Source organism: Peromyscus eremicus, chromosome 8a (assembly GCF_949786415.1).
Source record: "Peromyscus eremicus chromosome 8a, PerEre_H2_v1, whole genome shotgun sequence".
Classification (NCBI taxonomy): Eukaryota; Metazoa; Chordata; class Mammalia; order Rodentia; family Cricetidae; genus Peromyscus; species Peromyscus eremicus.
In genome coordinates, this window is record NC_081423.1 from 101,239,150 (window position 1) to 101,361,045 (window position 121,896).

Consider the following 121,896-nt stretch of genomic DNA (forward strand, 5'->3'; position numbering starts at 1 on the left):
TTTTGAGCCCTGTCCCAGAGCCTCCTCAGGAGGTGGCTCTCCAGCCCCAGCCCCAGCCTGTGACCCTCAGCAAGCAGGCGTCTGTCAAGTCTTTCATGTACTCCCCAAAGTCACAAAACACAACTAACACATTGCACAAACAGTTCAGCCCTGTGAGTCACACCCATGTGGATGGCCAGGCTCCTGGGCTCTAGCCACACGTATAGCTGATCTGGCCCCACTGAAAATATTCTCTGCCTGTTCTAGAGAGCTGTGAGTCAGGGCCTAACCCCAGGGATTGTTCTTTGGGGTCATGTCTCCAAGGGGCATGGCAGCAGGAAGCTACAGATGTTATCAGGTCGTTAGGTCACATAAAAGGGTGGATGAAAGTCTCTCTCTCTCTCTCTCTCTCTCTCTCTCTCTCTCTCTCTCTCTCTCTCCCTCTCTCTCTCTCTCTCTGAAACAGTGTGTGGGTGCACACATGTGTATGTGAAACACAGGGAGAGCCCACTCCCTCAAGATCCAACACCTTCAGCCTGTGGCCAAGGAGAAACCATTAAACCAACAGAAGAGAAAAGAGTTTGGGTGACCAGGCGAACTCCACGAAGGCCCCAGCACCTTTCACTCCAGAGATCCCAGGATTACTCAACACCTGGAGTCAAGTGGGACCCAAGGTGCTGCCTGATAGATGACAGCCTCACCACAGCCCACTCCAGTCACTCAGGGAGCTGGGCGGGGCTTCAGAGTCAGCCTGTTCGGCCATCACCATCAAGAAAATAAGCAATAAGCTCCAAGTGAACACCACACTGGGCTCCGACGTTCTGTTCTGACCTGCTGCAGGGGAAACGTAGTCTTTCCCTCTTCCCAACGCTCCAAGTGGCCCAGAGCCCCTTCGCCTTTAACCGTTGTGACCTGTGCTGCTAAGAACCCGGGCTCTACAAACAGTCACTCCTCTGTGTCTGTGGGTATTGGTTCCACGACCCCCCATGGATCCCAAATTCCCAGATGCTCAAGTCTCTCAAACAAAATGTCACAATGATGCATAGAATGCACAACACCCTCCTGTGTGCTTTAAGTCACCCATAGATTACCAATACCACCCCATGCAATGTAAATGCTATGTAAACAGTCATCACACTTAGGCGTTAGTGACAAGAAAAATGTCCACATGTGTTCAGTACGGGCACATTCTTCTTCCCCTGGGTATTTTTGATCTGTGGTTGGTTGTATCGGAGGACACAGAGTCTACGAGGACACAGAGGGCCGACTGTGCTTACCCTGTGGGTGGGCCGCTTCCGTCATTTGCCGACCTGCAGGTCTCTTTGAGCACCATCTACAGGACGGCCCTTGTCACAGCTGTGACAACATGCTGAGCCAGCCAAGGTCTAAGGCTCCCAGGAATAATGACCCTGAGGACCCAACTGGACTGATGGAGACTGTGAGCTGTCCCAGCAGCCTGAAGGGCCTTACAGGGAGGTGTGGAGTGATCTGGGGCCTGTGCCCACCAAATGCAAGGATCACAGTACAGATAAACTGTCACTCGGGCTTTGGACACACAGGTCAAATGTGTCTGGGTCGCTTTGAGAAGGTGGAGACACCAGCCCAGGACTGTGGCTTCAGTCACTGCCTCAAACCTTGCTGGTTACCACCACAGACTTGCAGACTCATCTGGGGGCTTCTCGGGCAGCCCTGGCTCACATGCCCACAGAGCCTGCTGCCATGGCTGCTGACTCAGGAACCAAGACACAGGAGCTTTCATTTCAACACATAAATGAACCCTGGAGCTTTCAAGGGGCTGAGATCTACCCTCCCTAGCCTCATCAGAGAGTACGGAAAAAGATTACAAAGGGTGGAGAGGGGAACTCATGTGGTCTCAAAATCACGCGCCTACACAGGCCCCCCCCATCATTCCACTCAGGACCCCCAAAGCAATAGCTTAGGGATCCAGCTCTGTGGGGTGCCCGAGGCCCAGAAGTCAGGCTTTGCAGAACTGGGGCCTCAGGCCCATGAGCTGTCTCCCCCAGTGCAGGCCTTCTGCCCAGCATCCACACCCAGAAACCTGTATCCTGTTTCCAAGTTCTCAGAAGGTGATGGGAGAGTCTATTTTTCTAAGTTCACAAAAGCAGAGAAAGCATCATCCCTAAGCTCTCAGGTTCTGAAAGCTTCTCAGCGGGGCCCCGGGAAGGACCAGACCCAGAGGGAACACGTTACACGCGTGTCTCACGCCCCCTTCAGGTGTGCACAGCGGGGTAGTGATGGGTCAAGCTGGATGCCCACCCTATCAGCTTTTCCCTCTGAGGATATTGCCAAGTACTAGCTAGATCTGCCCTTGGCTGGAGGCCAGGGGCCTTCAGTGTGATTTCCCAATGCCTAAAGTTCAAGAGCAATTGTTGGTCCAGAACGACCTTGGTGGGCTTAAGGGGCAAGGCAGTTCTGGGGGACTGGGGGAAGGTATGGGACGGATGTGGGGCTATTACACCTATTACCCAGTGAGCTTGACTTCGCCCTCCTGCTGTGACACAAATTCACACCCACACTGCTGTTCAACTGCCACCACCACCTTCTCAACCCCCACCGCACCCTGGCTAAACAATTCCCTGCTCTCGGTACCACGCCACCAATATTATGTCTGCCCTGACTCTGATGGGATCTCGCAGGAGAGAGATGACTGGTACCGCACAGCATCCTCAAGGTGACGTCAGAATCTTCTTCTAGAAGGCTGGATAATGAGTGTGTGTGTGTGTGTGTGTGTGTGTGTGTGTGTGTGTGTGTACGTACACATGTGTGTGCACGTGTGCATGCGAGTGCATGTGTACATGGAACCCAGAGCCTTGTCAGGCATGTCAAACAAGCTCTACCACTGAGCCCCACCCCCAGCACTAATATTCCAGGTCATGAATCCACCTACTCCTCTGTGTGGTCACATGATCTCCTTCCAACCTCTGCCTCTTGTGACTCACGCTGCTGTGAACATGGATGTCCAAGGCCAGTTGAGCCACGGCTCTTGGTCCTTTTAAATATCACTTTTCTTCACCTCCTTTATTCTTTCCCTCCCTCCTTCCCCTCCCTCTTTCCTTATTTTCTTTTTTATTTGTTTGAAATAGGGGCCTGGAAGTCATTATGAACCGAGGCTGGCCGTTAACTAGTGATCCCCCTCACCCCGAGGCCGCCTCCTGCGTGCTGGGATTACAGGCGTGGACCTCCACACTGGCTCGTGTCTTTTTTTCAGTGTTGTTTTGGGTTTTCTTGGGTTATTGTTGCTGTTTTGTGGTGTTGGGGATTGAATCCATGCTAGGACATGCTAGCACATGCTAGCACTTTTTACTTTTTAAAGATAAACCTATTTTATTTTCATGTGTTTCGGCTGCATGGATGTGTGTGCACCAAGTGTGTCCTGGCACCCACAGAGGTCAGAAGGAGGCACCAAGTCACCTCGTGGGTCCTGGGAACCGAACCCAGGTCTTCTGCAGAGCAACAAGTGCTGGTAACTGCTGGGCCACCTCTGCAGCCCTCCCCTGTTTCTAACACACTCTATGGACCAGGAATCATCCGCATGATAACAACAGTAAAAGGCTATCTGGAGGCTGAGGAGATGGCTTGGCAGGTAACAAGGGCTGCTACGCTGCCGTGAGGACCAGAGTACAAATCCTTAGACCCTACACGAACGCCCGCTCTAACGCCAGCTTACAGCGGGGAGGACAGGATCCCTGGAGCAAGCTGGCTAGCTTAGGCTGGCTCTGGGTTCAATCGAGAAAACTGTCTCAGTATAAGAGGCAGACACCCAGGGTCAACTTCGGGCCCATAAACACATGCACATACACACAAAGCCAGGCACAATGACACATACCTGAAATCTCAGCATTTAGAATGCAGGAGGACCAAGAGTTCAAAGTCAACCTCAGCTACAAATCACATCTGAGGTCAACCTGGGACATGAGACCCTATCATCACAAAAAAACAGGGGGGCGGAAAGCAGAAGGCTACAGAGTCAGCTCCAGACAAGGCACCCTTAAGTCCAGTGGGCCTGTCCTCCGGGTCACGTGTCCACAGAAGGTAAGCAGACAGGATAGGAAGCGGGCTGTATCTAGCTGGCCACCCATCCCAGGTGAGACATCAGCCACTTGCCTTTGCTTTGGGGCCAGTGGCCAAGCCAGTTTGGGACCTGTCTGGTCTCTAAAGGGGCTGTGGCTGGCTCCAAGTGGGGGTCGCTGGGACCATTTGCCACCACCCAAAGAGGAGGCGGAAGTGATAGGGAAGGTGAGGCAGGCTGTGGTCTCAGGCAGGCCACAGCAAGGGGGCTGGCCTGGATCTGAGTGGGTCCCCACTGACCAAAACTAAGCCAGTTGCCCTGGCAACTGCTTCCAACAGGATCTCATTTGCTGCCTGCGTCATTTAGGATTCCTTAAAACCAACTACAAGAAGGAAGACACAGGAGGAAAAGGAGTGGGTGGAAGTGTCGTCAGGTGGCTGGCCCCTGCTGATCTGGGAGAAGCCTGCCATCTGCTGGGCACCCAGAGATCCCTCCAGCCGGACCTGCCAACTCCACACAATAGAATTTCTGGGGACAGTGGCTGCTGCGGCAAAGGGAGAAGGCTGAGCCTGTAGTATTCAAACCCACTGTGTGCTAAGAGATGGCCACCACTCTGAAAGGTGCTGGGGCCCATGTGGCCCTTTGTGGGTCGCCATGCCCACCCTCAGCCATGGCCACGGCCCAGCTGCTTCTCTCAGCTCCTCCTGCTTCATTTCACCCCAGGTGGGCCTGGTGGAGGCTGTGACCTCCCCTGGTGTCGCCGAGCACCACTGCTGCTCTTGGCCACCATCAGGGAGACTAATGGATGGGGATCCATGCTGGTCACAGAGCCTCACCTGCAAGGGATGCTGAGGTCCATCTTTTCCCCATCTCCCAAGAGAGAAGTCTGTGACCCAAATAAAGTAGTGGCCTTTGGACCTGCAAGCCCCTGAAGCCCCTTGGGAAGGGGACTGTCTCCTGACACCTGCCTCAGCATGGTTGCTAGGCTCAGAGGGAGACTGAGCTACCAAAAACAATCCTTGCTTTATTTTTTTAAAGAAGGCAGATCCTGATGCCTTCACCATCTCCCCGTGATGCCCACTTCAGAGTCGTACTTCTGTACGTCCCAGCCTCACTCCACCCTGGATTCACACGGCTGCTTCCTCCGGTGATTGACAGCACTCAGCCTCACTCTTCTCACAGCGTTCCCCGTCTGCTGTTCCACACCCCGGCCCTCCCTCAGCAGGGGTTTCTGGCTTGAGAGCTGCGCAGGAGAAACCAGCTTTCTTAAGGGTTGGAAATCCATGTCTAAAAACCACTGAAGAAGATACAACAGAGGCGAGGTGTTTAGCTCCTGAGGAGAGCCCCAATTTCCCTTCTCCTAGGACTCAAGGGTGGGGAAGGTGCTAGAACAGACACAAGCCCATGGGGCTCCATCAAGGACTGCACGCTCATCTCAGGCCCTAGTCCAAAGCCTCTCCCAAGGGCTGTCTTGTGGGAGGGTTTGGTGCTAGCCCCATTGCGCAATGGACAGGCAGAGCTGAGACACAGCCCAAGGTTCAGCTCTAGGGCCCACCATTAGGGGCCATCTGTTTTACCCTGGGCAGCTAAGGAAGATCAAAGCCTGAAGAACACTGTGTTCAAAGAGTGAGGTATGGCTGAGTGTGGCTGGGTGACTACCTACATGGTCCCTGAAACAAGTGGGCACACTCTAGGGAAAGTGAGTGGTCAGCAGGAGTCCCGTGTCCTGTGTGCCTATGACACAGGTGCCTGGGGGACAGGAGCTGGGTCAAACAGAAGGCCCATGGGAAGGTGCCGTTAGCTGAGCTGGAAAGTGAAGGCACACAGAGCCGGGGGTGGATAAGGATACCTGCACCTCAAGACAAAAGCCCCCAGATTTCTGAGGGTTTCATCATCCATGGGTTACATTACGACAGCCAGGCTGGGTCTCTGGAGGCATGGTGTGAACTCCCTGATGCCCAATGAGGTGGCACGTCATCGCCTAAGGGTGCCTGTGACCTCGGGCTGGCCTTGATGATCAGAGCTGCTGATGCAAGAGACGGACCAACAGCTGCTGACTCCCAGGGGCAGCTCCTGCATGCAAAGCAGCAGGCCCCAGAGGGCAGTAGGAGCCTGTGCAACCAGTCAGCTAGGTTACATCAGGAACCCCAGGAGACTGTCGTGGTTGGCGAGAAGGTGCCTGGGGGCAGGGGGAGGGCACCCATCTCTTGGGACACCACCTCTTCAGCTCAGTCGTTCAGGACAGTCGTTTACTTCCTCCCTCCATGACCTGGAAGTTGTAATTGAAAAAGTTCAGCTGTTTGAGACCTATCATCCTTGCTGACAACAGCCTGAGTTCAGGACAAAGCTACCCACCCAATGAGTCCACCCCACACCTCTGGAACCTAGTCCCTTGGGTAACACATTTGTAGGCGGCTTCTGGAATCTCAGCTCAGAGCTGGGAGGGATCGGGGCTGAAGAATTTCCTAGCGGGGGCAATACAGCTAGGACAGCCCTCTTCCTAGGAGCCATATGGCTACTAAGGACAAAGGAAGAAAAGTCTGGCAGAGGACAGGTAGGGGGGGGGGTGAGGCAGGACCTCACCAGTACAGATCCAGACTGAACCAGAGGGCCCAAAGCCATTGGTAACGCAGGGCCCCTAGCCCCAGGCGAAGCTGGTCCCCTGAGCAGAGACACGGGTGATTCAGGGCCCTGAGCCACAGATGGCCAAGGGCCCTAGCCATAGACAAAGCAGGCCCCTAAGCCACGGATCACAAGGAGCCCCAAGCTGAGCCACGGACATTCCAGGGTCATGAGCCACCCTGATACCAGGAGTACAGCAAGCCTACAGTGAACTGTATTCTGAGTTCATAGGACCCACCGGACACTATGAATCTTCTTTGGGTGATCTGTATTGACCCCATACTGAACTAATACTAATCTGAATACCTGGGTAGTTTCAAAGATTCATTTTACCTGCTTCTTTTGGCGTTTAACAACATAGCAATGTGCTGTGAGATTGTGTCTCTTAGAAACGTCAAAAGCTACACCCATAAAGTCTCACCAACACGGCTATCTAAATATGACCTGAACACCAAGAGACAGGCTAATGTGGAAGGGGAAAGCCCGTGAAGCTCCAACCCCACACAAAGAACTTACAGGTAACTAAGGAACGCTGAGAGCGGGAGAAACAGTCTTCTCCAGGGAAGAGCACACCAGCTGGTTATCCATAGCAAATGGTCAGCCCTGAAAACGTACATACAAGTAACACTATACAGACTTAGCCGGTTGTATTTATATATTCAGGAACACACACACACACACACACACACACACACACACACACAATTAAAGAAAAAAAGGTTATGAATTTGAATGGGGGGTAACATGGGAAGTTTTGGAGGGGGAAAGAGAAGAGAGAAATGATGTAATTATGATCTTAAATAAAAAAGCAATGACCAACACAAGCATTCCCCACTGACGTTAGAAAAAGGTGCTAAGGGACTCTGTGGGCAAAGGAATCTTTCCAACACTTGGCTCTGGGGCCACTGCCCAGCCTGAACACAAACCTTACACCTTACACCCAAGTTAACTCACATGGGCCACAGACACAAAACTGCAAAGCAGGGAAACATCCGAATGGTCTCCAGTCCCCTGCCAGACCAGGGGTTCTAGACCAGGGGTTCTAGACTCGGCATCAACAGTGTGAGCCACAAAAGGAAACACTGATAATAATAATATAATAATATGATAATAATAATAATAAGCCTAGTCTCTAAAATAAGCTTTAAAATGACTGAAATTCAACAGAGAATAAAACAAATGTCAATAGAACATAAGCACCTTGGTACAGATGGACGTTTTGACAAAGAGAATATACAGACGGCAAATGAACTTATGCAAAGATGGACGTGCCCAGTCATCCGTGAGAGGAGACTGCAGGCATCCTAGGGCGCCGCCACACCGGTCCAGAGGGTTTCAATAAGCCTGCAAAGCCAGGGGTCCTAGTCTGTGCCCATAGTCCCAATGGCTACTCAAGAGGCCGAAGTAGGATTACTCGAGTCCAGAAGTTCAAGACCAGCCTGGGCAACACAAAGAGATGGTGGGGATTCAGAAAACTGCATCTTGCGTGTTCTGCCCTAACCAGGACACCTGCATCACCTCCCCCAAGCCTCAGGGAACATCACAGAAGAGGGGTCAGAAGGGTGTAAGAGCCAGAGGGTGGGGAGGAGTGTGGTGAAATGCTGTCTCTGGAAATGACAGAAGTGGTGCTTCCCTGCACGAGACCTGCACAAGATGGGGCCTGTCAGCATTTCATCATGAACAGAGGAAGGCCTCATGAGGACCACCTCATGGGTAGTAAATGGTTGCTGGGGATGGATGGGGAGAGATTTTCTTTAGTGATGTAGCCACTGAGGGAGCCCATGCTCCGGTAAATAACCTCCCACCCATCACAGGATTTACTCACACAAGCAGCTCTAATTAAACTCAGTGGGTCACAAAAGCCATTTGGGTAGGATGGGACTAGTTGAGAGGAAAAGGGGAGTCAGAGGGAAGAGGATGAGAGAAGATAATGGGTAAATATGATCATCACGTAAGAGCTGGAGACACGCTTGACAGTTAGGAATGCGTGCTGCTCTTCCAAAGGACCTAGGTTCTGTTCCCTGTACGCCTGGCAGGCAGCTCACAGCCGTCTGTAACTCCAGCTCTAGGGCATCTGAAGCCTCTGGCCTTCACAAGCATTGCACTCACAAGGACATGAGTGCGCACACACACACACGCACACACACACATGCACACACACACATGCACACACACACACGCACACACACACACGCACACACACACACATGCACACACACACACACACACTCTGGCCTCCACAAGCATTGCACTCACAAGGACATGAGTGCGCACACACACATGCACACACACACATGCACACACACACATGCACACACACACACACTCTGGCCTCCACAAGCATTGCACTCACAAGGACATGAGTGCGCACACACACACATGCACACACACACACACACACTCTGGCCTCCACAAGCATTGCACTCACAAGGACATGAGTGCGCACACACACACACACACACTCTGGCCTCCACAAGCATTGCACTCACAAGGACATGAGTGCGCACACACACATGCACACACACACACACACACTCTGGCCTCCACAAGCATTGCACTCACAAGGACATGAGTGCGCACACACACGCACACACACACACACACACACTCTGGCCTCCACAAGCATTGCACTCACAAGGACATGAGTGTGCACACACACACATGCACACACACACACACACACTCTGGCCTCCACAAGCATTGCACTCACAAGGACATGAGTGTGCACACACACACATGCACACACACACACACACACACACAGAATTTTAAAATTAAAATAATAATACATCTTTTGAAAAAGAAAAATTAAAAATATACCCTATTCATGTACAAAATTGTCAAAAATAACAAATAATAAAACTGGCTCATTCATGGATTGTTGGAGGAAATATAAATAACACAGTCATGCTGGAAAACAGTTTGGCAATTTCTTATAAAACTGAAATAGATTCAACCACCTTGCTGCCCAACAGACCCACTCCCGGGAATTTATGGAGAATGAAAACCTTCAGACAAAACCTGTATATGAACATTCATAAAGGTTTTGTTTGTACCAGCCCCAAGCTGGAAGCAGTCCACCAATGTCCTGCAGTGGGTGTGGTCACACAATGGCTGTCACACCCATACCGTGAGACATACTGGCAACAAAACGGGATGTCTTACACACATCTCAACTCGGGGGTGCTTAGATGGGAAAGGGAGTGGATTCAAGGACAGAGACAAGGAGCTGGGGAAATTCCACAGAGATGTCCTCACAGTGCCCTGTGCTCTGCATCTTGACCTGGTGAGGACATGATACACTCACAGTCATACACACACTCTTTCTCACACACACCCACACACATACATACACAGTCACACATACTGTCACACAGTCACACTCTCTTTCTCACACTCAGTCGCACACAAACATACAGTCACACGGTCTCACACATACACAGTCTCTCACAGACACACACACACACACACACACACACAGTCACACGGTCTCACACATACACAGTCACACACACACACACACACACACACACACACACACACAGGATTTACAGATTTACAGAGACTGTGCCTATAGCCATGGGACACCCACAGACCAGCCTGATCTCCTGTCCTGAACGGAGCCCGTGTAAGGGTATACGCAGAACGCCACTGTCTGGGATGGGACAAAGGGCACCCGTTACGTTTCTGCTTGGCGGTGCCTGGTCTAGACCAGGGATCAGCAAACTCCGCCTGGGCCAAGGCTGCTGCCTGTCTGTGCAGCCCAGGGGCCAGGCGGTCATTCTCTCCCTCCCTTCCGTGTGTTGTGTGTGTGCATACTCGGTGGGCAGAGGACAACTTGCCAGAGTCAGCCCTTCACCATGCAGGTCCTGGGATCAAACGGGGGTCACCAGTTTGGGTGGCAGGAGTCTGTCTCACTGCTTCTGACTTTTCTTTTGTTTGGGACAGGACTCACCATGTGGCCTGTCCGGCCCCCACTTCAACACCTTCTTCCTTTAGCCTCTTGAGTGTGGGACTACAGGTGTGCCACCAGGCCTGATTCTAGAGCACAATATTTTAAATTAACGGACTTCTTCCCCCGCTCCTATACACACTTCCTACTTGCTTGCTTGTTTGTGACAAGGTCTCACGTAGCCCAGGCTGGCCTCTAACTTGCTATGTAGCCAAGAATGACCTTGAACTTCCGATCCTCCGGTTCTGAATGCTGGAATTTGTAGGCATGTCTCGCTACATCCAGTTTATAAAGTGCTGGGAATTAAACCCTGGGGTTTCATGAATATATCTCCAATCTAAATATTTTTAGATTTTGTTTTGTTTGTTTGCTTTGAGACAGGAGCTCACTACTGCTCTGGCTGTCCTGGAATTGGCTATGTAGACCAGGCTAGCCTTGAACTCACAGAGAGCCACCTGCTTCTGCCTTTTGAGTACTGGGATTAGAGTCATGCACCACAGCCCGCTTAAGTCCAAATATTTTAAATGTTGAAAAAAACTGAAAAGAATATTTCATGACTTACAAAAATCATACAAAACTCACACCTTCGTGTCTGTGGTGACGCTCACAGAGGGCACATTTGCATATTTTGGGTGGAAGCTTTTACCACACAAAGTGGCATTCGGAAATGGCAGCAGCGCCCATCTGGCACACAACGTACGAAATGCCAGCTTTCCGGCCCAACCTCCAGCCCCTGGGACAGGACGTGCTACTTCCAGTCAGTTCCCACTGTGAGAGGCTGGGAGGACAAGAAGCCCACGCGGCAACAGAGAGCCCCCTCCCCAACATCAAAGATTCCCCCAAACTTCCGAAACAGGCACGCGTCCTTTTATCTTTTCCTCCGAAACAAGGTTCCTCTGTGCAGCCAGGCTGGCCTCCAACTCACAGCAGTCTCTGGCCTCTGTCTCCCCGGCGCTAGGATTACAGGTGTGAGCCACTATGCCAGGCACTTTATCATTTTAAAAAATTTTCTTTTTCTTCTATGTTTATGGGTTTTATTTTGACTGCATGTTTGCCTGGGCACCGCTTAAGTGTGCCTGGTGCCCATGGAGGCCAGAAGAGGACACTGGATCCCCTGGAACTGGAGTTTCAGATGGCTGTGAATCCAAATGTGGGTGCTGGGATTAACCACTAATTAATAAGTCTTTTCTCAGGCCCCAGTCACCTCTGGGAACTCAGAACAAGGTCCACTTGGCTGGCCTTAGAGGCCAGCTGGGGCTGAAGTGCAAAAGACAGGTGAACAAGGGGCTCCATGAGGGGCTGGCACACACACACACACACACACACACACACACACACACACACACAAACTGCGCCCATGAATAAACACCATGGCACGCATTATGGAGGTCAGAGATCAACTGTCAGGAGTCAGTTCTCAACTCGGAAGGTTCAGTCAGGATCTCCTTTTGCCCTGCCCCCTGTAATCCAGGCTGGCTGGCCTATGAGTTTCCAGGGAGACCTTCCTGCCTCTGCCTTCCACACACTGAGGGAACGCTGGGACTACAGATGTGCACCACTACATCTGGCTCTTCATGTGGCTTCCAAGATGGACGCTGGGTTGTCAGGGTTGCCCGGCTAACACCTTTACCTGCCGAGCCACCTCCTCAGCGCCTTTTAATTTCTAAGTTCAGAGTTAGTGTCAGGCCAGTAACTCAAGCCAGTGACCTTTTTGAGTGACCTTCTCCAAAACTGGACAAGAACAGGATCTCCAGTTTTGTCCTAGCCATTCACACTGCTGCCCACGGAGCATGGGGAAGGTTGAACGGTATTCAAATCCCTGTCCACCCGAAACCTCCCTGGTAGCCTTACGAGACGGCGGTGTCCAGCAGGTGCAATCAGGTTCAGCTCAGGGTGTGCTGACTGGGGAGGCTCTGATCTAACGCCTTTATCAGAAGAGGATGCACACAGTCAGGGCAGGGTCACGTGGAGACAAAGGCTGAAGCTGGAGCCCCAGGAACTAGACAGACGGACTCCACCCTTGCAGTCACTTTGACCTTGGAGCTCTGTCCATCAGACTGTGAAAGGATTGTCTTTCTCTTGTCTTAAAGTGGCTGGTGCACGGTTCTGTCATGATGGCCCTGGGACACCAAACTCTTGAGCAGATGACTGCAGGCTGTTGGGCATATTAAAGGTGCTACCTGTAAGCCTGGTCACCATGGCAACAGTGAGTACCTGCCCACTGTGCTGGGCCTCACTGCCCAGCGCTCTGCATGTACCACACACCCTCACCAAGGCTCCAGTTCACAGGGGGAGACTGAGGCTAGGTGAGAACCTTGCTGAAGTCACACTGGGTATTGTGGATGAAGTGTAGTTCACACCTGGGTATCTGGCTACATAATGTACCCGGCTGCAGCTCTGCTGGGTCCCTGGCCCCAGTCCACGGCTCCTCCCATTGTCATGTGTAAGCCAAACACATGTGCACAGTGGCACATGGAAGGGCTGGGCACTGTTGAGACCCAATCCAGATTCCTTGGCAATGCCTCCAAGTTCCTGGAGTGGGTGGCAGCCAAAGCCTGCTAATGAGCAGGAAGTTGAGGGGCAGCCAGCTACGGAGGGCCCGGCTTGCTGCCTGGGCATCCTCTGCTTCCTGGCCCAGCAGTGGGACCTCCCTTGGCTGTTTCTAAATATCCCCAGGGGTCTCCCGGCCAGTCCATGGCACTCGGAACTGCTGCTCTCCTCCCTGCAGCTCCTGGGGGACCCCTGAATGGCTACCTTCCAAGCAGGAGGTGCAGGTGGGGACAGCCATCTCGACTGGAGGCGGGTTGGGGAGGGATAGCCTCTGCAAGATGCCTGCCAAGTGCTACAGAAACATACGGCGAGATGAGTCTTACGGCAGCACAGAACAGATTGCGGAGTGTCGAGCGAGGGGATGTTTTAAAGAAATAAATCTCAGCTCCGGGCTGCAGAAGCGCAAACAAGCCCAAACAACAGCTCCCAGAAGCAGCAGCCTCCTGCGCCAGGCTGCTGAAGGGGTGTGTGGGTCTTCCCAGGGTTTTCCGAAAGGTGGGGTGGCAGGCACCTCAAACACCTGGAATGGCCCACAGCAGGGCTCAGAAAGATCCATCCTTTCCAGGTGCCTCTGTAGGATTCTGCCTCCCTGACACCAGCAGGGGGCAGCACCCACGGACCGGTCTCCAGCACCTGACCCCAACCCATTCCTCCCTGGTCTTCACTGTGACTGAATGACCTCCTAGACACCCTCATGCCACCAGGCCCCACCCCCCCACCCTGACATCTCACTTCTCGCCAGTCCTCTCCTGCCACTGAACCTCTCTACTTGCCCTTTATTCCCTGGCTGACCCTCTGTTCCCCTCTCGGTCTTCTCAGAACACTGTGACGGGCTGGGCAGCTTCTGAGGGGGAACCGAGGGGCAGGGAGGGGCGGGGCAGGGAGGGGCGGGGCGGGGGCTGGGCAGGGAGGGGCGGGGCGGGGGCTGGGCAGGGAGGGGCGGGGCGGGGGCTGGGCAGGGAGGGGCGGGGCGGGGGCTGGGCAGGGAGGGGCGGGGCGGGGGCTGGCCAAGGCCGCTCCTGTCGTGTCCCTCCTCCCTTGCTCACCTCGGGAAGATGCCCACTTGTCCTTGGGCAAGCAACCGGGGGCATGTCACACCCTGCCACCTGGAGCAGGGCTGGAGAGGCGGGTGGGAACCAGGAACCTTTGTGGCAGCACCCAGGCACCCACTTTGTCAATTCTAGAACCTTCTTGGATACTTGGATCTCTCTCAGGGCTCTTCACTTCTGTATTCTACACGTGGGAGAAGCAGAGGCCATCGTGTGCCAACCATGCGCGGTAATGTCATTAATAATTCAGCCTCTGAGCTGATCCCTTGTCACAGAGACCCATTTCCTCCCAGAGGCAAAAGCACTTACTTACACCATTTATTCCACCCTGTTTGCCCTTCAAGGTGGGCTGAGCCCTCTGAGCGTGACACCTGCGCCGACGTCCACTGCAACAGCTACTCCAAGCTCCGCACACGGTTTCCTGGAAACCTGTCTCTCCAGGAAAGCAGCCATTTCATGGAGGAGGCCCCTTATTGCTTGTTCATGATGCTGCTATCCTTTTCCCTTTTTTTCCAACAGAGAGTCTTGTGGGCCTGTTCTGTGATGGGAGGGTAAGTCCAACTCCAGGGCCTACTCTTGTCCCCAGAGGACTGTCTAGACCTGTGTCTAGTCACACATGTGGCCATTAGAATTTAAACCTGATAAACATTAAAAAGACGAAAAGTTCCAGTTGAAGACCACTGGGTTGCATGATGTTAGGGCAGGCACCCTGCAGACCAGTCCTCATCCTTATCCCTGAAGCTACAAGGAGATTCACAGGGTTTTCAAGACCCTATGGACAGGAACCAGAGAGGCTCAGCAGTGACAAGCACTTACTGCTCTTCCAAAGGACCCGAGTTTGGTCCAGCACCTACATCAGGCGGTTCATAACCATCTGTAACTCTCATGCCCTCTTCTGGTCTCGAAGGGCACCTACACGCCCACAGCAAACACACACACACAGTCTAAATTAAGATCCTACAGACAAGCCAAGTGTGATGATGAACCCCTACAATCCCAGTACAGGAGATGAAGAGACAGGAGGGTCAGAAGTTCAAGGCCAGACAAATGAGACTCAGAAAAAAACAAAGCAAAAAGAAATGATGGGACAAGGACCAGAGTTTGATGCCCAGCACCCATTTAAAAAGTTGGGAACCTTAATCTCAGCTCCGACAAGACCAGGGCAGGAGGACCCTGGGGCTTGCAGGATAGCCTGTCTGGCTGAATGAGATAGTTCCCAGTTCAGTGAGAAACGCTGTCTCAAATAACTGAGGTAGCCTCCACACGCATGCATGTGTACCCCACACAGGTACACCCATACACAACTATCTTACCAATGAATCACCTACGCAGGAAACCATTTCTGAAGTCTCCTGAAAAAAACAAATAAAACCCCTCCTACATGCCCCCTCCAGGGGCAAAGTGCCTTCCACCTGTGGGTGGCTGAGGCTTCAGCAGGAGAGAGAGTGTGTCCCAGCTGGAAGAAATGAAATCGGAACACGGGGAGGCTGCTTGGCATGGAAATGCCCAGAAACATTAGAGAAGGGGGAGGTGGCAGGTGGACCTTCCACAGCACCCCTGCGCAAGCTCTCGCCCACCTGAGGCTGAGCCAGGCTCGCCTGGGCCTCGGGTAAGCCAGAAGGGACACAGAGCCACAGGAAGAGGCTGCCATCCTGCAGGGGACTCAAGGACTGAGGTCACCACATCTGCCTCTCACCTAAACATCAATCCTTCCCTGGGGCCCGCACCCTGGGAATATGTACCAAGAATAACAGAAGGACCTGTTGAGAGAGAACGTGGCTGTCATTGTCCCTAGAGAGAAGACTCAGATATGATCCTGGGAACTAAAAGTGGCAGGCCATGAGCATCTGGCGACACTGTCAGAAGGCTGGGCTGGTTTTTATACTAAAAAAAATTTTTTTAGATTTTATTTTTATATGTATGTCTTGTCTGTATGTATGTATGTGCACCAAACACGTTTGGAGCTCTTGGAGGTCAGAAGATCGCGTTAGACGCCCTGGAACTGGAGTTAGATGATTGTGAACCACCATGTGGGTAGTGAAAACTGAATTCTGTTCCTCTGAGAGTGCTCCTAACTGCTGAGCCATCTCCAGCCTCTAGGTTATCTGTTCGCTTTGAAACAAGATCTCACATGTATCTCTGGTTTTCCTGGAACCCTATGTAGGTCAGGCTGGCCTCTGAACTCACAGAGATCTACCTACTGCTGTCTCCAAGTGCTGTGTGTGTGCGCCATCACACTTGGCTTAGGGCTACCTATTTTTTAAAAATTGGTTTTCTTTCTAAGATTAATATAATCACAAAATAAGGTGTGTACAAATAAAAACTGCCTCAGAACCGCCCTGCACTTACACAATGGCCTACTCTGTCCTGACTGGCTGTCCACCACGGTGGCCGCTAACCACAGGTGCCATTTAAATCAATACTACTCAATACATATAACTAAATGCTCAGCTGGTAGAATGCTTGTCTCATTTGCAGGAAGCCCTGGGTTCCATCCCCAACACCCAATACATAGGTAGAGTAGAAACGACGCTGCTGTAACCCCAGGAGGCTGAAGCAGGTTTGGGACTCCAAGGTCATCCTTGACTAGTGAGTTCACTGGATCCCCTGAAAGTGAGGTACAGAGGGTTGTGAACCACCATGTGGATGGTGAGACTTGAACCCCAGACCTCCGAAAAAGCGACCAACTGGTGCTCTTAACCACGGAGTCTTTGCTCCAGAACCACCCTGCTTTTGTTGTTGTTTGGTTGTTTAGTTTTGATTTGGTTTTAGACAGGGTCTCTGGCTGGCCAGTGAGCCAGGAATCCTCCCAACTCTGCCTTGTGAGTGCTGGGGTCACAGGCACATGCCCTCACATGGCTCTGTACATGGTGCTGGGGCTGAACTCGGGTCTCCATGCTTGTGACTGATCGGTCCATCACCTCCATCCCACCGTTTCTGAGTTGCTGGGAATCTCCATGCAGCATCACAGGCCACCCCAATGTGGTTGATTATGGTGATATATTGTGCACCCTAATAAACTTGTCTGAGGATCAGAGAACAGAGCCAGCCACTAGATTAGACATAGAGTCCAGACAGTGGTGGCACACACCCTTAATCCTATCACTTGGAAAGCAGAGATCTGTCTGGATCTCTGTGAGTTCAAAGCCACACTGGAAACAGCCAGGCAGTGGTGGCACACATCTTTAATCCCAGTACTGGAAAGCACACACACCTTTAATCCCAGGAAATGGTGTCTGGGCAGAGAAAGGTATATAAGGTGTGAGGAAACAGGAACTCACTCTCTTTAGGCTGAGGATTTTGTAGAGGTAAGAACTAGTGGCTGGCTGTTCTGCTTCTCCGATCTTTCAGCTTTCACCCTGATATCTGGCTCTGGGTTTTTTATTAAAAGACCATCTAAGATTCGAATAACAGTTGATTCTTTTGCTTCATGCTGCAGGGCTGGGAGAAGCAGGGAGGGTGTCACAGACCCTGTGGGAAGGCAGACGACAGTTAGGAGCACTCACTAGTGGGGTCAACCAATAGTCCTACTCCAGAGCTAAGGCCCGGGTATTTGCTCCTTCTCTCCAGCAGGTATGTGGGCCCCTTCCTTGTTTCCTTAGACATCTATGTGTACTTTCCTCTTTATCAAACTTGGGTTGTTTCTTAGGACACTTTCCATACAGGGCATTTGGACCCGGACAGAACAAGCTGAGTGTCTGTGGTTACTCTCCATTCCCAGTGCAAGGCCAGCTCACACGAGCTAGCCACACGCTCACACAAGCTGGCTCTGCAGACTGGACCCATTCCTCTAGGCAGTGTAAGAGGGGGCACAATGTCCACTGACTGCAGGTCATCTTCCACACCATCAGGGCTGAGGCTGTGTTTCTTGACACCTTGGAAGGGACAGAAGGTTAGGGGGAGACTAAGGCCACCCGAACCCAAGCCCTGTGAGCCAAGTCCCACGCATCCACTCTCAAGAAGGCCTTGAATCAACAGGTTATGGGTTCCAGGCTATCACTGTGACATGGGAGGAGAATCAAGAGGGAGACCTCAGGGCTTGGTACATGGCTGGGCTTTCTGAGAAACGGGCCCTACCTGGCTATATGCCAGAGGCAGAAGATAAATGTAGACAGCCCAAGGGATCCTGACATGCTTTTAACCACTTGGGCTTTCTGCCAACTTCCCACCAAGTAATGAAATAGAGAGGGACATGACTGCCATGTCAGTCTGTCTTCCTCCTGGTCCACCCCATGCCGGCTACTCTGTCTGCACAGGTTATTCTTCAGTTCTGCCACCAGAGGGAACCCGTGAGCCAGATTACCTGCCCTGCCCTGGCCTGGCCTCCCAGGGACTCAATTCCCTTGATTTCAGGAGAACAAGAGGGTGCACTCAGGTCCTAGGAGCTGAGTCCCTGCCCGGTACCCAGGGCTCTGGATCTCATCCCCGACACTCTCTCTGCCCAGTACACAGGACCCGCTCTCCCACTGGGCCCCTCCACAGCTAAGGTTCTCAAGGCTGCTGCAAATACAAACTCCTTGGGGAGTTCAAAATATAACGATGAACTGGACCTGGAGGCCCAGGCCTGTCATCCCAGCTACTCGGGAGCTGAGGCACGAGGATAACAAGTTCAAGGCTTGCCTGAACCACAGTGTGAGTTCAAAGTCAGGCTGGACCACTTAGCAAGAATTTATCTGAAAAAGGAAAAAAGAGTCTGAGGGCATATCTCAGTGGTGAGATGGCCCTGAGTTCAATCCTCTGTGCTGCAAAAATGGGCCAGGGGCTGGGGATGTAACTCAGATGATAGAGTGCCTGCCTAGCATGCACGAGGCCCTGGATTGGATCCCTAGCACAGAATAAACCCGGCATGGTCAGCACACAGTCATAATGCCAGCATTTGGAATGCAAGAGGATCAGAAGTCAAGGTTATCCTTAGCTACGTTCAAGGCCAGCCTGGGCTACATGAGACTCTGTCTCAGTAAACAAAACATCATGTTCAGAGACCTCCCCGTAGAACCAAGGATTAAATAGTCTGGGTGAGGCTAGAGCATCAGGGGACTCCCAGGCTGGGCATGCTGGTCCTCAGAGTTCATAGAACCAATCAGAGGAACCAACATGGCACTGGACACAGGAATAAAACAAACTGTGCTGGGAAACACAGATCCTAGGGCCCAACCACTTCCAGAACCTTCTGCTCAAACAAAAGCTCCCATCATGCTCAGCAGCGGCTCACAGGTTGGGGTTTGGAAGCCACACCCTCAGCTGTGCTGTGCTGTAGCGAAATCTTTAAAAGGTAGGGCCTAGCACACGGGGGCGTGGCCTGAGAAAGAACTACCATAGTTCTCTCCCGACCTCTGGAGGGTTTGTTATGAAAAAGCTAGCCAGCCCCTCTCTGTGAGCTGGCCTCCTATGTTTAAGGACAACTTTAGTATCACATGACTGAACCAGCAGGGTCTCACTAGAGACCAGAGATGGACCTGCAGCTCCTCCACCAGGCTTGGGCTTTCAACCTCTAAAACGGTGACTTACATCCGCCTTTTATTTGTATTTATTATTTTATGAATGCTTTGCCTGCATGTATATATGTGTACCATGTCTGTGCCTGGCACTCACAGAGGTTTAAAAAGGTCACCGGATTGCCTACAACTGGAGTTGTGGATGGTTAGCCACCGTAACAAGCACCCTTAACCGCTGAGCCACCTCTCCAGCCCATTTTTACATGTGTGTATTTATTTACATTTAAAATAAATGAGAGAGGGAGAAAGTGTGCACGCCGGAGGTCAGAGGACAACTTTGGAGAGTTCTCTCCTTTCACCATGTAGGTTCTGGAGACTGAACTCAGGTCACCAAGCTTGGCAGTAAGAGCCTTCACCCGCTACGTCATCCCAAAGGCCCCGTCTTCCTTTCTTTATGAGTATTCAGCCCAGGTATTTTGTTACAGCAACAGAAAATGGACTAACAATGAACAACAGCCAAAATACATGACACAGCACAAAGGCCGGGTGTTGCGAACCTACCGGCGCCACGGCAGACACCAGGGACAGGCAGCGCTAAGGCAGCAGCCACACTGCTAAGGCGTGGTGTGCATCATGAGGAGGGCAGGGGAGAAGTGAGCACTCCCAGAACCAGCCTCTGTAGGAGGACAGCACCCAGCCTTGACCTCACACCTACCAGTCCTGAGGAGGGGCTCTGAGCTACATCTCACCCCTGTGAGGCAGCTACTCTTCAGATGCCCGAGACCCCACAGCCAGGAGTAAAGCCAGGGTCTGACACTGACTTGTGGGCTGCTCACTGCCAGCCAAAGACCGGGCATGTAGCCTGAGGGTGAGATCCAGGCTCCAGGGAGAGGGCACAGAAGATGAAGGTGAGGGGTGCCCCTTCTGCCTGTGGGGAATAGAGGTGGCCCCTCAAAAGCCAGACACAAGAGCACCCTGGAGCTGAGGCTCACAGTGGTCAGGAGTAGGGAAGGCTTGGGGACACAAGAACCCAGAATTCTGAGAGCCACTGCACTTGAGGGCTCCAGTGAAGACATGAAGTGCATATTATGGTCTGTACCTTATAATGGGGAGGCAGGGGCCCCTGGAAGATAAGCTTGCCCCAGGTCCACGCCAAGCAGGGAGCCACAGCTCAGTGGCAGACTGTGCCCTGATTCCTGGATCCCAGTTCCTCCCAGGATAGGACAGCTGGACAGAGAGCAAGCTCGGCTCTGTCCGTCCTCAGCCACGGACTGTAGGCTACGGATAAGGCAAGGCAAGGCCATTGCTATCTCAGCTTGGCACTGGGTGTAGCAACCCTGGAAAGCAACACTGCATTGCTGCTGTGGCACCACCAGGGGGAGCTCCCAAGTCTGCCCAGTGCAGGGATTCTGAAGGTTTCTCAGTCAGATCCTGGCTCAGTGAACCTCAGCAGGTCTGGAATGCCCATTAAGGCTGACTGTTTCCTTCTATCTGAATTCTCAAATACCAAGATAAATGTTATCCATCCCTCTTAGGCGTTAGTGGACCGTGTCTTATCCAAGAGGTAAAATCAGAGTAGAATCCATCTGGAATTCCTAACCGCTGGAGCCAGCAAGGCACTGTGTCCTCTGCTCTGCCATCTGCTGACTGGTGCATCACAGCATCTGTCATGATGGTGCTCCAGCCCTGGTGCCGTCTCCATTAGGTTCCAGTCTGGCTGGTTGGTGACCTCCAGCAAGCCACTGACCTGTGAGCCTCCCTCCCTTCCCCAAATACAGGGGGCAGCAGCAGGACCTATCTCACAGCGTAGGCATGCATACTCCAGAGCCAACTGACCCTAATGCCCCCATCACTACAGCACTAATGTCCACCACAATCCCTGCTCACTCATGAGCTCAATCATTAATAACTACTCTTTGGCTAGCCCAGGCCCTCACCACTATCATTTATTATCAGCATTTTATCTAAATCTAATGAGATGCAGGCCTTGTCTGGGATACAGGAGACGCTGGAGTCAGATGTGTTCACCCTTGGGTGTCCTGGGTTTGTGCAGTTACAAGATGCAAGCACCTAGCTCTGAGGACCTGTAACAGTTTCCTCTGAGACTGAAACATTCCAAGCTCCTTAAGCATTCCAAGGTAAACAATTCAAAATAGCTTCAGGAAGTCCCTGAAACTGACCAGATTCACTAGGCCCCTCCCTGCCAAGTAAACAGCAAAAGCTGAGAATCCCTCTGAGACTGACTGAGCAAGCAAAGCTGCAAAGAAGACTCAGAGGCCAGACCTGGCAGAAGCGGAAACCAGCCGAGCTGCCTGGAAGAGGTTTAGACCAACTGAGGCACCTGGATAGAACACTCTCCAACCTCTTGAGCTGCCTGCAGGCTGTGCAGCGCTCCAGGTTCCCATCTTTGTGAGCTGTCACCCATGCTGGGGTGGGCTTTGGTGATGCAACTGTCTTTGATCATTTCTGCTCCTGTAAGTAACCCCTCACCCACATTCCTGTAAGTAGCCCCAATAAAACTCAGTGGTTCACCAACATGGAGTCTGGTGATATCGGTACTTTGGTCTGTTGTGGGATACCTATCTGGGGTGAGTAGACATGTGTGTTGTGCCTCCCCAGGAAAAGTTTTATCGAGCAACAGGACTCCAGAACCCTGAAGACAAGCCGGGCAGTGGTGGCGCACACCTTTAATCCCAGTACTCAGGAGGCAGAGGCAAGCGAATCTTTGTGAGTTTGAGGCCAGCCTGGTCTACAGAGCAAGATCCAGGACAGGCACCAAAACTACACAGAGAAACCCTGTCTCAAAAACAAAAACAAACAAAAAAGAACCCTGAAGGCACTGGGTGACATGGTGACAGCCCTACTTGGTCAGGAATATTACCGTGGGCTGCAAGGTAAGCCAGTCCTGCCTCCTGACTTCTGAAAGTATAGCATATGTCATTCAGTCCACCATCAGCCAATTAGTCCAGGCACCCCAGCTCCCCATGTTGGGGGGGGGGGTGAGTGAATGCCACAAACGCTCTTTTGTCAAACACCCAGGACTGTTTCTACCTCTGCAGCTGGCAATAGGGAGGAACCTCAGCGGGCCAGGCCATGTGTCAGCCGGGCACAGGACACAGTGTGACAAAAGGGACCAGGCAACAGCGCATGAACTCACGCACAGCACCACCCAGGCTCACCAGCATGAGTGTGCCTGGGGGCTGAGACACACCTAACACACTCCTGGCATGAGAATAGAAAAGTCCAAAGATCCTGGGAGTGGGACCTTGGTCAGAGGCCATCATAACCAGGCAGTAGTTCTGGGCAAGTGAGATCATGGAAGAGGAAGGGGTCAGGAGGATAGGGACTGGGTAAGATGAACACAGACACACTGTGTATCTTTCTCAGTCACCATGTGGTGGTCCTAAGCCTGAGCCTGGACCTTGTGGGCTGGGCAGGAGGGGTGATAAAGCCAGCACTTCCTGCAACCCAGGTCAGATCTCGGCCTCTGAATCAGGAACTCACCTGCCCTCGCTCTCTAGGAATGCAGAGCTGTTCCCCTCCGCAAGGGCCGCACTGATGGGCGAGAGGCAGAATGGTGAAGAGAAGGCGTCAGAGTCAGAGTCGAAGGAGCTATCCCTGCTCACACCATCAGCCGACAACTCCAAGGAGCCCTCTTCCTCCACGGCCTCAGGCCGTGGCTCCCGGCCATCCTCTGTCCCATCCTGTGAGCTGACTGTAGACAGGATCCCAGAGTCACTGTGGACAGGTTGTGAAGTGGGCAGGGGCCCATCCACCTCTGGGCCCTGGGCCAGTTTTTCCCCATCTTCAGATGTAGGGCTGATGTGCACAGTATCCTGGGTGTTCTGGACCACTACCAGGATGTCCTCGTCTTTGGGAATCAGGGGAGGCCTTGGCTCTGTGGGAGAGGGTTGGTAGGGGGCTCCCAGACTCGTGGTGCGCCGCCGCCGAGGGCGGGGTGCCTTGCGCACAGGGGAGCTCTCGGGGGTGATGTAGCGTAGGGCCTCCTCGTCCTGCCTCTGGATGCGAGAGTTGGGGACCCACGCCAGGATGAGGGTCGCCCCCAGCAGCTCATCTTTCTCCATGTACAGGCACAGGTACCCTGTGGGGAGTTGCAGGGCAGGCAGTCAGGGGGCTGGGCAGGTGGTATCCTAGCTACATGATCAGCTCTAAGAGAAGAGAGACAGATGGGCAACCCAATCTTACATCAGATCCAAGATGGGCATGTGGGTAGCCCCTGGGCCTCCTTAGCCATGGCATTCCTGGTTTGTCTTTTTAAATGCAGTTTTTGAGGAAGAGATCACTTTTAAGGTTGTTTGTTCATCCATACCCAGCTCCTTGGGGGGGGGGGGTGGCATCTCCCAACACCACCCCGGCTGTTCAGAGCTATCCCAATTCGTGGGCTACGACACATCATCCCCAGCTTCCCTGATTCTGTGATTCAAAGCCCTTTATACAACAGCCAACAACATCAACCACATACATCCCTGGGGACTCGAACTCCAGCCAAATCTCCTTGGCACACTTCTGTGTTTGGCAGAGGTTGGGAAAATCAGCTAGCTGTTCATAACAGTTGCATGAGGAGGCTGTTCCCACACCCTTGTCACAAGCCTTTGGGATAAAGATGAGACCCTAAGACATCCTTGATCTTCTGTCACAACACCACAAATCATGCACAGGACTCCCCACGGTAGCTGTTGTTTCAGACTCATGAGTGAGTGAACCCTGCAACTCCTGAACTCAGCCTGGAACTCCACCATGTCCCCAGCCTGCTGGGATGGGGTCTAGTCCCTCTGGGCCAGCTGGGACCTCATCAGAGAGGAGCCCACTCCCAGGAATGCCTCGACCACTGAGTAGAGCTCATTCTCCTCAAGTCCATTTAAAATGTCTTTACTGAACCTCAGCTCTGCTTCACAAACGAGTTCTGAAGTTGCTTTCTCTACCAAAGCAAAGATCCCATATTGTCCTAAGATAAGGCCCCTTAGAGTCCAAGGGAGCTCCTAGGATGGTGGAAGGCCACAGTGGGGAGCTGTATCTCCCAGAACACTGACCAAAGGAAGGCTCCATTCCTAGAGACCACAAGTGTCCCAAGAATGGCCACAGGTGACACAAAGGTCCAACAGAGTCTAGAAAGTTTCCAGAGTGTTGGTCCTTGATTCCTCAAATTGCGGAGCCCAGGGGAGGGCAAACAAAAAATGCGAATCCTTGGGAAGCTTTACCTGGTCCCTCAGGCCTTGGGCCTCCCCTCCCTGCCTTGGGGTACCTGACCCCCATCTCACCTGGGTGGTGCTCCCCAGGGCCCTGCAGCCCCTCAGGTGCATGCACACAGACATTGTTCTTGGAGTAGATGATCTCTCCATCCAGGATGGAGGGGGACCCAACGCTGCCCCCCGTGGTGAGGGTCAGGAGGTCCGAGGCCTTGGAGGAAGCCCGGCGAAGGAGGCGGCCCAGAGACATGGCTGAGTGCACATTTCCATTCTCCGCGCGCTTCGGCCCAGACAGGGCTCGTCAAGACCTGCAGGGGAGAGGAGAGGAGAGGTACCGGAGGTCAAGGTCAGGGACATGTGCTGGATATCAAGCTGCATGCTGCCCAGTACCCTCAGAATTCCAGTGGCCTCTGGATCGCGCTGGCACAGGTTCTCATGCAGAGCATGTGGGGCCATGCTGTGCAGCATCCCTGAGCTCAGCCTACCACAGGCCACTGCCATCTCTCCAGTTTTAAGCCTTACAACTCCACATTACTTAGGGAGCTATATCAGCACCAATGGTTTGTGAAAACCAAAGAGGCATGGAAGAGGAGGAGGAGAAGGAGGAGGAGGAGAAGGAGGAGGAGGAGAAGGAAGAGAAAGGAAAATGAAGGAAGAGGAGTTAAAGAAGGAAGAGGAGGAAAGTAAAGGAAAAAGAGGAAGAAGGCAAGAAAGGTGCCATTTCTCTGGCCCAGAAACTGCACAAGCCACATAAACAATGTAATACTTTGTAGCTGCCATGTTTGAAAAGAGGAAAAGAAACTATTGAAATTAATATTAATAAACCACTAAATCTCAAATATTTTTAATGTATCATTAAAATGAAAAAAAAACGGTAATGAGACATTTTACATTCTTCAGATTTTGAGTCTGGTGTGTTGCTGCAGCTGTCCCTGCCTGCCACCTGGGGTGCCCAGAGCTACCGTGGCTGTGGCTGTGGCCGTGGCCTCCACAGTGGCTGCAGAGGCATGCACAGATTCCTTCTGTGCCTTTCATCTCCATATTGCTTAGGGAGCTGCATCAGCACCAGACTTGGCTGCCAACAACCCTCAGCTGCTTCCGAAAACCAAAAACATCCTCACGTGACACTGTTTAGCCACATTGAGGATAATCAAAAGAATGTGCCGGAAGCTTGGAAGGAGATTCCAAAAGCCAGGCTGTGGCTGTGCAATACATCCCACTGCTGTTCGCCAAACAAGAACACAGGTTCCCAGCAACCAGAGCAATATGGGAGGAGAAAACACAGACCACAGGGAGGCCTTCCTTCTCCTGTGTGGACTCCTGCTGCTCCTTGCCAGGATGGCTGGGCGGGCCGGCAACCTCCCTCCTGGAATGTTCTGAGAGGCCTGGCTGCTTCTGGACAAGCCAGGGCAAATCTGCTCCACATTAGCCAGGGCCATTTACTCTGGTAAGACAATTCTTATTTTCAAAATGTGTTTGCTTTTTGCCTCTTTCATCTAAATTAAACCTGCTGCCTGGTGTCTGTTTTCCATCACACTGGACGGAGGGACCCTCAGTCTGTTTCCAACTATAAAACTGTTCACACTGGGCGAGGTAACATCTGCCTGTAGTTTTTGAATCTGGAAGGCCAAGGTAGGAAGATTGTGAGTTCGAGGACAGCCTGGGGCTATATACCACCACCTTGTCAGTGTGGTGGTGGACAACTCCAAGGCTCAGCACGTAAAGGCACTTGCTGCCAAGCCTGATGACCTAAGTTTGATCCTTGGGACCCACATGGTAGAGAGGATTGACTCCCAAAAGTTGTCCTCTGACCTCCACTCACCCACCATTGTGTATGCACATGCACATACATAAATGTAATTAACTTTCTATAAAATGTCTGGGCTAGCCGGACGGTGGTGGTGCACACCTTTAATCCCAGCACTCGGGAGGCAGAGTCAGGCAGATCTCTGAGTTCAAGGCCAGCCTGGTCTACAGAGCAAGTTGCAGGACAGGCACCAAAACTACACAGAGAAACCCTGTCTTGAACATCAAAAAAAAAAAAAAAAAAAAACCTAGAAGGGCTGGAGAGATGGCTCAGAGATTAAGAGCACCGACTGCTCTTCCAGAGGTCCTGAGTTCAATTCCCAGCACCCACATGGTGGCTCACAACCCTCTGTAATGAGATCTGGCACCCTCTTCTGTGTACATAATAAATAAATAAATCTTTTTAAAAAATGTCTGGGCCAGGATGTCTGAGTGGTAGAACACTTGCCTAGCAAGTACAAATTGTAGTTTGATCTCCAGCACTGGGGAAGAAAAAGTCTAAGGAAGTTATGATGGGCTGGGGGTGTGGCTCAGTTGGTAGATGGGGGTGTGGCTCAGTGGGTAGATGGGGGTGTGGCTCAGTGGGTAGAGTGCCTACCTAATGTGCACAAAGCCCCGGGCTCCATCCCCAGTGTTGCATAAACCCTTGTGTGGTATAGTGCAAGCCTGAAATCCCAGCAATCACTTGGGAGGTGGAGGCAGAAAGATCTGAAGTTCAAGACCAGAGTTTAAGGCTAACCTGGGATATGCGAGACCATGTCTCCAAAGAAGGAAAAGAGGAAGAGGAGGAGCAAGAGAGGGAGGGAGGAAGGAAGTTATGGAAGATATATGAAGAATACATTCCCTTAAATAACATGATCCAAACATAGTTTGGATCTTCTATGTCCACTCTAAAAATACAGAAATTTAAAAATGTAAAAACCCACCCATCGGAACATTATCTTTCTTTTGGTTACATTACAAGCACACTTCCCTGGTGTTGTGGATTGAACACATGCTTGAGTTTCATGTGTTACGGTCCTAACCCCCGTCTCGGCGTTCAATGTTATCTGAACAGGAAATCAAGCTATCGGGATCACTGGTGTTCAATCCAGGATGTGTAAAGCTCTCATAAAAAGAAAGAATATGGAGGCAGACCTACCTTCATAGCCATATGGCTTGGAAGACAGCCACCTACAGGCCTGGAAGATGGGTCAAGGGGTCATTTCCCTCATGGCCTCAGAAGGAATGAACTGGCCAGCACCTTGGCCTTGTGCTTCTGGCTTCTAAAGCTATGAAGGAATAAATACTTACTGTTCAGGGGCTGTGGTAGTTTGAATGTATTTGGTCCCCGCAAGCCGATGGGGAGTGGCACTATTAGGAGGTGTAGCTTTGTTGGAGTAGATGTGGACTTGTTGGAGGAAGTGTGTCACTGTGGGGGTGGGCTCTGAGGTCTCCTTTGCTCAAGCTTCACTTAGTGTGACACTCCGTTTACTTCCTGTTGCCACTGATCAAGATGTAGAACTCTAGCTCCTTCTCCAGCATCATGTCTGCCTGCACACTGTGTGGCACCATGATGATAAAGGACTGAACCTCTGAACTGTAAGCCACCCCATCAAATGTCTCCCTTTATAAGAGTTGCCGTGGTCATGTTGTCTCTTTGCAGCAATAGGAACCCAAACTAAGACATGCTCATTCTGAGTTAATGCCTTACGGAAGCCTGGGACTGTTAACACAGTTAGAAACTGGAAATGCCAGACTCTGCCTCATGTGTACAGCTGGGGATCACACCCAGGGCCTTGTGTGTGCTGATGGGGATCACACCTCATGTGTGCTGTCAGGGATCACACCAGGGCCTCATGCACACAGGGCACTACTCTGCCACTTAGCTGTTATCTCCAGCCCTTGTGTCCAGGCCAGGCTGGCACTGAACTCAGGTTCCTCCTGCCTCAGTGTCCTGGCTAGTTTTTGTTACTGTGACACAACCTAGAAACAGCTGGGAAGAAAGACCCTCAGTTGAGAAAATGCCTCCATCAGATTGGCCTGGAGGCAAGTCTGTGGGAGCACGTTCTTAATTAATGATTGATGTGCGAGGGGCCCAGCCCACGGTGGGCGGTGCCATCCCTGGCAGGTGGTCCTGGGTTGTGTAAGAAAGCAGACTGAGCAAGTCATGAGGAGCAAGTCAGTAGCAGCAAGGCTCCATGGCTTCCAGGTTCCTGTTTGAGTTGCTGTCCTGACTTTAGCAGGGATGTGGAAGTGTTGCTTTTGATCACGCTCTTTGTCACAGCCATAGAAAGCTAACTAGGACACTCAGTGCAGGGACTGCAGGCATGTGCCACCACACCAGCAATTACATTAACTACTTTGAAGAACCTCAGTCTCAACATTTCCTGTGATTCCTCTGACTTCTTTTCTCATTCCCAGAATTCTTCCTCAGCCACAAATCCACCACACGGTTCATCTTTTATCTTGCTTTTCTTACGGGTTTAATTTTCAAGAAACCACCATTGGTCTTTCAGAAAGCCTGCCGCGCGCGGCGTGGGCGTCTACCTGGGAAGGCCTGGAAGTTGACTGTCAGCCGGTCCAGAGTGAGCACTCATAGTGGAATTATTACTGTCAACGTTTTAACCAGTAAATGATAAAAACAGGAAAACCAACGATAACTTCATAGTGCTGGGATTTTGGGGGCCCTTAGCTGTGGTCTGGAGACCTACATGTTCACGGTTCTCTTTGGCACCCTTCAGACATGTCTATGCTGCACACCTGAGGAACGTGTGTGTGTGTGTGTGTGTGTGTGTGTGTGTGTGTGTGTGTGTGTGCATTCACACAGAGGATCCATGCATCTCACTACCAACATGTTCCACTGGTGCAGGTCACCACAGGCACAGTTCAGTGAGAAGCAGGTGGCAGGGTCCACTAACCTCTCCATGCTGTCACTGTCACGCTGTGGACAGCACCATGAATGAAGAGCATGACAACACACAGCCCCACCCCCAATGAGAAACAACAGGACTCTCTGTGGGGACTGATACCCGGACTCCAGATTTTCTCCCCAGGCACTGGCTGGCATGGCATCTGGGCCTTCACCTTCTGGTGCCTAGCAGTTCTGGGCCCACAAAACCACAGCTTGTTTCTGAGGCCTTAAGAGTAAACCTCCAGTGAGCAACCTCCCACAGGCGCAGTCCCTATGACTTCGCCAGGGAATCTCAGGCACGCCCTGCTTTTGCTGCTGTGAGAGGTGACAGATGCTGTCTTGAACCTGAGCTCCATCCCAGGGCTCTTCCCTGTCCAGTCAGGGCCAGAGCTGCCAGCAGGCCCACGGAAGGAGTGGGCCGAGGCGGGGCTTGCTCCCTTGCTCTCATGGGAGTCCCTCCCCAACTCCCAGCTCACACCACAGCTTCCTGCTCTGTGGTGGCTGCTCCACCCGCCACCTTGTGGTGAGGAGAGCTAGTGGGATGCACACCAGCCAGCAGAGCCCCGGGTCCTGATTTGGGTGCTCGCTCTAGGGACAGTGACTTCCTGCTCAGGGCCCATAAGCCATCCTGAGCCCCAGCTGGGGAAAAATGATGGCAGGAAGGGCAGAGAATCCCAGGGCACCCCCAGGGAAATGAGGGCTGAGCAGGGAGAGGCAAAACTCAGCAACCTGGGTGGCCAGCACCACCCAGGGGCCAGGCTAGAAAGGAGAATAGCAGTCACAATCAAGGCTGTGGGCGGGGCTCTCCAACCTCTAGCTACCTGCAGGGAGCTTCAAGACATAGATGTGAGGTACACAGGCCACATATACCAGAGGCACACGTGTGCTGCCTGCCACATACACCACGCCCTCAAGGGCTGTTACCAGCTCTGCTCCGTTCTCCAGCTGCACAAATAATGACACATCAGCCGCTCAGGTTTCCAGCTCCATCTCAGAATGCTTGCTGACATTATCAGCTTGAAGAGTGGGGCTGGGTGGCTCCAGGCTGCAGAAGCCTCCCCTACCCGGCAGCCCAGTGCTCATCTGTGCCCAGACAGCATTGGGTTTTCAGAGCGCGCATTCCTGGGTCGTTCCCTGGCACACTGTGGGCTCTGTAGGGTGCTGGGGCAGCTAGACAGCCACATCCCACAGCGCAACTCTCCCTGCCCAGCTCTGGCTCTGGCCACAGTCCCTACTGCCCTGATCATGGCAAACCCTGCCTGTCCCCTAACCAGGACTTAGCTGAGTAGCTATCCTCTATTGTTCCTTGGTGTGTGTCGTACCCACCCCTCCAAGCCAAGGACCAGACAGAGGCTAGTCTGTATGTGACAGGCTCCTCTATGAAACCAAAGAAGCAGGTGCAGAGAACAGCCTCAGGTCTCTTGAGGACCGGAGGCACCTGTGATCTGGAGGCCCTCTTTGAAAGCCTGGACCCCGTCAGTAACTGAATCGTCCCCTTGAAGGCCAAGGTCAAGTCACCCTGGATCCCTACCAAGTCCTTCTTCAGGATGTGGCTGCTCCCTGCTGAAGGGCACTCACAGGTCTGCGCTTCCCACTGAGCAGCAGCTGCTCTGGGGGACATCCAGAGTCAAGGGGGGAGTCAAGTGTCCTGCCCACTTGCCTTTACCATCATTGTAGAGAGGACCACTCCAGCCTACGGGCAACGGGTTCTGCTTTGATACAGCCCCGTCCCTCCTCATCCAAGTCCACCAGCCTGAATTAGCCAGCCTACAGGCTCCACCAGCATCCTGTGCGCTGGCCTCTTATTCCATTTGTCATGGGGAAGCCTGCCAGACGGCAGCAAGGCAAGGGCATGGCAGCAGACCAGCAGCGGGAGTCAGGGCGGGCTGCCATACAGCCTCTCCTCACTTCCACTGGGCTCCTTCACATATGGTGTGTCCCCACTTCACGTGCACAGGGGTGCTGGAAGATTCCACAGGGAGTCCCCCAGGGAGATGTGAAGTTAGGGGTGAGGTCTGACGTCATCGCAAGAGGGCAATGCTGGGTCTCCACGCAGGCCAAATGGCCCAGGAGAAAGGAAAACAGAGAGGAGCATGGGAAGGGAGAGAGAGACCCATTAGGGGCCTGGCACCTGTGCCGAGCCTACAGGAGGGACCTGCAAGTCAGAGAGCTGGCTGGAAGGGATCCCAGCAAGGAACAGGTGCAAGGAGGGAGGAGCGGTGGGGGAGCAGGTAGAACTCGGGCCTCAGCACGGACCAATGCTGTAGTGACCTCTCAACACTGAGAACGTGCTTAACCCCAGAGACTTAAGCTTAGAAATGGTTAAGGAGGTATATTCTGTTAGCTAATCTGCTATTACAAAAAAAAAAAAAAAAAAAAAAAAAAAAAAACTTGCAAGCATGGTTGGGGGGTTTTATACAAGTACAAACAGTTCTTTCTGGATGTCCTGACTTTTCTATAAACCTAAAATTGTTTTACACACACACACACACACACACACACACACACGTATATATAGTTTAGGTCTGGGAGATGGCTCAGTGGGTAAAGGTGTTTGTTGCCCAATCTCGACACCCTATGTTCAGATCCTGAAACTCATTTAAGAGGAAGAGAAAAGAATCTCCCAGAAAAGCAACAAACACAGGAGCTGGCCTGCCTCGGGAGGTGAAGGTGAGACCGACACTGGAGAGTGTCCTCTGACGGCTGCACTCGTGCACAGCACATGTGCCCTCACACGTGAGCACACATACATTGTGCACACACGTACAAAAATCATTTTTGTGCCACACCAGAAGCCTGAACGTGGATGCCCACAGTAGCTCTGTTCATCCAGAACTACGAAGAGCCGGGTGGACAAACTCAGATCCCTCCAAGCGAGTGTCGCGCAGCAGAGGAACGGAGGATGCAGGAAGGAGCGGTCGGGCTCGATCCTGGTGCAGGAAGCCAGTCCAAAGAGACTACTCAGTTCCAGCACCAGGCTCAGTACCCCTAATCCAAAACTCTAAGATCCAAATCCTCTACATACCCATGTGACAAGTAGAAATTCCCACAGCTAACCATGAGTGGCAAGCAAAAGACAGGTGTGCCAAGACACTAGAAACCCATCTCGTGTGCATAAGGTGTGCATAGGAAATGTCACACACACCATACATAATTTTTAAGTACAATAGAAGAAGACACCCAACACTGATTTCTCCAAATGCACATGCATAGGCGAACATACCTGAATACAGAATAATACAGGCGCACGCGCGCGCGCACACACACACACACACACACACACACACATACACACAGGCAAAAACAAACGGCTATGCTCTGTGTTTGTTTGTTTGGTTTGTTTGTTTTTTTTTGTTTTTTTTTTTTTTTGTTTTTTTTGTCAACTTGACACAAGCTAGACTTATCTGGGAAGAGGAGTGCTAACTCATCGACTGACCGGCAGGTAGGTGAGTCTGTGGGGCATTTTCTTGATTGCTAAATGTGTGTGAGAGACTTCACACACACCCATGTGTGCATGCATGTATGGCTGTGGGTGGGTGGGTGGGCACACGCCCCTGTCCAAGTGTGGAGCTCAGAGGACAACCTCAGGTATAGGTCTCCACCTTCTCCCTTGTTTGAGGTCTCTTGTTCACTGCTGCGTACTCCAGGCTGGGCAGCCTGAGCTTCGGGGGATTCCCGTCTCTGAGAGGATTACAGAGGATGGCTACCACACTCAGCTTTCATGTGGATTCTGGAATCCAAACGCTTGCATAGCAAGCACCTTACCCTTGAGCTACCTCCCCAGCCCCCAACATTGATTGATTCGTCGGCTGCTTGGTTGATTGACATAGGGTTGTATTATGCAAGCCCTAGGTAGCCTGGAACTTGTTATATAGACCAGGTTGGCCTCAAACTCACAGAGATTCAAGGCAGATCCTTGACAACAATGAGCACCTTACTTCCTGAATATGTCCCTGTGATACCTATTCTTTAAAATGCTTATACCCGCCAGGCGGTGGTGACACACACCTTTAATCCCAGCACTTGGGAGGCAGAGGCAGGTGGAGCTCTGTGAGTTCAAGGCCAGCCTGGTATACAGAGTGAGTTCCAGGACAGCCAGAGCTACACAGATAGAGACAAAAAAAAAAAAAAAAAAAAAAAAAAAAGCTTATACCATGTCGGTACCGATGATTTTGGAGCACATGCTCCCATGTGCCAGACATCTCCAAATTCCCTCTGAGCTGCACCTACCACCCCCATCAGTGTCCTGACACCTCGCTTCTATTGATGAAGGGGCCATCAACGCCAGCCTGACAGCTGACACAAAGAGATGGAGAGAAGCCAGGTCCAGACTCCAGCCAGCTCGGGCTTCCGGGCAAACAGCCACGCTGACAGCTTTAAAGGGCGCGGTAGGAACACACAAGGCTGTCTTCCACTTGTGACTGAGTAAGCCCCAGCCACACCTGTGCTGTTCTGGGTCACCAGTGCCAGCGAGGCAGAGCCCTTTGCAAATGGAACAGCTGTGCAATTGGGAAGAAAAGAACAGCATGACCTCCCTGCCTCAGAGACAGAGACACCAGAGTCCCTCCTCCCTAAGAACCCCACAGAGAAACATGGGCTCCCTGCTGTGACAGCGGGGGGGGGGGGGAGTCTGTAGGGATAAAGACAGCTGAAGTTAGCTTCAGAGTCCGTTAAAAGGTGGTTGGAGTGGGGGTGGGGGCGCCTGCTAAGGAAAGAGCAAACTGTAGGGGCATGGAAGATGGCTTGGAAGGTAAAGAGCCTGCTGACAAGTGTCAAGACTCATGTGAAGGCAGGCGGACATGGTGGTCTGCCTGCCATCACACTGGAGGCTGAGATCCCAATCCCACAGCAGGCTGGCTGGCTGGACTAGCGGAATCTCTGAGCTCTGGATTCAAATGAGAGACCTTCACTCAATGTATAAGGTGGAGAGCTGGAAAGTGATCAAGGAAGAGACCCCATGTCGATCTCTGGTCTCAACATGCCATATGCCAGTGCGAGCATGCACACACAGACACACACACACACACACACACACACACACACACACACTATTTGGCATGCAACATTAATCCTCCTGGAAATGACTTGACATCACATGGGCCCCAAGTCAGGATGGGATACATTTGGAGTCCATTCATCCACCAGCCTCACGGGGGCAGAAGTCCATGCAAGGCTGACAGGCGGCTCAGGGAGGTGGGGTCTTCAACACTCACTAGCTCCCAGGCATCCGCACTGAGCAACTGCCCTGGACACAGCACAAAGGACTGAAGCCTAGAACCCAGACCGGATGTCCCCGAAGAGCAATGAGGACCCACACACACACCATGAGCTACATGTCCACGTGCCAGGGGACTGACTGAGGAGGACGACCACAGCTTCCCACCCTGGCTTCCACCAGTCAGCACCACAGACCCAGACAGGCATTGCACAACTGCCCATGTGTGATCTCTGCCCACTGCCTTGAGGAGGGACAGTTAAGGGGCTACAGGATGCTTAGGGCACTGTGTCAATGGATGTAGCCCAGAGCTGGACACTCCCAGACTGCTCAGGGGCAGAAAGTCTTGGACTCAGGTCACCTGCCAAGTAGCTGACAGAAACCGGTTCATCTGCTTTTCCCTCCAGGCCCCGACAATAAAGACTGGGATGAATGATGCCTTATTAAACACAAGCCAGACACACGCAAACAGGGATCATTTCCTCCCTGGGCCTCTGCCACAGTCACCTGAGCAGAGACATCAGCTCCCCTTACCTTCCTGTTGGCTTTCCCAAGTCTGGTATATCCTCACCATCTCTGGGATAGCGGGATAGTCAGCTTCGCAGATCAGAGAATGAGACCACCTTGGGTCCTTCTGGGGTTGCCTTTGATCTCATCACTCAAGTGAGCCCCCGGGGGACTGGCATGATTTGTCCTCTAGGCTACATTTAATTCTGGGTATGTCATCAACGCAGAAGAGAATATACTTGCAGCCCAGAGATCCCCTGCAGGATCCCACAGGATTCCCTGTGAGAACAAGATGGCTGACTTGTGTCCCAATGGAAGAGCTGAGGTTTAGGGGTTAATCTTACTGCTGGAGCCCAGACCATTTGCAAGAGGAAAAGGTCCTTTGACACTGGTGTGCCAGTCAGCAAATCAGGACTGGAGGGACACAGGGGCCCTGGCGCTGCCACCTTCCTCTTCCAACTGTCCAGCTGTCACTCTGACACAGCCTCTCCCCGGAAAACTCCGAAGCCTGGGCCTCCGTAGAGAAGACATCTGCTTTCATGTCCCTGGACCACAAATGTAAACATCTCATTTCTCCCACAGAACAAGGGAAATCGGGCCAGGAAGAGAAAGAAAACTTGGTGATGTGCCAAGCTCTAAGACAGAGGAGGACCAAGCCCAAGGTGGCAAGATGCCAAGTGAGCCACAGAGTCCAGGAGCAGCACAGACCAGGCTAGCCAGGGAGTCCAGGAGCAGCACAGACCAGGCTAGCCCTGTCTGACTGCTGATTCGTACCTGTAAATGGTGCTCTCACTGTCTGTGCTAAGGAACCACAAAACAAGATTCAAATCAGGGAGAAAACCATATTGATGACACCCCAAAAAGTAACCCCATTGATCCAGCTTAGAGAAAGTTACTTAATTACAGAAAGTGAGTTTGTGAGGGGTTGGAAAGACGGCTCAGTCAGTAAAGTGTCTGCCCCATGAGCCTCAGGACCTGAGTTCGAGTCCCAGCAGCCATGTAAAAGTTGAGACACACTTGTAATCCCAGTGCTAGGGAGGTGGAGACAGGAAAACCCTCAGAGCTTCTGAAAAACACATGGTGGATGGCTTCTGAGGCTGGCCTCTGGCCCCCACATACATGCATACACACGTAAACACATACCTACACACACACCTGCACACACATAAACATATACCTACACACACATACACACATACACTCCATACACATATCCATACACACACATACACACAATACCCCCACACAAATACCTCTCCCCCCACATACCTCACATACATTCTCTCTCTCTCTCTCTCTCTCTCTCTCTCTCTCTCACACACACACACACACACACACACACACACACACATATGCGAGTGCACACCACATACACTCCATACACACACAGAGTAAATACATGTAGGCTAAGAAAGAAAATGTTTTAGGTGTAGTAGCTTGTGGGCTACAGCCGCATGTCATTAATCTGCCCATTTTCTGGATTATCGGGAAAGCTTAGCTTTCTGCTTCTTTCTCATCTCCTCTAAGTGTGCTTTCCTTAGCACTTTGGGCACATCTCTCAACATTTGGGCTTCCTTATTTTCTCCTCCCCAGCATGCAGCTTGTCAGCCATGTGCCTCGCTGCCGTGTGGTCTTAAACGGTGTGGCCTTCTCCTTTCTCTCCCTCATTCTCTCCTGGGCAGCAGCTCACCTGCCCTAGGGTTTATCTCTAAAACTCTGATAAAATTGTTCTTATGTATCCAAATTATAATTTAAAAATATTAACCATAAGGTCAATGGGTGGTGGTCTGAAGGTACCATCAGCATCCTCTGACGAATGTTGGGTGTGTCTGCTAAGGTGTTCTCTGCAGCCTCAGGCTTCTTCCCTCTGCATGACTTCAACCTCCTACAACTGCAATCAAATGATGTAGACAATGACAGACATCAATAACATCAGCTGTTCCTGCCACGAGCCCCTGGGATTCAACAGTGCTCCTCCCCTGTACCTTAAGCTTGTTACAAGAGCAGAATCCAGCCTGTGAGAGTCACGGGGAGGGTTAAGCTAGAATCTTAGAGGGGATTTGTGTTGCCAGGTAACCTGTCGAACCCTGCTCCCCAGAACAGACTGAGGGAACCCAGTCCCCACCAAGTTACGCAGACTGGAGGGTAGCTGAGCCCCATGGTACTTTTTTGGCCTGTAATCTTAGCTACCTGAAGGACTGAGGCAGGAGGGTTGCAAGTGTAAGGCCTGCCATGACTATACAGTGAGTGCAAGGGTAGCCCTCACAAATCAAAAGGGCTCAGGGGCAGAGCATTTGCCTGGCAAGTGTGAAGCCCTCAGTTCAATCCCGAGTACCACAAAGGGAAAAGAGTAAATAGGTCCAAATGCTGATTCGGATCAATTTTTCCACCCAATAAACCATCCACACAAGGAATCAAAACAGAAAACAGGTGTAGCAGGTGTGTGGGTGCGTGTGTGCATGCATATGTGTATGCCCTCTTGAGCGCAATCTGACCCAGGACCTGGGCTGCTCTCAGCCTTGGTCACAGAAGCTCCAGTGGGCAGCAGCCAGTGCAGTCTCCTAAGGAAAGCACTGTGAGGAGGAGACCCCGTGCTCAGCTCTAAACGGGACCACCCCGCACTCTGCACCGAGGCTCAGGGAAAACTGCAGAAGAGGAAGCAAGAAGAGTGTCAGAGCCAGAGGGTGGAGGGCACACTGTGAAATAATGACTTTGGACACGGCACAGCCTGTGCACTCAGGAACTCACAGCAGCTGTGGTTACCTGCCTAAGACCCGCACAGGGTGGGTGATGGAGCGCTCCAAACCCCACCCCTCACTGAGGAACTGTTGGCAGCTGCTGAAGGAGAACTCCTGCAGTGTGTGGGCACTGGTAGGTTTCCCATGCTGCACTGGGTGGTCCCACACTCATGCACACGTGGGCAGCACTAATTAGATTCAGTGGATTATCAAAAGAAAAATTGGAAGGGGAGGTGTTGGATAGAAGGATAAAAGGTAAGTCAGAAGAGGGAAATGAGGAATACGTGTGTATGGAATTCTCAAATAATAAAAACATTGAAAAAAGAAAAGCCATGTTTTTAACTCATGTTGTTAAATGTGAAAAATCGAAATGACAGATGTCATAATGATAAGGACGGTCATTTAAAATGTCAACAAACAAGGGTGGTAGCATACATCTGTAACCCCAGCACTTAGGATGCAGAAGCATGAGGATTACCATGAGTTCCAGACCAGCCTAAGCTGCAGAAAGAGACCCCGTCTCAACAAAAACTTACATACCATATGCCAGGCACATGGGACATTGAGGTTTTGGAGAGGAACTGTGGACAAGGGACTCAAACAAGGACCAGAAACTGGTGTATATTTGAACCCAAGTCTATTTTTGGAGGCCATGTGAGTTTTTTTGTTATTTTTGTTTTTGTTTTGGCTTGGTTTGATTGATACTACGTAGCCCAAGATGGCCTGGAACTCACTATATAGTCCAGACTGGACTTAAAACTCACAGAAATCCTCCTGCTTCACCTTCTCAAGCACTAGAATTGCAGTCCTGAGCCACTGTGCGCAGAGTAGAGACCATGATTTTATCACGGCACCTTGACACTCAAAATTGGAGGACAGAGAGCCAGGGCAGTATCAGAGAAGTTCTGTCAACCCAAAGGCCATCCTCTCAAGACTGAATTCACCAAAGCCAAGAGTGCTCTTCACAGACCACAGTGAACCGATCCTAGCCATAGAGGCTGACACCCCGTCTCCTCCCATTAAAGAATCCCTGGCAGAGCATGTCCCTGTGAAGAGCAGGGCCAGCCACTACAGGGAGAGGCACAGGGTGTTTTGGAGGTGGGATATCCTGCACGCTGGTCTGTGCAGGCTCACCCCTAGCTGACTTCATGTCTCAGTGGGATGGGTACAAATGTCATGAGATCATTCTGTGGATACAGGTCGTTGCCACAACACCTGACAACCTGAGTTTGATTCCCCTCGAAACTCACATGGTGGAAGGACAGAACTGACTTCCACAAGTTGTCCTCTGAGCTCCACATAGGCACCACCGAGGCACACATGTACATTCACACAATAAATATTTATAATAAAAATGTGTTTTAAGCCGGGTGGTGGTGCACGCCTTTAATCCCAGCACTCGGGAGACAGAGCCAGGTGGATCACTGTGAGTTCGAGGCCAGCCTGGTCCAGGACAGGCACCAAAACTACAAAGAGAAACCCTGTCTTGGAATATATATATATATCACTGCCCTTTCACAAGCCTGTTCTGTGCACTATGAAAACCCACATGTTAGATAACCAGGCGTTGCTATCAGGCACCATAACTGCCACAAGAGTAACAATTCCCAGGAAAGAACTTCACAGCCACACTCTGAGACTCTACTTACCAGTAAAGCCGCAGAAACTATAAAACAGCAAGTACTTTCAGCCCAAGAGAGCCAACCCCGACAGCCAGCTGGGAACCAACTCAGGCCAGTTCTGAATGGCTGCATCTCAGCGGCCCTTGTCTGCAAAGTTCTCTCTCCATTCAGTTCAATATTTGCTATCAGCGTTAACGTCAACCTTTCCAACGAGGGCTAAGACTGGCATACAGTTTCTTTTAAATTCTTTAATCCATTATGAGATTGAGAATGGATTCCCTAGGCCCCCGTCTTTGCACCCACGCTCTCGTCAATATGCTTGGCGACCAGGACATTTCCCCTCTTTCCTGATAAAGGAACTTGACAGAGGCCATGAAACAAACTTTAACGGAAGAAAGAGATGCTTTCCCATTCTTCTATTTCTGAACGGAATCTGGACTAGATTGTGGCCAACATACGACACCGACTTCCGAGGAACAAGCTTTTACTTCTCACCGCTCATTCGTTCTGGCAGGGTTCCGTGGGTTATTTTTAGCAATTTTAAATTGCCCTTTTTCTTTTTCTACTATCCCATTTTTTTTTCTTTCTTTTGAAGGAAAGAACAGAGAGGGAGGGAGAGAGAGGGGGAGGGGGATAGAGAGAGAGAGAGAGAGAGAGAGAGAGAGAGAGAGAGAGAGACTAAGCTAAAAAGAAGTGAGGACTCTTGACTTGAGGCTCTGAAATAGCCTAGACCATTGCCTCTACTGCCCCGAACGCTAAGAGCGCGCACGCCCCAGGAGGACATGGACACTTTGGGGGCTCCGTCAGCCAGTGCCGGAACCCCACAAGTTCTTCGCATGCTCAGACCAGCCAGCCAGACAAAGACCGCAAGTGCCCCGGCCGACGGCTCCAGACAGGCGAGGACCGAGTCTCCTCCAACTGGGCCCACTCCCAGAACACGGAGTCTCAAACGCCGAGGATGGAGTCCCCAGGACGTCCCTGGTGAGATCCGGGTTCCTTCGCATCGCCCCCGCCCTGCTCCCAGCGCTGATCGCGCCCCCCCTCAGCCCCTCCCGGGCCCCCGCGCTGCAGGCCCGCGTCCCGCGCGTCCAGATTCCAGCGCACCCAGGGACCGCCACGCCGTTCCAAGTGGACCCCGAAACCCCCGGCCCGCGATCCCAAACGAACCCTGATACCCACCCGGGTCCCGCCGCGAGGGCTGGACTCGCGCCGGCTCCACGAGCCGCCGCCACCACAGCCGCCACTGCCACCGCCGCCGCTAGCCAGGCGCGGCGGGGAGGGGATGTGGAGAGGCCCGGCCCTCGCTCCGCCCCGGCTCCGCCTCAGGACCCGCCCAGGCCCGCGCAGCCAGGAACGCTGCGCCCTGTCTCCAACCCCCGGGCGCCCCCGCGCACCGGACGGCCCCTGCTCGGGGTTCCCTGCTGGCTGCATCTGCAGGTCATGCCGCGCGCCTGGTACCCGTAACGCTGCCCTAGATGGGAGCCCTGCGCCCTTGGTCCGGGAGGCAGAGCCTTCCAGTGCCCACGTGTGCGCTCACCCCCTGCATTCCTATTTCTCAATTTTGGGGGTAAGAAGGAACGATGCCCACTAAAAGGGCACTGAGCCTCCCTCTCTGCCAACGACCCCTCGAAAGGACCCCGTGGTCAGGGTTCCTGAGTACCCCAAGGCTGGAGATGGAAGAGCCAGAGCCAAGCGAGTTTCCCGGATCGGGCGACCCCACCCAGCCCGCCACCCTCGGAGCCCCTGACCCTCATCAGGTTCGAAGGTACTCAGTTGGATATATTTTAGCACTATCGTCACTCTAAAGGAACTAAGTCCTGGCAGGAAAGGCTCGGACACATGGCGATGGACAAAACACACATTTGTGCTTTACTGCTTTTGCGTGGTGTTTCTATAAGAACTGCAGGACGCAGCCAGGCCCCGCCTCCTGCGGTCTTGGAGCTCGTGGTCCGGACTTCACCGGATGTTTGATGGCGTCGCCTAGCAACGAGAGATGGCGGAGCCGGAGGACCAAGCTAACGGGTAAACCCAGCCAGAGGAATAATGGACCCACCAGACGTTTTCCCTGGCTTTCTGCACGCAGATGCCCCCACCCCACGCGCCTTCCCCCTTCACTTCTGTACCCCTTCCCATTCTCCTCCACATTTTCTGGACCTTTCCGACCCTCTCCGCCCCCCACCCCCCGTGTCCCTTCTCTCTTTCACCCCCTGCCCTTTGTCTTTTCCTAGCCCCCACCCCACCCCCGCCCATTCCCTACTCCTAGCCTCTGCTTCTCCTAGACTATAGATTTGCACACACTGCGGTAACCATGGCAACCACCGTGCTTGATAAGCCAGGCTACAAAGCGGGGCATGGATAAGATGCTGTCCAGTATTGCTGGAGTTGGGAGGAGAGGGGAGGAGCAGTGGCTCGGATGGGGATTGGACCAGGCTCATGCCTCCCTCCTGTAAGAATGGATCCGTCCGTCGTGGACTTGAGGGATAAGCAGATCGCCAGCACTGAGTGCACCCAAAAAAATGCTGCTGCCAGCTCTCCTTTAGGTTTTGTGTAAAACAGAAGGGAGTTTAAATAATTATATTTGCTTAGACACTTCTGGGTTTTTCATATTTCTAAAGGTTAAGTCTCTGTGTACTCCCATGGAAACACATCCAGATTATATCACAGGATAAAGCTAGACATGAAACAGTAGGTATAGAATGAGCCCCAATTTGGGGAAGAATTTAAATGCAAAGATTCTGAACAAAGGCAGATGCACCACAGATGCCTGTTACAGTGACTGCCTTGGGCAGCAGAGGGGGAAATACCAGGCGTTTTCATGTCTGTGAAGCATATATCTATATTACTTTGATTTTTAAAAAGTTAGCTTAGTTTGTATCTTAAACATTGCACTGGCATATTTGCAGAAGTGTGTGTGTGTGTGTGTGTGTGTGTGTGTGTGTGTGTCTGTGTCTGTGTGTGCAGAAGCCGGAGGAGGATGTTGGGTGTCACCCTCTATTGCTTTCTACCTTATCCCCTTGAAGCAGGGTCTTTTGCTGAACCTGGAGCTAGCCTGGTGGCCAGCAAACCTCAGTGATCCTCCTGTCTCAAACCCTCATAGCTCTGGAGTTACAGGCACAAGCAACTGTGCCTGGCTTTTGTGTGAGCACTGGGGGTCCAGACTCCAGTCTCTAATCAAATTTTTAAGAAACACCAAACTATTTTGCATGCAAACCATGGCGATGTTGAGAAGCTGAGGCAGAGTCCGGCATGTTACCCAGTCTCCTGAGACTTTCTCTGCCTTGCCCCAGAAACAGAATAGCTCTGGTGACCTTTCTGGGGTGCCCTCACATGCTTTCTCTTTAATGTTATGATAACGGTGTTTTACATTCATTCTCATACCAAACTGTGGCCCCCTGACAAGCATGGCCTAGTGATGGGAGAGTTTTGGCTGGCAGCAGGGTGGAGGAGAAGTGGAGTTCATACCAGTGAGCAGCAGGCATGCAGCTTTCGTGATAGGCTGTGAGCTAGCATTTCCTGTCTCTAAAAGCAGGTCACACCTGGAAGAGAAGCAAGCTTCTGTAGAAGAGGAGAAGGAACAGGAGCCCACTGAAGGCCATGAGGTAACTTCCACCTGGAGACTTAATCTGGGCTCCTGTTTACTAGGAGACAAATAGATAGGATTCCCAGGGTCTGTGGTGTCACGATCGTTCATTCTGACAAACTCCGTTCATGCACAGAGAAACTTACACCCTGTCCTAGTTGTATTGATAAAGCACTCTGACCAAAAGCAACTCAGAGAAGGAAAGGATTTATTTGGCTCACACTTCCAGGTCAGGGCTCATGACTGAGAGAAGTTAGGCCGGCCTGCCTGTTCTTCCACAGAGTGTCCCCTCTAACCAGAGAACTCAGTCACAGCCAGGAAGTATAGCAAGAACATGGAGGAACACTGCTTATTGGCTCATTCATGGGTTTATGCTCAGGTAGCTTTCTTACACAACCCAGGACCACTTAGCTTGGGGATGGTGCTGTCTGCAGTGTGCTGGGCCCTTCCACATCAATTGATAATCAAGACAATCTCCCAGACAGGCCAGTCTGATATGGTCAATCCCTTAGTTGAGACTCCCTTCTCAGATGACTCCAGGCTGTGTCAGGTTGGCAAAGATAACTAGGACACACCTCATTCCAGAGTGTTAGCTATCAGTAATGACATAGCCAACCTTTAGACTTCCCTGCATTTTCTAGAGTTTGTGCTGGTAACGCAGGACTGTAGAAACTAGAGTGGTTACCTTGAAGTGCAAAACATCATTGCTTGGGCATGGGGAGTGGGGGCAATGCATGTAGATGTGTCCTTCCTGTCACCCTAACATCTGCCCCTCCTGTCACCCTCACATCTCTCACTGTTATACTTTCTTCCCTGGGATTTCTTGCCACCCTGGAACAGGTGTCACCACCAGTGGAAAACAATGGCCAAGAAATTGATGAGGGTGGAGATGCCACCAAGGGTCCTCAAGAGGGCATTGGGACAGAAGATGAAGGCAGATTTGAAGGAGAAATGGCAGATGATGAGACAGTCAAGACTGAAGGAGAAGCCATCCATGAAGGGGAAATGGAATCCATTGGAGAGGCTCCTCAAGAAACAGAAGTAGAATTCATTGGAGAGTCTGCTTCAGAAACGGAAGACAAATCCATTGGAGAGGCTGCTCCAGAAACGGAGGTCGAATCCGTTGGAGAGGCTGCTCCAGAAACGGAAGTCGAATCCGTTGGAGAGGCTGCTCCAGAAACGGAAGTCGAATCCGTTGGAGAGGCTGCTCCAGAAATGGAAGTCGAATCCGTTGGAGAGGCCCCACCAGAAATAGACATAGAATCCACTCGAAAGACCATAGCAGAAATGGACTTGGACTCCATTGGAGAGGCCATACCAGAAAGAAAAGTCGAATTCACTGGAGAGGCCATTCCTCAAGGGGATGTGGAATCGACTGGATACACCATCCCAGAAGGGGACCTGGAAGTTTCTGGGAGAGAAGGATTGGAAGAGTATACGTTCTCTGAGACAGACGAGTTCTCTGAAAGGATCGGCACTCCTGAATTCACCTACTCAGACATCAGTCCCTGGGAAATGACTGAAGAGGAAGCAAATGCTGCCTATCTGTATGAAAGACCCCGATCTACTGAGGCATCCCAGCGAGCCTTTGGCACGTATGAGACCGTAGAACCCAGAAGGGAAAGCAGGGTAAGTGCCACTCAGTTGTTTGCACAAGCCCCTCACTGCTCATGGGGCTCATCACCCTGTGAGAAGAGCTTAAAGGCACATTATCACCACATCTTAGGGTTTCTATTGCTGTGACAAACACCACGATTGGAGAGGAAAGGGTTTACTTGGCTTACACATCCCAATCGTAGTCTGTCCTGAAGGGAAGTCAGGGCAGGAACTAAAGCCGAGGCCAAGATGGAACCCTGTTTCTAGCTTGCTCCTCTTGGCTGGCTCATGTTGCTTTCTTATAAAATCTAGGACCACCTGCCTAGAGGTACTACGGTTCTCTGAGCCCTCCCACATCAATCATGAATTAAGAAAATGTCCCATAAACTTGGCTATAGGCCAGCCTGATGGAAACATTTTCTCCAGTGGACAGAAAACCTTCGCACATACCCTGTTAGGAATTTCTTAGCAAATGTAGGTCAATGCTGAGAAGGCCTAAACCTCACATCCAAGTTGCCAGATGCAAGGCTGGGGACATCCTGTAGCCACCATCCATGCACGTGAGTGCATCCAGGTCTCTGGTCTTCCAAAGCAGTGTGGCCGAAATAAGGTGGCCACACATCATGGTGGCCACCAGCTCATTTTATGAACACTAGAAATATTAGTAACGAAGGGGGAGGAATTAAATGTCTTAATTATCAAAATTCAAATTAGTTGGACATGATAGCACTCAGTCATCCCAGCATCCAGAGGGAATGCTGAGACAGGAGGATCTTGAATTCCAAGCCAGCATGGGCTTCTTAAAGAGACCTCATCTCAATCAAACTGATTTACATTTAAATAGTCATCTGTTGCTGGCGGCTAACATATTGAGATGTTTGTTTGTTTGGGGGACTAAATCTAGGACCCTGAACCTGCCTCACCAGTGCCAAAATTTAAAGCAGTTACAAATTTACAGAGGGGAAAAAAGGAAGGACAATAAAAACATATTTTATTTTCTTAGGTGCCAGAGGTAAGTTTCAAATCTGATTTGTCACCTCCAAATGCCTTTCCGTGTGTTTCTCACAAGGCATCATGCAACCTTTTCCTGGGGAGACGTCGACAAATGTCTCCTGGCCCCAGACAGTGAACCAGAACAGGCTGAAGTAATGATTCCACCAAAGTCCAATTTGGAGAACCCAGGAGTTTGCTGGGGTCACTTACCGGAGCCTGGATGACTCAAAAGCAGCTACATCCCCAGAAGCCCAGTTCAGCATCCCTGCAGGGCTTGTAGGCAGGTCACCCTTCCCAGAGTCTCCTCTCTGCAGCTATTGCTAGTATTATTACTACCGTTATTATTACTATTACTCTCATCATCATCATCCTGCTTACACAATCTTTGGGGCAGGACGCTTTCCTAAACTGCTAAGTTTTATTTACTTAGTGAGTCTCAGAGAGCCTGCCCACAGGAGGGAATGTTTCAGTTCTGAGGAAGTCAGTCAACAGCAGAGAGCTACTGGATGGCTGAGACCTTAAAGCCTGAACTGGGGCTGGGATGTTCAGGGCTCCTTTAGTGGGCTGGAAGACCTGGGTCGGGTCCCCAGCACCACAGTGGGAAAATCTGGCAGTTCTACCTCCATCTCCCTCCATCATTTCCTGGAAGTTCTCAGGTCTCATTTTGCAACTTACCAAATGTCTAACGGTGACTCTTGTTATCCTTGACTGTCATGGCTTCTCTTTAGTCTCTCCCTGACCTTGAGAAGACCACAGGTCACTTGCAGAGTGGCCCTCTGTGTGGGCTTCTCAGTACTCCCTCCAAGGCCACTTGAGTTTGAGTCCCTGGGCAGAGCCACCCAGGTGATGCTGCGTGTCCCCTGCCCCTGCCTGGTGATGAGGGATGAGAGCGGCCTGGTTGGAATTGCTGAGAGAGGGGCAGGCCTCCCTCACAGCAAAGCCACTATTGACCCTTTTGCGTTTAATAGCATTTCATGGGAAGATATTTCCATTGTTCAGAATAGAAAAGTGACTATTTGGAATGAAGGAAAAATCCTAGCATGGTTATTATCGTTTATCTACAATGTCTCATTTTCTGCCCAGCAATGTGCACCGCCAATGTGACTTATCCCTGAGTAATTTCTCAGTTTTGTTTTTCTGAGATAGGGTCTCTCTATGTTGCCCTGACTGTCCTGGAACTCAGCAGGCTGGTGATTTTTGTTTTTGGAAAAGTTTCTATTTTACGTGTGTGTGTGTGTGTGTGTGTGTGTGTGTGTGTGTGTGTGTGTGTTGACTTTTAAATATCTCGCCCTAGATACTAAATGTTGTTAAGCTCTCCCTTATTCTTTAGTGTGGCTGTGAGGAGAATCCAGTTTTTTTTTTGGTTTTTTTGTTTTGTTTTTGTTTTGTTTTGTTTTGTTTTCAGGAAGATGGTTTATGCCCTGAGAACAAGAGTGGTTAGCTTCTCCTCTCCTGTGCAGTCCACTCTCATTCTCTTCCTCGCTGATCGTGTTGGCCAGCCCTCCAGCATGAGGCTGCCCAAGCTGAGAGCTGTATCCGCTGCTTTCTCTGCCACTCACTCCGGAGGGTGTTCCCCTGGGGTCTTGCCAGATCCTTTTTATCAGCGTGAGGAGGCTCTTTCCATCCTAGCTTGTTAGATGCCATGGCTTTTTGTTTTATTTATCACTTTGAATTTTCTCATTTTTCTTCTGTGTCTACTGAGATGATTATATGGGATTTGTTTGTTTGTTTGTTTGTTTTCTAGTTTGTGGATTTGGTAGATAATACTGATAGGGATGTGTGTGTGTGTGTGTGTGTGTGTGTGTGTGTGTGTGTGTGTGCAGGCCCATGGCAGCCAAAAGCTGATGTCAATCAAGTGTCTTCCCATCCATTTACTTATTTATTCATTGAGACGTGTATGGGGTCTCACTGTGTAGTCCTGGCTGGCCTCAAACTCATCCACCTTATTTTTTTTTTCAATTTCTATTTTTTAAATTTTTATTTTAAAATTTAAAAAATTTAAATTAAAATTTATAGATTAAGTAAAAAACTTAAAATCTATAAAAATTCTATTTTAAAATTCCATTTATTCATTTTTATGTGTATGGGTGTTTGGCCTGTATGTATGTCTGTGTCCCACATGCATGCCTGCTTCCTGTGAAGGCCAGAAGAGGGTGTCTGATTCCCCTGGGACTGGCCATAGACAGTTGTGAGCTGCTGGGAATCGAACCTGGGGTTGTCCGAAAGAGCAGCCAGTGCTCTAACCCCTGAGTCATCTCTCCTTAGTTTCTGAGACAGTCTCTCACTGGACCTGGAACTGGCCAGCAAGCTCTTTCTTCCTGTTTCTGCTCCAGCCAGAGCTGGAATTAAAAGTGTGCTCTAGCACACCTGCTCTTACTTGGATGCTGGGGACTGAACTCGGGTCCTCATGCTGGCAGCGGGCCCTTTGCTAACTGGCTGCCTCCTGGTTTGTACATGTGAAAGCGACTCTGTGATGTGAGACATAGTGGGACCTCAGACGCGTCCACTGCTGACTCAGTTCCGCCCGCGCAGACTACGGCTCCCACTTTGTTCACTGGGTTATACTCCATTAACGTTATTCATGTTTTTATGCTCCAGTGGTCCTCACCTGGCCGATGGGAGCACATTTACTTGGCTTTCATGGCCCTTGGACACCCACCCCACCCACCACACCTCATGCCCTGCACTGTTCTTCTGCGGAAGGTTTCCAGACCTAGAATCGGACACTTCTGCCTGAGCACCATGTTTATTAAAAGAAAATCAGTTCAGAGATGAAGATCAGTGTACAGAAGTGATAGCGGCTCCTGGGGTATCACTGGCCCCTCAACACCCTGGACACAGACACGTGTGGAGATGTACAGTTATGGCTGTGTTTACAGGAGCACACACATATATACAGGTGTAATCAGTGTCAACACTTATGGGGACTTCCCCTGACCGCAATGCTGAGAGGCCTGGCCCCTTCCTCTGACTGTAGTGTGACCAACGTCCCACAGACTCCAGCCTTCTGAACTCTACCATCCCTACCGCAGCCTCTCTCCTGGCCCAGTCCCACCGGGGCTTTGAGTGTGAATTGCTCTGGAAGCAGAGAGGGTGGGGAAGAGGATGGGACACTTTCTATGCATGAGCCCAGGCTGCGCACAGTGCCATCCCCTGATGCTGTGTCTGTGCCATCTGATCCAGACAACAGTCTTATGGGGTGGGAGCCCTTGTTGTCTTCACTGGAAGGTGGGGTGGAGAGATTGCTCAGTGGTTAGAGCAGTGGCTGCTCTCACAGCGAACCCTGGTTCAATTCCCAGCACCCACATGGCGGCTCACAGCAACCTGTAACTCCAGTTCCAGAAGGATCCAGTGCCCTCTTCTGGCCACCACGGACACTATACACATGTATGCATAGACATGCATACATGCAGGCAAAACACCAAACACAGTTTTATTATTATTAAAAAAGAAGCTGAGAGGGAAGGGGGCTTCCCTGCCCAGGGCCTCACCACTGTCATGGCATATGGTAGCTTTTGCTCTGAAGTCACTGTCCTGACCTACGAAGCAATGGGCCCACCTCCTCCCCAACCCCGTGAAAGCTAAAAGAGTTCCTAAGTTTGGAGGGTAGCGGGATGCCATGTTTGATGAACCCTTGTCATGCTCTACGATCAAACCCACTCCTACAGGCTGCACTGTGGTTCCATGGTAAAGTGCCTGCCTGGCTACTGTGAGGACCTGGGTTCAAACGCCAGCATGGCAAATGAACAAAATCAAACCCCCATGTTTTGTGAATTTGGAGAGGAGAGCAACAGCTGAGCAATATCTCCTCCTTTGTAGGGGTGACAAGCAAGTCGCTTGTCCTAGTTACCCAGCTTCCACCCTTGGGTCCAGTTTCTAGAAAATTCACTGAAACTAAGGTTTCAAAGATGGTCAACAAGAAGGCAGAGATACATCCTAAGAGAGTCCTACCCTTCTGCCTTCTGGCTCTCAGCCTAGAGAAATACAGGCAGTGGGAGGAATTGTTAGGGGTCAGTGTATGCGTAGACACCCCATTAGATTTTCATTAGAAGCCCTTCCGGGAGACTTTGACTTCTGTGCCTTCCATAATGGCCATTGGGATCTGGGTGCCTCAGAACTAACTTACAGAGTCCACCTAGTCTGAAGGTACAGTGGGAAAGGGCATGGGCACACATTTACGTGAACCTTTAGCTTCTGCGGATCTGTTTCGCCTCCCCTACTTCGTGGGGACATGGGGCTTATGGCCAGAGATGATAGTCGTACTTGATTCTTGGCAGACAGGATAGCGAAGCCCTATCTCGCTGGTTTCTGGGCCTGTATTTACCTCAGCAGCTGGAGTAAGGACACCCCATCTCAGTAATTGCAGCGGTCCCTTCAAAAGCTAAAAATAAAGCCCGGGGTGGAAGCACAGGCATGTAATTTCAGCACTCGGGAGGTTGAGACATGAAGGTTTTAAGTACCCAGACTAGCCTGGGCTACTTTGTCTCAAGGGGAGGTGTTTAGATGGAAGAAGAGAAGAGGAAGAAGAAGCGATCCCCTGAGGCCCCTGCTGGAAGCAGAGAGGGTGGAGGCATGCTGCTATGAGGATTGAGTTGAGGACATGCTTTCCAGCCTCTGGCACCTGGGCAGCAGAGCAGAGTGTCTGTCCAGGTCCACGAAGAACCCTGGTCAGGAGGGGACACAAGTAAACCCTATCCGTACCACAGCAGTCCTCATTAATTTGTTCCTGTTATTCTGTCTGTAGCCGAGACCCCCAGAGGTCCCTGTTCAGAGAGTCTTTCCTATGGGAACACAACATCGCTTCAAACTGAGCGTCGTGGGAAGTCTGACTTCCTCAGAGATTGATGATTTCTCCCCGGACGAAGCTCCTGGGCAAGGATCAGGTACGATGCATCTGCCAAGGTTGTCCTAGCAACAGCTCAGCCAGTCCACCTTCCCTCCTGTGCAGGGGAGGCTGCCCGGGCCACGCCTGTCACCTTATTTCCCTGAAGCCAGGAGGCTAATGACAAACATATGTTCAAGGGACGCGGATAGCTTTATGGGGCACTTACCACCTCAGCCAGTCCTCACACCGGCCCAGTGAAGTAGCAACCATTCTCCATTGTGCAGATAAGGACCCTAAAATCCACTCAGTAACTTATTTCAATGAGGTCCCAATGCCCAGAGCCCTGACTGACCCCCACCTACTTCCAGCTGCCTCCTGGTCTCTGGAAGTGGAACCCCGGGACAGCTGCCCTTGTGAGCACATGTACCTCTGCAGGACACACCTGTGTCCTCATCTGATTCTAATATCCTGGTGCTGTGTACGTAGGGGAGCAGGCTGGGAGACTGCTTATTACCCAGGATGCCAAAGCATGTGTGGTTCAGCTTTCAAAGCCACACGTTATCTGTGAGTGACGTGAAAATTGGGCAGGTCTAGCCTAGAGGGGGGAAATAAAACGGGACAGGAGCTAGGGATGCAGTCAGTGGTGAGACTTGCTTGGCACACACAAGGCCCTGGTCCACAGAAAATGGACATGGTGCTTCACACTGCAGTCCCAGCTATGGGAAAGCTGAAGCAGGATCCATGAACCACTGAGCCCGGGTAAACCTATGCAGCAGAGCAAGGTGAGTCAGGGGTACATGGGTAAGAAGAGGCAAGACGGTGCAGACACTGTAAATCCAAACCGCCGTCACCATCATCCGGTGGATTAGCCCACCCGTGGGACGGCTGCACAAAGGCGGGCAGACCCTCGAGCCCCTGGAGGACTGTCACGCGCACACCAAGGCTGCAGTTCCTGATGGTGCAGGTGAAATCGCAGAATGACCAATATCCAGCAGGCATGTTGGTTGGTTTTCCTAAGTGATGCAGTGCCTGCCTCCTTCCCCTCCCATGAAGCATCCAGAAGATCAATTTGCTGGACCAACCCCTGTTCCGAAGCTCACACAGCCTCAGTTTTACCTGCATATCTTACTGCTGTTGCTTGCTCATATGGTTATTTTCTTTGAAACGGGGTGTTGGGGCTGGAGAGATGACCCAGCAGTTAAGAGCACACACTGCCCTTCCAGAGGACCTGAGTTCAATTCCCAGCATCTACATCCGGTGGCTCACAACCACCTGTAATTCAAATTCCAGGGAGATCTGACTCCTCTGGTCTCTGTGGGCACCTACACTCATGTGCACAGACCCATACACATAATACAAGGTAATAAAATAAAAAAGCAGGCTCTCACAGAGTCCAGTATGGCCTCAGACTCCTTGTATGTTTAAGACTGGCCTTGAATCCCTGATCCCCCTGCCTCCAGGTCCCAAGTGCTAGGATTGCAGGTATGCACCCCCATGCCAGGCCTTGACTGTGTATTTTATTTGCTTCGTCTATTCACTGGTGATCTGATGAGTATCTGCTATGTTCCAGTTACCTCTCTAAGCATCAGAGCACATTAGATAAAATCATCTGCTCAACAGCCAGTGTGTTAGTCTACACCTTTAATCTCCACAGTGCTTGGGAGGCAGAGGTAGGCAGATCTCTGTGAGTTCAAGGCTAGCCTGGTCTATTATATGATGAGTTCTAGGCCAGCCAGGGCTACATAGTGAGACCCTGTGTCAAAATAAATAAATAATCACACACAATGGAAGACATAAAATGGGTCTCTGTGACCTAGTTTACAATTTCATTTCTTTTTCAATCTTTTTAACTAGTTTCTTTTTTAATTTATATGTATAAATGTGTGTGTCTGTGGGTGTTGGTCTCATGAGTGCAGTACTTATGGAGGCCAGAAGAGGGCAGTGGATCCCTTGGAGCTGAAGTTAGAGATGGGTGTAAACGGCCTGACATGGTGCTGGGAACCAAACTTGTGTCCTCTGGAAGAGCAGCAAGCATTTTTAACCTCTAAGTCATCTCCCTATTTTTTTTTTAACTCAAAAGCCCCACAGTAAGGCGCCTCCTTCCTTCCCATTCCTCACATGTAAGCTGCTGTCTCATCCACTGCTAGAGCGTGGCTCGTTCTGTGGAGTGCCTCGAATCAGCGATGGCTGATACCAGGGTTAAGCCTGAGAACTCCGCACTGGAAGGCTCTCCTTTCTATTTTCAATACGTCCTGTGAGGGTGGGACCTTGATGTCCACTCCCCCAGAACACAACAATCAAGCCTCAGTGGCTCTTGCTGTCTCCCTGGACTGTTATTACAGTGCAACCCCCACCTGGCCCGCGGGAAGAAACCCGGATACAGTTTCAAGACCACGTCCGGCCCCTCAGCCCTGAGGAAGAGACCCTGATGGAAAGAGCAGCGTCCGAAGGGAGTGAAGAGGCAGATGACGAGGGTTCCCAACTGGTGGTTCTGGACCCAGACCATGTAAGAACATGTCCTCGGGTTTTGCTTTTGCCGTGTGCAGGGGGGACATCACCTGGGCCCTCCTCTGCACCCGCCCGCCCTCCCTCCCTCCCAATGCTGGTTGCCCTCTTGGGCTCACTGTGCCTTGGTTAGGCCTCCTACTTTGTTTCCCGGCTGTCTTGGTCCGTGTTTCTGAGAGAAACACCATGATAAAAAGCGACCTGGGGAGGAATGGGTTTATTTCTGCTGACCGTTACAGTCCAGGATGAAAGGAAACGGGCACAGGAACTCAAGGCAGGAACCAGGAGGCAGGGACTGAGCAGAGGCCATGGAGCGGTGCTCCTTACTGGCTTGCTCACTACGGCTTGCTCAGTTTTCTTTCTTTCTTTCTTTCTTTCTTTCTTTCTTTCTTTCTTTCTTTCTTTCTTTCTGTCTTTCTTTTGTTTTTTGTTTGTTTGTTTGTTTTGTTTTTTGTTGTTGTTTTCGAGACAGGGTTTCTCTGTGTAGCTTTGTGCCTTTCCTGGATCTCCCTCTGTAGACCAGGCTAGCCTCGAACTCACAGAGATCCGCCTGGCTCTGCCTCCCGAGTGCTGGGATTAAAGGCTTGCGCCACTACCGCCCGGCTTCAGTTTTCTTTCTTAAACACCCCAGAACCAGCTGCTCAGGGGTGGCACCGTTCCCTGTGGGCTGAGCCCTCCCACATCAATCACTGATCAAGAAAAAGTCCCCAGGCTTGCGTACAGGCCAGTCTGATGGGGACATTTGCTCAATTAAGGTTCCCTCTTCAGATGGCTAGCATGTGTCAAATTGACAAAAAACCAACCAGAGCACCGCCCTTGAATCTACTGAATTTTGTTTGTTTCTTTGTTTTTGTGTGTTTGTTTGTTGGTTTGTTGTTTGTTTGTTGAGGACTGACTGTCCTTTGTAAGGAGTCTGGACGCTATAGGACATTGAGCCAAATCTTTGGCCTCCACCCACTTCTTTGTCCTGACAATCAAAAAGACATCCAGACTATGTAAGATGCTGGAGGGAGGCAGAGGTCACATCACTTCCTCTTAACTTGTTACCTTAACTGTGGCAGTCACACCGAGGGTCCTTGTCCCAGACCCGCAACACGAGAGAAAGGCAGATTTGATTTGAGTGACACATTTGGAGAGCGGCAGTGCTCCGGGGAGCCCAGAAGGAGCCCAGGGCGCACTTGGCAAATCCTCTGAGCCCCATTTGACACTGTGATGGCTGCTGCTTATCACCCCTACTGTCCCCTGGTCAGTCTGGACTGACCACCCCCCGACCCCCAGCAGCTCACCAGCCCTTCAGCCAAATCTCTGCAGTGTCTGACATGGCATGGACCATGAAGTGCCCGGAACTTGTGGCTTCCACAATAAGAGCCTGTGTTGAGAAATCATTTATGTCTGCCCATACCACCCCCACCCCGACCCATCCATTCCCACCCCACAGAGAGAGAGAGACAGAGTCAGTGCTAGCCAGCCGCTGGACCCCTAGTGGAGCACTGCTTAGGGCATTGAGAGTGACAAGCTGCTTGTGGTTTTCTCTTGTCTTAGCCCCTGATGATCAGATTCCAGGAGGCCCTGAAGAGCTACCTCAACCGGCAGATGGACAAACTGAGACTGGACATCCAAGAGCTGGTGTGTATGGGTTCCTGTCTTCCTCCCAGCCTGGTGGGCACCCATGGACCTTCCTCAACCCTTTTTCTTTCTCGGGTACAGGATGTGGCCACCAAGCAAACCCGAGTCCAGAGGCAGGAGCTGGGCGTGAACCTCTACGGGGTCCAGCAGCACCTGGCCCGCCTGCAGATGCAGCTGGAGAAGAATCATGACCGGCACTCGCTGGCTGCGTGTGAGAGGCGGCGGAAGGAGGAGGAACTCCAGGCCACCCGGGCCCTCTACATCAAGACCTGTGCAACTGCCAACGAGGAGCGAAGGAAATGTAAGGCGTCCCATGCACCCCGAGACCCAGGGCCACCCCTCCCATGGCTGTCCCCTAAGTGTGTGTTCACGTGTTGTTGAAGATACCAGCAAAGCAATTACATGTCTAGGGAGGGTTCCCACCGTTTTTAGGAAAGGAAGACCCAGCAGTGCCACAAAAGGCCCCACAAAAGGTAGAGAGAGCAGCAAAGGCTGAGACTAATGGGTCAGGTGTAGAGACTCCAAAACGGAAGTGTGGAGGTGCTGTGGCGGTCCAAAAGATGAATCCGGAGGGTGCAGAACAGGTGTATGGAGCTCAGAGGTGGGAGAGGCCATGCTGCTGGCCCAAGAGGGACCAGGGCAAAGCCCCAAACCAGACAGCAGCAGCCGAAGGGTCTGGGGGACAGCTGGGCGGGAGACCAGGTACTTGGGATTCCATGAATGGGCAGGGGGGGCTGTGCATGTCATATGCAATGTCCCCACTGAGGGCACACACCGCCCTCACCGAGTAGACAACAGAGGATGTAGTGGACGGTGAGCTGTGACCCTCTGAGGCGCCAGGAGTTAGTTCTTCATTCTTGGTGTATTTTGATGTTTCCAACTTTCTTTGTCAGCTCTGTTGCTAAAGTAACAGCAAAATGTCCTGCAGGTAAAGGGGAGAAAGCGGGTGCTGTGCCTGGTGTCTGTCCCAGGCGATGTCTTTTGAACCCTGAGGGATGCAGATAGGGAATCCGGGTTTCTGTTAGCAAGTTTCTATAACAGAATCCCACTGGGGCACTGGTAACAAACAGTATCTTGCTTGTTTTTTTTTTTTTTTTTTTTTTTTGGAGCCAGTGTGTCATGTAGCCCAGGCTGGCCTTGAACTCCTGATCCTACTGCTTCTACCTCTGTGCTGGTCTCACATGTGCGTGCCACTACACCTGGTGTATGTAACGCCGGGGATCAAACCCAGGGCCTTCATGCGTACCAGGAGAGCATTCTACCAACGATCTGTCACACGATTCTGGAGAACAAGATGTGCAGTATGGAGGGATCAACATATGTCTCATGATACAGCATCTAATGGCTGAAGGGCGGAGAGGAGAGAAGACAGGAGAAAGGCACGCAGGCTCTCGTCCTCTGGCACGCTCGGCTGATCCATCACAGCCCGGGTGGAGCTGTGTGAACTGGGCACGTCCCATCTGCCCCCAGCCCCCTGCACTGCTGCACTGGGCATCAGGTTCCCAGCAATTGTCTCTTGGGGGGTGTCTTCAACCCATAGTGTTTATCAAGAACCTCTCCCTGCTTACCCTAAGCACCTCCAAATCAAAACAACCAAGACAGAACATGGCATTTAAACTCAAGGCCCCACTTGCCATCACCATAGACCCTGGCGCATGCTGAAGGCACACATTGCCCGCCCAGCCCTGCCACACACCTGCCGTGAGGCCCCGTAGCCTCATGCTGCCAGGCTCCCATCTGCCACGGCTCACAGTGTAAACAGGCTTCTCTCCCTTGAAAAGCTCCCTGAAGGGCCGGGCCACCACTTTATCTTCCTGCTGCTATAGTAAACTGTAAAGTAATGCTGAGGGGCAAAGCCAGGGGAACCATGCAAGAATTCTGCCCACTATGCTTTTACGACACAAGGTACTCTCTTCACTTTCATGAGCCAGCCAACAAAAGACAGACACCCCAGGAGAGAAGCAAGCTCTCCGGAGAAGGAAAATGGGTCCCTGGAAGTTAAACTATGAACCCAATTTATGTTCACTAATACTCGAAGGAATGAAAATTTAGAAGAATAATTGAAATATTGACTCGGTCACTCACCTGGCAAAGACAAGTTGACCTTGGCGTGCTTAGGGAAGCGTGCTTGCTTCTTCCTTGCTTGCTCAGGTGTGAAGGGGGTAGCCTGCTCAGCTGCCGCACTGAGTTCCAGGACGAGGAGGCTGCTTCATCCACAGACGTTTACCTCCGGGCAGGATGGTCGGGACTGTGTCCTCCCAGGCCCCTCTCTCCAGGGTTGGGCAGAGTTTTCTCTCCATGTTCCCGTGTGGCGTTCCTGTGTCCTGATCTCCTCCTCAGACAAGCCTAGACCACCATAGAGGCCACACTTAGTCCTGATAGCCTCTCTAAAGACCTTGTGTTCAGAGGAAGCCACATTACGAGGCGTGGTCAGGTGGCACCTGCCCCCAGGTCACGTGTGCCCTGTCTCCACCCACCATTCTCACTTCATGAACTCATAGGTGAGGGTTGAAACAGCCAGGCTCACTGAACAGAAACTGCCCCCAGATAAATCAGAGGAGAAAAGACAGGAGAGAGGGGTGGGAACCCAGGGAACTCTGAGCTCCTTCAAGCGGGCAGAAGACAGAACAGAAGAAACACTAAAGGTGTCACGGGTGAAAAGCTTCCACGCCGTGCTGACGGTGGGGACCCCAGATGCAGGAGGAAAACTGCACCAGGCTCTCCGCAGGCAAATGACTGAAACCCACAACAAAGAAAACACCAGCAGCTAGAGGAGGAGGCATCAGACTGTGCCGAGAGTGGCTGAGGTGCCGACCGACCGTACCTTAAACCAGCTCCGGCCTGGCTCCCTCCTTCCCAGGAAGCCCTACCGGGAGCCAGAGCATGCTGCAGTGCCACGGGGATTTCCCCTGTCGTATTTCTTTTCTCTCAAGCAGCTTTCTGTGTAGACCCATCATCATTTGAATAGGCAGTGTTCTGTGCTAGTACACAAATCTATCTGCCTGTCTGTCTGTCTATCTATCTCCTATCTATCCATTTTTCAAATGTTCTTACTTTTAAAAAGATTTATTTCTATTTTATGAGCATGGGTAGTTTGGTTTGGTTTTGAGACAGGATCTTACTGTGTAGCCCTGGCTGGCCTAGGACTTATTATGTAGACCTGGCTGGCCTCAATTAGTGGAACTCTGCCTGCCTCTGCCTCTGACTCCTGTAAATGCACTGTGCCTGCCTTGTGTATGCGTGTTTTACCTGCATGTGTGTGTGCACCATGTGCATACCTGGGACCCATAGAAATGAGAAAAGGGTATTGGGTTCCCCTGGAACTGGAGTTACGGGGAGTTGTGACCTGCCACGTTGGTGCTGGGATCTGAACCCAGGTCCTCTGCAAGAGCAGTAAGTGCTCTCAACCGCTGATAAATTTCATGTATTTATCAGTGGTTATTTATTTATACATTTTTATAACCTCTGATATTTACTTACTTGTTTTTGCAGAGCTGCGGGTGGAACCTAGGGCCCTAAACATGCTGAGCAGGTGCTTACCACCGAGCTAATCCCCAGCCGGAGCAAACAACTGTGGACTGAGTGTAGCTTCCTCAGTACGTGGTCATTCCGGCCTCACACAGTCCCCTTGACTTTTGCTAAGGGGATCCATTGGCACTGTGGCTTTGCACTTCCTCCTTGAGGCCCTGCCCGAGATGCAGCCTCCCCCTTGCAGCAGCACCACCGTGGGTCTGTGTGCGTGGGCTTCCATGGAGCTCAACCTGCGTGCTGTGCCTAGGGTGCCTCCCTTTTAACTGGTGAGAAACCTGTGTGATGGCCTTGTCCAACACCATTCTCTGAATGTGCCAGGAGATGGGCGTGTGGTGATTTGTGGGTATGGAATGTGTGTATATAAATAGATACACATACTTTTCTGAAGTATGGTCTCTCTATGTTGCTCTGGCTGGCCCAGAACTCGTGGCCAGCCTCTGCTTCCTGAGTGCTGGGATTGTAGACCTACCTGCACTACCACATTTGACTGCTTCTGTGTTCTTGCTCCTTTTCGCCCTCCAATTGTATTAGAAATTCTTCTGCAGCAGAGTGTAGGTCTTTGTAGTTTATAGGTTATACAGGGGCCGGGAATAGAGCTCAGTGGGTGAGGTGCTGTCTCTCCAAGCCTGAGGATCTGAGTCTGGATGTCAGGTACCCACCTAGAGGTTGGGCACAGTTGGATCCACTTGTAGTACTGGGAGATCTAAGAGATCCAGGAAGATCTGAGGGCTTGCTAGCCATCTCGCCAAATCAGGCAGCTCCAGATTCTGTGAGAGATCTTGTTAAACAATAAGGTAGGACTGAGGGACGGCTCGGCAGTGAAGAGCACTGGCTGCTCTTGCAAAGGACCCAGGTTCAATTGCCAGCACCCATGTGGCAGCTCACAATTGTCTAGGAATCCAGTTCTAGGAAATCTAGTGCCCTCTTCTGGCCTAGGAGGGCACCAGGCATGTAGATGGTAGACAGAGACAGAGATACACGCAGGCATAGCATCCATACACATAAAATAAGAAGAAGAAAAAAATTAAAAAACCAATAAGATAGAGAATGATAGAGAAAGACAACTGGCCTCCATCTCTAGGTTCTACACAAGTGAACACATGGGTGCACACACACACACACACACACACACACACACACACACACACACACACACACGGTCCCCAGTGTAGATATAGTAGCATATGCCTGTAATCCTAGCACTGGGAATTTGGTGGAGGCAGGAGGACCAGTAGTTTGAGGCCAGCCTGGGATATAGAACAGACTCCACCTCAAAAATCACAAAGAAGTTGTCTCCATCCAGGCTTGGTGTCACAATTCTTTAATCACTTGTGAGGTAGAAGCAGGCTGATCCCTGCCAGTTCCAGGCAGCCTGGTCCACAAGGCCAGTTCCAGGCAGCCAGGGTTACAAGAGTCTCCAGTTCCTTCTCAAAGGAGGGTCCAGGGAAGAGTGCTGTCCCAAGGGTCCCACGGGCAGTGCTAGACAACCTCCCTTCCCACAGTGGCAGCCCTGCAGACGGAGCTGGAGAGCCTGGCTCTGCACCTCTTCTACATGCAGAACATAGACCAGGACGTGCGTGATGACATCCTTGTGATGAAGCAGGTGGTGAAGAAGACCGAGACAGAGAAGATGCGTGCTGAGATAGAGAAGAAAAAGCAGGTAACCGTGAAACCGTCGCCGTTCCACGGGAAGAGCTCAGTCTCGCCATGCTGGCGGAGGACTGTCTTCAGCTGTGGACAGCTCCTCATGGCCACTCTCTTTTTGTCAGGATCTGTTTGTGGACCAGCTCACCGAAAGGGCGCACCAGCTGGAAGAAAACATCTCCCTGTTTTCGGCTCAGTACATGTCCCAGGCTGAGGACACTCGGATCCTAAGGAAGGCAGTGAGTGAGGTAAGAGCAGCTCCAAAGCCAGTGAGAGAGAAGCCCCCTTGTCACCTACACCTGGCCCGGCAGGTTCAACGGGACAGCACCAGCGTGTCTGTAAGCTGCTGCCACCAGCAGTGTCCACAGTTACTCAGTAAACTGCTCGCACATCAAAACCGGCTGGTCGGATGCCCAGCGGGTGGGTGGCAGGGCCTACCAGGAAGTCAGAAATGGCGTCCTCTCCCGTGCCAGCAAGCTCTGGTGTGGTCCCTCAGGGGACTGAAGTCTTTGTGACGATATTCAGCACCATAGGCAGCGCTGTTCCCAGGCTGTGCCTTCTCCCCACTCTGTGTAGAAGGGAAGATGTACAAGCCACTGGCAGCCACGCCAGTCACAATGACCACGTCATATCCTGGGGCCTGTGACCAGGCACAGAGGCAACACCCCACCTGAGAGTCACCGTCCACAGCCCCTAGTGCAGGGATGGCGCGGGCCGGAAGGTAGGCTGTAATGAAGGCAGGAGAGAGGATTCCCTACGGCATTCCTCCTACGCTCTCCAGCCTGTGAGCCTAATTGTCAAGCGTGAATGTTGCAACCAAAGGTCTGAGCAAAATCCACCATTTTTAAATCTGCACAGTGATTCTTGGGTTTATCTGAATAATAAATCAGGGAGCCTCCAAGACTTGTTTTGGAAGGGAAGAGTCCAGCTGTCCAGTTTGACCAGAGCCAAAGGCTTCTCAAGATATAAGACTCCCTGGCAAACCAGGAGAGGCGTCACCATCTGCCACAAAGCTATGGATGCTGTGCTACAAGGTGCTGTTGGACCCAGGACTAGACAGGCAGGCCAAGGGCGCTGCCCAGGAGCTCCGGAGTCAGCCCAATCAACACGAAAAGTTAGCGGATTATTGATTAGCTGAGGACTGGATTGTGTGTTCAATAGCCTTGGGACCCTCGGTTAACCACTTGGAGAAATCTTTCCCCTGTACCAACTACTAAAATAAATTCCAGATGGAATCGGATTTTAAAGAGGGGACACGCAGGAGAGATGGCTCAATGGTTAGGAATCCTGGCTGATCTTCTAGAAGAACCAGGTTCAACTTCCAGAACCCACATGGTGGCCCACAACCATCTATTAACTCTAGTCCCAGGGAATCCAGTGCCCTCTTCTGGCCTCTTTCGGCACCAGGCACACAGGTAATGCATAGACATACATGCAGGCATACACCCATACACATAAGATTAAGAATAAGAATAAAGCCAGGCGGTGATGGCGCACACCTTTAATCCCAGCACTTGGGAAGCAGAAGCAGGCGGAGTTTGAGTCCAGCCTGGTCTACAGAGCACATTCCAGGACAGCCAGAGCTACAAAGAAACCCTATCTCGAAGAACTAAAATAAATGAATGAATGAATGAATGAACGAATAAATAAGTAAATACAAATAAACAAACAAATAGATAAAAAAGACTACAAATAGTGGTGGGTGGGTGCTGAGGAGGAGTTATCAGAAGAAACCGGGAAAACATGTTTCTAGTCCTGGGCTGAAGAGGGCTTTTGGCACTTCACGCCAAGCAGAGTCTTCAGGCTGGATGTGCAGCTCAGTTGGCAGAGTGTTTGCCTAGCATGTCCAAGCATGGGTTTGATCCCCAGCACTGCATAAACCCCGCATGGTGATGCATGCCTGTAGTTCCAGCACTTGGAAGACAGAGGCAGGACTATCAGAAGTTGAAGAACATCTTCAGCCACATAGAAACCTGGGTACCTGAGACCCTACCTCAGATTTAAAATGCAGAATCCATAAAGGGAAGGGTCAGGAGGTGGGGCCACCCCAAACACAGCCACCAACAGAAGGGAGGAAGGGTGAGGCCCTCTTACAGCCACTGATCAGTTGGGATAGCCCAGTGGTACAGCCTTGGAAGTATAGAGTTGTCCCTGGTTCTCGGTCTAGCACAAGGACAAGGGTCACATCTGGAGCTGGCCCACTTGCTGGCAGAGTCCAAGGTGAGAACGGGGAGCGAGTGTGACCTAGACAAGCCGGCTTCTGTAGAGAAAAACCCTCCGTTGGTTCACAACTCACTCCAAGGATAGAGTCCTAAGCACCTCTCAGAGGCCCCACCTGGCTCTTCCTCCTTCTGTCCAGTGGGACATATTCCAAGGAGAGTTTGGGAGGGACAAACTCATCCAGAGTGCAGCAGGTATGTGACAACATTCTTAGGCCGGAGAGTCCTGTGGCTTTGCTCTAGAATGGCAGGGGTCTCCTCTGCATCCCTCCTTCCCTTGGTGGCCATGCTTAATCCGTGCCTGGTGTGGCCCTCCTCCTGGCCCTTCCCTTTATGGATTTTGCTCTTTTTCTTTGAGACAGGGACTCACGTGCCTTCGTTGGCCTCAGACTTGCTCTGTAGCTGAAGGTGACCACGGACTCCTGATAAATGCCCACCAGGGTTCCTTTCCTCCTTTGGCCTCTTGGCTGGCACCTCTGCCTCTGTCTTCAGCAAAGTCTCCAGCATCCGTTCAGTTCCCCTTCCCAGCATTCAGACATTGGCAGGCCCTCAGCCACACACAGTCATTGCTCAGGTGAACCAGTGAGAAAATGGGAAGTACTCACAGGCAGGGAGGACCCAGGATTCCTGGCCCGCCTTGCGACTGTCAGCATCTCAATGTTTGACCTTACTTCTAAAGTAGTGAGTACGCAGGTGTGCACATAGCATTTGTGTGTGTGTGTGTGTGTGTGTGTGTGTGATGTGGCGTGTGTGTGTGTGGTGTGTGTGTATGTATGTATGTGTGCTGTGTGTGTAGTACGTGTGTGTGTACGTGTGTGTGTGTGTGATGTGGCGTGTGTGTGTGGTGTGTGTGTATGTATGTATGTGTGCTGTGTGTGTAGTACGTGTGTGTGCGTGTGTGTGTGTGTGGTGTGTGTGTATGTATGTATGTGTGCTGTGTGTGTGTATGTATGTATGTGTGCTGTGTGTGTAGTACGTGTGTGTGTGTGTGTGTGTGTGTGATGTGGCGTGTGTGTGTGTGTGGTGTGTGTGTATGTATGTATGTGTGCTGTGTGTGTAGTACGTGTGTGTGTGGTGTGTGTGTATGTATGTATGTGTGCTGTGTGTGTAGTACGTGTGTGTGTGGTGTGTGTGTATGTATGTATGTGTGCTGTGTGTGTGTGTGTGTGTGTGAGATGTGGCGTGTGTGTGTGGTGTGTGTGTGTGTGTGTGTGGTGTGTGTGTATGTATGTATGTGTGCTGTGTGTGTAGTACGTGTGTGTGTGTGTGTATGTATGTATGTATGTGTGCTGTGTGTGTGTGTGTGTGTGAGATGTGGCGTGTGTGTGGTGTGTGTGTGTGTGTGTGTGTGTGTGGTGTGTGTGTATGTATGTATGTGTGCTGTGTGTGTAGTACGTGTGTGTGTGGTGTGTGTGTATGTATGTATGTGTGCTGTGTGTGTAGTACGTGTGTGTGTGTGTGTGTGTGCTGTGTGTGTAGTACGTGTGTGTGTGTGTGTGTGTAGTACGTGTGTGTGTGTGTGTGTGTGTGTGTGTGTTTAAAAAACGCCAGGCTGTGGCGAGGAGAGATAGCTGAGGCAATAAAATGCCAAGCCACTCAAGCACGTGGACTTGAATTTGATCCCCAGCACTCATGAAAATCTGGCCGTGATGGGGCATGCTTGCAATCTCAGCACTGGGGAGACAGAAATACGAAGATCCCTAGGGTTTTCTGATCAGACGGCTTAGCTTGATGAGCATGTTCCAGGCCAGTGAGACATACTGCCTCAGAAAAACAGGTGGATGGCTCCCGAGGAATGACGCCTCAAGCTGACCTCTGGCCTCCACAGGAACGAACCCTGCGTGTTCTCCCTCTGGACTTCCTGCCCCACCTGTCCCACAGTCTGGTTCTGCATCCTGGTCCCCAGCACAAGGAGGCCAGATGCCCTCCTGGAGGCCCTGGGCATTCTCGACTCAAACACCTCCTCCCTGGGCAAGAACTGATCAGGGGCAGGGGTGTGGGCCCTGTGGTCTCCCCTGCCTGGGTGACCTCAGCCCTGTCCATGACATCCACTAGGCCTCGGCATTGGTGTGGAGTGGGTGTCCTGTCATATTTGACAAAGTCCTCCTCTGCCCCCAGCACTGAGCCCTAAAAACTGCCTGGAGACCCCATGGAAGACCCAGCCTCTTCAAAGCCACGTCCCATTTCCTGTTGCCCCTCTGTGTGTTTGTGATAAAGAAATATTAAAGGTGCCAGGTGTGGTCGTGAATACCTTTAATCTCAGCAGAGGCAGGCGGACCTCTGTGAGTTCGAGGCCAGCCTGGTCTACAGAGTGAGTTCCAGGACAGCCAGGGCTACACAGAGAGACCCTGTCTCAAACAAACAGAAAAGGGAAGTTGAGGTGGAGGGGAGGCAGGGGGCAGAGTGTGGCTCCCGCCATTTGCTGTGTCTGTGTCCCACCATCTGCAGGCCACCACTGAGATTGACATCATCGCTGTGGAGAAGAAGCGTATCCTACAGCAGTGGACCACCAGCCTAGTGGGCATGAAGCACCGGAATGAGGCGTACAAGACCATGCTGGACGCGCTCAGGTACCGCTCCGGGGACGGAGCTGCCCCACAGGTGCACTGGGGCCCCGCTGCCCACCTCCAGCCTTCAGTGCCGGGACTGGGAGAAGTCAAGTCTGCAGGCCAGGTTTCCAGGCAGGATGTCCAAAAGAGACGTTTGTCTGTGGGAGACAGGTCTCCCTTTGATTAGCAGCTTCACTGACTGAGCAGGAAACCCCAGCCCTTCCCCAGCCATTCTGGGTTGTTCTGCCAAAACCCTTGAAAGGGAAGGCACACAGGGTGGCGCTTGGGCCGGAGACGCTTGCTGCCTTGATAACCAGAACCACCCAAGTGATGGGAATTCGGTTCTGAAGGCAGCTCGCGGCTTGTTGGCTGGTCCTCTCTACCCTAGCACCCACGGAGGTTGAGCTCCGAGGGAAAGAGTGGCTGCTGCTGGCCAACTCGGTGCCAAGTGCTGGAAAGACGGCCCAGAAGTTAAGAGAGCGTGCTGGGGCCGGGCGGTGGTGGCGCATGCCTTTAATCCCAGCACTCGGGAGGCAGAGCCAGGAGGATCTCTGTGAGTTCGAGGCCAGCCTGGTCTCCAAAGCGAGTTCCAGGAAAGGCGCAAAGCTACACAGAGAAACCCTGTCTCGAAAAACCAAAAAAAAAAAAAAAAAAAGAGAGAGCGTGCTGGGCTTCCAGCATCTCCAAGTGCAGTCCCCGGCACACAATCGGGCAGCTCAGAACCACCTGTCACTCTGGCTCCTGGAGATTCAACACCCTCTTCTGGTCTCTTTAGACACCTGTGTGTGCACACTGGTGCACACACACAAATAAAAATCATTTTTAATTGTTTAAAGAAATTATAAAAGCCAGAGGTGCTGGGCGGTGGCGGCAGCACATGTCGTTAATCCCAGCACTCGGGAGGTGGAGGCAGGTGGACCGCTGTGAATTCAAAGCCAGCCTGGTCTATAGTGCTAGTTCTAGGACAGCCAAGGATACACAAATAAAGGCCGGGGTGCAGCTTAGTGTAGATGGCCTGCCTAGCATGCACAAAGCCCCACGCCGGGAACAAAAAGTCTGAGGTGTGTATGACTGCTCACTTAAAAACAAACCAACAAAAACACAAGACGTCTTTATGTGGATGATACTGGATTAAAAATATCCATTTCTTTTGGTTTTTGCGGCCACACATCGTGACTATAGGCTGCTGTGCAGGCCGAGTCTGGGCCTGTTCTGACTGCTAGGTGCTGCGCAGTTCTTCCATATCATTATCAAGCCAGGACTCCAAAGAACACACATCTGTAGGCAGTGCCAGAGAGGACCGTGACAGTCACACACCCCAGTGGCATCTCAAAGTCCCTGACGTCTTACATACTGTCACCTCTTAGGATCACACGAATTAAACTGTGGGCAGAGTATCTTGTATTTTGTGGTTTTGCTTGCTTATTTTTGAGACAGTCCCCCTCTGTAGCCAAGTCTGTCCTAGATCTCACTCTCTAGACCAGGCTGGCCTCAAACTCACAGAAATCTGCCTGCCTCTGCCTCCTGAGTGCTGGGGTTAAAGGTGTGTGCCACCATGCCCTGCCAGTACCCTGGATTTTAAAATATGCACTCACAGAATGTCAAGTGGAGACTTTAGCAACAGATGTGCACACCTGCACGCGTACCCAGTAAATGGGCCTCTGCCTCTAGTGCAGCCAAGGCCCCGAGAGCAGGAAGTAATCTTTTGAGAGGATCACTCGGGCCTAGGAATCTAAGGCCAACCTGGTGTCATACTGAGAGTCTGTTTCCAAAAATGACACCAACAAATGAAATAGTGTGAGCCTGCCTAGCGGGACACTGACTGCTGGCTGTGGCTGCGGAGGAGCTGGCTCTACATTCAGAAGATTTAAAGGAAGTCTGGCCAGGCATGGTGGTGAGTTCAAAGTCAGCCTGGTCTACACTTAGCTACAGACCATCCAGGGCTTTGTAGTGGGGCTCTTAAAATTCTTGCTTTAAATAAGAAAGGTAAGATACTGCCCTTAGACTTCTCAGGATGAAAGGGAAGAAATCTTCACACACAAATAAAAAAATTCAACTTCTGTTAATCCAGGATATATGTGTTGGGGAGTTGCTTGTTCAGTGGTTCTGGACATGAAGCCTAGAACTTCATGTATGCTAGGCAAGTACACTACCACTGAGCTACATCCTCAACTCTCTTTTAATTTTTGATCTGTCATCTATCTATCTATCTATCTATCTATCTATCTATCTATCTATCTATCTATCATCTGTCTATCCGTATCTGTCTATCTATCTATCTATCATCTGTCTATCCTGTATCTATCTATCATCTATCCTGTATCATCTGTCATCTATCTATCTATCTATCTATCTATCTATCTATCTATCTATCTATCTATATCATCTGTCTATCCATATCTACCTATCTATCATCTGTCTATCCTATATCTATCTATCTATCTATCTATCTATCTATCTATCCTGTATCATCTGTCATCTGTCTACCTGTCTGTCTGTCTACCTATCTGTCTGTCTGTCTGTCTATCTATCATGTATCATCTATCATCTAGCTAGTTAGCTATCATCTATCTATCTTTGCCGAGGCAGGCGTCATTCTGTAGACCTGGCTGGCCTTAAAAGTATGGCCATCCTGCTTCTGCCTCCTAGGTGTGGGATTATGAGTGTGTGCCACCACACTAGGTCACTTCTGAGACAAGGAATAATTGGGATGACCAGCCTGTACCACCCAGCCAGGCTCAGTATCTGTGTTTTTAAAACTTGAGCTTTTCTATAGTAGCATGCCATGGAGGACAAAGAAGTTTAAGTGGGACCCCACTGTTGGCCCCAGGCACACTGTGAGCTATGGACTTTGGACAGGTTACCTAATGAGCATCTAGCACAGGGTGACATCATCATGGTTAAGGAAGATGGGCACTCCAACTCCCCAGCACAATACCTGGCCCTTGGATTCATCCCTTTCTCTTCATAGTCATAACAGCAAAGAGCTGTAAACTTGGGTTCTCAGCAGTTTCCATCAGTGGTCCTGTTGACACATTGGAAGATAGTTGTCAGGGGCTGGAGAGATGTCCTGGTCAGTAAAGTGCTAGCTGTAGAAGCGTGGAGACCTGAGTTCAATCTCCCGGAACCCATGTGAGACGGCCAGGTGCAAGGCTTTTGGAGACAGGGTCTCTCTATGTAGCTCTGACTGTCCTCAGACTCACAGAGATCCACCTGCCTCTGCCTCCCAAATGCTGGGATTAAATATGTGTGCCACCACCTGACTAAACTATCTATCTATCTATCTATCTATCTATCTATCTATCTATCTATCTATCTATCTACTGTATAGGGATGTTTTGCCTACATGTATGTCTGTACAATATGCATGCAGTGTACACAGAGGCCAAAAGACAACTGATCCCTTGGAACTGGAGTTATGGATGGTTATGAGCCACCATGTGAGTGCTGGGAATCGAACCTGGGTCCTCTGGAAGGGCAGCCACTATTCTTAGCTACTGGGCCACCTCTCCAGACAAGGGTGCACACTTAAAAACCCAGAACTGGGGAGATAGAGGCAGGAAGATCTCTAGGGCTCCCTGGCCAACCAGCCTGGCTGTATCACCAAGATCTGGGTTCAATGAGAGACCCTGTCTCAGAAATTAAGGGGGGGCCAGCAAGAGGGCTCAGCAGGTAAAAGGCACCTGCTACTGAGTCTGACGACCTGAGTTCACTCCCCAAGATCCACATGGTTGATAGAGAGAACTGGCCCCCAGAGCTGTCTTCTGACCTGCACACATGCTCTGTGGCATTCATACCTGGCCCTACACAAAAAATTAATAATTTTAAATTTTTAATTAAAAATATGAAAGCTGGGTGGTGGTGGCGCACGCCTTTAATCCCAGCACCCGGGAGGCAGAGGCAGGCAGATCTCTGTGAGTTCAAGGCCAGCCTGGGCTACAGATTAAGTTCCAGGAAAGGTGCAAAGCTACACAGAGAAGCCCTGTCTATATATATATATATATATGCCAGATGTAGTGGCAAATGCTGGTTGAATATGCAAGAGACAGAGACAGAAGGATCACAATGTTGCGACCAGCCTGGACCACACATTTAGGCCACAGATGCGACTCAGTGGGAAAAGACACACATGTGCCATGACACACATGCATGAGTACACAACAATAAATAAATAATACACTAAAAAGTAGGGTGGAGGGGACTGAGGAAGACATCCACATTGCGTACACAAACGCACTGTACTGGTTGGATTGTGTCAATTTCACACAAACTAGAGACACCCACCTGAGGACCTCAGCTGAGGAGGTATTGTTCCCATCAGATTAGCTCCTGGGTGTGTCTGTTTCTTGATTAACGACTGACGGGAGTGTGCCTAGTCCATCGCAGACCATGCCACACCTGCACAGGTGGTCGTGGGTGTAAGAAAGCAGGCTGAGCAAGCCAGTAAGCAGCGTTCCTTCATGGCCTCTGCTGTAGTTCCTGCCTCTACGCACCCATCTTGAGTTTCCCTGATGATGGACTGCACCATGTTTCCCTCCCCCCCACACACACCAAGTTGCTTTTGGTCAGTGTTTTACCACAGCAGCAGAAAAGCAAACTGGAAGATACACATACACAAATAAATAGCAGTTAAGAGTTGGCGCTTTGGGCTGGAGAGATGGCGCAGTGGTTAAGAGCATTGGCTACTCTTCCAGAGGACCTGGGTTCAATTCCCAGCACCCACATGGCAGCTCACAGCTGTCTGTAACTCCACTTGCAGGGGATCCGACACCCTCACACAGACAAATGTACATACAAGTAAGTAAATAAATAAAATATTTTTTTTAAAAAAGAGTTGGTGCCCAAAATTATTCCTCCATATGTGGAATCCACTCAGTGAGAGTCTTCTGAGCGGATTCTCTGGTGTCCAGCCTGTGATGGGCTTTACTCTTCTGGACTTGCAGGGAGTGTGAGCATCAGATCAAGTCCATAGACGGTGAGATCGAAGCCTATAAGAGGTCCATCATGAAGGAGGAGGAGAAGAATGAGAACCTGGCCCGCCTCCTGAACCGCTCAGAGACAGAAGCCATGCTAGTACAGAAAATGACCACCCAGTGCTTAACCAAGCAAGAGGCCCTGCAGAACGAGTTCAACACCTACCAGCTTGCCCTGCAGGACACCGAGGAAATGCTGAACAAGGGCCACGTGGTGAGGCATGGCCCCCAACCGCAGGCATCTGCTCTCAGCCAGCCCATAGCAGGGTATACCCAGGCACATCCTCCCCGTGGCTCTTCCTTCGCAGGAACACTCAGCGGTCATGAGCGAACTACAGGTTGCCCGCCAGGCTGTCCGTCAAGAGCAGGAGCTACGGCAAAAGATGGATGCCTCCATCATGGACAAGCTGCAGGAACATGGGACCTCCAGCAAGATGACCATGTACTTTCAACAGCTTCTTCGGAAGCTGCAGAAGGAAAATACCAACCTGGTAGGTGGCCCCTAGCTGAGTGGGCAGGGGCTGGCCTGGAGCCAGAGGCATGTGAGCAAGGGGTCCCTGGGGTGGCCCCTCATTACCTAGTTTCTAGCTGTCAAAGGGAGACTTCTATAATTTACTTATTTTTGCTTTTTTTTTTTTTTTTTTTTGAAGGTAGGGTCTCTGTGTAGTCCTGGTTGTCCTGGGACTTGGTATGTAGATCAGGCTGGCCTTGAAACTCAGAGACATCTGCCTGTCTCGGCTCCCAAGTGCTAGGATCAAAGATGTGAGCTACCACACCCAACTCTATAATGTATTTTAATTAATTTAGTTCCTGTAATATTAGAGATTGAGTCTAAGGTCCTGCTCATGCTAGGCAAATGTTATACCACTGAAAGACCTCTTTGTCCTTCTTCTTCTCAGGTAGCCCCAGCTAGCCTCAAACTTACTACTATGTGTGTGTGTGTATATATATATGCACACATATATGTATATATATATATATACACACACAAATATATATGTATATATGACCTTGAATTTATGATCCTCCTGCGTCCTCCTCTTAAATGCTAGGATTATAGGCCCAGGCCACCATGTCCAGTTTATTAGGCCCTGGGGATGGAATGCAGAACTGAACAGTGGGTTGCATCCCTCCCCAGCTCCCCAAGCCTGCTTTTTCTTTTGAGACAGGGTCTCACTAGTTGCCAAGGCTGACCTGAACTTATCCTGTATCCCAGGCTAGGCTCTAACTTGTGATTGTCATGCCTTAATCTCTTGGCAGCTGGGATGACAGATCCAGCTAACACTGTCTTCTTGTTGAACACCTGCAGAATTTGCCCAGCATGCACAAGGCCCTGGGTTCTGTCTCCAGCACCAAGGCAGGGGGCAGAAAGGAAGGAGAGAACACAGAAAGACATAATAAAAACAATAGATGCCGTAGTTCTACCGCTCGAGAAACACTTCTAGATTTCTTCCCTTCTGCACACATTTACACACACACACACATACACACACACACACACCCTCCCTCATTCACACACTCATGTTAACATTGCACTCTTGTTAAACATCTGGTTTTAAGTTCATTTGTTTATATTTTTATTAGTTTCATTGACCTGTGACACAGAGAGAAATGTGCACAGGCATTAAGTTTGGGACTCACTGAATTTTCGTTTTACTTGACAACACCAACACATCTGCTCTTGCTGTTCCCCATTCTTCAACAACACAGACCTTCGGATTTGCATGAGCTTCATCAGGAGAGCATGACTGATGAGTCTCTTGTTAGAGGCTTCAGGCTGACTAGGGGGTTTTCAGCGTTTTGAGCAGCTCTGCACAGATACCCAGGTCTGCAAATGTCTACACTCTGAGGACAAGCTACTAAGCCACCGCTCCTGGCCAGAAGCCACCATCCAGGAGGCCGGCTTGCCCGGGAGGCCTGCAGTGTGCCTTTGACCTCCAAAGTCTGGAGCACCGCACACCTGAAAATTCATTCTAGGGCCTTGCTTTTTCCTCAGCTACATGGGAGACTGCCTTTGGGAAAGCAACTCACTACTTGAGTATTTCTTTTTCTTGAGACTGTGTCTCACTCTGTAGCTGAAACTGCCCTGGCATTCACTGTGTTGTCCCTGCCGGCGTCAAACCCATGGTCATCTTTATGCCTCTGCTTCTCAAATGCTGGGGTTACGGGTGAGCCCCCACGCCCAGCTCCTTTGTTGTTGTTGTTGTTTGCTTCTTCATATGGGGGATCCCGCTAGAATCTCCGCCCTTGGTGGCCCGGGGAGTGCTGTGTCAGGCTGAGGACACATCCCACAGAGGAGCTGCTCTGCCACTGTCTCCCTGCCACCGCACAGTCTTAGGAAGAGGGGCAGGACCTGGCCAGGTTGCATTTCTACCATCAGTTGAACCAGTACAGATCCACTCCCCACATTTTCAGCTCCACTTGTGTGATCCCAGCCCAGGCTCTCTCATTCTGTCCTTCTGGGAATTTGGAGATGAGGAACATAGGGGTCCATCCAGGCTTAGATAGGGGTGTCTCTGCAGTTAACCCCTGAATCCAGCTCCCTTGAGAACCTGATCCTCCATCTGACTAGGGCCTCGGGCCCAGCCTTGGGCCCTGGGGGCTCAGCTGTCTTTCCTGCCACCTTGAAGGTGGCAGAGGATTGGACCTGCTACCGCTGCTGCTTCCTGTCATGGTGGCTATTTGTCACCTGGCCTCCTGAAAGGGCAGCAGCCTCGACATTCCCACTCCGCACACACTTTTGACCTGACTGTACAAGGAAGGGGACAAGGCTGCCTGGAAAGTCCAGGCCGACGTGGCTCAAGTCCTTCCCGTGAGAGCAGGGCAGGCAGAAGAGAAGGTGTCTCGGGTGCCTTTGAGACACTAAGGAGCGAGGTGGGTGTGAAGTAGCCTGCCCGGTCCCATTGTTGCACAGGCTAGACCTGTCCCCTAAGGTCTTCTGTTGGCAGGCCCCCACCCTTCCCCTTCCTAGATTGGGCATGGACTATCCCCACCTCTTCCCACCAGAGGGCAGTAAAGAGTCTTAGGCTAACAACTACTTATTATTGTGGTTTTCCAACTGAAGTGGAGCCTTTGAAAAGGGACACTGGATACTCAAAAGCCCTGTGCACTGGTGACGGATGGGGCAGGAAAGGGTCCCATCTTGGAAGAGGATCAGAGGGTGGCAGTCACGATTCTGTCTGGGGCTAGTGCAGAGGGAAGCGGGGAAGGGTGTCAATGCAGGACCTCATTATAAACTCAGAAGCAGAGCTGAGGTCCTGGAGTTCCGGGGAGGCCAGGATGCTTTCCACGGGTCACAGGGGGTAGTGTCAGAGGTAGTGTATTCTGCCCAATCATAGTGTGAGAGGAAGACTATGCCATAATCTGAAAGGGGTCAGGAAACATCCTACTGCGCACTGCACAACCATTAAAAATTATATAAGAGGAGGCTAAAGGTGATGACACACGCCTTTAATCTCAGTACCTGGGGGGCAGAGGCAGGTGGATCTTTGTGGGTTTGATGCCAGCCAGCTCTATACAGTGAGACCTTATCTCAAAAAAATTGTTTTAATTACATAAGAATATGAGACGGGGGTGCTGGAGAGATGGCTCAGAGGTTAAGAGCACTGGCTGCTCTTCCAGAGGTCCTGAGTTCAATTCCCAGCAACCACATGGTGGCTCACAGCCATCTCTAATGAGATCCGGTGCCCTCTTCTGGCATACAGGCATACATGAGGCAGAACACTGTACACATAATAAATAAATAAATCTTTAAGAAAAAAAGAATATGAGACAGTGTCTGTCAGGCTAAAGAGATCTGTGGCATGTGACCCCACCCCTGCTCTCCTAAGGGGTACGGAAGGGTGGGGGCCTGGGAGGGTGGGGGTATGGGAGGGTGTACATAACATAACACTGGAGGAAGGGTAGGCTTCCAGGTGGTCTGGTGGCTAGCTTTGTGACAGAATCACCCATGGTTCAACACTTTCTCCTCTGCACTTACACTCTGCTTGTTTCTAAAGAAAACCCAGCATGGACAGCTTCTTTCTCCTCCCTCCCTCCCTCCCTCCAAGATCTTACTATATAACCCTGCCTGGCCTGGAACTCAATATGTAGACCAGGGTGGTCTCAAACTCATAGTGATCTTCCTGCCTCTACTTCCCAAGTGCTAGGATTAAAGATACGAACCAGCCCAGAGGCAGAGACAGATGGGTCTCTGAGTTTGAAGCTAACCTGTAAGGAAAGAAAGACATGAACAAGCCCCCCTTTTGTCCTTTTGAGAGAAAGGGGGGAGGGAGGGAGGGAGGGAGGGAGAGGAGAGAGAGAGAGAGAGAGAGAGAGAGAGAGAGAGAGAGAGAATGTCTCTTGCAGCCCACACTGACCTCAAACTCATTATGTAGCCCAGGCTGGCCTTGAACTCAAGATTCTCCCGCCTCGGCCTCCCATGTGCTGGGATCACATGCTTGTGCCACCACACCCAGCTTTATTTTTCGCAGGCCATCTCCATGTGTAAACAGGCCCCTTGTAGGTTCTCAAGACACAGGGCCAATTAGCTTCCTGGTGACTGCATGCAGGGATCACTCCAGAATACATGTAGAGTGTCAAGGAAGCAGCAGTCGGGCCCATTCAAGTGGCAGAAAACGCTCACACCCATTGCCCTTCATGCCCTCAGGTGACACATCTTTCCAAACTTGACGGCGACATTGCTCAGGCCACCCTGGACATCACCAACACCAGCTGCAAGGTAGACATGCACAAGAAGACGCTGGCAGAGCTGGACAAAGAGGTGAAGCGGTTCAATGACCTCATCACCAACAGCGAGAGCGAGATCGTCCGGCGCACCATCCTCATCGAGAGGAAGCAGAGTCTCATCAACTTCTTCAACAAGCAGCTGGAGCAGATAGTGTCTGTGCTGGGGGTGAGGCACTGCCCTGGGCTCCGAGCTACGTGCCTGGGTGCTCGCAGACAGCAAGCACCCCCCTTTCATCTCCCCATCCCACTGGTGAGGTGGCTATGTGTGCGCGCTCCAGGCTGCAGCCACCATGGCGGTCATCGTACTGTTTCTTGCACGAGACCAGAAAGGAAAGGGTCTAGGCTGGGCCGGGTGACACAGCTACTCCCCACTTCTATAACCGGGACCTGAACTCCACATCGTTCACGTCTGGCATGAGCCTTCTTTTGATTTTGTTGTTTGTTTTGTGGGACAGGGTGTCACTGTGTGGCCCAGGTGACCCTAGAACCTGACATCCTGCAGCCTGGGCTTCTGAGGGCCGTGTGCTACGCACCTGGGTTCTTTTGATTTTCTTCGTGGCTTGTGAGACACAGACACACAACACGGGTGGTGGGCTGGACTTACTACGGCACTAGGCAAAGTGGTTTAATCATTGAGGGCCCAGTGTCTTCTTACCTGGTCACTCAGGCACCTGTAACCTAAGGACCTACCATGGGCTTCAAGTCCTCAAGAAGAGCACACTGTCAGGGAAGCCCTGTGCTGGCCATAAACCTTGATGGTCTGAGGTCAGAGGACAGTATACAGAGTCTCCTTTCGGGTCAAAGGCTGTGCCCACGAGGACCTGGGACTTCAAGGCCAGTGAAAGGAGTCTCGGGACTCCTGGGGACTGTCTGAGCCCTTGGAGTAAATGCCTTGAATTCATGATTCTCCATAGCCCACCCCAAAAGAAGGCCTGTGGGGAGCTGGCTCAGTCGGTAAAGTACTTGCTTCATGATCATAAGGATCTGGGTTCCACCCCAGCACCCACAGTAAAAACAGAGCATGACAGTTTGTAACTCCAATCCCAGCACTGGGGAGGTGGGGGCTGGAGGATCCCTGCAGCCTGCTGGCCAGTCAGTCTAACCAGTCAATAAATCCCAGATTCACCAAGAGACCCTGTCTGAGCAAAATAACACTCAACATGGAACTCTCACCTCTGTGGCCATACGCACACGCACGCACGCGCACTTGTGCACATGCGTATACACCACACATTAATAATAATAAAGCAAACCTGTGGCTACCGAGGTTCACGCTGCACTCTGATTAAATCCCTCCAGGGGGAAGAAGCTGGACCCCTGGAGCTGGAGATCAAAAGGCTGTCGAAGCTGTGTGAGGAGAACAACGCAGGAGTGGCTGAGGCGCAGATGGCGTGGCTGCGGCTGCAGCAGGAACTGGTCCAGGTCACACACGAACGCGAGGAGCAGCTGGTGTCCCTGGACCAACTTAACAAGGAGCTGCACATTATGGAGCAAAAGAAGCTCCGCGTAGAGAGTGAGCCGTGGGGGAGGGGCTGCCCAGCACTGAGGCTGTAAGCCTGAGGCTAGCCTGGGCTACATAGGAAGACCCTGTTTCAAAACAAAGCAAACCACGAAAATTCTAAAGCCATCTAATTTGCCGGTGCTATCCACCTGTACTCCTGAGGTCTGTGGGAGATGGGAACAAAATGCTCCTTCTTCAAGGGAACTCAGAGGTCTGTGAAACTCAGACGAATGCAGCCAGCCTCCTCAACTCCTGCCCTTGACTGGTTAGAGCGCTTGGTTCCCACCCCACAGACCTCAGAAGCACGGTGGATCCCTCCGGGTTGTCCCTGTGCTGAGAAGTGACCCTTCAGTGACCTCACCAGGGGCCTGCCAGGATGTCCTTCCTGGGTCACCACCAACATGGCACCCTACTGAGATATCCTGGGTCCCACGGGGTCCAGATAGGAGAGCCAGTTAAATGCTGCCTGGAGATCCGGGGCCCTTGCGGCTGCCCCCTTCCCAGCGATCCCATCACATCCTCTCACAGCCTTTGGTTACTCACAGCCAAGTGGAGTGTGCAAGGCTGCCTGGCACCAGCAGTGAATAGCACTGTGGGAAGCCAGAGCTGGCTGGAATGCGAAGCTCCCCCCCCCCCACACACACACACACACAGGGATGAGACCAGCAAAGATAGGCACATCCAGAGACCTGGCCCTGAGCCAGCCAAGGATACTGGTGGGGAAAGGGCAGAACTGTATGGGTCACATACCCTGGTGTCTTTTTTCTTTTTTCTTTTTTTTTCCATCAAAATGTCAAGAACATCTTTTGTCTTTCTCCTTTTCACCCTGCCCTGAGGCCAGGTGGTGGAGGCAAAGGGCCTGCTAAGATACCCACAGCATCTGAGCTCCGCCCGCCTGCTCTCCACCTGTGCGTCTGCAGCAGGAGGTCCTTCCAGGGACCAAGTTTAGGGAAACAAAGTCCGGGAAGACACCAGCCTCCTCTCCATAGAGGGGCACGTGGTTGAGTCAGACAGGGCAGGAGGGGAGCCACAGGAGGGTGTGGCTGCTGTCTGCCGAGGACCTTGGCCCTCCAGCACCCCCCCCCCCACCTGCCTGTCCTCCCACAGACAAGATTGAGCAAGAGAAGAGAGAACAGAAGGAGATCCACCGCCACATGAAGGACCTGGACAACGACCTGACCAAGCTCAACCTGCTGATGGACAAGAACCGGTGCAACTCAGACCAGCTGCAGCAAAGCAACCTGGTGGCCGAGACAGAGTTCGTGCGCACACTGAAGGTCGGCACCGCCCACTGCACACTCTGTCACTGGCAGGGTGTGATGGCGAGTCAGCTCTCTCTGTGGCACACACATCCTTGATTCGGGCAGATTCCCTAGAGGGGCTTGTGGAGGGATCGGAATGCCGGTCTAAGGCCTTGCCAGTCCTGAGGGACTCCAGGGGCCACAGCCCTGAGCCTTCCTCACAGCTCTCCTCGGTCACCACAGGCTGCAGAGAAGGAGACCATCCAAATGCAAGAAAAGCTGACGCAGCTCCGTGAGGAAAAGACCACCCTCCTCAACAGCCTAGTGGAGGCAGAGTGAGTAGGGCTCAACTGTGTGCTGGTGCTCAGTGTCACCGGGCCCGTCATGGTTCTGTGGGCATTGCCACCAAACATTGGCACCACTGGTGGGGAGCAGCTCTGAAGGCCACTTTTGTGGACCCCAGAGAACTACAGAAAGTTGCCGTACAGATCTGTAGAATACCCCTTGGCAGCAACTACCAACCAAGCCAGTTACCTCTGGATATCGAGTGGTTTTCTTTGGGATAAACTTTATAAAGTATATCTTATTTTTATGAAAAAAGGTAGTAATATATAAGCCCAACCCCAAACATTTTACACTATGACAAATTATTGAGAGTAGAAAAGAGAAAATGGGGAGATGTCTTAGTGGATGAGGGTGCTTGCATGAGGGCCTGAGTTCAATCTCCAGCTCCTACATAAAAAGCCAGGCATGGTCAAGTGTGTCCATAACCCCAGCATGATGAAATGTGTTCTAGCTCTAGGTTCAATGAGAGACCTGTCTCCTGAGACTACTCAGATAATAGAGCAGGAAACCAGATGTCCTATGGCTTCTGTGTGTGTGTGCACAGGTGCATACCACCGCTATACACACATTAAACACTGGGAAAGGGAAAACATGTAATAACAACTCTGCTCCGTACCTGTGCGTGTGCGCGTGTGCGCGTGCGCATGCGTGTGCGTGTGGGCATATGCATGTGTACTGGGGACAGAATTTAGGACCTTGCACATGCCAGGCATGTGCTCTGTCACTAATCCCCAATCTCATCACAAGAGACTGCTACATAGATATATTTCTTTCTTGTTTTGTTTGTAGCAAAACCATTCCCTTTGAGGCATTGTTATGGTGTCTTTGCACAGATTTGCACACACATATACCTCTCCCATGGAAACCGTGAGGGGGCCCCTTGATTGACAGGAGTGCTCTAGAAGGGATAATGTGTTTCTTGCCATTTGACAAGGTCTGTACATTAATACACATAACACACACACACACACACACACACACACACACACACACACACACACACGGTGGTGGCTTTGGGGCATGTGTTCTGGGTTACATTTGGACAGCTTCCTGCCAGAACTATTTGGCCTTTGGACTTTTTTATCCAACTTTTTCCAATCACATGTACATTCTCAGTTCCTAAGGCATACATCCCTGCTGCCTCCCATCTCTCTCTCTTTTAAGGATGTCTCTGAAACTAGAGTTACAGTCAGTAGTGAACCGCCACACGGGTGCTGGGAACTGGACCCAGGCCCTCTGCAAGGGCAGCCTGTGTTCTTAGCTGCTCCTATGGGGCCATCTCCCCAGCTGCAGTCTCTCACCTCTCCCTCTTTTAACACTTCCTTTTCCTCCTCCTCCTTCTCTCTCTTCCCTCTTTTCCTCTCCTCCCCACCTGTCTCAAGGAACCTGAGTAAAGAGTTTGTGGCTTCGTTTGCCACAGTTCTGGGCAGAATGGGGGTGGGGGTCCTGCCACCCCAGCTCACACTGCTCTGGCTCTGACGTTGCCTCTCCTGCCTCTAAAGACACCAGATCATGCTCTGGGAGAAAAAAATCCAGCTGGCAAAAGAGATGCGTGCTTCAGTGGATTCTGAGACCGGGCAGACAGAGATCCGTGCCATGAAGGCCGAGATCCACAGGATGAAGGTGAGTGTGTCAGTGGGCACAGGTGGCGGGGATGCTGCAGATCGGGAACCACTGAGCCACCCTGCCAGTGGCAACAGGTGAGATACCTGGGGAGGACCCGTTGCTGCACAGTGACTGTGTTCCATGGTCACAGGCTCTGTGTCACCACCCACCCCTCACACCAGGGTCTGCCTGACTTTTGTCTGTATTGTGCAGAGTAATCCCACACTAGCCAGGACATGTGATCGTATGCACATCACTTGATAACATGTTGTTTTATTGTGACTCCTAGCAGTCAAGGCTCTTTGATATTTTCAAATACTGGTTGTAAAACCCAGTTTCCCAGCCCACTGATCTAACTGTGGAACGAGAACCTCATACGGGCTGATGTGGTGGTGCACATCTTTAATCCCAGCAGCTCGAGGCCAGCCTAGTGTACACAGCAAGTTCCAGGCTAGCCAGGGTGACATAGTGAGACCCTGTCTCAAAAAGCAAAATCAACAAAAACAACTCTTTTTTTTTTTTTTTTTTTAAGGCTCAGGGGGGTGCCTCATCCCATCTCTCACGAGCAGTAGACATCACTAATGCTAAGAACAACTAAATCACAAGTGATCGTCAGTTTAAGGTTCAAGACCTTAGGGATAAAAATAAGAGCAGTTAGGGGCTGGAGAGATGGCTTAGCAGTTATGGCTGCTCTTCCGGAGGTCCCAGGTTTGATTGTCAGCACCCATGTGGCCGCTCACTGTTTTCTGTAACTCCAGCCCCAGAGACCAGATGTTCTCTTCAGGCCTCCACAGGCACCAGGCATGTGCGTGGTGCACAGACATGCATGCAGGGAATACGCCCATGCACAGAAGAGGAAAATGTTAAATAAAAAACAACTAGATCAGTTAACCAAAATGGCATTGCCTTTCCAATGGCATTTATTATGTAAAGGCCTCAGGCTGTTGGGCTACTCTTCAGCTCTGAGGCGTGTGCTGAGCTAGCAGGTAGCTTGGCAGTCAGGCACTTGCGTGCATGTTCAAGGCCCAGGATTTGATCCCCAGTGTGACCGATTGTCAACTTGACAGGACCCACAGTCACCTGGAGGACAGTGTCTGGGCACACCTGTGAGGTGTCGTCTAGATTCGTTTAGCGCCTGGGAGGGATTATCTGAGTTAGGCTAATTGAGGTTGCAAGAGCCACCGGAGCTGTGAGCCCCCCTCTCTACAGGCTAGAGTCCTGGACTCAGTAAAGGGAGGCCAGCAGCAGCACTCACTGCTGACTGTGGATGTGGTGAGCAGCCGGCCCAGGCCCTGCTCCCTTCCCTGCCGTGACGGACTGGGCTGCTTAGAAGTGCAAGCCAGATGAGCCCCTCCCTCCCTTAAATTCTTTTTGCTCCGCTATTTTGTCACAGCAAGAAAATAAGTAACTAACACACCCAGCATCCATAAAAGAAAACATAAAGCCAAGTACCACTATACGCCTGCAATCCATCCCAGCATCCAGGGGGAACGAGGCAAGAGGATATCAAGTTCAAGGCCAGCCTCAATATATAGTGAGACCCTGCTTCAAAAATAATATTAAAATACTCAATTGAATTGAATTTTCAAAGCATAGGCAGGCTGGATGTGGTGGTGCACACCTGTGTAATCCCAGCACTTGGAAGGTGGAGGCAGGAGGATCAGGAGTTCAAAGTCATCCTCAGCTACATAGAGAATACAAAGTAAGTCTGGACTGACTACATGAGACCCTGTCTCAAAAGAAAAGCACAGAAATCGTATGATTGTTGCCTCGAACTAGCTCCCCCTCCGTGGGGTGGGGGGAAAGCCGAGGTCCCTGCGTGCCATGTTGCCATGTCAGCCCCACAGGGGTCAGTGGCCTCCCTCCACACAGACAGATGGCTTGGCTTCCTCCACCTCCACAAAACCAGCGTGCACAGATGTGACCCCAGCCTCAGCTGTGACAGACCAGTGTGGGCCACCTCAGCTATGACCTATGTGCGTTGGTGGTTTGGACCCAGCCCGACATAACCAAGGCCATCTCAGTCATAACTGCCTTCTTGCCAACCAGGTGACCCTGGCAACGTTCCAAACCCTATAGCACAAACGAAGTCATTGAGCCCATCAGCTGGGCATGGTATGCCATGGTGAGCCATTGACACATGGGCTTTCTTTCTTTCTTTGGAAAGATTTTATTATTTTGAGCCAGGCATAGTATCGAACTCCTTTAATCCAGCACTCGGGAGGCAGAGGCAGGCAGATCTCTGTGAGTTCAAGGTCAGCCTGGTCTACAGAATGAGTTCCAGGACAGCCAGAGCTATATATTGAGACTCTGTCTCAAAATTTTTTAAATTATTTATTTGTAATTGTGTCTATCTGTGTGTGCACTTGCGCGGGGGTATGTGCGCATGAGTACAGCCCAAGGAGCGCAGAAGAAGCATCAGATTCCCTGAAGCTGGAGTTACAGGCAGTTGTGAACCTCCTGGTTCCTGGGTGCTGGGGATCAAAGAGCAGCAAGCACTGTTGAACAACTGAGCCATCTCTCCAGCGTCCCCACCCCCAGGCTGTTTGGTAATCGATGTTAGTAGTTGGTGAGGTTCGTTCATCTGGCTGTTCACCTCTGCCTAGCTTAGCACAGAAACCTCTTCTTACTTCCTTGGGATGTGGCCACCCAAGGCATGCTCTGTTCACAAGTCCCCATTAAATTGTGCCTCCTGTGATCCTAGCTCTGTCTGTCACTTGCCCCCTGTTCCCGGTTCCTTCTGCACTGAGTGGAGTTTTTCAGAACCAGTGAGGGTTCCCCAGAGAAGCAGACCCAACAAGGCGTGTGTACAGTCGTGCTCCATGCTGTCAGTCACGCACCTGCACACAATGATGGCCCAGGAGAGACCTAGGAGGGCCAGCACCATCTGTCAGCCGAGATCCAAAGACTGAGAAGGGACGGGTGGTGAGCTTCATCCCAACACATCAGCTCCAGCATGGAAAGCATGCCACCCCAGCCTTGAGGGGCTACATCTTCCACCATCTTTCCAGGCACCCCCACTGGAGAGGGTGGGTCTTCTTGACTCAGTCCACCAGTGCACATGCTGATCTCCCCTGCAGACTCCTAGTGGATGCACCCGGATCTGGGCTGCCCTTAGGCCCATCAAATGGACACATAAAAGTAAATATGTTGCAACCCCCCTTCCTGGAATCTAGATTACCAAAAGTTACATGTAAATTCTCAACTTTAAGGGGGTCTGTCAGATGGCTTTTGCGCATGTCACACACACACACACACACACACACACACACACACACACACACACATCATGGCCCTGCCCGTCTCTGCAGTGTAGGTGTTGTCAATCACTGACATTTATTTATTGTCCTATATATGTGTGTGTATGCTTGTCTGTGTGTGAGCATTCATGTGTGTTCATGTGTGTGCACTCCTGTGTGCTTGTGTGTGTAGACTAAGTCAGAGGACATCCTCAGGAACATTGGTCACTTCCTTTGAGACAGGGTCTCCATTGGCCAGGAGCTCACCAATTAGATCGCACTGGCTGACCAGCAAGCCCCAAGTCTCCTCCCGTCACCACCCCTCCAGCACTGGGGTTAAAAGTGTGCATAGCCACACCTGACACTTTCTGTGAGTTCTGAGGACCACAGCCAGAGCTTCACACCTCTGAGGCAAACACTTTACTGAGCCATCTCCTGAGTCCTGCCCCCCCCCTTTCTATTAAATCATCTTCATCCATGCTACACGTTCATACACTTATTTAAACTAGCTACAAATCCTCGTGTGGTTCCAGAAGTCTCCTTGCACCTCCAAGGTCTATGCTCACACCCCCCAGCCCTCAGCCTCCGTCTGCAGACCCTCTATCCAGCTTCTTCCAATGTCACTGCCTGTCACAACCAGTTAACCTAGTGGTGGCACAGCTAACCAGAAATCTAGAAAGATTCTACCTGCCTCTCAACACACTTGCCGTAGAACCCGCCACCTTCCTCTCCTTCCTCTTCTCCTGCCTCTGTACTGCTTGTGAGAATATTCATACCTCTCCCATCAGTGAGGGCTGTCTCCCAGACTCCTTATGACCCTCTCTGTATCCCCGACACTTCACTGGCCATGTCAAAAGCAGACAACCCAGGGAGGGTGGGCTGGCCACTCTCACTTAAGCAGGGTCCCGCCCAGCCCCTCCTTCTTGGTCCCCAGGTCAAGCACAGGCAGCTGCTGAAGCAGCAAGAGAAGATGATCCATGACATGGAGCTGGCTGTGAGCCGCAGGGAGACCATCGTGACCCAGGCCGAAGGGCAGAGCAAAATAGACAAGAAAGTTGTCACCAGAACAGACTTCTACTTCCAGCAGAACGAGCTGCGAAGGAAAATCAGGGACACGCAGAAGGTATGACCTGTGTTTCCTCTTCTTCCACAACCCAGTAATATTCCAGAGGTGCGCTCCTGCCCGGGCTGTGTGTCTGCATTGGAGGTGGGACGCAGGCATATGCCGGAGTCCACCTTTCCTCCCTGCACATGGTCAGCATGCATCTCCACCCATCCCCACTGCTGGCCCAAGGCATCTGCTCCCACTTTGCCGCAAGGACACAGAGAGTGACCACCTGCCTGCTCTGGCTCGTCCACTCAGCTCTGAGGGACACAGGAGGGCCAGCAGACACTGGACCACAGTCCGTGGAGCCCAGCCATTCCCCTCTCCATTCCCCATTCCTGTGGGTTGAGGTGACTGCTTCGGTGTCACATCCGAGACAGGAAAGACAGAGCTCTGGAACTGAGCAAACCAATCCTCCCCACGCTGGTGACACACACTGAGCCATCCTCTGGGCTGTGGGAAGGGATACATGTGTCCTATGTGCCAGGTCCTGCTTGGTGGAGATTGGCACCTGTCGGAGTGGCTGTGCCTGTCAGGTGTTTCCAAGCACGCTGGCCGGAGCTGTCCTCGGCCCTGCACTGGGAGTTTGTCTTGGGTCCAGCAGACTGTCCACACTGGGCACCACGCAGCATTGCAGGAGGCCACTTCCTGCTAACGGAAACAGCCTCTGAGCATCCTGGAGGAGCCATGAAAGAAACTCAGTCACTAAGAGTAGGTGGGAAGACAGGCTGATGCAAATGTGACGGCTCCCTCCTCCCTAAAAGAGGAATAGACACACCACTCAAGTCCACCCCCTGGCAACCACCAGGCCAGAGCCCTGGGATGAGAGTCTCCCACAGTCCCCACTAATAGGCTTTGTGGCCTTGGACATATTTGGGACCTTTTCAAACCTTCTGGGAGAAATAAGAACAGAACCCACCTCCTGGGAAGTTAGACGGTTAAGTGTAACAGCAACCATAACTATATATGGTGTGGTGGCCTTAAGGACATCTGGGAATGCGGCCTCAGCCCCACCAAGTCCCCTCATGAGTGGGGCATATTATCCCACCTGTCTGCCTCAGCTTACTGACGTGTGGATTCCACCTTATGGAATCATCCAGAGAATTAGACTAAGTGCCAGGATAGTCCCCATAGGAGCAGGACATATGACACACACCTATGAGCCCACCACTTAGGCTGAGACAGGAGAATTGCCTCAAGTTCAAGGCCAGCTGAGGCTTTATATGAGACCCTGTATCAAAACTATAGAAATTTAAAAAGCCTCCACAGGGTGCATCCTTTATAGGAAAGGATCAGCTAAACAGAACCATTTGTGTGGCTGTGACTAGAAGCTTCCAGAGTGAGGTGGCAAAGTGGCCTTTGCTACACTTGCCTGCCTCTCCTGTTCCTTCCTCAGCTTCCTGCTGTATGCCTGACCTCCCCACCTGCCCTAGACACCTTCTCAGTCCTCACCTCTGCCCTCTGTCCCACACCCCAACCAGGCATGAGTCAGCCCCACATTCCACTGGCCACATGCACCAGGCCTTCACCATCTAGCCACAAATGGGGCCCTTTTCCTCTCCCACCAACCCCCCCCCCAAAGTCCTGTGTCCCCAGGAAGCTCCCAAGGTTACTATTTCTTCTTCACTACTACCCAGGCCCTGAGTCAGCCACCAAACATGGCCAGTACCTTCCTTGTCACGGTAACATTACGTCCCGTGATGGCCCCAGCCTCATCCCTGAAACTGTGCTGCAAACACTTCCAGAAACACCATGTCCCACTGGGGCTCGCAGAGGAGTCCCACACACACACTGTCAGCCACCCCACTCCTGCCCTCCTTCCTTACACTTCCCACACAGCCTCATCCCTGCCTCAAGGCTACCGTGCTGATCCTGGTCCCCATGTCCCTGTGCTCCTCAGGGCACAGATTTGTACAGACTACCACCCCATGTCTTCTATGAAGCCACAGCCTCCCTAGTTGGCATCGTGGGCCTCAGGTCCCTGGTGTCTCATAGGCTACTAACCCCCCATATATTCTATAAGGTCTGTGGCTATTGGATTCCTCTTTGGGAATTGTAGTAGTTTGAATGAGATGTCCCCATAGTCTTGGGCATCTGAATACTTGGTCCCCAGTCGGTGGCGCTGTTTGGGGATGTTTAGGAGGTGTGGCCTTGCTAAAGGCTTTGAGAGGTTAAAGCCTTGTAGCATTTCTAGTTCACTCTCTCTGCTTCGTGTTTGTGGTTTGTGATGTGAGCCCTCAGCTGTCTGCTCCAGCCACCATGCCTCTGCTCTGTCATCATGGGCTCTGATCCCTCTGGAACTGTTAGCCCAAAGAAACCCTTCCTTCTCTAAGTTGCCTTGACCATGATGTTTTATCACAGCAATAGAAACATGCCTAATACAGGAATCCCCACAAGAACAAGTATTCTGAGGCACATGACTAGTTCTTAACCGGATGCCTCTATCTGCTAAGTGACAGGGATGCAGGAGTCCATCGGGTCCTCTTTCTCTCCTAGGCCACAGAGGACTGCAACAAGACCATCTCAGAACTGGAAGAAACTCAAAAACTCCTGAGCAGCTCCCTTCAGGAGAAGCAGCAGACCCTGTCAGATATGCAGGGTAACACAGACGTTCTAGAGGACGAGATCAACAATCTCACAGCTCTCAAACGGCAGGTAGATATCTTGGGAGGTCTCTGGGCCTGGGGCGTCCAGGCAGAGGAGGGAATACCCCAGGAGAAGCCTGTGTCCCAAATGAAGATCTCCCTAGGACCAGCTACCCCTTCAGCTTGTGATGACACCACCTACTTACTGCTCATGTTTACATCTCTAGTGATTTGGTCACACCATACATTTTGATCTCCTCCTGTTGGCTGGGTACCATTCTGGATGCCCGGGCAACTGAATAGAAACAAAATCCCTGGCTGTATTGAAGATTATATTCTTGGGACACAAAGATGGAAGATGTCAGGGCATCTGAGTAAAATCGAGGGGTTGAGTTTTTGAGAGGAGCAATCCAAGAAGGCCATGTAAGAAACATGTTTGAGTCAAGGCTTCAAGAGGTAGGAGCAGAGAAAGCCATTCAGGTAGGTGGGGTAGCCTGGCCAAGAGGGGCCTGCCCAGACTGTACCAAGCCTTGAGAGGAGCAGGATCTTGTCCTCGGGGGACAGTATAAAGCTCTAGGGCTGAGGGTGACCTGGAATCAGGAGAATCCCTCCTGGCTCTGGGGCAGCATGGAACAGAGCATCTGTGGTAGACCTGAGGGGCACAGCAAACCTGAATCCTAGTGTCTGTCTGAGTCTGCGTGGGACTCAGAAGTTCCCCAGCGGGATTTCCGGCTGGCCTGGCTGTGGTCTGAGACTAAGAGGGCTCAGGAGTTCATCGAGCACCAGCCTGACACACAGCAGTCAGAACACTCCCCCGCCCCACGAATGGATGAGCAAGGCTCCCCGTCACTCTCTCCCCCTTGAGTCCAGAGACTTGACTTTTCTCCTCTCTGCCATCCCCTCCAGTCTGGGTTTAGGACAGGAGTCCTCCTGACTTCTGGGGACTGACACAGGGTCTCTTTCCCTCCCAGAACCTTTTGGATATTGTGGCCCTGCAGACACGTGCCAAGTACCTGCAGGCTGTAATTGACGGGAAGTACGTGTTCCTACACCGCAACAGCAAGTCCCAGATACTGGAGCGCAAGCGCCTGGACATGCGGCTGTCCCAGCTCAGTAATGTCCTCTCCCAAGTGCAGGAAGATTACCCCCATTTCCAGGACATGCTGCATAAGGTTCAACAGAAGATTGCCAGCAAGCGGGCGCCCCCAGAGCCCTCCTAGACAGCACTTGGCCCCGCACCTGCCAAGGCTGCCCGAAAAGAGATCCAGGGAATCCCCCTCATGTTCTGAAAAGCCATGTGTCCCCTAGAATGACAACCTGCTTGAGAAACACTGACAAGCCAGACCTGTATGAGTCATAGCCACTCCACTGTTCACACCAGGTGTAACGCAGCTCTCCTGATCCACTTTGGTGAGCATGCCTGCTTGCAGAGGAATGGACCTGGGCATAAAAATCCATTCTTTCCTGTTGGGCTTACCTATCCAGACAAAGACATTCTGTTGGCAGTTCCACAGTCTGCACCTGACACCTGTCACACTGTCCTGGGACAGGGCCTCAGTTTTGTAGAACACGTAATGGAGAGAGGGCCCCAAGGAAGCCAGGCACAAGGTAGACAGCTTCAGCCCTCAAATGTCTGCTCTAGCCCGTCTGAAACCCACATTCTGGTTCCCCATCCCCACCCACAGGAAGCCCAGCCTTCTCCTACCCCCACCTCCCGGGAAGCCTTAAAACAGGTTGAAACCCGAAGATCAAAGCCAAGGATCCCAGAGCTCCAAGGAGGGCAGATGTCTATGGAGGCAGTGACCACTTCAGTAAAGGGCAGCTGTCTCTCATCCCCCGACCCCTGACCTCTCTCTTCATCTCTGCCTCCCCTACCCTGGATTTCTGAGCACCCACCGGTTGCCTTTTTGCTTCTGTAGATGTGAAATGGAAAATGTCCTGTAGAATAATTTCAGTTTTAAACTTTACAGCAGAAAAATAAAATTTATGAAAGCTGTTTCTGGTCAAAGGAGTAAGACATGTTCATCCTAACAATGAAATATAAAAACAACCAAGAGGCTGGGAGACCCCAGCCACTCCCACCCTGCCCACCCCGTCCACCCTGCTTGGGACACATCCACTGTCTGCCTGGGACACACCCACTGCCTGCCTGGGACACACCCTCTGTCTGGGACACACCCACTGCCTGGGACACACCCACTGCTTGCCTGGGACACACCCACTGCCTGCCTGGGACACACCTACTGCCTGCCTGGGACACACCCACTGCCTGCCTGGGACACACCCTCTGCCTGGGACACACCCACTGCCTGGGACACACCCACTGCCTGCCTGGGACACACCCTCTGCCTGGGACACACCCACTGCCTGGGACACACCCACTGCCTGCCTGGGACACACCCTGTGCCTGGGACACACCCACTGCCTGGGACACAGCCACTGCCTGTCTGGGACACACCCACTGTCTGTCTGGGACACAGCCACTGTCTGTCTGTCTGGGACACAGCCACTGCCTGTCTGGGACACACCCACTGCCTGTCTGGGACACACCCACTGCCTGTCTGGGATACACCCACTGTCTGGGACACACCCACTGTCTGTCTGGCCCTCTTCTTCAGTACTTGCTGTGTATTCGTGAAGGCCGCTGTGTGTCAATCACTTGCTTGTTATAGAGTTTGTTTTCTGATACCGAGTCTGGCAGCCCTAAGAAACTGGGCTCAGCTACCTGTCGTCACAGTGGGAAGTGGAACAAATAATGGGCCACCACCCACACCAGGTCCATCTCGAGGGTCCTGATGTGAGGTTTAAGTCTGAATTGGGCAGGAGGTCTATATGGCTACGCAGCCTTGGCCAAGGAGAAGTCCCATCCACCACTGACCATTGGCATTGGTCATCCCTGCGCTGTGGTCTGACCAGGGGCCTGAACTGTGTGCAGTAGCTTCCCAGGACATTCCCCCTCCCCAGCATGGGATTGGGGGTTGGTTTTAATTTGGGGGGGGGTCCATTGTTTCAAAAGTCTGACAGCCAGAAGGCACAAGTGCCTCTATAGTACCCTCTCCTGCAAAAGTGGCACACGGCAGGCCAGTGTCCTACCCTAGCGACATCCCTGCCTGCCAACTTTGGTTTTTGAAACAGGGTCTCACCAGGTGTCCCATGTTGGTCTCAAACCGGCAATCCTCCTGCCTCTGTCTCCTGAGATTACACGCCTGCATCACCACCCTGTGCTTATGTCTCAATGTATGACCCTCACGTCAAATGCCTCCGGTCATTTAATGTTTTCACCAGCGTACGTTTTCTGTGTGATCACGTGTTTTGTCACTTCCCTACCAAAGCTGACGGAACTTCCGGGTCTGGGCTGGTTTTCATCTCTCATGGAAGCTTTCCAGACCATGGCTTTGGGCTGGGTCTGTCTCAGCGTCAAGCATCTTCCCAGGCACCGCGCCCCGACACCTGCGCGCTCTGTCGCCCGCAGCCACCAGGCGGCGCAGCGAGAACGCGCTCCTGGACTCCGGCGACTACGCAGGAGGCCGCGTCACGTGGTCCGCGCGGCCGAGCCCCGCCCACGGACCACATGACCGGCGCCCTCCAGCTTGGCTGGGGGTCTGCGGCAAGGAAGGCGATTGCGCAGGTGAGCTGGGCGTGCTGGTGGAGGCTGTGTCAGGCCCAGGCCCGAGGGCCTCCGTAGGAGCGGCCTTCTTCTGGCAGGCGGGGTCGACCATCAGTGAGTTCCTGCTTGGGAGAATCGAGCAGAGAAACTGAGATAGGTGGGACCCCCGACCCCCCCGACCCCCGACTCAGGCGGCCGCGGACAGTGACCTTTTAGTAACAAAACAGGCTTCGGCCAGGTCCCGGATTCTAGTTCGTGCCCTCAGTGCTAGGTGGGCAAAGCTGTGTGTGTATGTCTCTCAGGGGGAAACTGAGACACAGAGAAACTGCGTCCGGTGTCTGAAAGCTTGGGTTTGGACTCTTCTGTGCCTGGTGGTGCTGCGGATCCAGCATCTTTCCAGAAAGCAAGCTTGGGTCTCCAGATGAGCAGTGGCGTCTTATCTTTAGTTCCTTCCCTTTTTTTTTTTTTTTTTTTTTTTTTTTCTCTGAATTGTGGAGCTGAGAGAACAGGCCTGAGCCGTCTGGTCTCTGTGTCTGAGACTTTGTTCTGATGTACGTGTTTCTCAGTTGTGCCCTGGGGCCTCCTTGGAAGGCCCTGGAAGATGCAGATGCCCACCCTGCCCTGTCTGAACCTGTGAGTGTCCTTGGATGCTGAATCATGATCAGTATCACGTGTGTCTGGTTCATGCTTGGTCCCCCCAGTGGTTAACTGTCTTTCTGTTGCTAGTCTGGAGGCTCGGGTCCCTAGTAGCTTTATGGCTGCTGGGCACCCTGAAAGACCAGGGTATGATTGGAGGGTTGGAAATTGCAGCCCACCCAAGCATCCCAACTCCCACGGGAGGCTAGAGATCACTCACCGTGGCTACTGATTTCATCAGTCATGCCTGCGTAAGGGAGGTCCACAGGACGAAACAGAGCTGGATGTGATCTCCAGTGCCAGAAAACAGCATGTGGGAGGTGCTGGCAGGAATCCAGGGTCATAGCAGGTTTAAAGCAAGCCTGGGCTACTGGAGACCCTAACTCAGAGTGACAGGCAAGTGGCTTCAGAGAGCATCCCAGGTGGTCCACTTGTTGCAGGGACACTCCCACCTGTTCCCAACCCATTTCTTCTATCTAGCTGTTCTTGCGTCACAGCTAAAAAAACAAAACAAAAAGCCAGTAAGTGTAAGAGAAGTGCTTTTGTGAGTTCTGTGAGATATTCCAGTGAGTTCCAAACTTGGTAAAGGGGTCCTCGGAACCACCAGGTTGGTAGCCGGCCCATCAGAGGTACTGGTGGCAACCCGAGGCTTGTAGCTGCTGTGTAAGTGTGGCAGAGCCCCAGCTTCAAGGAGTCTACCTGACTGTGGTTAGATCAGACCTGAAAAGGTTGCACTTCACCACACACATACACACATACACTTGTAGATGACTGGAGAGCTGGGGACTCACTTGCAGGAGGGAGAAAATAACAGATATTATGGGTAAAAATTTAACCTTCAACCTGGAGAACCCCGACTCACTGGTGGCCACGGGTGAACCCCAAGTACTGGTCAGAATAGTCACAGCTGGTCCTTCTGCAACCAGGCCATCGTCTCTTGAGTGTGTCTGGAGACCCAGAGGACCTCTAGTACCTCCCACCGTGCTGGGCCCTGCTGTGTTCCCACCACATCCTGAAATGAGCCCAGCTTCTGCCCAGGCCCCATTTCCAGAAAGCCCACACTCCTCTGTGGCCAGTTGTAGCCAGAGAACCCTGTGACCTGGGCTCTTCACCCCACTTCTTTCTTCCTTTCCTCTCCTTGGGGTTAGACTGGGTGGCTCCCCAGCCATACTGCTCACCCCTTTTCTCTCAGAGAGGATGTCTGGATAAAGTCCTGGCTCCCTTTCCCATCTGTCTGCACAGGGCTGTGGGGCCCATGTGGGGCGTGTGTCTGCAGCAACCCCTCCGCCTCTGAGGAGTCTCGTCTCCTGTACCTGGCTTGTGCCTTCTTTACCGTTGCTGTGGAGGGAGATACTCTGGCTGCCTGTTTTCACTGGCTCTGTGTGGGTGCTGCTGTGAGAATGCACCCAGGGCCCTCTGACCCCACCCACATTGACACCGGTTCCTCCTCTCCTCAGGCCTCCAGGACTGCTCATGCTGCTGCGGGCCAACAGGCTTTCACCATGAATATGAGGAAGCCACTCTGCTCTAACTCCCTGATTGGGGTCTGCACCCTCATCTCCTTGATTTCTGCTATCATTGTGGGCCATCTTATGCTCCGTGACTTCATGCTGCTTCCCCAAGACCTTCATGAGTCCTCTCCAGGACTACAGAAGACTTTTAGACCTCACCACTGGGAAGGTTACAGGCCAAGGCCCCAGCACATCCAGAAGCACCCTGACCATCCTGCAGCGGTGTCCATACAGTGTGACGTGCCCCCCAACAGCCGCTTTGACTGTGCCCCAGACAAGGGCATCTCCCAGGAGCAGTGCGAGGCCCGTGGCTGCTGCTATGTCCCAGCAGGGCCGGTGTTGAAGGGGTCACTGATAGGGCAACCCTGGTGTTTCTTCCCTCCCAGTTATCCAAGCTACCGGCTAGAGAACTTGAGCTCTACAGAGACGGGGTACACAGCCACCCTGACCCGAACCAGGCCAACCTTCTTCCCAAAGGATGTGCTGAGCTTACAGCTGGATGTGCTGATGGAGACCGATAGCCGCCTCCACTTCATGGTGGGTGTGGGCATGGTAGACCCTGGATAGAGCTGGGTCACCAGGAGGCCCTATGAGAAGACAGTCCCATGCAGAAAAAGGGGCCAGGCAGAGCAGAGAGTAGGTGTGAGGACAGGTGACTCATTTTTCCAAGGATGAGAGACAAGCTGATTCCTGGGGCTCACTGGCCACCAGCCTAGCCAAGTTGGAGAGTGCTAAAACAAACACCTTACCTCTACCTCTGACTTCCACAGCACACGCATGTGCGCATGCACGCGCGCGTGCGCGCACACAGATAAATATAAAAAATTAAAAACTATTTGTGGGGCCTGGTGCATAGCTCAGTGGTAGCGCATGTAGCATGTCCGTGGCATGTTCGGAGCCTGAGTTTGATCCCCAGAGTGAAAAGAAATTTTTTTGAGAAAGTAGTCATGCTTGTAGTTGCAGCATTTAGGAGGCTGTAGCAAGAGAATTTCTGTGAGGGAAACGTTAGCCTAGGCTTCATAGTGAGTTCCAGGCTGGCCCAGGCTACAGAGTGAGACCTTGCCTCAAAAATTAACTTATTAAAAAGATAAGCCAAGGGGGAAACAACATACACAAAATTGTTTGCTGTTTATCTGAAGTTCAAGTTTAGTGAGCGTTGTGCTTTAGGCAACCCCGGTGAGATCTCCTTCCCTCAGTTATATAGCTGAGTAAACTGAGGCCCATAGCTACACACAGTGTGCAGCTACCCCGGGAGGGACCCGCGCTGACTGGCTGTCCTGCAGCTGTGTCAGCAGAAGGGACTACAGTGAGCGAAGGAGCCATCACGGAAGGGGCACCTGCTCCATCGCTGTCTCTTCTCCTAGATCAAAGATCCCACAAATAAACGCTACGAAGTGCCCCTGGAGACCCCGCGTGTCCTGAGCCAGGCACCATCCCCACTCTATCGTGTGGAATTCTCAGAGGAGCCCTTTGGAGTGATTGTTCGCCGGAAGCTAGATGGCCGGGTGCTGTGAGTTGGGTCCCTGGAATTGTGACCCTACCCTGGGTTGACAGGGACGTGGTGGCCCCTCAGGGTCGGAGTTTCCTGAGGCAGCAAACCTGTCGGCCTCATCCCTGGCTCTGCTGTCTACCTGCCCCTGCCCTTGGCTAGTCTGTTTTCCATTGCTGTGATAAACACGTGAGCAAAGGGTTTATTTCATCTTACAGCTCTTGGGTCACACCCCATCACTGCAGGAAGTCAGGGCAGGCTCTCAAACAGAAGCCACGGAGGAACACCATGACTAGCTTAGCTTACTTTCTCATCCATCCCAGGACCACCAGCCCCAGGGTGGTACCAACCACAGTGTGCTGGGCCCTCCCACATCAATCAAGACAATGCTCCCACAGGATTGTGTACAGGCCAACCTGATGGAAGTATTTCCTCCATTGGAGTCATTCCCTCTTCCCAGATGACCCTAACTGTATCAAGTTGACAAAAACCAACCCTCAGAGCCCTCTTCCGTTTGTGGGCCACCAGGCATGCATCCGTGACCTACGGTTGAGTGCTCACCCAGTCTTGGCTTGGTGCTACTACACTGGGTCTCAGAGGTTCCCTCCGTGGCTCCCAGTGAGATACAAGGCAGTGTGGAGATTGCTTCATTGCCACAACAGCAGTGTTTAGCACGTCACTGTAAAGGAGACCCACCCCGGCCACAGTGGCGCCCCCTGCAGGCGGCGTGCACCCCTTGCAGGTGGCCTTTTGTTTATCAAATACACATCTCTTACTGTACACTGTACTGTTAACTCACTTATTTCCATAAATAACCTGTGTTGTCACGGCCCTCATTGTACGGACAAGAGCACAGGCCCAGGAGAGGGGCTGGCAGGGGACAGAGCTAGGCTAGGGGACAGAGTGTTCCTGCCATCAACCTCTCTTGAGATTGTGTCCGTCTAGTGCAGTGTCTCCCTGACAGGACCTCATGTCTGTGCTACTGTGTCCTCTGACCTGGGGTAACGTGGGCCCCTCGGAGCATGCCTGCTCTGGCTTTTCCCACTGTCTTCAGGTATTGAGAGCTGCTGGTCACTATGTGGCCGTTGTCCCAGGGTTGGCCTGATGCAGAGCTGGTGAGGCCACTCTGTCCCTCCTCAACCCTCCTCTGAAGGATCCATCATCCTGGGTTTGTGTGGCCTGGGATCTAAGGGTCCCTGATGTCTCCCCACAGGCTGAACACTACCGTGGCCCCCCTGTTCTTCGCTGACCAGTTCTTACAGCTGTCCACGTCCCTGCCCTCCCAGCACATCACAGGCCTCGCTGAGCACCTCAGCCCGCTCCTGCTCAGAACTGAATGGACTCGGATCACCCTCTGGAACCGGGACATGGCACCCTTGGTAAGAGATGAGCAGAGAGCAGGAGTGTGGAGGCTGGGGTCCTGGGTGCGAGATGCTGTCTCTTGTCACCCCAGCAAGGTGCCAACCTCTATGGGTCACACCCTTTCTACCTGGCGCTGGAGGACGGTGGCTTGGCTCATGGTGTCTTCCTGCTAAACAGCAATGCCATGGGTGAGTCACCAGACTGGGCCTCCTTAGTGGTCCTTCAGTGGGAGAGTTTGAGGCTCTGCCTGCTCCGGGTGCCCATCTCAAGGGACCTTATGTGGAGAGAATCCAGTGAGCAGAGTCTTCATCCTGCTCATCCCCTCTGTACCTAAGGAGGTCTGGGGGGATTCCCCAGGCTCATCTGCTCCACATCCTTCAGGCCTTGCTAAGTTGGGCTCAGAACAGCTGCTTCTCTCCCTCCCTGCGGGCATATTGAAGAGCCACTCACTCTGTAGGGGCTCATCTGGGGGGGACTCTTTCCTGAGCCCAAGCTACTCTCTTCCAGACGTGATCCTGCAGCCCAGCCCGGCCCTCACCTGGAGGTCAACAGGTGGGATCTTGGATGTGTATGTGTTCCTAGGCCCAGAGCCCAAGAGCGTTGTGCAGCAGTACCTGGATGTTGTCGGTAGGGCATGCCCTCTGTCCACTGACCTCAGACCCCTGGCCCCTGACCCTTGCCCCCAGTCTCTGCTCACTTGTAGTACTGGCCTGCAGGATACCCCTTCATGCCGCCATACTGGGGCCTGGGTTTCCACCTCTGCCGCTGGGGCTACTCCTCCACTGCCATCATCCGCCAGGTGGTGGAGAACATGACCAGAACGCACTTCCCCCTGGTGAGTGGGAGTCAGGGTGGGGCACCCCAGCTTCCGGACTGTCAATTCCCGATCTCAGCTTCAGCTCCCCTCTCACGCTGCAGGATGTGCAGTGGAATGACCTGGACTACATGGACGCCCGCAGGGACTTCACCTTCAACCAGGACGGCTTTGCGGACTTCCCGGACATGGTTCGCGAGCTCCACCAGGGTGGCCGGCGGTACATGATGATAGTGGTGAGCAGATCTGGGTGCAGCCCACACAATCTCCGAGTCTTTGATGGTGAAGGAATGTCTGGAGGTCTGCAGCCTTAGTGTCTGCTGGCCAGGGTCCTGGAAGTACCTGTGTCACGCTCAGGACTCTGGTCGTGAGCTGCTTGAACTGCTGTAAAGCCCAAGGTGGGGGGGCCATAACAAGCTGGTACTGAGTGAAGTACCTAGATGTGGTTTGTGTGTCTCCTGGCCCTGCTTCTCTCTCAGACCAGCTCTGTCCATGTGTGAAGGAAGCAGACTTGCCTCCTGCCTGTCGCCACAGCTGGAGGGGGACAGGGGCTCTCCTAGCTGTGGTCTCCTGCCCAACCCTGGCCAGAGAAATAGGGTCCAAGAAGGCCAAACAGCGACTGCCATGGGACCTCCTTCAGCAGAGGAGGCAAAGCTGTGGGAGGTTTAGTATTAAGAGGACCACACCTAGCCGGGCAGTGGTGGCGCACGCCTTTAATCCCAGCACTCGGGAGGCAGAGCCAGTCGGATCTCTGTGAGTTCGAGGCCAGCCTGGGCTACCAAGTGAGTTCCAGGAAAGGTGTAAAGCTACACAGAGAAACCCTGTCTCGAAAAACCAAAAAAAAAAAAAAAAGAGGACCACACCTGCCTCATCACCGCCACAATGACAATGAACAGCAGTTACTTGCCACGGGCAAAGTCAGCAAAGACCACACACAAGTTAGGCAACCTCTCTGCCACTGAGCTACATCCTTAACTCTCTTGCCCAGGCAGGCCTTGAACTCATAATCCTCCTGTTTTAGCTTTCCAAGCAGCTGGGATGACAGGCCTGTATCACAAGGCCAGGTGCAGATTTTTTTTTTCTTTTAAAGACATAGTCTCACCATGTAGCCCTGTAAGTCACTATGTAGGCAGGGCTGGACTCATACTCACAGAGATCTGCCTGCCTCTGTTTCCCAAAGGCTGGAATTAAAGGTGTGCATCATCATGCCTGGTAGTTGCTTTTTTGATCTTTTTTAGTCACTATTTTAAAAAAGTAAATGGCGGCTGGAGAGATGGTTCAGCAGTTAAAAGCACACTGTTCTTGAAGAGGACAGAATTCAGTGCATGGTACCATGTCAACCAGCTCACCACTGCCTGTAGTTTTGGCTCCAGGTCACACATACACACACACACACACAGACACACACAATTAAAAATAATAAGTTGGACATTGTGGCATACACCTTAAATCCCAGCACTTGGGAGGCAGAGGCAGGTGGACCTCTGAGTCCAATGCCAGCCTGGTCTACAGAGTGAGTTCCAGGACAGCCAGGGCTACACAGAGAAACCTTGTCTTGAGAAACAAGACAAAACAAACCAGAAATGAAAAGCAAACAACGAACAGTTCTCTTGACTCTGGAAGGTCAGGAAGGAGGATCGTTGCCTCCAGACTCACCTCCGGCTCCCAGTAAGCTCAGACTGGCCAACTATGTGCTGTTTTCGTGTGCCATCCTGTCCCTGCCTCTCCAGCTAATCCTTCTCACTGCCCACTTCTTTCCCCAGGACCCGGCCATCAGCAGTTCAGGCCCTGCTGGGAGTTACAGGCCCTATGATGAGGGTCTTCGGAGGGGCGTGTTCATCACCAATGAGACCGGGCAGCCACTGGTTGGGAAGGTAGTGTGAGGGACGGGGACTGTGATCAGGGGGACAGAGTAACTGTCCGGGGACAGGCTCAGATTCAGAAGCCACCATGTCCAGTGGAACAGAGGGAAGTGGGGGGGGGGTCCTCACTGGGCGTGACGGTAACTCCTGTGAAACACCTGGGATTTCCAAAGTGGTGGGGGGCTGGTGGGGGGTGATCTCTGGCATGAGCAGGTGGGGGGCTGGTGGGGGGTGATCTCAGGCATGAGCAGGTGGGGGGCTGCTGGGGGATGATCTCCGGCATGAGCAGGTAGGGGGCTGGTGGGGGGTGATCTCAGGCATGAGCAGGTGGGGGGCTGGTGGGGGGTGATCTTGGGCATGAACAGCTGGGCCTAGCTCAGGCCTAGCAAATTTCTCATGAGGCTTTGGGGGTCTCCCTTGTCCTCCTTGTCCCTGGCGGCCTTCTGGGAGTTCTGAGTCCCAACCTCCCCATCCTAAGGTGTCCCTAGCTGTGGGAAGGGCAGGCTTGGGGCTGTGTCTGATGGTGGAAGCTCCAATGGATTGTCCCAACTTCTTCCCAATGCTTCATCTGCTCCATGGCTTTGTGTGTAGGGCTGGCCCTTGCTCTCCCAAGGCTGAGGCCTGAGAGGGCCGTGGTGCAGTATCTATGTGGGACTGGTTCTCACCTCTGGACTCTTGTTCAGGTATGGCCTGGATTCACTGTCTTCCCCGATTTCACCAACCCTGAGACCCTTGACTGGTGGCAGGACATGGTGTCTGAGTTCCATGCCCAGGTGCCCTTTGATGGAATGTGGATTGTAAGTATATCCCCATCCCTGGGTACACACCTAGTCTCTGGGCACCAACCCACCTCTACATCTTTGGCCTCTTACAGGACATGAACGAACCATCCAACTTCATTAGAGGCTCCCAGCAGGGCTGCCCTGACAATGAACTTGAGAACCCACCCTATGTGCCCGGTGAGCCCTGCTTGCCTGTCTGGTGTGGGGACAGTGCTGGAGTTAGTGGCTTGAACCGGGGAGTGCCCCTTTGTGGTTGGGAAGATGCAAAGCCCTGTCCTGGGCTGACCCCAAGGAGGTGTCAGTCTGAGCAGAGGTTGTGGACCCTGGAAACAGTAACCTAGTCCCTCTCTCGCCCAGGGGTGGTTGGTGGGTCCTTGCAGGCGGCCACTCTCTGCGCCTCCAGCCGCCAGTTCCTCTCCACACACTACAATCTCCACAACCTGTACGGCTTGACGGAAGCCATCGCCTCCAACAGGTGAGGCTCTGCCCTGTGCAGCCAGCCCGCTCGCCCAGCACTCACAGTGGGGCCTGAGAGGTGAGCTAGCTCCCGTCAGGGTCATGGACGGAAGGCAGAGAGGCTCCCCCGACCACCCATGGGCCTGCAATGCCTGCGCATTCCTGCCCAACTGGTCACTGCTCTGCACTCCAGCTTGGAGCCGGCCTCTGCACAGGGCGTCCTGGATGTGAAGTGGGTAGGGAATGGCACCCAGGGGACTCCGTGAGTCCAGCAAGGCTCAGAGTGGTGGCTCACCTGTAGGTGACAGTCACTGGGCCAGGGCTGACTGTGCCTAGCATACTTTGGTGGTGGTCTCTCTTCCCCAGCCATCCTGTCCTTTTCCTGAACAGTAGTTCCTTCTAGCCCCGGTGCCCTCGCCACTGGCCCCGGTGCTCTGTCCCAGCACATCGTGGGTATGTGTTACTCAGATGAGCCCACTTCTCTGTTCCCATCCCACTCAGGGCCCTAGTGAAGACTCGGGGAACACGACCCTTTGTGATCTCCCGCTCAACCTTCGCTGGCCACGGCCAGTACGCTGGCCACTGGACAGGGGATGTGTGGAGCACCTGGGAGCACCTTTCTTACTCTGTGCCAGGTGAGTACACGATGCCTGGAGGGCACTGGGGTCCAGTCTGGGGGCTGCGTGTTCTGGGCTGAGCCCCACAGATAGTATTGAGCTGGCTTGGAGACCTGTTGCCATCTCATGTGGGGCGTGAAGCCTGCTCGTCTCTACTCAGTTGTACAAACCTGCTCACCTGTGTCCCCTTCCTTCTCAGTGTCCCTGTGTCCAGTGTAGCATGAATCTTAGAGAGTCTTATTAATAAAATCAAACCTGAGGCAAGTTATTGGGGTGAAATGCTGGATGGTCAGAGAGACAGAACAAGCCACAGCTAACCTCACCTCGCCAGATCCTCAGCTGGTCTTGTTTCCTCAGACTGGAAGCTTCTATGTCCTCATCCCAATGGCTCTCAGCTGAACCGCTGCTTGAAAGCCTGAAGCTTAACCAGCTAAAAGCTTCTAGTTTCTGGTCCTCACACCTTATATATCTTTCTGCCTTCTACCATCACTCCCTGGGATTAAAGGCTGCTTTCTGGGATTAAAGGCGTGAGTCACCATGTCTGGCTGTTTCCAATGTGGCCTTGAACTCACAGAGATCCAGAGGGATTTCTGTCTCTGGAATGCTAGGATTAAAGGCGTGAGTGCCACCATTTTCTAGCCTCTGTATCTAGTGGCTGTCTGTTCTCTGACCCCAGATAAATTTATTAGGGTACACAATATTTTGGGGAATACAATACCACCACAGTCCAGTTCCCCCTGACCAGTGCTTGAAGAGCCCCAGAATCTCACATCTCACAGTTGTTCTCTGGTGACCCCATCCTGAGATACAGAGACACCTGCTCTATTTGCAAAAGGGAATTTGATTTTTGTTCCAAGAACTTGGATGCCATTTGGCCCATGTTAGGTCACAGAAGTCAGGAGCCCTGGAGAACAGACTAGGGAAGGAGGGGAGCTAGGGTACCATATGGGCAGCTAAGAGCCTTGACTAAGAGTCTAGAAACTTCTGACTTAGGGAAGACTGGCTTCTGTGTAGGATATGTCCACAGACCTATGAAGGATCCCAGCTAGCTGAGCTCTCAGAGGTAATCTGTCCACCTCTGCCCTGTGGGCTGAAGCTCACTCCAGACAGGCCTGGCAGGCCAGGAGCCAGACTTAGAACTGCCTTGCAGAGCTGGGGGTCTGGATTTGCTCCCTTCTCTTTGGGGCTCAGGTCTTCTGTGAGCTGAAGTACTGAGCCGAGTTCTAGCTGCTTCCAGAGTCAGGTGTGACACAGAGAAGTCTCCAGGGCCCCGAGCTGCCCATCAGCTCCCTAGCTCTAAGGAGACACCTAGAAAGCCAGTGCAGTGGAGGGAGACTGGGGGTTGGCACTGGGCTGAACATCAGGAGCCCATCCACCCCTTAGCAGTCAGGGGAACGCCCAGCCTGGCTTGTCTGTTAGTGTCCTGAGGCCGCCATAGCTGAGGGCAGCGTTTGGGGAGTTAATGTAACAGGAATCTGTCCACTGACTGCCCAGACCATGGATCTGCAGTCAAGGAGTGGCAGGGCCGCACTGCCTTGCACAGAGGTGTGGCTTGGTGCCCCTGCACGGCCTTGTGGACCCTTCCTGGGCACCTCACTGCATTACTACAGGCTTCACCTCTGCCCTGGCAGGGCTACCTACCAGGGGCCTTATCTTTACTGGCATTGTCCTCTTAGGAGGACATCAGCTGTGTTAGACTAGGACCATACCAACCACTTCACCTTAGTACCAATACTTGGGAAAGCTCCTGTTTCCAAATAAGGTCACCGTCACACACCCTGTGCCACCGCACACTGGGCTCTGGTCTGCTCTGCTGGCCCCAGGTGGGAAGCACAGAGGCCAGTGGGCTCTTGATGGATGGTGAGGTTAAGTTTGACCCGCCCGGCAGGCCTGACTATCCAGTCTTGGTAACTGGTGTCCCTCTCCCTCTGTACTCTCAGAAATCCTGCAGTTTAACCTGCTAGGCGTGCCCCTGGTCGGGGCGGACATCTGTGGCTTCCTGGGAAACGCATCAGAGGAGCTGTGTGTACGCTGGACCCAGTTGGGGGCCTTCTACCCCTTCATGCGAAACCACAATGACCTCAATAGCATGGTAGGAGGGGGCGGCCTCCACCCACCCACCAAGTCCCTGTCCTGACTAATCCCACACCTACTGGAGGAGCCCAGTCCATGCTGTCCTCTCCACACAGGATGGAGCCATAGGTTCTTGGGGTGGACATTTGTTGACCCCAGCCTAGGAACCCAGGGATGTCCTATTCTAGTGTACTTTCTCGTTGCTGTGAGAAACACACATGACCAGAAGCAGCTTGGGGCAGGAAGGGTTTATCTTTCAGTTTACAGTCCGTCATGAAGGGAAGTCAGGACAGGAACTGAAGAAGAGACCAGGGGAGGTTTTTTAATACATCCCAGGCCCACCTACCCGGATGGCACCACCCATGGTGGACTGGGCCCTCCCACATCAATCGTTAAGTAAGAAAATGCCCCTCCCACTTGACTATAGGCCAGTATGGTGGAGGCATTTTCTCAGTTGAGGTTCCCTCTTCCCAGATGATGCCAGCTTGTGTCAAGTTGGGAAAAGCTAACCAGCATACCTCCTTTCCCTGTCTGCCCACACAGCCTCAGGAGCCATACAGGTTCAGTGAGACCGCTCAGCAGGCCATGAGGAAGGCCTTCACTCTGCGCTACGCCCTTCTGCCCTACCTCTACACTCTCTTCCACGGTGCCCACATCAGAGGGGACACAGTGGCCCGGCCTCTCTTCCTGGAGTGAGTCACCTGGCTCAGGGAATGACATCTTACATGTGTCCCAGGGGGGCTGACCAGAAGTCTGCTGATGCCAGGGAACCTCCTCCCGCGATGGTCAGTGTTCCCACAACCCAAGCAGGCTGCAGCTGAGTGTGACCAGAGTGCCCCTGTGCCCTCAGGCCTCCTAGACCTCAGCCCAGGGCCAGGACAACTGGAGTATGAAAAACTGGCTGGGGTACCAACCAGGCTTGCTGGCTGACAAAGCTCTGATGAGATAGTCATGAGTGAACCATTTGGGGGTGGCTTAAGCGGGGAGGATAAGCCAGAGATGCTCCGTCTGTATCCCCAGACCGGACTCTGCTCACATAGACATTACTTGTGACCTCTCCAGTGGGCAGATAGCGGAAGGTCCTTGGGTAGGAAAGGCAAGTAGCTCACTCTGCAGAAGTCAGCATCTTCCCTACCACAGACAGATAAGTTCAGATAGACTAGATGGCTAACTGCAGTTAGGCTGGGGAACGGCTCAGCTGGTAAAGTGCTTGCCTTACAAGCATCCCCAGAGTTCATGTTAAAAACTGGATGTGTAACATGAGGGTATGGTGGCGCACGCCTTTGATCCCAGCACTCGGGAGGCAGAGGCAGGTGGATCTCTGTGAGTTCGAGGCCAGCCTGGTCTACAGAGCGAGATCCAGGACAGGCACCAAAACTACACAGAGAAACCCTGTCTCAAAAAACAAAACAACAAAAAGCTGAATGTGTGGCATGAGGGTGTGGTGGTGTACACCTTTAATCCCAGCACTCAGGAGGCAGAGGCAGGAAGATTGCTGTGAGTTCAAGGCCAGCCTGGTGTACAGAGCGAGATCCAGGACAACCAAGGCTACACAGAGAAACCCTGTCTCAAAAAACAAAAAACAAATAAAAATTGTTCTGGACTCTGGCACAGAGCTTGAAGTTTCTCAGAGACTGGATTCCTGACTGTTCCTGCAGCCGAACAGCTGACACCAGAGCTCCAGTCTCCAGACCCTCATGCCTATCTCTCCTGTGAAGGTTCCCTGAGGATCCCAACACCTGGACTGTGGACCGCCAGCTCTTGTGGGGGTCAGCCCTGCTCATCACACCTGTGCTTGAACCTGGGAAAACTGAAGTGACTGGCTACTTCCCTGAGGGCACGTGGTACAACCTGCAGATGGTGAGTCCTGAGGTTCCTCCTACACAGAAGTGGTGGGTAGTCACAGGGTGGCCATGCCTTCCTGGCCTGTCAGTGACATACTGAGTCCTTACCTAGTACCCCTAGTGTACCAGCTCTTTGCTGTAACCCCCTCTGCCAGCGGAAGCAGTGAAGACTGGAGTGGGTAGCTTCCAGGCCCCCACAGCCATCGAGGCCGGGCCAGGCATTCCCTGCTCAGTCCTACACTGAGTCCACCCCTGGGCTCACAGCCAGTTTGTCTCAACGGGGACTCTCGGACTGCCACACATAGCCTTGGGGGACAGAACATGGCTCCAAGTACCAGCATGGTAGCTTGGGTGCTACCTGGGACCTTTCTGATGTGACCCTGTCCTCTAGGTACCAGTGGAAGGTCTTGGCAGCCTCCCATCTCCACCATCGTCTCCTCCATCACCCCTCAGATCTGCTGTCCACAGCAAGGGGGAGTGGCTGACACTTGAAGCCCCATTGGACACCATCAATGTGCACCTGAGGGCAGGATACATCTTACCACTACAGGTACAGCGGCTCCAGGGCCTCGGGGAGGACTGAGACGGACTTCAGACGGTACTTCGGGTGGGGGCGGGGGGCAGGGAGCAAGCATAGGGCACTGTCTTCCCTCACTGGAGCTCTGGCAGGGTAAACCCCTGGTAGTCATGGAGGCACAAAAGGACTTGGCCAGGGTAGTCACCAGACATCCTGGGTTACCCAACACCTGGCCAAGGCGGTCACCATAGATGTCCTGGAAGTCTCCAGGGTCCAAGGTATGACATGTGCCCCCCCTCTTCTCAGGGTCCCAGCCTCACAACTACGGAGTCCCGAAAGCAGCCCATGGCCCTGGCTGTGGCATTAACAGAAAGCGGCGAGGCCTGTGGAGAACTGTTCTGGGATGATGGAGAGAGCCTTGGGGTTCTGGAGCGTGGGGCCTACACACTGGTCACCTTCTTGGCCAAGAACGTGAGTCACAGGGCCTGCCCAGGCCGGCGGGTAGAAACATGGGCGTGGGGCTGCCCTGATCTGGTGGAGGGAGGGACTGGGCCAGAGAACCCAGCGGCCACCATCCCTGAGTCAGCATGCCCTCATGTCTGCATACAGGAGGCTGTCCTGTGATGCTTAGTGAGCCCCTGTTCTGGTGGTGGGCTCACTGTCACAGTCTAAGGACACATTTTTTTTTCTCTCCACATTACCAGAATACCATCGTGAACAAGTTGGTACACATGACCAACGAGGGGGCTGAACTACAGCTGAGGAAGGTGACCATCTTGGGAGTGACCACAGCCCCTACGCAAGTCCTTTCCAATGGTGTGCCTGTCTCCAATTTCACCTACAGCCCGGACAGCAAGGTAACAGGGCAGGCTGGGGACTGGGGTTCTTATGCCCTGGTAGGCATGGGAGAAGGGGGTGCTAAGGACCCCAGGGACTCACTTGGTCCGGCTATCATGAAACATGGCGGGGAGGCAGAGGACATGTGGACCTCACTCCTCGCCATTTCTACCTTGGGGGGCAGTGACGATGAAGGCTGAGTTCCCAGTGGAGTCAGGTGCTAACCCTGAGGCACTGGCCCCTCTCCTTGGTGGGGAGGGGTGGCCTGGCGTCCGCTCATCAGATGCTTGTCTCCAGAGCGTGGCTGTGGGTGGGAACCTCTTGACACTCAAGCTTTTTTCTGTCTTCCAGACCCTGGCCATCCCTGTCTCACTGCTCATGGGGGAAGAGTTTCAGATTGATTGGTCCTAGCAGACCACAGTTTAGAGGCCTCTCAGTGAGGCAGCGTACAGCTTTGGATGGTGGCCTGTAAGGACCTGAGTCCTGGTCTTGACACATCTTTGAGTTTTTTCCACTATGTTGCTGCTTCTGCCCTTGAGGCACTGTGTTAGGAAAGGAGTGAGGCTTGCTCTGTCTGTCTGTCCCCAGCTGTCCGTCCCTGACACTAGAGAATGTGAAGCTCAGCATGGGGACATTGTACCTGCACCAGCAGGCCGTGCAGCCACTGCAACTGTGACCCTACAAAGAGACAGAGCCGGTGATGCCGTCAGGCTCCTAGGACTTGAGAAACTTACTGTGAAGTGCACTTATTTAAATAAAAAGGACATTTGGAACCAGTTCTCCATCACCTCATGTCTTCATATCAATCACCCTCATATCACTCCCATCCCCAACCAGTCATCCTCAGGTCCCCAGCATGACTCTCCTTCCCGTCACCTCAGGTCTGCTTGTCACTTCTCCAGGCACTCCCCACTGGAGTTACTGAGAACGTCCTGCTGGAGCTGGTCAGGGAGGAGGTATTGGTGGGGACATGCCAGGGAAGGGCTTCCCAGAGTGGGGCCTGAGACCTTAGCCCCAGGCAGAGATCTGTCCCCAGGCCAAGGCTCCCTGGTGAGTCTGGAGCGAAGGAAGGTGTTGTATGTGTCACTCACGCCAAACCTGTCACCAGGGCTGAGGGTTAGCAAGCCCAAGAACCAAAAGCATGAGGACTCTGGGAGTCACTTATCTCACTGGGTCATCATGTACTGGAGTCCCTTCTAGCTGGGCCACTTCGCCTTTGGGGAGCATCTTGTTAAGCACCTGGCTCCCTGCAGTTGTGTGGAAAGAGGAACAGGGTAGTAGCTGCCCCATCCCTCCTCGGGGTACTAGAAAGCAGAGGCACTTGACTGACTCCTGTGGGAGTGAGCCTTTCTGCCTATGGTTTGGATCGTTTTCCTCCACTGCATGGAGGACCTAGCTGACAGGAAGAGTCAGGCTCCCCAAGTATCCAGAGAAAACAGAAGGGAACTGGTGCCTCCCATGCAGCAGCTCCTGAAGCCCAAGTGGCCACAGGCATGCTGCCCCTGGATCCCTGCAGGTCCTCACCCAAGAGGCTGTCAGGTGGTCTGATGGAGCCATGGACTGGCCACTAATGATGTTCCCTGGCCACTGCCCGGCTGGTCCTTTAGCACACCTTGGGCTGCTGTTAAAGGGCTGATCCTACTTAGCCTGTCCTGAGCCCTGGATGAGGAGGGGAGCTTTTTTGGGACAGGGTAAGAGGTGAGGAGTGGGCCTAGTCCATTGGCTGAGGCCTGAGGTCTGTATAATCATGAGACATGGGCAATGCCCGAGGTAGCTTCAGCAGTCCATCTGGAGAAGAGATGTGCAAAGCCTTCTGACAGTCCTTTCCTTGGCTATAGAGAGACAGATCAAGCAGCTTGGGACAAGCAATGAGAAATCAGTCAAGAGCTGGCCTTTTGTCCATGCAGTTTACATCTTCTAGGATAGGATGTTGTGAGTTCGTCTCTCATTCAGCATCTGTCTCATCCATGTTGGTATGACCTTGACTGTTGCATACTTTTCCTATTTTCTCTCATTCCAACATTACTTCCTAGAGGGAAGGTTCCAGAAGCTCCTGAAACAAGGTTCACAGGGCCTCCCGAAAAGATATGTAGCAGTAACAGCTACCAGATAGGAAACTCTCCAAACCGGCTGAACTGGCTTGCGGTCTGTAGTCTGGGGACACAGCTCTCTGCATGCTGGGGTGGGCTTTTCTGTAATGCAACTGCCTTCAAGTCACCCATTGTCAGTAACCCCAATAAACTGCTGTGTCAAGCTGGACTCGGTGGAGTTTGTTGGTCTATCTCTGCTGCCCTATGGGGTGATGTTTGCTCCCGTCTCGGGAAGTCACACAGTACAGGGACATGCCACCATGTTTATAGCTGGACCTTTTTATTTTTCATCTATTATGGGTCCATGTAAGTCTGACACAACTATTCCAGTCCATGTAGAGAACAAAACCAGAAGGTGATATGGAACTAAGGCAAGAATGTGGTTTTTGCTGTGTTGCTTCCTATCCCAGCAGCAGTGGGGGACAGTTACCTTCCCCCCATCAGGATCCATCATCTTCTCCCACACATGCAGTAACCCTCCCCATCAGGAGTCATCTTCTCCCACACATGCAGTACCCCCCCATCAGGAGCCATCTTTTCCCACACATGCAGGACCTCCCCCCCCCCATCAGGATCCATCATCTCCCACACATGCAGTACCACCCCCCCACCCCCACCCCCGCATCAGGATCCCTCTTCTCCCACACATGCAGTACCCTCCCCATCAGGAGTCATCTTCCTCTCCCACACATGCATTTCGGAAGGGATGCACAGACCAGTGAGGGAGTAAGGGATGACACATGCCTAGCCAGCATCAGCCCAATCACCCTGGCACCAATGGGATGCCATGTTACAGCCAGATCACGCTCACATCGCAGGCTGCACTCACAACGGCTTGACTTCAGCAGTGTGGAGAGCGTGTGGAGGTGCCCACCGTGATCCTCACACTACCGACTGCCCCACACCAAGCAGCTCTCACCAGGCTCACATGCCACCCATGTCTTCTCCAGCAACATCCGTTCAAATCTTCCCCTCCTATGCTGGGCCGTCTAGCCCTTGCACAGTGCTGCTTTTCGATCTCTGTCAGAACACATTTCCATAGTGCCGATGGCTTCTAGTAACACAAATCAATTCTGCCACCGGTACCTGGCTGGCCAGTGTCAGAGGCTGTTGGCAGACTGGGCTACCAATTTAAGGGAGGTGTCCCCTGCCAGCTACAGTCCACCCTCATCTTCAAGGCTCCCCTCAGACCCTGCCCCGACCCGAGCACACGCAGTGAGGCTCCTGACCTTCCCAGGACGTGAGTGGGTAGGTAAACCCCAGGGTGATGTGACAACTGTGGTGTCCACAACTTAAAGAACCACCAACAAGCTCTCCATGAACTCCAGGTGGCCATGTGACAAGCGCCTCACATGGTCTCCCGGCTTGGGCTTCACTTTTCCACTTCCGTGCCTCTGAAGACGTTTAGTCCTGACAAGTCCACGTCAGAGCTCTTTTTCTATCATCTTAAAGAAACTTTTGCCAAACCTCAAGTCATTCTTTTTCTTCTGACCTCTACAATGCATTTTGTCGTCGCTTACTTTAAACGTCTCAAGTTGGATTCTGCATAGAATGTGGAGTTAGGGGGAGAAATGGTCTGTGTGTGACCAGACCAGGAATGCTGGTGACACACAAGAAATCTGCACTCAAGTTCATGAGAAAACTTCCATGTTTAATGTAAAAGGCTTAAAGCACTGGATTATTTACATGTGAGTAAGAAAAGATGGCAGAGGCCAAGGGTCTTCCCGAGGGGCTGTGAGAAGACAGTTCATATAAACCCCATTAAACAGAGGCTTCTTGTTTCTAAGACGGAGCTCACAACAGGCGCTGCCATATCCAGGCCCTTGGTGCACCTGTACCAGCTTCAGATCAGGTCAGCCACTGGAGAAGAAAGGTACATTAACAATGCCACATGTCATCTCCCCACCCCTAGTAAGGAAGCCCCTCCCACAGCCACCAACAGAGCCAGCAACTTGCCATTCATGGGCATCTCGTCTATCTGGGTGGAGTAGTACTGTTCTATGTCCCTGAGGATGCGGATGTCATCATTCTTCACAAAATTGATGGCCACACCTTTGCGGCCGTATCGACCTGATCTCCCGATTCTTTAGAATAAAATATGTGTGTTAGTAAACAGTCACACAGATGAAGGCCAACAGTCTTGAGCAAAGAAGGAGGCACACACCTGTGAATGTACAGTTCTCTGTTGTTGGGCAGGTCATAGTTAATGATGAGGGACACCTGAGGGACATCCAGGCCCCGGGCCCAGACATCCGTGGAAATGAGCACTCGGCTGCAGAAAGAAAAGCCAGAAAGGTGAGAGAGAGTAGAGCAGCTTCTGTACAGTTTCAAGTAGCCTGGCCAGAGGCCTGAGCAATCACATCACCCACACGCCGCAGAAAACATGCTAAAATTACTTAAAACGTGGGGTCAGCCCCTCCAGGAAAACATGACTTTTGTTTAGCAAAAATCCTATTATGAACAAGTACCTACTGATGACATCATTTTCAATTTAAGGTAATAAATCCACACCACTCCCCTACCACAGCAACTGCTCTGCCCAAGTGGTGCCATCTGCCCACACAGAGGCCAGAGACATGCATGCTACCACACCAGTCCTAACATGAGAGGTGTACAAGGACAGGGGGCTTGAAAACACAATGCAAGAATACAACCACTCACACAAAGACTGCATCACTGAAAGAGTGCAGTACTGACAAACTGTTACTAAGAAGCCGCCGGTTTCCCTCACCTCCTGACATGGCACTAGGAAGACGGACTCCTGTTTCCACTGCAGGCTAAGGGAAAGGAGCGTCCCAGGGAAAGCTCAAGAGCAGGTGTGTGGCTTCGCTGCCTTGAGCACACAACTGAACCAGGAGGAAGGGAAGAGGCCAGAGACTAGAGAGTCTGCAGATGGCAACAGGACAAGGGAAGAAATTCATGCCTAGACTCAAAGGTCAACTGCTGAAAACCGAGAAGAAAAGAAAAGCATCCAGAGAGAAGCTGCAGGCAGAAAGCAGCCTACAGGCAGGCATTCCTTAAAAAGGCAACTGGACCGGGCACCAAGGCCTCAGAACGATGGGGCCAAGAGCGGGCGGACCACCGTGTCTGAGGCAGAAGGAAACTAACGGCCACCAGGAGAACCACCTCAGCAGCACCTCCTTCACTCTCCAGGAGACTCGAGGAGGAGACACCTCCAGACAGACTGAAGCAGGACTCTCACATTTGGACCAAACTAACTTGAACAGGTCTCAGACAAAGTTCACAGATGAGGAAAGAGAGGCAAACATGTCTAAATGTAAATAAATTCTATCCTATAAAGCAAAATGCCACTGTGGATTAAAAAGCACATTAATCGCTGGGCGGTGGTGGCGCACACCTTTAATCCCAGCACTCGGGAGGCAGAAGCAGGCGATCTCTGTGAGTTCGAGGCCAATCTGGTCTACAGAGCTTCCTGGTCTTTCCTGGTCTATAGAACTCCAGGACAGGCTCCAAAAGCTACACAGAGAAACCCTGTCTCGAAAAAAAAAAAAAAAAAAAAAAAAAAAAGAAGGAAAGAAAGAGGGAAAAATTCACTTACAAGCTGGTTAATTTAGATGAGTACACACATGAAGTAAACTGCTCTAAATGGTCCACTTCAGACATTGACTAGCTATGCACACACCTGTAAGTCCTACACTCCAGAGATAGAGGCAGGGGTCACAAGTTCAATGCCAGCCTGAACTGCATAGACAGAGCCTGTCTCAAAATCTGAAAACCAATCAAAAAACAAAACAAACAGGGAGGGGGGACGATGGGATACAACACTCACATTACTGACAAATCAAAACCAAGCCCAATTCTAACTTGTTTCAAAGAACCATGAGACGCAGAAACAAAGATGGAGGAGGTATGCTCCAGAAACGCCCGGGGAAGAGCTGCCACAGGCTTCAGGACACCAAAGAGAAACTACATCCCTACACAAGCCGAGAACAGATGCCACAAGCATCCAGGAGATGGCCACTGAGATGGCTCAGGAGTTTATTTAGTAAAGGAGCTTGCTGCCAAGCCTGACAACCCGAGTTCAATCTCTGGGACCAACAAGTAGAAGAGAAAACTGACTTCCACAAATTGGTTCCTGACCTCCGCACATTCCTACAGAACACATGAAACCCTACACACACAGCAACAAATAAACAATAATAAAAGAGAACACAGGGGCTGGGAGATGGCTCAGCAGTTGAGAGCACTGGCTACTCTTTCAGAGGACCCAGGTTCAATTCCCAGCACCCACATGGCAGCTCACCACTGTCTGTAACCCCAGTTCCAGGAGATCTGATGCTAATGCATGTAAATTAAAGTTAAATAAATTATTTAAAAAAAAAAAAAAAAAAAAGAGAACACAGAGGATGACCTCACCTCCTCAGCGACAGAGAGAACTGAATACAAGAGGGAAGGATGTTGACAAGCTGAGGGCTACCAGCAGCTCAAGTCTAGCTGGATATATCCTACTCAAAGACACACAACACACACTGCTGCAAAATACCCAAAGGATCACAAAGCAGACCTGAATCAAAGGCACAAACTCATAAGACTTGTTCTCTGAGCACTCTGTGACCAATCCAACACGGGTTACCAGATGAACAGAAACCAGCGTGAACAGCAATCAACCCAACGGTTAATGCCAGTTCACCACTAACCCAACAGCCCCTACAGGGCAGTGTCCAATCAGAGAGCAGTATCGCCCCCTGTACCTGGGGCAGGAAATGATATGAAAAGCACTGAGGCCAAAGTCATCTGTCCTCACACAGAAGCCAAAGCTGCCAAAGGCCTACCTGGCACCTGACCGGAACTCCTTCATGATGGACTCACGCTCTTTCTGAGGCATGTCTCCGTGCATGGAGGACACAGTGAAGTTCGCTTCTCTCATTTTCTCTGTCAGCCAGTCAACCTACAAATGAGATCAAGAGATGTGCTCATCTACCCAACCAGAGACCTGTAAAAGGCAGCTCTCCCCAGCCGACATGATGGGCATGCCTGAGAACTCTTAGGGGATACCCCCACAGACTGCCCACAAGCTATCACTTCAACCTACTGGGCCTGAGTCTTAGCTCAAACCAAAGACATCAAAATTATTACAGAAAAACATGTCAGGATCTATTTTTATACTTTAAAAGATGGGTCTCATTATGTTTCCTGAACTCCAGAACTCTTCTTGCCTCAGCTTCCCCAGCAGGTCTCCCACTTGGCCTACTCTCAGTTTCTGTCTTAACACTGTCTATAGCTGCACTGACACAGGAGCCCAGAGCCCGAGCCACACCCTGCCTGCCTTTAACAGGAGATCCAGCCTGTAGTCCCCTAAGCACACGACACAGCGAGGCGGCACACCTTCCTCTTGGTGTTGCAGAAGATGACAGCCTGGGTGATGGTCAGCGTGTCGTAGAGATCACACAGAGTATCAAACTTCCACTCCTCTCTTTCCACTGCCACAAAGAACTGCTTGATGCCTTCCAGAGTCAATTCATCACTGGCAACAGATAAATGTTCCCATCACTCTTCAAACCAGGACCTGAGGGACAAGGCCACCCTAAGAGCCCCCAGTCACACCATCCTACCACAGGGCTGAATCGTGAACCTGCCTAAACCTTTCCCAGTTTCCACAACCTTGGATTCATTCCTCAGAGACTTAGAAATGGAAAAGGGTAGGGATCATCAATGCTAGTTTCCACAAAGGAATAAAGACATGCATTCTTACCGCTTCACCAAGATGCGGATGGGGTCGGTCATGAACTTGTTGGTCATCTCCAGGATCTCATGAGGCAACGTGGCACTGATGAGAACCACCTGTGTGGCTGGTGGCAGGTACCTGTACACATCGTAGATCTGTTCCTTGAAACCTGGGACAAAGATGAGCTCTGCTTTGGCTTTAAGGTTGTCACTGGGAGAGCCACACTGCCAGGTCTTCAGGAGGTCAGTGGTCAGAGCAAGTTCACAGGCAAACACCAGAACCTTCAGTAGTCCCAGGAAACCAGGCAGTATGCAATGCCAGAGCAGATAAGGACACTCCGCCCCAGCTGCTCTCACAGACCTTAACCATGGGACATTACAATAGGAATTTCAGGTTCAAACCTCCCAAGACACATTGTTTCTCCACAAAGCAAGGACTGTCACATCTCCAGAAGGTAGAGACTGTGAAAACTACGACCTGACAAATACGTCAGTAGAAAATTCTGGTCACCTTACCTTTGTTCAACATTTCATCAGCCTCATCCAAAACCAACATCTTGATAGCCCGTGTCCTTAAACTTCTACGGCGAATCATATCTATGCAATTAGATTTTAAAAGAGTCACACTCGGCTCTAAGGAAAGAGCTATTTCTACTGGTCCCTGTGACCCCTCAGAACCCATCCCTGTACATACTACCAGGGGTACAGATGCAGAGACCCACCACCTGGCACATGCAAGTGAACCACCATGACCTTTGAGCACACCTCATAGATACTACCCACAGCCCAGTGCTCAACAGAGCCACTCACCAAAGACACGTCCCGGTGTGCCTGCCACAACATGCTGCCCATAGTCCAGCTTCCGGATGTCCTCTCCAACATTGGTGCCCCCAATGCAGGCGTGGCACTGTACATTCATGTAGTCCCCCAGAGCAAGCAGACCCTGAAACAAAACAGGTTTACATGCAAGGCACAAGTGCAGACACATGTAAACTGTCATTTCCACGCTAATTTCAAGTGACCAACTATCATTTATTCATATGATAAAATTACAAGATCTCTTTCCTTTGCCAAAATGAAATTCATTTTGAGGGTTTCTTATTACTGAAGTGGTGTGTATCAAATGCAGGCAACAGAAACGTTACAGATCATAATCCCATCATTTTAACACCCCAATACATATCCTTTCAAGATACAATACCATTATTTAATTAAAATGGATTTTTTTCTGTGAAGAAGCTGTCTCCCCCACCAGTGCTGGTAGACTGAACCCAGGGCCTTATGATTATAGAAGAATTAACTACCACTAAAGTACATTTCCAGACCATTTCTAAGATCATGAATACATCAAACAAGTAGAAGCTATAATAAAAACAACCAAACTGATTCATACGACATACAAGGAATTACAGGTTGCTTAGCATGCAGAACTCTGGGTTTCATCCTTTGGTGCCAAGAAAACCAAAAAGGAAGAAGGAAAGCATTACTATCAAATAGTGTGCAGGTCAGAGGGCAACTATGGGGCCAGTGCTCTCTTTCTCCCTTTACATAGATTCTGAGGATCAAACTCAGGTGTGAGCAGCAAGCACCTTTACCCAGTCTGCCATTTTGCTGGCCCTGGGAAAACACAAGAAGAGAAAATGAGCCTATAAACCACTCAGTCCAATGAGACCTACAATGGACACTTGCAAACACAACACTAATCTTTCTGCTGCTGTTGCTCTGCTGGGAATGAATGTTAAGGCCTTGCACACGCTAGGAGAGCACTCTACCTGCCTGACACCACCATCAATGCCTCACTCACCTTCTGAATCTGTACAGCTAACTCTCTTGTTGGAGCCAAGATCAAAGCCTGGGTTTCTCGAACCTGGTAAAGAGGAAGAAGAAGAGGAGGAGGAGGAGGAGGAGGGGGGAAGAAAAACAACATGTGATTGCAGAGAAGAGCAGGTCCTCTTGCCCCTCCCCCAGTCTCTTACAAACAGTCCCCTCTGCTTTCGTGCCCACCTTTTCTAAAATAGAAACTCTAGACTCTGCGTATGAGCGAAAACCTGTTTTTTGTCCGAGTCCAGCTTACCGAGCTGAGCCGCCCATCTCCGGTCTCAGTACTGTTCACATGGCTTGCTAACAAGCACTCGGACCACTACAGACACCAGCTCACACTAGCTTTGCTGCTCTTTCCTAACAGGAGACACTAAATTACAAGTCCAGGAAGAGCGTGACATAGTCAGGGCTCTCCCGTGCGGGTCCGAACTTCCTGTATTTTATTTTTTTTTGAGACAGGGTCTATCTTTGGCTGGCCTGGAATTTGCTATGAAGAGCATGCTGGCCTCAAACTCGGAGATCCTTCTGTCTGCTGGGATTAAAGAAACACAACCACACCCTACCTAAAAACTGAATTCTGTACACACCGCACGGCAGAAGCACAGACATCTCCTTGGATTAAGGAGAGTATTGTGAGTGGCAAGTCACCTGGATATCCAAGCACTGGAGGACGGAAATGCTGAAGGTGGCTGTCTTGCCTGTGCCAGACTGAGACCTGTTTAAGAAAGCACAAGAGTCGTTATCAGAGGAAGGGCACCCAATGACACTGTCCTTGCTCTGGTGATCCCACCCCTCAGTGGTGCTCCAAAGGCCTGGCTGCACACTGGGCAGCTTTTTTTTAATTTAATTTAATTTTTGTTTGTTTTATTTATTTATTTATTTATTTATTTATTTATTTATTTATTTATTTATTTATTTAAAATGGGGTGGGGTGGGTGTCACTCTGAAGGCCAGGTTGTTCAGGAACTCACTGTGTAGCTTAGGCTGGACTCACACTCATGGCAATCCTTTTGGCTCAGCATGTTGAGTACTAGTGACCTCTTATACCCAACTTACTTTTTTTTAATTTAAAAAATATGATTTGAGCCAAGCATGTGGTGCAAGCCCATATTCCCAGCATTCCAGTACTCCAGAGGCAGAGGCAAGCAGATCTCTGAGATTGAGGTCAGCCTGGTCTACAGAGTGAGTTCCAGAACAGCCAGGGCTACACGAAGAAAACTTGTCTTGAAAACCACTGGGCAGCTTCTTTCTAGATGTCCTCACCACTTACCCCATCATCTTAACTGCAAAGATAAGACCCAAGTACAAGGTCACAACCTTTCATTTTGATTTTTAAGTTTTACTTATGTTTCTGTGTGACCAAATGCCACACGTGTGAGGGTGCTTTCAGAGCCCAGAAGAGGATGCCAGACCCCCTGGAGCTGGAGTCACAGGCAGCTGCATGTCAGTGTGGAAACTGAGCGAGCTATCACCACGGTCCCCGAGACATAATGTTAAAACGGTGACATGGCTTGTGTGCCAGGGACAGAGGAACTCCAGAAGGAGGCAGAAAAAAATCTCTCTTCCCTTAATGCAGCTGGCACCTAAAATTTTGGAGTACAACTTTTAAAAAAAAAATTGTCTTTTGAAAATTAAGGGAAATAACAGTTTGGAGTATAGTTCAATAGTAGAGAAAGCCCTGGGCTCAGTACTCAGCATGTGGAGGGGACAGAAATAAAAAGACTATCTTAACATAAATCTACATTGAGGGCTTAGGATATGCATCAGGAGTGGAGGAGTTGTGTGGTACGTACAATGACCTGGATATGACCCACAGTACCAAGTATCTCCCCAAAATACACATGCGTACTAACAGCAATTTGGCTTAAAAAAAAAAAAAAAAAAAAAAAAAAAAAAAAAAAAAAAAAGAACCCTCTTCTAGAGGAGAACAAAAGGAAACACTGAGCTGAAGGTGAGTTTGTGCGGAGTGTTGAGATGCCAAGGCAGACTCAACTTCCCACTGATCTCACCAGAGTGTCACTGACCCAAGCTGGCTCTCAGCACACACAACTTACTGTGCAATGACATCTCTCCCCTTAATTATCTGCTTGATAGCTCGCTGCTGGATTGCTGAAGGTTTTTCAAAACCTGCAAATACAAAGAGGAAAAAGACTTAGCTCTCACACTATGATGGCACAAGCTCCTGGGGGAACACATATCTGCTTCTTACTGCTAACCCCAGGCAACCCAGGTTCCCAGGAGAACCCACAGCTTTATAGACTAGCCTGGAAGATTACCTGTGAAGACAATATCTACAATACCAACACTTGGAAGGTAGAGGCAGGAGCATCAGGAGTTCAAGGCCAGCCTAAGCCATATGAAACCCCCTTTGCAATAAAATTAAATCTAGATGCACAGTAGTGGCTGCCCTTTCCTACTAGCAAACACTCAAATCTTTGTGTTGCTTGTCAATCTCACAGGCATGATGTGGGACGCTCCATGATGCTCTCTCGACTGGATATATCCCCATTATCTAGGTACCACCCTACATAGTCCAGGCATGGTTGTGTACTCTCTTAATCCCAGCACTCAGGAGGCAGAGGTAGGAGGATCTCTGTGAATTCCAGGCCAACTATTCTACAAAGTCAGTTCTAGGACGGCCAGAGCTACGTAGAGATCTTTTCTCAAAACAAAACGAAAAAAGCAACAAAATAAAACAACAAAAGACAGCCGCACTGTGGTGGTGCACGCCTTTAATCCCAGCACTCAGGAGGCTGAGGCAGGTGGATCTCTTGAGTTTGAGGCCAGCCTGGTCTTCAAAGAGTTCCAGAACAGCCAAGGCTACAGAGAGACACCCTTGTCTAGAAAAAACAAAAATTAACAAAATTGAGCTCAGCCTCTCTCAAATACTCCTACGTAGGCAGATACAGTAACATGGCCCTCTACTCACTCAAAAGCCAGGAATGCACTCCGTCTGCCTCCAGCGGATCCTTTAGCTCCACCGCAATGGTCATCTCACCATCTCTTCTATAGTCTGGACATCATCCCGCCTCCTCTTCTAACTCACTTCGCTCCAAACCCAGACACCAGAGTAAACTTTCAAACTGTAAACCTGACCCTATCACTTGTGCTTTAAAATGCAGTGGCTTCCGGATGTATTTAAGAATGAATTTCAAATTCTTTACCACACCTCTCAAAACTGGCCGCTGGCATCTCATGACAAGGAGCTTCCTTCTGTTCCTGCCACACACAGGCCAACGGCTTCAAGGAGCCGGGACCAGCTGTCCTCTCCCCCCGGGTGACTCTGTACGCCTCCGGGAGCCCCCTTTAACTGTCCCCTACGAATCTATCCACTCTATCCAGTACCTCGCTTTGCTTTTCTCACCAACACTCACCGCTCGAAGCACCTTGGCTTTACATTTTCGGCTTCCCTAATAGCGTTTGAACTCCCTAAGGCACGAACCTACGGGATTTACAGCCGCAGCCCCAACCAAAGCCTCGGGGCACCTCACAGGAACACACATGGTTATCCGCTACTTCGGTGGCTGGGAACAGCCTGGCTGCACGCAGCCCCAGAGGCCCCGGCCCTGTGCTCCGGGGCGGCCCTGTGCTCCGGGGCGGCCCTGTGCTCCGGGGCGGCCCTGTGCTCCGGGGCGGGGTCGCACATTCTCCGCCCGGCCTAAGCCGGCCCGCCCTCAGGCTCCCCCCGCGGCCGCGGGGCCCGCGACCCACCGTAGGCGTAGATGCCGCGCAGCAGGTCCTCCCGCAGGCCCATGGTGTCGAACGTGGGGGTCACGTCCACCTCCTCGCTGGTCTCGAACTCCACTTTGGTCATGTCCTCCTCTTTGAGCAGCCGCTTCCGCGCGGAGCCCGACGTCGCCATCGTGGCCGTGGCCGCCATGATCCCGAGTCCACGGATAGATGGATAGATGAGCGCGAGCGGCAGCGGGAACCGGAAACAAGGCTCGCGCCGCCGGCCCGGTCGGGAGGAAGTGACGCCACCACAGCGCCGCGGAGGGGCGTCAGGAGAGGCGGGAGGCGCCTCTTGTGGCGGAAGGGAAAAGCGCGATGACTGCCACAGGAGCCGCCCCTATTCTCGCGAGATTCAGTGACCGCGGGATTCGGAGAGGGGCTGGGCTTGATTCGGTGTATAGGCATGGCGCCGCTCTCCCGGCATAAGGACGTGGGGCCCCTGGAGAGGTGCAGAGGGACACCAGGGCGTCCCAGAGAGCACGGAGTAAAGGAAGATGGCACAGCCCGGTCCACTCTGCGTTATCTCCCCCCCCCGCGCGTTGCCATGGCAACCCCGGCGTGAAGACGCCCTGAATCAAGCTTCCTCCACTCTCCGGGTCGTACGGGAAAGATGCCGCTGGGAGGGATGGGTGGGTTCAGAGCGGGGTAGCTGTTTTTTTCCTGGGAGAGCAGGGACCGCTTAAGGTGCCGTCCCATCCGAGAATCCTTCGGTGTTTCTGACCCGGTGTCGTGAAGCCAGTCACTCTGGAGGGTCCTGATTTTGAAGTTAGGCTCCACGAGAGCCTTGCAACTGGAGCATGTCTGTTTTGTTTGTTTCCGAGGGTGGATCCCAGGATCTGTTCAATTTTGAGCCACACCCTCAGTGCTAGGAAACATTCATTTTGCGCTTGGCTTCTTTTTTTTTTTTTTTTTCTGCTTTTGAGGAAAGATGACTAAACTGTTAAGAGCAGTTACTCCTTATCCAGAGAACCAGAGTGCTGTTCCAGCACCCGGGTCATGTGACGCATACCTGCCTGCGTCTCCAGCTCCTGGGGATCCAATACTTCGGCCTGGGTGGGGGCCACACTCTTAGTGTATACACACACATAAATAAGTCTTCAAAAGCTACTATAAAAATGGAACTCGTTTTATTTAGATAAGTTTAGTTATAACCAGATTGTCTTTGAGAAGTTGTGGGTTTCGATATACCCACATTAAAACCAGTTATTGCTGCCTTCTCTTGAGAGCTTGGCTCCTGGTGTCAGGATTTGTCTAGACCAGATCACCGATATGATATATGTGGTATTAATCAGAACATTAAAGGCAGAGCTGGCCGCCTTTCTGAGACAGGGATCTATTCCATGGTGTCATGCCATTTTGCAAGCCTGACTCTGGAGGTGGTTTTGCAATCTCTGATGTAAAATACACACGAATTTTAATGACATTGTAAGAGAAGAGTGTAAAGTCTCCATTTTATACTGCCTGTTGAAATGAGTCTAATAATAGCTTAGGGGTACTGTTTAAGATGCTGTTTAATCTCGGACCTGTTTCTTTTACTTCATCAACTGTAACGACTAAAAAATATGTTGTATTCCTATTGGGCCACTCTGTCCACATATTTTTTTTTTAATTTATTGTGTCCTTGTGCGTTTGTGTGTGTGTGTTCACATGATGTATGTGAGTGGGAATGCCCATACCACAGTGTAGGTGTGGAAGTCAGGGGACAACTTTGCTGAGTCTGTTCTTCTACCTTTATGTGAGTTCTAGCGTCAAACTCAGGTCCTCAAGCTTACATAGCAAGCTCTCTTAGCCCAGGGGCCATCTTCCCAGCTTGCTGTAGTTTCTAACAGTACCCAAACAAGTTAAGAGCCTCCTTTTGTTCTTAACAGTTGTGGGCATCTGTAATCTAGTCAGTTAGTTATGGACTGCATGCCTTTGTCACTTGCCTTGTTAAAGTATCTGATAGCATGGTTACATTGCATTTTTATATGTAAGTATCTACTTACAAGCAACAATTTAAACTAGTGACCTATACTTGTGACCCCACATTTGAGTGGTGGAGGCAGGAGCATCCATAGTTTGAGGCCAGCAGGGTAGTGGTGGCCCATGCCTTTAATCCCAGCACTCAGGAGGCAGAGCCAGGCCAGTCTCTGTGAGTTCAAGTCCAGCCAAAACTATACAGAGAAACCCTGTCTCAAAGAAAACAAACAAACAAAAAAAAAAAAAAAAACAAAGTTTGAGGCCAGAATGGACTATGTGAAGAGACTGTCTTTATAAAAATAAACTACTAAATAAGGGCTGAAGGGCTGGCTCAGTGGTTAAGAGCACTTGCTGGTCTTGCAGAGAACCCAGGTTCAGTTCCCAGCATCCATGTCAGGCAGCTCACAACCAGTTCCAAGAGACCCACGTTCCTCTTCTGGCCTCCAAAATTACCTGTATGCATGTGGTGCTCAAGCATACACTCAGGCATACACACAAATAATAAATCCCTTAGTTAATTAAACTAGTAAATCAAGGGGCTGGAGAGATAGATGGCTGGCTCATCAGTAAGGGCACTGACTGCTCTTCAAGAGGACCGGGTTCAATTTCCAGCACCCACATGGCAACTCACAACTGTCTATAACTCCTGTTCCAGGGGATCTGATGCCCTCATACAGGCATACCTGCAGGCAATACACCAATGTACACAAAATGAAGATAAATTAAAAAAATAAAGACTATTTTAAAGAAATCAAGAACTGACAGCCCTACTTGACAATAATTCCAGTGTTTAAGCTGCGGGGTTAATGTGATTCTTGTAAATCTCAATCACCATTATAAGCAGAGGATGCAGGCATGTGTCTCACCTATTCTACTGATAGAAAAACTAGAGTCAGTCTACATTACATCAAGGGAGAGATTGGCCCAGCTCTGGGTTTGTATTAGAGAGGCTTTTTCCTGCATATAGTACCTGGGCTCTGGAGCCCTGGACACCGTAGCCTCTCGAGGGAAGAAGCCTCTCAGTGACAAAGATGGTTAGACCCGTTACTCCTGGTCTCAGCACACTTTCTCATTGGCACCCATTGCCTACTCATTTTATTTGGGGGATATGCTTAATTTAAGGGGGCAGGGGTATATCTACTTAGCTTCCCAGTTTTCTTAACATAAGTAAACAATTACCAACTTGCTCACCACTCACATCCAGGGAAAGAAGGAGGAACAAAGACGTGGTCCAGCTGAGCGGGAACGTGACAAGCTCATGTGGGAGCTATGGGGGAGATGGGACATTGCTAAAGTGTGCTCTGCTGAGGAGCCCATATGCACCCACTGAGCTCCTGGAGTCTCCTCCTGCTCAGGGGTGAGGGAGGTTCAGGCAGTCCCATCCACTGAGTCCACAGCCATCATCCCTGCAGAGGTGAACATCCTAGACAAAAGGAAATCCAAAGGATTGCTCCCTGCTGGTGTTCCCACCCAGCACCGGATATAAGTGCAGGCGCATAGTAAGCTGCTCTGGACAGGATCCATTCCCAGTCCTGGGCTGGGGGCCACTTGGCTTCACTGAGTGTTTATTCCAGAGAAGGGCAAGACCCAGGAAACTCATAAACAAATAAGATAATTGTACGTCATACAGTTACTGTGTTATAAATAAAACAGGACAAAGTAGAAAAAGTTACTGAGTTCCTGGTTTTACTTGGTGGCTGGAGGAAAATGTCACCTGACTTGAGAGGAGGTGTTTGTAGTTACACCCAGGGAGGGATCTTGATAGGAAGGGACAGGAAGAATGAGCAGAGGCAGGGGGAGCTGGGGGGAAGGCAGAAGAGAGAAAGGCCACATCAGCAGGGTCTCACACAGCCTGACTGCCACAGAACCCCTTCTGGATGGGGCGGGGATGGGGGATGGGTTCTGATGCTGGAGTTGGAAAGGTGACTTGGTTGCATAGGGAGATGCTGATGCTCTGAAGAGGGGGTGGTGGCTGTGGCCGCCGCCTGATACTGTGGAAATTTTAGATGGAAGTTTACAGAGCTGACACTTGGCAGGGCTGGGTGGGGCTGTCCAGATTACAACGATTTCTGGTCATGAGATGGGAGACTGTGGGGCCTTGTGCTAGGATTAAACAAGGGGTGCAGCAGGAGCTGTGGCACGGGGTTTCCCTTTGTGGTGCAGGGGTGAGGAAAACGTTCTGGAACCAGCTTAGAAGAGCTGTGTGA

The 121,896-nt window shown here is 51.7% G+C and overlaps 4 protein-coding genes across 6 annotated transcripts; 2 read left to right on the forward strand and 2 right to left on the reverse strand.

Moving 5' to 3' along the window:
- Positions 1–22,715: 22,715 nt before the first annotated feature.
- LOC131917129 (TBC1 domain family member 16-like) lies at positions 22,716–40,870 on the reverse strand. The gene is made up of 4 exons (XM_059270762.1): positions 40,785–40,870; positions 24,897–25,132; positions 23,122–23,719; positions 22,716–22,839 (listed from the first exon to the last, which is right to left on the reverse strand). The coding sequence occupies exons 2-4, from the start codon at positions 25,072–25,074 to the stop codon at positions 22,716–22,718; spliced, it is 900 nt and encodes a 299-aa protein (XP_059126745.1). The 5' UTR covers positions 25,075–25,132; positions 40,785–40,870.
- A 675-nt stretch (positions 40,871–41,545) lies between these two features.
- Ccdc40 (coiled-coil domain containing 40) lies at positions 41,546–87,991 on the forward strand. The gene is made up of 20 exons (XM_059272243.1): positions 41,546–41,627; positions 43,135–43,204; positions 44,026–44,814; positions 50,519–50,657; positions 52,942–53,105; positions 54,647–54,730; positions 54,812–55,031; positions 59,764–59,921; positions 60,031–60,153; positions 64,573–64,694; positions 69,617–69,860; positions 69,955–70,137; positions 74,295–74,540; positions 75,674–75,887; positions 76,983–77,152; positions 77,360–77,451; positions 78,964–79,084; positions 83,240–83,428; positions 85,907–86,065; positions 86,967–87,991. The coding sequence occupies exons 1-20, from the start codon at positions 41,599–41,601 to the stop codon at positions 87,213–87,215; spliced, it is 3,765 nt and encodes a 1,254-aa protein (XP_059128226.1). The 5' UTR covers positions 41,546–41,598; the 3' UTR covers positions 87,216–87,991.
- A 1,528-nt stretch (positions 87,992–89,519) lies between these two features.
- Positions 89,520–105,178, forward strand: Gaa (alpha glucosidase). 2 transcript variants are annotated; one of them, XM_059272244.1, is made up of 20 exons: positions 89,520–89,623; positions 91,696–92,286; positions 93,114–93,259; positions 94,452–94,617; positions 94,692–94,788; positions 95,108–95,227; positions 95,317–95,435; positions 95,519–95,650; positions 97,178–97,288; positions 97,960–98,073; positions 98,151–98,235; positions 98,416–98,533; positions 99,016–99,149; positions 101,072–101,223; positions 101,748–101,896; positions 102,923–103,064; positions 103,440–103,598; positions 103,872–104,036; positions 104,270–104,422; positions 104,754–105,178. In XM_059272244.1, exons 1-20 carry the CDS (start codon positions 89,567–89,569, stop codon positions 104,811–104,813), a joined length of 2,970 nt encoding a protein of 989 aa, XP_059128227.1. In that variant the 5' UTR covers positions 89,520–89,566; the 3' UTR covers positions 104,814–105,178. The 2 variants fall into 2 exon arrangements, with proteins under 2 accessions (XP_059128227.1, XP_059128228.1); XM_059272245.1 differs by lacking the exon at positions 89,520–89,623 and adding an exon at positions 89,632–89,759.
- A 2,944-nt stretch (positions 105,179–108,122) lies between these two features.
- Positions 108,123–117,967, reverse strand: Eif4a3 (eukaryotic translation initiation factor 4A3). 2 transcript variants are annotated; one of them, XM_059272246.1, is made up of 12 exons: positions 117,710–117,967; positions 116,053–116,125; positions 114,647–114,713; positions 113,982–114,044; positions 112,988–113,120; positions 112,694–112,774; positions 112,206–112,347; positions 111,839–111,977; positions 111,286–111,401; positions 108,657–108,764; positions 108,449–108,576; positions 108,123–108,352 (listed from the first exon to the last, which is right to left on the reverse strand). In XM_059272246.1, the coding sequence occupies exons 1-12, from the start codon at positions 117,876–117,878 to the stop codon at positions 108,336–108,338; spliced, it is 1,236 nt and encodes a 411-aa protein (XP_059128229.1). In that variant the 5' UTR covers positions 117,879–117,967; the 3' UTR covers positions 108,123–108,335. The 2 variants fall into 2 exon arrangements, with proteins under 2 accessions (XP_059128229.1, XP_059128230.1); XM_059272247.1 differs by lacking the exon at positions 117,710–117,967 and adding an exon at positions 116,928–117,051.
- Positions 117,968–121,896: the final 3,929 nt, after the last annotated feature.

Bases quoted from the DNA above. Each gene is read 5' to 3' on its own strand.
- Ccdc40 (XM_059272243.1), top strand. From the start codon at position 41,599: ATGGCGGAGCCGGAGGACCAAGCTAACGG. The intron at 60,154-64,572 runs GTAAGAGCAGCT...CACCATCTGCAG, and splicing joins TAAGGAAGGCAGTGAGTGAG to GCCACCACTGAGATTGACAT. The intron at 77,153-77,359 runs GTCGGCACCGCC...CGGTCACCACAG, and splicing joins AGTTCGTGCGCACACTGAAG to GCTGCAGAGAAGGAGACCAT.
- Eif4a3 (XM_059272246.1), bottom strand. From the start codon at position 117,878: ATGGCGGCCACGGCCACGATGGCGACGTCGGGCTCCGCGCGGAAGCGG. The intron at 113,121-113,981 runs GTGAGTGAGGCA...GTTTTGTTTCAG, and splicing joins TAGCTGTACAGATTCAGAAG to GGTCTGCTTGCTCTGGGGGA. The intron at 108,577-108,656 runs GTGTGTGCCTCC...TTTATTCTAAAG, and splicing joins AGAGAACTGTACATTCACAG to AATCGGGAGATCAGGTCGAT.
- LOC131917129 (XM_059270762.1), bottom strand. From the start codon at position 25,074: ATGTCTCTGGGCCGCCTCCTTCGCCGGGCTTCCTCCAAGGCCTCGGAC. The intron at 23,720-24,896 runs GTGAGATGGGGG...AACTCCCCACAG, and splicing joins CCCTGGGGAGCACCACCCAG to GGTACCTGTGCCTGTACATG. The intron at 22,840-23,121 runs GTGAGTTCCTGA...TTCTCATGCCAG, and splicing joins TTCCTAGAGAGCGAGGGCAG to GAGTGTGTTAGGTGTGTCTC.
- Gaa (XM_059272244.1), top strand. From the start codon at position 89,567: ATGACCGGCGCCCTCCAGCTTGGCTGGGGGTCTGCGGCAAGGAAGGCG. The intron at 99,150-101,071 runs GTGAGTACACGA...CTGTACTCTCAG, and splicing joins CCTTTCTTACTCTGTGCCAG to AAATCCTGCAGTTTAACCTG. The intron at 101,224-101,747 runs GTAGGAGGGGGC...CTGCCCACACAG, and splicing joins ACAATGACCTCAATAGCATG to CCTCAGGAGCCATACAGGTT.